Source organism: Nycticebus coucang, chromosome 1, assembly GCF_027406575.1.
Source record: "Nycticebus coucang isolate mNycCou1 chromosome 1, mNycCou1.pri, whole genome shotgun sequence".
NCBI classification, from domain to species: domain Eukaryota; kingdom Metazoa; phylum Chordata; class Mammalia; order Primates; family Lorisidae; genus Nycticebus; species Nycticebus coucang.
Window position 1 is genome coordinate 32,919,922 of NC_069780.1, and position 123,412 is coordinate 33,043,333.

Sequence of the window (123,412 nt, forward strand, 5' to 3'; positions counted from 1 at the left end):
CCACAGTTCAGAAACAAAGAAGGAGGAACATATATGTAAAGAGAGATGAGTTCCAGTTTGGACAACAAGGATCAAAGGCATTTAAAGAGATGTCCCGTAGGCAGAGCTGGAAGAGAGAGACCTGAGCTTCCTGTGCAGATTTAGAGGAGTCATCACCACAAAGATGAGAACTGAAACTAAGGGGACTGGCAAGAGTCAAAACGAGTTAAGGACCTCCAAAATAGTAAATGTTAGGGAAGAGCTTTAATAAAGGCAACAGATTTGCACAGGAACCAATAAGGGGGGAAGAGTTTGGCTAAATAAACTCTATCAGCAATGAACTTGAAAATGGTACCACAGGATTATAATACTGAGAGCAGTCTAAATTTTATTAACTTAATAAATTTACAATTTTTACATTTAAACTATAGAAATAAAAGCTAATAAAATCATTGGGATCCCTCAGGCATAGAAATGAGAACTTATTTAAAACTCAATGCTTCTAAATTTCTGCTACAAAATGAAACCAAATCCTTTCCTTTTATATCAGTAAATATCCAAAGAAGACTAATGCAAAAATTTTAGTATTTATTTATATATTTCATTTCTTAAAAAGTTTGAAAAAAGGAAGTTTTCACAGTAAGTCAGCAAATGCTCATAGACCTGCCTGTCTCTGCACTAGGGGAAAAGGAAGACTTGGAGTCCTTGGAGTTTAGAATCTTGATGGCAGAATTTCAAATGCTCCCATCACTTGCCAAGGAAGTGCCACATTTGATCTGTGTTTAAAATGGGGAAAGAAGGGTGTTGGGGAAGGGGTAAAGAGGAAGAGGGAGGGAGGGATAAGACAAATTTGATTTAGACCTTTAGGAAGTATGCAGACAGATAAAAACAGTCACAAGCTTAGTACATCACATTTCTCTATTTAATGCTACTTTCCTTTAAACTTCTATCTTAAGTTCTCTTATTTGGCTCAAGCTTTATATAAAGCTACATTAAAAATTTTAGAGCCTTCCCACTTTATTTCCTTTATCTTTCTGGGTCATTTTAGCTTCTAAAGAACAATACAGAAGTTAGTATTCCTAGCTACAGCAGGAAGGTTTAGAAAAACCTTGTAGTGTAAAAAAATCTGACTATCAAATACCGAAAATGGGACAGTACTATAAAGAAACAATCTGTTTGCTTACGATATAAGGAATGTAGCTTGCTTTCCCATGAAGTCATGTCTATGGATTTACTCCTTTCTAAAAATCTTATAACTTGACTCATAGTTAATAATGCTTATTTTGAATATTCTTCTATATATTTATGTTTTATATTTTGAAAGGTAACTGATGTATTCACATGCTTATATTTTGAAATTTATGCCATAGAACATTTTTGTTTCTTAAAACAGCTTCAAATAATGGCAATAAAAATATTGAAATTATATTTAATCCTATTATAATATTAATTTTCATTTTAAGATCTTCAGGTGAAATGAGTTAACTCATTAAAATAAGAGATATCTCCCAGATTAAAATATGTTAAGTCTATTTAAATTTATCAGAACTGGCTGGAATCTCTCAGTACTTCACACACACAAGTCACTACATAATCAAGCCATTTTCTAGCCTAAAAGTAATAAATGTTCTTCTCCACAGTTTCTGAAATTAAGAAAACAAGATATTTCATCTGAAAATTTAAATGAGTATTAAAAATATACTTTACTTAGTTTTACTAAGTTTATATAATTAATCTATTTTATTACTTTTGGTGTCTACTACTGCAAACGAATACATGTATTTCTCTCTTTATGAATCAAAATACACTATACCTTCTTTATTACTTTCTTGATTCAGTGAAAATGATACCTGAAAAGAAGAGAGAAAGAATCCCTGTTAAGATAAATATTTATAAGTGGAAACTGCATCCAGAAATTTTTTTTCATGAAATTACAAAACAAAGTTTACACACGATGGTTCTCTAACCTGAAAAGAGTAAATACTCCTCTTTGTGTTCTCTTACCACTGCTCACTCTTTCAGCGAAAACAAACCACACACATAGAGTCAAATAAATAAAGCATGCTTGGAAATACTTTCTATCATTAACTCATGGGAACCACTGAAGGTCTTGTAGTTAAGACTGTGAGGAGAGGTTTTCTTTCAGTTACTTCCAGGGCTTGACATCTTGACAACAAAAATAAAATATACTTAAACACATACACATTATATAATTTAACTGTCTTCTAGAACTTTTAAGTATTTCTATTTATTTTGATGGCTGGGCCAAGATTCTTAGAACATATGTAATATAATTTACAGTAGACAAATTTGAAGAAAATTTTCTGATACATATTTTTCTCTAATTTAGAACAATACTTTAAAAAAAAAAACACCAACATTTTAGTGGGATAGCCATCATCCATACAGAAAAAGGCATAAAGCCTATGTATTTAGTTTTAGGAATCATTAAAATGAAGACATCAACCAAGTCAAGACATGGAACATGCCAGGTCCTTCTCCAAATATAAAATCTTCCTTCCTACAGATAACACCTATCCCCTAACTTTATTACAAACTTTTCAGATTTCAAATTTAATGATCAACTTCCAAATTCTATGAATTTGCTAACTTCAACAGGAAAGACCTGCCTCTAACATTTGGGAGGTCTGAAGTAGAGGAACAATTGGAAGGCCCCTTGCCATACAGCTAAATACTTAAAAGTTACAATAAATCAAGTTAACGAAATGATGAATATCTATTAAAAATGTTCCACCCATCCAGGTAATGACCTGGATGCTCTCATTTAGGTCTCCAGACACCTGGGAGTCATGTGTTGAATGTGGCAGAGAGATAGCAAGAGGCACATGGGCTTCCCTCACGCTGGCCACTTCTCTTTGTAGTAATAACTTAAGGCTCCTGTCTGCACTGCAAAGTCTTCATTTGCACACAGGTAGAAATCCCAGCCTGCACACCTATATACCCTCTACCTTCAGACAGCCATGCACTGGCCCCTGCAGAAGTTAACAGGGAGGACATGGCCACAGAGTCAGGAATGTGGACCTGGGGATGTGTGTGACAAGTTTCCACACAGGCCTAGGGACATACTCAAAGCTGTCTGGGCAAAGAACTCCAGGGGCTTTGGTAAACAGAAAGGGTCTGGAATGGGGGCATGGCTCCTGGGGAGTCTATAACTTCTATCTTCCTACCCTGTGGAGAGGGATGTGACTAGATAAGGGCCAAAGCAGAACCCTCTAAAAGCAGGATCGGAGGAGGGCTCGCCTGGCTTAGATTTAAGGGCAGCATGGAATAGAAATCACCCATCAAGAAGAAAAATCCACATCCTGTAATATTAAACTATTCCCAAAATAGTTAATTCTTGTGTCAACTTGGAGGCTGTTTTCAGAGGCAGTTCATTTAAACTGGTGAGCTGTGTGCAGAGTAGATTACCCTCTATAGAGTTGGTGGGCCTCATTCAATCAGTTGAGTCTTACATAGAACAAAAAGACCTGCCTCTCCCAAGCTAGAGGGAAGTCATGTGCAGACTGCTTGGGGATTTCATCTGCATAACTGGCTCCCCGAGGTCTCCAGGCTGCCGGCCTCCACACTGCATCTGCATCACCTGCTCTCTGAGTCTACAGCCTGCTGGCCCAAAGCCGCCATAATCACACGTGCCTATTTCTTATAATAAATCTCTTTTTATATGTATACATATCTAATAGGTTCTGTTTCTCTGGTGGACCCTGATACATTCTCCCAAATCACAAATAGCTGACAGTCATTTTTCCTTCTACTTTGTTTTAAGAAAAATCTGACCAAAGAAGACTTTATTTACTTTATGTCTAAGAAAAGGATGATGTAATCATGTAAATAAAAAAGACTCCTTTATAATTTTTCTTAAAGACTTCCTTGGGTTTTTCCAAGTACTTCAAAAAAAAAAAAAAACGAAAAATTCTATTCAGCTTCTTCACACGGAAAAAGTGCTTAACCCTGGTTGGCTTTGAGAACACAAGACTTAAATCTGGGTGTGACAGTAACACTACAACACAGAAATTATATATATTGAGATTAGGCATTTGGAGTTTGATAGCTCTATTTTTCTAAATAGACTATAAAACAGACTAACCTCCTTATTCTTTGAAATTGTTACACATGTACAATTGTGCAGGACATTTTTTATACAAAGTTTGTTGGAAAACTAGTTGTTTAGATTTCCTGTTTAAAATCAGCAGCTGCTTTTTGCTGGAGCTGCCAAACATTTCAGAGGAAAACAAATGGATTGTGCCTAAAAAATAAAATAATTGAGCAACTTCTCATTAACCTAAAAAGCACTACAGAAAAGAAATGTGAAAGCTGCTCTATCTAAAACATTTATCACTACAATTTACATAAAAAATAATGCCCAGAATAGTTTTATTTCTTCTTTTTAAAAATATATTTCTTAACTAGTTGGATATATACACACAAAGCCTTTTATAGAAAAAAAAAAGCAAACATCATAAGTCTGACACTCAGAGATAATGACAGTTTGAAGTAATTTTTATTTTTTTATTTTGTTTTTTTTTCTTTTTTTTATTATTAAATCATAGCTGTGTACATTAATGCGATCATGGGGCACCACAGACCGTTTGACACATTTTCATCACACTGGTTAACATGGCCTTTCTGGCATTTTCTTAGTTACTGTGTTAAGACATTTACATTCTACATTTACTAAGTTTCACGTATACCCTTGTAAGATGCACCGCAGGTGTAATCAATTTTTAAAAAAACATTTTTTCCACATTAAACAGGAGATTGTCATTTAAATTTGAAAACAATAATAATAATGGGTTCATGATAAACATCAACTATTTAACCCTTTACCTGCTGTCAATGATTTTTGATTCCTAAACATAACGACAGCTATAACACTTGCTTATAGAAAATGGAAGAACAAAGGAACGCAGGGAGTGGTACCCACGGTGCCTCGACCGCAGCTCTCCAATCTCACTGGTCACTATCATTATATTTTCATTGTAAGAAACTGAGAAAGGGCTTTCAGTTACCTATTTCTTTTAATTTCATAATAGGTAAAGAATATGGGCACCCTTTACTCATCTGAGATAAATTCTCCACACACTGGTGAGTATTTTTATACTCTCTAAATATCTCTCATCCTCTTCCCCATCTCAACAATACTTCCCATGAATCTTTCTAATTTTGTTCAAAAAAATCCAGTGTTCTCATTACCATAGTATTTCTTTTATCAACCAAAGAAATCTTACTCTTGCCTATGTCTCTATTCATATATAATATATATATTCTATTTTTATTTTTTTGAGACAGAGTCTCACTCTGTTGCCCTGGGTAAGGTGCTGTGACATCACAGCTTACAGTGACCTCAAACTCCTAGGCTCAAGTGATCCTCTTGCCTTAGCCTCCCAAGTAGCTGCTGGGGTCTTGCTGTTGCTCAGGCTGGTCTCGAACTCCTGAATTCAAAGATCCACATGCCTTGGCTTCCCAAAGTGCTAGGATTACAGGTGTGAGCCACCATGCCCAGCCTATAAACTGTATTTGAAACTAACATGACCTATTGAAACAACTTCTCTGTGCTTAAGTGTCTCTCCTTCAAATAACTACACAGGTCCCTATGAGTATCTTCACCTATAATTTACATTTGTCAAAGTAACAAACATGACACATTAAAGCAATATAAACCATTCTGCTTTACTAGACAACATGAGGATTAACAGTCTGTGATTTTACTCCAGACGTCTGGAATCCTTTAGCAATGAGTGTGGCTCTCTCCTCAGTCCTACATGGCTGAGTTTGTATGTGGCTAATAAAGTTCAATCATTTATTCAACAAAATGACTATAGTTACCAAAAAGTAGAAAATCTCACAAATGATCTAATTCAAACTTTCCCCAACTTTGCTTAATGTCTAAACTTTTGGAAATCTGACAACTATAAAATTATATTTTGTCTTATTTTTATGTCACTAATTAGGAGTGAGAGAAAGCAAATTTTCTACAAGTGGTTAAGTTTCCTCTTTTGTGAGTTGTCTAGTCACACCATTCGCCTTTTTTCCTGCTGGGTTATCTTTTTCTTATTTATTTGAATAAGTTGTTTACCATTTTAGATGATAGTCCTTTTGTCATTTATGTACAAATCTTCTAATAAATGGCTTATCTTGTAACTTATTTTATGATACCTTTAACCATGTGCAGTTTTTATTTCTTTTACATAAATTTATTAATCCTTTCTAGGTTATTTTTACTTTCATAAACACTTTAGAAATACCCTATCAAGTTCAGTGAAAACTCCCACTCGGATTCTAATGAAAAAATGATTTGACTTTATTAATTAACATGAGAGACATTACTATCTTTATGATTAAATATTCTTTTAAACTGCTATGAGTCTATCTGGGTTTTCAATTTCTTCTTGATTTAATATTTGTAATTTATATTGTAAGCAAAATTGTCAAGCTATCTGTGTTTAGAAAGGTATTGCCAAAAGCACTGCATAGTGTCCTATCTATTTAAATACATCTACAGTTACAGCCTCACTTTAATTCTTGTGATTTTATTTGTGCCTGCTCTATTTATTCCATTATCCTTTTGTTATAGGTCTTATATTATTAGTGTTAAAAAAAGAAAACCCAGATTTTGTTTTACTTGGACTTCTGCCATTATTTCTTTGTTTTCTATTTCATTAAATATTTGCTCTGATTTATAATTTTCTTTCTTCTATCATACAATGACAAAAAGAATCCCTGAATAATTGTTGGGTTGAATGTTTAATTTTCTTTCTACATTTCTAATGTACTGTATGTATTTAATGTCTCTTGAGAACTATTTTTGCTGCACTGCTCAAGTTTTGACTAAATACACTGATTTAGTTATCATTCAATTTAAAATATTTTAGTCTTTTATAATTCACTTGAGGTTCGACTTGCTTATAAGCATTTTAAAATTTCCAAACACGTGAATTTGTGCTTTTACCTTTCAGTATTTTCATAATTGATTATATTACATGCGGACAGATAATGTGATCTGTATAATGACAACGCTTTTGCATTTTTTGCAACTATTTGTAGCTTAATAGCTAAACAATTTTTGAAAACATCCACAAATACTTGAAAAATTATGTATTCTTTTAATTATATAGTGTTGATTATATTACTCTTATAAATTTGATTTCAATCTTCTCAATGTATTTTCAAAATAATTGCTAAGTACAACAAAGGATCCTAAAAGTAGCATCTTAAACCCAAGTACTCAAATCAAGTAGCTTGAGAGAATATCAACTAATATTATCTAATATCTTGAAAGAATATCAACTAATATTATTTTTGCAATGGCAAAATACAGCCTTTCAGATGCACATGTACACACACACACAGACCACAACACACGCACGCTTTGTTTCCTATAAATTGTTCTGAACTGTTCCCTGAAATAAAGCTGTTGGTGATAAAATTCTCAAGTTTTTGGAAAGAACCTCAATTGTTTGGCTTTACAATTAGGCAGAGATTAAAAAACTTCACAGAAACATGCATTGAAGTAGTCTTGTAGTTGGAACGTTACAGAGTATTAGTCCTACTGCAGGGCATGTTTTGGACAGAGACCTTTTCTCCCAGGGATCCCTAGCGTGTTGGGATCACATGAACAAAATTTGTTTTTGACACAATCATACTTTACATTTCATTCATACAATTCAAACATCCATATTCATACCCCAAACTCAACAATCATTCTGATCATTTCAATTTTCCTTTTGAAATCTCCTCTAGATCTAGCCTTCTTAAGATCTCTAATCTAAGTACAATAAATGGTTTCTGCAGGCATCGTTTATTTTTTGTTTCTAAAAGGATTCCTCATAATACTCATTAATCTCTTGGCTTTATTTTGTTTTTCTTGGATATAGTGACAGAATTTTTTCTAATCTGTACGTATTTTTTGATAACTACTTAATAGTATTTTTGGTCTCAATGCTATACTTAATTGGGTTCTGATCTTCAGTATATGCTTCCTAGAGCAGTTCTATTGCCACTCAAAAGTTTAGTCCATTTCTTTTCTTGGTATATTTTAAAAGTAGCCACTTACCAAAAGTTACCATATTCTAAAATCTGAAATTTTGGGTCTTATAATTTGTTTCCACACAAGCCCAGGACTTGATAAGATCAAAATCTGATCAAGTTTGATGGATAAATCAAATGTCTTCAGTTATTCTGAGCAAACAAAGGACAAAAAATGACAGTACTTCGAAGACAGTGTAATACACAGTAGAACACAGAGACCCAAAAATATTCACGTACATGAATAGAATGAGCCAAACATTTCAGTGTGCTTCCAAAGAAAGGAAATACCAAGTCAAAATGTTTTTACTACAAGGAATTTCGTTATTACAAGGTGATAAACTCTTCATGAGAAAGTGTTAACTAATCTGGACTGTGAGAATCTTGAATCACTAATGGAAGAGTTAATAGGGCAATTCTTTGATTGACAAATATTTTATGATGAAACCAGCACATGTTAAGTGCCATTGAACTCATAAAAAGGGCTAGTTTCTCTAAACTGAGAATTTCTGCCGCAATATTCTCAGTGAAAAATCATTCGTTATAGCACCTTCTTTATTTTTTTTATAAAGTGTGACAAAATTAACAAGTCGTGTGATTAAAGTTGTATGTTAATGCTTCTAGCTTCTCATCTTATTTTCCTATTCTAGCTATCTAGATCATAAACATATCTTCTGATCATTTTTTTCCAAGAGGACTGTTTTTCTACTAATACAATGGGAGGCAATTAAAAAACAGGCTGTAATATAGAAACCTTTATCTTGCAGCTAATTTTGACAAGTATTCATTGTATTATTTATACATGCAGAACTGAAGTAAATGCAATAGTCTCAATCTAAGATTACTGGGGCAGATAATCATGGACAAAGATAAAAAAATTTTTATTTTCCCCTATATTTTCCTTACAGAAATAAAAAATATCCATGAAAACCAAGTTCAGAATATGATCTATAGAGATACAAAACTGATACTTTTGAGAAAATTAAACTGGCTTTCCTGCATCTTCCTATAATCCAGGCATCCTCAAAATTTTTAAACAGGGGGCCAATTCACTGTCCCTCAGACTGTTGGAGGGCCGGACTATAGTTTAAAAAAAGAAACTATGAACAAATTCCTATGCACACTGCACATATCTTATTTTGAAGTAAAAAAACAAAACGGGAACAAATACAATCACAACGCCTCATGTGGCCCGCGGGCCACAGGTTTGAGGACCCCTGCATTTTCACCAATACAGCTACACTGATCTAGTTAAAATCTGTCCAGTCATTATCACTCCTTTGCTCAAAACCTTTTAATGATTCTCTACTTCATTCAGAATAACAAACGCAACCCTTAAATTAGTCTTTATAGGGTCTTTCATAATTTGCCTCCATTTCCACCTCCAGCTCCAAAGATTTCCCACCTCATCTTCTCCATCCTTTCTCTAGTCCCCCAGTCACTGCGAGGTTCCTTGGGTGCTTCTAGAATACGTCAAATAACTTTTGGCCCCAGGGCCTTTGTGAGTGCGGCCTGGAATACTCTTTTTCCAGATACTAACTTGACTCCTTCTTTTAACTTCCACAATCTTGATCCATGTCAGCCCTCTTCTCAGCAAGGCTGTCCCTGACCACATTTCTAACAACTACAACTTCCATCCCACTCCTGCTCATTTTTTGGTCATTTTTCAGCATTTCTGCTAGACTTCCTAAGACATTTGTAAGATTAAAGAATATCTTGGACATTTGGCCCTTACCAATTCTACTAATGATCTTGCTTCATCTTGAGTGCAATGGAAAGGACTATCGCATACCTCAACGTTTGTGCTAGAGAAAAAAGGAGAACATTATTATTAAACAGGATAAAAAAAGGACAATTACAAAAAAGAAAAATAAACAACTTCAAATACTCCATATTGGCTATATAATTTCAGCCAATGAAGAAGGAAGTAAGTACAAATTAGGACAACTGAAAATTATTGTACATTCTTTCAGAGAAGGTTACAAATATATAGTACCAGCATTACACTCTCTAGAACTAAAAAAGATTTTTTATATATTATACAAATGCAATAATATCTTGGTATATGTAAAAAGCAATACCCAACTTACTTCACCTTTATTAAAGAAAAGAGGAACCAAACTGGACCCACAGAACGAGACTACAGGAAGATACTTTCTCTAAGTGACGTGACAAACACTGTAACTGGTTACTGAAAGATGTGGAATGTCTTTCTCAGACACTGGAAAGTAAAGATGTGGAAGAGTAAAGAGGAAATTATATAATATGAAAACTTTGTTTTCACATAAGTAGGGAAGTTGAGCAAGGCATAAGGATAGCAGCTCCTTTCCTGACTGGTAAAGGCTCTATAAAGTCAAACACCTTCTCTGTACTTCCACAGCATGCCACCCACCGCACGCTGCCTGCTGCCCAGATGAAAGCAAAGGCATCATTCCTCTCAAACACATTAAGACTGATTTTTAAAATCTCATCAAAGAAACTGGTATAATAAAATGGATACAGAAAGCGGTAGTAAAAAAGGGAGTTAAATCTAAATGAATGTTTTTAGAAGGGTGATTATCAGATCCTTAAAAGGAATAAATAGGTAAAATATACTTATATGACTTTCCTCCTCAAGTAATCTAAGAGATATACATTATCAAATTTATTTTTACAATAGCTTTGTGAAATATGCTGAGACACCTATGATAAAAAGATCTGTCTACCCCCTCTCTATAATTAACAACACTGAGTATACAGTGATTCTAGTAAGTGGCCATTGTGGTCTCATCTAGACTAATAATGTGGAATTTATTGTCATTCTTTGCATGAATAAAATCTTATAAAAGTTAGCATTATCACCTATAAGACTATAACTTTTTTGTATTCTTTCTTCCAGTTTGTACTTCCTGTAAGATAAAAATTGAAAAAGGTAGAGCTTTAGATGTATTTCCCTAATTAATGTCAAAAATAAATTTAAAAGACCTAAGCAAACATTAAATATTACAAGGTCATAACACATTTATTTCTCCAATAATCTCTTATAATAGTATTTTATACTTTTTTTTGAGACAGAGTCTTACTTTGTTGCCCTCAGTAGAGTGCTGTGGTGTTATAGCTCACAGCAATCTCAAACTCTTGGGTTCAAGGATTCTCTCACCTCAGCCTCCCTATTAGCTGGAACTACAGGTACCTGCCACAACACCCGGCTACTTTTTGTTTGTTTTAGCAGGCCCAGGCCAGGTGTATGTATGTGGCTGGCGCCCTACCCACTGAGCTATAGGCACCACCCTATAAAAAGATTTTTAAAAAAAGAACGTAAATCTGTAAAGATTTTTAAGTTATAAAGACTTAAGGATCTTTAAAGAGTTTAAAGACTACAGGAGCTTTTTCTATTCTAAATTAAAATGTACAGACAAAATCTATATGAAATTTATATCTTATATAAAGATAAGTGAATGATAAACATTTAAATGTTTTAATCCAAAATGAAATGTTTGAGTTATGTTACTATTGTTTGATTTCTTTCAAGCAGTAGTGATCTAGATCATGTTGGATATGAAAGCTTTTACTGTTCTTATCATGAAATAAATAACCATATATTTAAAAGTTTAAGTTCCTTTTTTAATCCCATCTTTGCATACATCACACTGTATTACAATTAAATGCCTGTTTTATCTGTTAGTATCCCCACTAAAGCATGAATACCTTGAGAAAAAGGATCACATCAATTCCTAGCTTCACAGTGCCCAATACTCAGTAATGCCAACTGTAAAGGGGTTCCATTGGTAAAAAATGTTAGAAATCCCTTTAAAAAAATCTGTAATCTCAATAGTAGTATATGGCAGCTAGCACCAATTAATAAAAAAAAAACATAACATAGAAATTTATCTTAGAAAGACAAATGCTTACCAATTTATAGAGCCTCCATTACACTTCTTCATAAGCAATGCTTTCCAACATTCATGAGTGGATTTTATAACTTCAAGAGCAAAAGTCTAGTTTCAAACCAAAAAAAGACAGAGCAATCATAGTATTAATATACTACTAGAACTAAACTAAATTAAAACAGTTTAATTGTTAAGACCATCAGTTCTAGAGTCAAGCAAATCTCCATGTAAATTCTGACTTTCTTAGTGGGTGTGTGACACTGGGTAAGTTACTTCACCACACTAAATCTCAATTCCTTCATCTATGAAGGATGATCAGTATCAGGGGTTGGCAAACTAGGACCTGTGGGTAAGACCCAGCCTAGCATCTGTTTTGGTAAATAAAGTTTTATTGAACATAGTCATGTCTGTTTATGTTTGACCTAAGGCTGCTTTCGGGCTACAACAGCAGAGTTGAGTAGTTGTGATAGAAACCCTACAAAGCCTAAAATATATCCAATATGGCCTTTAAAGAAAAAAAAGTCTGGCATCTCCTATTTAAATCACAGTACATGAAAAAAGATGATGCCTAAGATGATGTACGTAAAGTGCTTAAGCCACTATGTGCCTATTATTTTTTTTTATCACCAGCAAAATCACAAGTATTCTAATTACAAAGTAATTTTAGACTGCCCACTGCCCACTGTCTGAAAGTAATAAATTTCCTTTAAAGCTTTTTATTAATACTAATTGATATGGCGAGTAAAAATGTGTAATCAACTATAGATACAAACACCTCTTGCTAGATATATGTACATCTGGTAAGACCATCTAAGAAAAACTTACTTTTTTATTCTGAAGCAGAAAATTCTTAGATTTTCCTTAAGAAAAGGCCCATACTAGTTCTTTTCTCCTTCAAAGACAAGTAAACATACCATGATAGTGAAGAAAATAAAGATTCTTGGGAACTGAGATGTAATAATAATGGTAAATTTAACTTGTGAAAAGTTTTCTCAGGTTGCTTGAGATGAAGAAAGATGGCTTAATTCTCAATGAGATGGTGTTGGCAGTCTCACTTAAGATACAGGACAAGAAATCAAATTTGTTATCTGGATAATACATGGAAAGATTTTTAACCAAATTAGTCAGATAATTATGATTATTTACAAGCAATTCTAGTACTTGCTTAAAGGAGTCAAAGGGAAAACCTAGACTAAAAGATGAGAGCCTTCCTTCTGACCATGGTAAAGAAATGTGATGTGATTCTCTTGGGTTAGGCTCTGTTATAGTTTGGATGTTAGTTCCCTCAAACCTCCTGTTGAAATGTGATCCCCATTGTTGGAGGTGGGGTCCAGTGGGAGGTATCTGGGTCATGAGGGACGATCTCTCATGAACAGATTAATGCCTTCCCTCAAAGGTGAGTGACTTCTTACTCCATTAAGTTTCTGAGAAAGCTAGGTGTTGAAAAAAGCCTGGTACTTGCCCCTCTCCTTTTCTATGGTTTCCTCTCTTGCCATCTGATCTCTGCACACACTAACTTCCCTTCACCTCCTCCAGGAGTAGAGGAGCCTGGGGACTCCACCATAAGCAGATGCCGGTGCCACGCTTCTTGTACAGCCTGCAGAGCCATGAACCAAATACACCTCTCTTTTTTTTTTTTTTTTTTAAATTAGGCTGGTCATGGTGGCTCATATCTGTAATCCCAGCACTTGGAAAGCCAAGGCAGGTAGATTGCCTGAACTCACAGGTTTGAAACCAGCCTGAGCCAGAGCAACACCCCATCTCTAAAAACAGCCTGGTGTTGTGGCGGGCGCCTGTAGTCCCAGTACTTGGGAGGCTGAGGCAAAAGAATCACTTAAGCCTAGGAGTTTGAGGTTCCTGCGAGCTATGATGCCATGGCCCTCTACCGGGGGTGACAAAGTGAGACTCTGTCTCAAAAACAAAATAATAATAATAAAATAAATAAATGACCTAACTTCTGGTATTCCTTTATAGCAACACTAAATAGTATAAGACAGGCTCTATATTTTAAATAGTAGTGGTAAAAAGCAATGCATAAAATGATTATTTTTTATATAGAGTATACATGACCCAGTCTTTGTACAGAAAAAAAATTAATGTTTGTTTAAAACATAAAAAAAAACCAAATTCCCTCACTCTTTATAAATTCATGACTTGGCAGACTTAACCTGAGGCAACAAGGGGCCACGAAGTTACTATGTAGGTTTGAAATTAGTATTATATCAAATAGGAAAAATAACTTATTATGTAAGTTTTCAATATTTTATTTTTAAGGAATAAAATTCACTCTATTCTAATGGTTTTGTATTCAGTAATCCTAGACAAATCCTTCAATATATGAAGAATTCTTTTAATATGCCTTTCAAAAAATACTAGGTCCAACAATCAATTCTTGTACAGCAAAGAACTTATTGTAAATTTTAAGTTTTCATTAACATGCCTTATTTTAATTACAAAACATACTTATTAGTATCCACTTAAAAGCTGGTTTAGAATATGCAATGTGCTTAGTGGTAACGTGTTTTAAAAAATATTCCATATTTTTGACTTTAACTCCTTGGTCTATCCTCTCCATTTGTATCATATGAGAGACACTTTGTGGTATTCTATTTAATAACAGAAAAATCTCATGACTGTAAGACAGTTCAAGTGCCCTCCTAATTGTTAAGCAACTTAATTCAGTCATGACAGAATGAACATGTAGGAGGGAAGCAATATGAATTTCCATCATAAGTAACTTTTTCCTCCCTAAAATAGTAAATGGAGAGTTTTTCTATATACAATTTGTAAAATTAAGACTGACTGTGAAATTTCTTCCTTTTCTGAGACAATGAAGGAGCTATTGATAGGTAAATAGATCGAAATAGAGATTTTCCAGCCTTGTTAATTTACTTAGAGAAATCTCTAAAAAGTTAAAATCTCTAAAATAATAATGTCCTTAAATATATACATCAGTAAAGGCACTTCTGTCATCAAGCTGTATATAAAGACCCACATCAGGAACCCCCAAGTGAAACAAAGGACTGTGCAGGTATCAGGAGGCACATTTTGAAATGAAAATTCTCATTTTCACCTTGTTTTTGAATTCTCCATTAAATGCAAACTGGTTTTCTGGTTTTCCTTCTGGCACCTTATAAAATCTAAGCCAGTTAAGGGTAGCTTCCAGGTAGCCTGGTTTGAACTTCCTAACATCATCAATATCTGTAAGTGAAGAAACAAAAAGATTGTTTGTTAAAAAAACAAACTTTATGCCAAATAAACATCAAGCACTGCACTGACGACCCCAGGGAACACGGGGCCCGGTCCATCAACTGACATGGTGCTGAGCGGCATAACCACTGATGTGTACCACGGCACCTTAGAACTTCCATGTTTTCATATGTAAAATACTATTCCTCCATTCTAGTTACATAACATCTTCAGACAATGTGTTAGGTACAAGGAATAACTGGATGAATACAACAAAGTTCTTCCCATCAAGATGCTCACAGGTCTAACTAAGGAAACCAAATAGGCAATACATTGTAACAAAGTACAATGAGGTTTTAACAGAAACATACACAAAGAATGGGAACATGGTATAAAAGAGAGTGAAAGAAAAGAAGAGCAATCAGGAAAGTGGGAAGTATATCTCCAATCAGCCAAGTGGGGAAAAGGCAGAAGGACCAGCATACATAATAGCAAGCGTGTGTATTTCAGGAAAAACACCCAGAGATGGTTCTGCTCAGTTAGGGCATTCCTGGCAGCAGGGAGTGGAGTGGGAGGAGAAGAGACAGTCACCCGGGATCATGGATACACTATTCCCTGCTTTCAACAGCTTTTCTTTCTGTGGTTTCAGTTACTCCTGGTCAAATGAGGCCCAAAGATATTAAATGGAAAACTTCAGAAATAAACAATTCACAAGAATCCATTCTGAGTAGCATGCTTAATCTTGTGCAGTCTGGCTCAGTACTGCCCAGGACACGGTTCGTCCCTTCGCTACTCACCAGTAGTCCTCAGCAGATCGACTGTCTCAGTATTGTAGAGCTTGTATCTAAGCAACCCTTATTTTACTTAATGCTGGTCACGCAGTGCAAAAGTAGTGATGCCGGTAATTTTATTCTAGCACATTGTTCTAACTATCCTATCTTATTATTAGTTATTTTTGTTAATTTCTCACTCTGCCTAATTTATAGATTAAACTTTATCATAGATATGTATGTATGGGGGAAAAACATGGTATATACAGGGCTTGGTTCTCTCTCAAGTTTCAGGCATCCAATGGGGGTGTTGCAACATAATCCCTTGTAAATAAAGGGGGAACTACTGTATTAAGTGAATATTTATCAACTCTTTGCTTTTAGGCATGGTAAAGAACTTTAAGACCTATAATGTATAGCTCTGAAAAGATGCACTCTTATTTTTAAAATTTACTATTTTAAACATTTCTCATCACTTACTGATTGCTCAGTACTGTGCTGACTCTAATTAATACATCAGACATAGCCTGTGTTTAATTCAAGTTATTTCCTTTCTTGTCCCCCTTAGTTAAGGTAACATTGCTGCTCCATTGTATGAGACAGATGTGTGGTCCACTGACATCACTTTTAAAATTTAAATTTGAATGCCTGCAGGCAGCACACAATCTTCTGTTTGCCATCGCCTCTGCCATACCACACACATTCATTATGTGAAACATCTGGCCTCTGGAGGTACATGTAACTCTCACTAAACCTTTGCCCAGCAGACAAGAGGCAAGCATAAAAAGCGAACCAATGCCTGTTAAATCAATGCCTGCAAAATGCTTATACCTTTTCCTGTCATGCCTATAGAGTGGGATTCGGCTGGGTGCAGTGGCTCACACCTGTAATCTTAGCACTCTGGGAGGTCGAGCTAGGAGGAACCAGGTCAGCCTGAGCAAAAGCAAGACCTTGTCTCTACTAAGAGCAGAAAAAAATAAGCCTGGTGCCTTCATGTAGTTCCAGCTGAGTTTGAACCTAAGAGTTTGAGGCTGTTGTGAGCTATAATGGTGCCACTGCACCCTAGCCTGGGTGACAGAGCAGGCCTCTGTCTGAGGAAAAAAAGAAAAGAAAAAAGAGCAGGGATTCCCACGAGACTTGAATGATCAAGTCTAAAGCCAAGTGATCTTTTATTATCCCTATGTGTAGCATCATCTTCTGTTTTTACTTATAACTTCCTAATTGTTTAAGTCTTACCAAATCTGTTATTTGCTACAATATATTGTGCACAGAGGACTAAACTAAATTTCCCTTAAGCTCCAGTCTGGTGTAAAGACTTCTAGTTTTATCTAGTTATTTGTCAGACTTTTTGAATTGTTATTTATTGGAAAGAATATATTCCCTAGAGACCTCTCTGGAAGAGGGATTTATTAGTTGAATATGGTAATTTTATTTCTAATTATATTCACACGAATGCCATATAAATGCAATACTTAAGCTGTTTATGTGACAATAGAACTTAAAAGCAAACCCTGAAAATCACTATAGAATTTGAAATGAAAAATGCTTTGTATTTTCAGATATCCTCCTGTTTAACATCACCCTGGATGCACCATGTTTTCCTTACTCTACTTTTCTTTATTGGACTTTTTGCCACTTAACATATTGTGTATTTGTGTGGCTCTTCCCACCACATAAGCCATGAAAGCAGGGTCCTGTTTCTGCCAATGCTCTATCTCACTGCTTACAACAGTGTCTGGTGCATAGTGGGAGTTTATATGGTGTGCAAATACAAATATATAAATATCTGGTGCATAAATACATGAGAACCTTCTCACCCAACTTTATTAAATACCTTTCCTGGTCTGCATTCTCCATTCTGTCTTCACCATTCTTTTAAGCTGATATTTCTTTTTTTTGAGACAGAGTCTCACTATGCTGCCCTCAGTAGAGTACTGTGGCATCATAACTCAGAGCAACCTCAAACTATTGGGCTTAAGAGATTCTCTTGCCTCAGCCTCCCAAGTGGCTGGGACTACAGGTGCCTGCCACAATGCCCAGCTGTTTTTTTGGTTATCATTGTCATTGTTGTTTGGCAGGCCTGGGCTGGGCTCGAACCCGCCAGCTCCAGTGTATGTGGCTGGCACCCTAGCCATTTGAGCTACAAGCACTGAGCCTAGGCTGATATTTCTAAAACACAGATCCTGATGTTGTTACTTCCCCATTTTAAACTCTCCCATGCCCACAGAATGATTAATTCCCTAGGATAATACAGTAGCCCCCCTTACTCTTTGGGGATATGTTTCAAGATCCCAAGCAGATGCCTAAAATCTCAGATAGCACTAACTTCTCCATATAATGTCTTTTCCCACACATACATACCTATGATAAAATTTAATATACAAATTAGGCAGAGTAAGACATTAACAATAATAGCTAATAATAAAATGGAATAACTGTAACAATATATTGTAATAAAAGTTATGTGAATGTGGTCTCTCTCTCAAAATATCTTACTGTACTGTACTCACCTATTTTTGAAAAGCAGTTGACCTCAGGTAACTGAAGTCATGGAAAGTGAACTATGGGGGGAATACTGTACATTGTTGTCCCCTTTTCAAATTCTGATTTTTTTTCCTTATCTCATTTAAAAAGATGCTGCTTTTTCTTTCTTTCCTTTTTTTGGGGGGGAGACAAATTCTTAGCAGTTGCCCCAGACAGTGCAGTGGAGTCTTCATAGCTGACAGCAACCTCAAACTTCTGTGCTCAAGCCATCCTCCTGCCTCAGCCTCCCAAGTAGCTGGGACTACAGGCATGTGCCACTACACTAACTAATTTTTCTATTTTTAGTAGAGACGGGGTCTTGCTCTTGCTCAGGCTGGTCTCAAATTCCTGAGCTCCAGTGATCCTCCTGCCTCAGAGTACCAGAGTACTAGGATTACCACACCTAGCCTGAAAGAGCTTCTTTCTGAGGTGAACTTTTTATTGATCATTTTCTTACATCCTATCCTTATTTCTGCAGAACATCCTTGTAAATTATAAATATTGAGTTCTTCTAACTCGTTTTCTTATTCATAGGGAAAAAAATATTTAGTCCACTGATGGTGAGCATTCAAAAATGGAATGTAATCAATATTCAAGATAAATAATTTCTGTTCCTCAAATCTGGTTTGTGACTTCATCATTATATCATACTCAATCTATTATTCTCCATCCCACTGCATAAACTTTTATTTATTTGATTATTATTACTTAACTCACTGACTTTAAGTAGGAAAGGAAATGCCAATTATTCAGTATCTACCGCAGCCTAGGAGGCTTTCTCTTCAGCAGTATGAAGAGAACCTATTAAGCAAAGACACCAATAATATGAAAACTGGGAATTAAATAATGCCAATAAGAAATGTAATTCTCGGGCGGCGCCTGTGGCTCAGTGAGTAGGGCACCGGCCCCATATGCCGAGGGTGGCGGGTTCAAACCCAGCCCCGCCAAACTGCAACAAAAAAATAGCCAAGTGTTGTGGCGGGCGCCTGTAGTCCCAGACGCTCCGGAGGCTGAGGCAAGAGAATCGCGTAAGCCCAAGAGTTAGAGGTTGCTATGAGCCGAGTGACGCCACGGCACTCTACCGAGGGCGGTACAGTGAGACTCTGTCTCTACAAAAAAAAAAAAGAAAAAAAGAAATGTAATTCTCCAAATGAAAGCTGAACACTTCCATTCTCAATTAATTATACTGTAGGAGAAAACAGCTGTAGCTTTTTTTTTTTTTTTTTTGCAGTTTTTGGCCAGGGCTGGGTTTGAACCCACCACCTCCGGCATATGGGGCCAGCGCCCTACTCCTTTGAGCCACAGGTGCCACCCAAAAACAGCTGTAGTTTTACAAATAACAAAACAAAAAGTTAAAAATAAGCAATTTAGAAAACTTTTAAATTTCAATAGGAAATGCCTGAAGCCAAATTTTTACATCCAATACCAAGCCAGTTCAATAAATCAGTCTTTTGAAAGTATAAAAAAATTCTACCTAAATACTACCAATTTATTTACTATTAATAAAGGACATATATAGATATAAACAAAACCTCATTTGTGCCTCATGAAATTCCTGAGAGTTAAGAATAATACAGTCATATTAAACATAAGGAAACCACAGCTAAGATTGTTTATAAAAGATTTATCAAAATCCATACAACTCATTCATGGCAGAACAAATATTAGATAAATTCAAGTCTTCTAATTTCATGACTTTTGCTTTTTCTTGTAGAGTGCATAGTAACACTGTGCAGTCACAGGTTTTTTAAAGAATGTAAGAGAAGATGTATTCTTTTTAGTTTCCTTTTTTTTAAGACTCATATATTCATCCCCTTTATTTTCTTTTATTGTGGTAAATAGTATATGTAACATGAAATTTGCCATTTTAACCATTTTTAAGTGTATAATTAAATGACATTAAGTATATTTACAAATTTTGTGCAACTATCACCACTATCTACTTGTGGAATTTTTCTATTAGATTTGTTTTTATAATATATGGTAAGAAAAGCAGATTCTCTAATAGTCATTTAGTCCCACTTGTAAAGTTAATTTTATATGAAAGTTTCTATTATAGATAATTATGTTATTTATTTTAAAGATGGGCTAATCCAACAATAAAGTTAGAATAATCTGGAGAAGCCATTTTATGTAATAAAAATAAATTTACTTCTGTTTTTTTAGTTTCTGTTTTTTATTCCAAATTCAGTGTTTTACATTGAACTCTACTTGATTAGCTCACTGGTCTGATAGAAGTTCTGACCACACCCACAGTGTCATCTGTGCTGACTCTCACAGAGGTCTCTAGAATCAGTATGCATTCTGCATCCATCGTTAAGTTTCAGCTTTACCAAGCATCGGTGCCTTTATTCTCAAAATGGTGCTGTTTTGGCTATTATGAAATTTAATTGAATATTACATAAACAAGTAAATTCATCAGTACAAAAGAGTTTTTGTTTCTGTGAAATTAATCTGAATGTTTCTATGAAATTAATTTGAATATTTTGAAAGAAAGAACAAACTGTTTGCTAAAAATATCTGCTATTGGGCTTGGGTAAGAAAAAGTCAAAGATTAGGGAAAAAAATAAAAATCTACAACTTTCCGTGCAGATTGCTTTGCAAGTGAGGTGATAAGAGAGAGGACTGTAGATATGAGAAGTCAGGTAGAGCCTCTGAGAAATCATCTTAGTGGAAGCAACTCATTCAGGTTATTTGGGAAAAGTGCAGTCCACGGAGGAAGACAGGAAGTGCAAATATCCTGAGGAAAGAGTGCACTTTTAACATCAGAGGAAGAAAAAAATAGAATAGAATGAAAAACAACAGAATGAAGAAAGAGTGCACTTTTAACATCAGAGGAAGAAAAAAATAGAATAGAATGAAAAACAACAGAATGAAGAAAGAAAAAATATCAGGAAATGAGGTTAGAGAAGCAGTAAGAGGTCAAACAGCACTTAAGGGCCATACTGAGGACTTGGCTTTTACTCTGAGATGGTTGGGGAGAGAGGATGTACCTGTTCTAGGGAAATCTTTCCATCTCTGTTCAGAGAAAAGATCATATAGGGGAAAAGATGGAACCAGGAAGTCTAATAAGAGGGTACTGAGTGCCTCCATAGCTAAACCACGATGAGGGGCTAGACCAATGTAGCCATATGGAGGTGGTGATAAGTGGACAGATTTGGGATGTTTTTAGAATACAGAACCAAGAAGAATAACCAATGGAAGAAAATAATTAACAACAATAAACTGCAAAGATTGGACTTACATAAGATTCAAAGTGTCAAAGAGCAAAACAGGACAAGTCTCTAAGTAACAATTTAAATCACAGTAAAACTAAAAGTAGGTACCAATAACTGTATCACACTAGATTTCCCAGAAAGGCTTCATAAAGAGTGTCTAACTTTGGACAAATAGTGTGCAGCTATGATCTGCTTTAAACAGAGCAGTTCCAAATTTGTAAATTTTCTCCTTAAGAGAATTTTTATATTAAAAGTATAAAAACATAGACATTTTATAATCATAGTTCTGTATAAATTCATAAGATTTCTTTATAAAATGTCAGCTAAAAAGAAAAACAGATAATGATGCCATGTGGTGGCCTACTCCTGTAGCACCAACCACATCAGGAGGCTGAGGCAGGAGGATCACTTGAATCCAGGAGTTTGAGGCTGCAGAGAGCCACAATGATGCCACTAAGTCTACTCAGGCAACAGACTGAAAGCTTATTTCTTTCCCACAAAAAAAGAGAACACACATTCTACAGGTATACCCTCAATACAATTAAAGATCAACAATAAAAGATTTTTAGAGCTCTCTCTTAACTACCAAAAGGAAAGCCCAGATGCTACCCCTTTACATTTTTATATAATTAAACAAACATTAGATATTAAAAACAAAGAAGAAAGAAAAATAGTCTTACTAACTAAAAAACTTTTTGGTCCAAAAGGAAATCAAGACTCTAAAAATATTCAGAAAATAAAGACAATGGAAACACTCAGGAAGTTTCAAGGAAGAACTAACATTAAATGGGAAAAACACACTGCAGTTCAAATTTCTCTTCTGGTACTCATATATTGTATCACCTTGGGAAAATATATTCCTTTGTTTCTTTCAACCCAAAATGGAAAAAAAGAAATTGATGCTGTTATGATTAAATAAGATCATCTAAGAAAAGATTAGGAAATAATTCTTAACAAATATTAACTATCTTCTCTCCAGTTCCCTAAAACCTTGTGCATATATGAAGCTAACGTTCTATTCAAGAGATTAACTGATGGCCTTACATGCTTTTATCTTTTAATAATAAATATAAAAACATAAATTTATGATTTTGAAAAATGCTAAACATATTTTCATTGACAGCTACTTTATTTTTAATCTGTATAATGCTACTAAAAAAATCAATATAGCTAGGTGTAGTCATAAACAAATGTAAATAAACACTAAAAGTAGCACATATAAAAACGTATTATGTGTATTTGTATATACACATAATACCCATGCTTATTCATATCCTTTAATATCAACATACTTTTTTTTTCCTTGTGGTAAAGATCAGACCCCAAATGAATTTGTATTTCTTATTTAGCAATAGACAACTTCACTTTTATCTCTAATATTACAATTTAGTTCTTATAAATTTATTTCTTTCCCAATGTATTTAAGTTAAAATTGACCTTTTTGTAACATTTGGAACAGACAGGTTATATATAAATAAGGTTTACTTAAGAAAAGTAGGTAAAAATATTTAATTCTGAATAGAGACTTTCATTTAGTTCAAGTATGTTAACCAAACTACTAGCAATTAAAAACACTTTTTAAAAGTGTAAAGCATTTTGCTTTGGAGAAAACAGAGACCTCTGATAAAGATGGAACATTCATGTTTAAACATACTTCCTTAGGTTAAACCACCTAGGATAAGTAACCCATAGAAAGAGAAAATCAAAAAGACTGAAAACCAGGTAAGCACCTCAGCGCGTTACAAAAATACCAAACAATGTGCACGTGGACTAATTCCACAGCCATACAGGAAGAGACGCACAAGCAGCTACGGCTGACTGTAAGCTTGGCTCCATCAAGTAAAGGCAGGGTGAGCATATGTTTTATGGTTCATACTAGAATATTTCCAAGCCCCCTATCAAGAGAAAAAGCAGGGCGGCGCCTGTGGCTCAAAGGAGTAGGGCGCTGACCCCATATGCCAGAGGTGGCAGGTTCAAACCCAGCCCCGGCCCAAAACTGCAAAAAAAAAAAAAAACAAAAAAGAGAAAAAGCACTCAACGGCTCAGCACCCATAGCACAGTGGTTATGGCATTAGCCACATACACTGAGGGTGGTGGGTTCGAACCCGGCCCAGGCCAGTTAAACAACTGCAACAAAAAAATAGCCAGGCGTTGTGGAGGGCACCTGTAGTCCCAGCTAGTTGGGAGGCTGAGGCAAGAGAATTGCTTACACCCAAGAGTTTGAGGTTGCTGTGAGCTATGATGCCACAGCACTCTACCAAGGGCAACATAGTGAGACTCTGTCTCAAAAAAAAGAAAAAAAGAAAGAAAGAAAGAAAGAGAAAAAGCACTCAAGAGATATCAATGCTGACAGGACCTATGCAAACAAGGAATTTAAAGTAGTATGAATGTGGTCAGGACTTTCAGAAAATAGTCACAATGTATGAACACACTGTGGAAATTTCAGACAAAAGCACAGAAATTCTAAAACTATCAAGAACCAAATGATGAAGGATCTGAAATGAAAAATAAGACAGGCTTAATGGCAGAACCTGGATATGCCAAGAAAAAAATCAGGCAAGAATAAGACAGAGCAACAGAGATTATCCAGCCTAAAAAACAGTTAAAAGAAAATAAAAAGATTGAAAAGACATGATGTAAGAATTTCAATGATCTATATTGAAATTTAATGTCTGAGACAATAAAATGTAGTCTAAAATATGTGTACTTAGTCTCAGAACGTAGGTGAAAGAGAACAGCCCCTCCATAGTAAAAGAATAATGGCAAATAATCTCGCAAATATGATAAAAAACAAACTTACAAATTCCCAAAGCTCAGTATACCCTATAGAGATGATTATAAAGACAATGACAACTTATTGTTGGTATGGGAGAAAATCTTTGAAACGGTCTGAGAAAAACAATACATTACCCAGTAGTCCCTTAGTATGCACTGAGGATTTGTTCCAGGACACCCTCCCCTCATTCTATATATTCCAAAATCCATGCATACTCACACCCTGCAATCTGCCTTATGGAACCCACATATACAAAAAGTTGGCCCGTCATAGACTAGGCTTCACTTCTGGCAAATACTGTTGTTTCTGATCTACCTTTGGTTGAAAAAAATCCATGTGTAAGTGATGTGTGCTGTTCAAACCTATATTGTTCAAGGGTCAACTGAATATGAGGTAGCAATACAAATGGCTACTGACTTACTAGAAAAAACAGAGAACAAAAGACAATGAATATCATTATAGGGCTTTAAAAACAACCTAAAAAAATTCTATATCCAGTGAAACTATATTTCTAAAACAAAGCCAAGAAAAGATAAATTTTAGATAAATCAAAATGAGGACAATTCATCACTAGCAGAACCAAAATACAAGGAACGCTAAAGTCTTCGAACTGAAAGGAAATGACACCAGATGGACTCAGATCTACAGACCTTCAGGAAGAAATAAAATATGCAAGTGTAGAAATGGCAAATATGTGGATAATAATAAAAGACACAATATCAAGCATACGTGTATATCCCTTTAAAAGACATTTTATTATTTAAGACAATATATAACAAAAGCATAAAGGACATATGGAGGTTCTGGGAACAACTGGATTTCTTACATACTGCTGGTAGAAATGCAAAATGGTATGGCCAAGTTGGTAAACACTTTGACAGTTTCCTACAATGGTAAGCATAGAAATACCATCAGACTTCAAAATCTTATTCCTTGGTATTTCTACAAGTGAAACAAAAACATTTATTCACACAAAGACTTGTACTTTACTGTTCATGGCAATTTTATTTGTATTAGCCCAGAACTGGAAACTTGAAACTCCACCAACCGGTGAACTGGTAAGTCAAACTACTGATCCAAGCAAGAATATGCGTGACTTCCTAAGCATTTGGGAAAGAAGTTAAATACCAAAGACCATCTTTCCCATACCAAAAGCCATCTTTTTGACAAAAAGATCCCACAGACATAGAATTTTAGAAAAGGAAAAATTTAGTGTGACAGAAAGTGGATCAGTATTTGCTAAGGACCTAAGATAGGAAGAAAGGATTGACTACATAGGGGTTATATGGGAACTGTGAGGATGAAGGAATGGTCTGTATTATGACTGTAATGGCTAGATGACTATATGTAGTTATAAAAACTCATTGAATTGTATACTAAAGATGGGATGAATCTGACTGTGAGTAAATTATGTCTCTAGAAAGCTGGTTTAAAAAAGTAAATGAGGCCAGGTACAGTGGCACATTGGAAGGCAGAAGTGGGATGTTCGCTTAAGGCCAGGAGTTCAAGACTGGCCTAGGAAAAATTATAGTGAAACACATCTCTACCAAAAAAAAAAAGTAAGTAAGAGAGAGTCCTAACTTAGAAGAGTTCATAATCTAGATAGGTGGGTAGATACGTAAACAAATAAACTACAAAACTGTGAAATCGAAGACATTTCAAAGAATCAAAATAAAGGGGGAACAAAAAAGGGTGGCCACTAACCAATTATCTCGCTTATAGAGACAAAGGCAATTCACTTAGAGATGACATTAAACTGGTTCTCAAAAGATAAGCAGATGTTTCCAGTTAGACAAAGGGCATTTCAGAGACAGAAAGGCATCTACAAAGCCATGAAGATACAAAGGAGCCCGTATATCTGAGAAAGGTGAAAAGCTCAGTGTGAAGAACTTTGGATAAATAGTGTGAAGGGCTAGAAAAAATAGGAAAAGATTTTTTTCATGTCAGAGAATTAAATTCGGATTTTTCTGTCAACAGTGGGGAGTCAAAAGGTTTTCTACTTTCCTTTAGAGTCAGATAATAAGTTTCCTTTAAAATAAGTATGGTAAACAGGATGGGAGATAGATTTCAGTGGCAGGAGGCTGACAGCAGAGAAATGTTAACACTAATTCCAAGGAACAGATATGATATTTTAAGGCAATGGGAAGGAGGAGAAAAGAGATTTGAAAGTTATTTCTGAAGCCAAATTGAGAGAATTTGGTGACAAACCATGGGACTGAACTAAATAAAATCATGAAAAAAAGAGATGACAGTTTCAAATGTTACAAATGTAAAAATAAAACAATGTGCTTGATTAAACACAACTGCAATTATTAAAAATGCCAAAATTTCAAGTACAAATGAATGTTTTCTCCCTTTAAGTAAAAACGTACCTATTTGATAATATCTTCAGACTGTGCTCAAAATGTTCATTTTTATCAATATATACATGCATTCATTTATTCATCAATTCAAGTACATATACTGAATACCTATAACATGTTAAGCACTATACAACACTTTGGTAATGGGAGGAAATCAATTTTAAAAACGTAAACACAAATTTAACATAAAATGTAAGAAGACTTTCATTGGCATGTATATATATCTACATCTACATCTATAAAATATATATATATGAATTCCTAAATAAATGGAAAAATATATAAACATATATTAATTGAAGCGAAAAATATTTTAAAGACACCAGTAATCTTTGAAAATTATATTCCAAAATTTGTACAGAATAATAAAGGCATAAGAAAAGATGAAACCAAGTTTGAAAAAATAGAACAAAAGGAAGAAGATTGGTCTCATATATGTCTTATTACAAGGCTATGGTAATTAAAATGACATGACACTGGCACAGAAACAGACCCACTGACAGCAAACAGAATCCAGAAACACTCTTTGTATTAAATAAGAACACAATGTATGATGAAAGAGACACTTCAACATAGTGGGAAGAACAGATTTTTCTGTTCCACAGTGTTGCAAAAATCATATACATGGAAAAAATAAGATAAATTCTATGTGAATTAATGACTAATTATAAAAAATATATAAAAGAGTGAAAAGAAAATAAAGAAAAATATCATTCTGGCTATGACGTAAAAAATCCTTAAACAAGAATCAAAACAGATGTATAAAAATAGATTGATAAAGTGGAACACATCACAATTTAAAAACTCTGTAAGCCAAAAGTCAACAGTGTCTGCAGATGGAAAGAAAATATTTGCAACCTAAATATGAAAGATTAATGCCCAAAATATCCAAGCACCTCTAACATACCAAAAGGATATCAACCCAAATAGAAAAAGGCAAACAATATATACAGGCAATTCACAGAAAGGAAGATTCCCAAACAAACAAATTTTGAAAAAGATGCTCCATTCAGTAGCAAGCAAAAAATGAAAAATTAAAACAACATACCATTTTTCATCTATCAGATTTGCAAACAATTTTTAAAAAATCAAGTATTACTAAGAAGCATTTAATTTTATACACTGATGAGTCACTGAAAAAAGCAATTTGGTAATACCTAGTAAATTATCAAAATACATTATACCTATGGCACTAATAGTAATGGCATTGCCTGTAAATTAGCTATTATTTATTTCTTTTATGTAAATTAGGAAACTGGGGATCCATGAGGTAAAGTAATTTGATCAAGATCTCAAAGGGAATAAAGAGTAAACTCAACATAACAGTTTTAAATATGGGTGGCAGGTGTGTGTGGAAGGCAAATATCATCAAATTTGATAGGTAATTACATCTTAAAACCTTCTTCTAACTGAATATATATACCAAAATTGTATTCTACATCCAAGACTAGAATATTCAACCAGCAGGAAAGAACAGATTAATGGAATGGTTTTCAACTTACAGGAACCTGTTAGAATCATCCAGGGAGCTTTATCAAACTACGTTAAGTTCACATCTCTAACTTTGCCATTCACTTCCACAAATGGAGAACCACCTATACTTCCATAAGGATAGGGAGCAAAAAAAAAAATTAAAATCCTGCATTTTTTGGATTATTTCCACCAAACCATAACACAAAGTGAGAAAAGCATATAATCAGCTGATAATTTTTTATTTTTAGATAAAAACCAATAACATAAATGTTAATATCGTATCTTTTTGTTTTTATAATTTAAAAGGAAAAAAAAAGACACCCCAGGAAATAGCCTAATGCTAAAAGGATAAAAAAAAAAAAAAGAAAAATAAGAAAAGGAGTTTCCAATACCATAGAATTTTACCAAAGGAAGTGATTCAAATTCATCTGCATAAAGCCCTCATTCCATTACTATAAATATTGTTCTCACAGAACCAAATGTGCACAACTAGTCCCCTCCAAACAAAATCTGTGGGAAGAAAGAACATGTGGTTTTAATGACTTCTTATAGATACAAACATGAAACAAAAGTTTCATTTCATAGCATTTGCTGTATTTTCTGCATTAGAAATAAAGTTTCCTACTCAGAAAATTTTCATAATGATCTGTGTTTACTGAGGATCTCCATAAGATTTTCATGTTTTCGCAACAAGAAAAATAAACAAATGGGACTTAATTAAACTGAAAAGCTTTTGTACAGCTAAAGAGACAACAACCAAAGCAAAGAGACAACCTACACAAAGGGAAAAGATATTTACATATTATGAATCAGACCAAAGCTTGATAACTAGGATCTATAGAGAACTCAAATTAATCCACATGAAAAAAGCCAACAATCCCATATATCAATGGGCAAGAGACATGAATAGAACCTTCTCTAAACAAGACAGATGAATGGCTAACAGACATGAAAAAATGCTCATCATCCCTAATTATTAGAGAAATGCAAACCAAAACCACCCTGAGATATCATCTAACCCCAGCAAGAGTGGCCCAAATCACAAAATCTCAAAATTGCAGATGCTGGTGTGGACGTGGAGAGAAGGGAACACTTTTAGACTGCTGGTGGGACTGCAAACTAATACACCTTTTTGAAGGAAGTGTGGAGAACCCTCAAAGAACTCAAGCTAGATCTCCCATTTGATCCTGCAATCCCATTACTGGGAAGCTACCTAAAAGAAAAAAAAACTCTTTTACCATAAGCACTAGACTGTTTATTGCAGCTCAATTTAGAATCGCCAAAATATGGAAATAGCCTAAATGCCCACCAACCCAGGCATGGATTAACAAGCTGTGGTATATGTATACCCTGGAATACTATTCAGCCATTAAAAAAGATGGAGACTTTATAGCCTTTGTATTAACCTGGATGAAAGTGGAACACATTATTCTTAGTAAAGCATCACAAGAATGGAGAAGCAAGAATCCTATGTACTCAATTCTCATATGAGGACAGTTGACGATCTGGTACATGGTGTGGGGTGGGGGAAGGGGAGAGCAGAGAGAGGGAAGGCGGGAGGGAGGTGGGGGAAGGGAAGAGAGAAGTAGGAAGGGGGTGGGGGTCACGGTGTATGACACACCTTTTGGGGGCGGGACACAATTATAAGAGAGACTTTAACAATTGCAATCAATGTAACCTGGTTCTTTATACCCTCAATGAATCCCCAACAATTAAAAAAAAAAAAGATTTTCATGTTTTCCATACTGCTCTGCTTACCAATGTCTAATATACATGAAGTAATAAACAGTATCCTTCCTTGTTCTTGCCCTTTTCTCCTCCATTCTCCTTTTCCAAAAATTCTATTCTGAACAAGCCAAAACTTGTACTAAAAGTATATATTAACATCATTAACAATGGAAATTCACACACATCAAAATAAGTATTACCAAACAAGATAATTCTGCACAGAGCCCTTTATGTATTGTATCTAAGCAATCTCCCAGAGAAGACAATATTTTCCCCCCAAATATATAAATATTTAATACCAGTTTGCAAGAAATTTCACATGACCAATAAAATAAAAATCATATGAGTACTTTGTACATTGTAGAGATTCAAATATTTTTCTAATCTAATTTTGATTTTAAGCACTTAACAAACCGGCCAGAGTTAGAGAGACCTCCATTGAAGTTCCAGCTCCATTACTTAATAGCTATTTTAAAGCACTGAAAAAATGTATCTCATGAGTCTTTAATTTAAACCGTGTTTCCTGTAGCAATAAGTTTGAAGATAATTTAGGTCTTTCTACTGACAGAGGAAGAGAGGCTAAAAATAATAGATTAAAAAATATTTCCTAGAACAAGAATTTAGATGACAAAAAACCCTAGGGGCCATTTACTGATTAGAGGATCGACCCCACAATTTTAAAAGATTAAAAAAAAAAAAAAAAAAAGCCTAAGGTTTTAAGAGATGTGTCTTTTTCAAGGTCAAATAACTAACAAATATAAAAAGGTTTTTAGAATTTAAGCCTCCCCCACACTTTACTACATCATAGGAATGTGAACAAAACCTAAAAAAAACTGTAAAAGGTCAAGGTTCAAAAAGAGACTCCCAGTAATTTAATTATAGCATATTTAACTCTTTTTGTCCTGTTTCTCAATTGCCTCCTCACATACCCATACCTACTAAGTTGTACCTGTTAATGAAATAAAAAGAGATAAACATCAAAAGACCTACTTTTTTATGGGGACCTCTAATTATCATTATCCCCTTGTTGCCTAAATTATTGAAGAGCAAATGGTCTGCACTCTCAGAAAGCAACTCTGTTCAGGGCCACAAATACAGCTGACTGCCCCAGTATTTTTCAGAGGTGCAGTGCAATGCAGCAGTGAAGAGCATGGGCTCTGCCATCAGTCTGGACTGGAATGGCTGGCTATATGATTTGGGGCAAGTTACCAACTATGCCTCTCTGTCCCAGTACCTCAATTTCCTTATCTGAGAAAAGAAACAACATCACATCTTGATTGAAGTTGTGGAGATTAAATATGCACTTAGCACAGTTCCTAGGCACACAGCAACTGCTCCACAAATGTTAGAGCTGTTAGGATGACCATGCTGATGTGCTGTCCCTTCCCCAGCCAGAGTACATTCTCCGGTCGTCTTAACACACCAGGAAAGCAAACTGAACGTTTTTCTTGTAACTAAGATTAACATAATATTTTTCCTTAAAATTACTATGGTAGTCCTTCTCCTCCTCCCAAACAATAGTATTAAATTGTATTTTAGGAAGAAAGAAAATTGAACATCATATTTATTTGCTAATTTTAAATAATAATTACGGGGCACTAGAAGTGTTTACTTAGCAAATAAAAAAATTTAAGTCTAATCAATTGGGCTTAACATGTTTATCCCTGTCTTGAAAGACAATAAAAGGAGTACCTACGTAGGTTTCTTTGGCTTTTAAATTTCCATTAATGTAAGTTGAAATTCTACATGTATGAATAACATACTGACTCTAATAATTTTAGGCCAAGCGTAATGCTAACCTTTGAAAAAATCCCAGTAGTCTCATTTTAAATAATTCATTAATGCTCATGTAACTGATTCACCTATGATGTATCTATAGCAATATGCTGTTCTGATTTCAATTTTTAAAAAAATCTTTAATTTTTTAAAACTATAAAATCAGTGCACAGCCAATAGTTATTGCAAGACAACAGACTATAGTTTTCATTCATTTAAAGATCAAACGGAAGAAATGTTCATTGCTCTGCAAACTAAAATAGCAGCTAGGTCTAAATTGTCTCCTCATGACATTCTCTCCCCTGGCCTAAGGTTCTTAGGCATCACTGGCAGTTCTGAAAAGGCTCAAACATCTGTTTGGTGAATATCTGAAGCTCTACAATGCAGATGATGATTAACTTAACCAAGAGAAAGATTATATACACGCCCTGGCATTTCAGTCAGTGGGGTTGGGGGAAGGAGAGAGCAGAGAGAGGGAAGGAGGGGGTGGGGTGGGGCCTTGGTGTATGCCACACCTTTTGGGGGCAAGACAGGATTGTAAGAGGGACTTTACCTAACAAATGCAATCAGCGTAACTTGGCTTATTGTACCCTCAATGAATCCCCAACAATAAATAAATAAATAAAAGTGCACAAGGAAAAAAAAAAAAAGCTCTGAACTTGGTTATTTCTTAACCAGACACTATTATCCCTAATGGCCAAGGCATTCTCTAGTAACAATTTAGGTGCCCTGGAATCTTATTAACTCTTTCAGGCCATTAAGGTACCATTATAGAACATTAGGGCCTGTAACCTAATTGCAGTGCATAAAATGGTCTTAGTACTCTCCAAGTGTTAATGAGTCTGCCAAAGTGACCAATTTTCTATCAGGGAGGAAAAGGAATTTGATTTAAATGTTATTTGGATTTTCTTTTAGATTTTTCACAGTGGCTACTCCAGTTTCAGAAGGCAAAACCTGCGGATTTAAAATAGCAATGTTAAAATTACAGAAATACAGCCAGAAACAACAGATTTTACTAACTGAAACATATTCTCTGATGCAATGGCTAGTTTTAATTCAGTCATGTCAAAGTTAAAAACTACAAGTATTAAAACTGAATACTATAGTCTACCAAAGTCTGCACATATGTTTATTATAAACATAAAATATTATTTCATCACAAATAAAATAACGCCCAAATTTCTTTAAGAATCACAACCTGAACGTCTATATTAACACAATAAAAAGAAAAAATATATAAAAATATATACAGATAATGTCTATAAATTTAACCAGATTTCTGTGTTTTCATAAAAAGAACAAAATGTGACTAACCATGTCCAATAACAGCTTCTTTTTCTTAAGATAGTAAAAATCAATACGATAGATTTCATTTTTAAATATCTAAATAGCAATAAAAAAGTATAGAAAACAAAAAATAATCTCTATAAATTTCTGTATTATACACGTGCTCAGAAAAATACAGAATTAAAATAAAATTATTTTGACACCTGGCCTTCCCTAAATGTTTTTAATCTTTCTCTTATTTACCAAATAAAAATGCCAAGAAGAATAAATGACAAAAGTTTAAATGGTCATAAAATTACTCCTTTGGGACAGAAATTTCAATTTATTCACAGTATTTTATATTTAAAGTTACTGCATTAGATATTTTAAAGCTTTTTAAGTAGAAGGTAACACCCCCCAAAAAATACTTCAGATATGTACAAACACAAAGAAATAATTTTCTGAAAAAAATTTTGGAACACATACACCAGAACAATTAAAAGGGAAAACAAAAAGGAGAGAATGACAGAATTTGTAAAACAGTAGAACCAACCCCGGAAGGCACTAAAAAGAAATACAATGAAAATATCTATGCATGCTTAGAGAACAGTCTGCCTGAATTGGTCATTTAATAAATATATGGTAAACTAGACAAATATTTACATAATAATACCATAAATACTATTTAGTTTATAATTTTCACACTCAACCCAAAGGCAAAATATGAAAAACAATTTTATACTTAAAGAATATAACCTAAACATTATAAATTTTGAAACTGTAGAAATAACACTGTAACTGAGGGAAGCTGGGTTGTAAGGGCAGAGAAAGATAAAAACATGGCTACCTAATGCTCTAAGTTCTATACTGAGCAGGGAAGAATTATTGTTTAAAATTAGTGAAGCAATAAATACAACTGGAAATGTAATACTTAAGAGTTATCAGGACAGCAGAAGAAGAAATATGGTAACACAACTGAGAAACATTTAGGAATTTAAATTCTTTGACTTTCAGGGTAGCAACTTAGGTCAATGTGGAAAAAATCATAATTAAAAAATAGCAGTGTCAGCACATTGCTTACAGAATAGAAGCAGCCACTTACAAGATACTGAAAACATATGAAAAGTAATTTGAGGTGGAAGGTGGGAAAAACTTTACTTTTCATTTTATCTTTCTTTTTTATGCATCTGAGTTTTCATTTTCAAGTATAAAATTAATTTTATAAATCAAAAAAAGATGCCATCTAAAATCCTTTGTGACTTTGGAAAATAAATATGACAGATATATACCAAAATTTCTTAAAGTTTCTTGACTTACAATTATGAAAGGTCATTTTTGAAGAATGTCTAATAAATAAAAATAGAACCAAATTTTTGATATCTATTAGCTAATACTGACTTAATCATATGAATCCAAATATTTATTATCTTATAATAGTCAAATCATAAATTGTTACAAAAGGCATTTCACCTAATCTCAAAATCATGAAGCTAACACTTTTATTTCTGAGGACTGCTCACCCTGGGTAGAGTTCTATTTTTAACCTGTAACATCATATAAAATAAATAAGCCTTATACTTACAGCAGTACTTAAACTCCTCTCAAACTATGTTGGCTTCCTTTACAAGATTGATTATTATGATATAATAGAAAGCCACTAAATATTGTAATCACTTTGTGTAGACTGATCTTTTTAAAAATTCTCGATTAAAAATTTAAAACATTCTGGGCGGCACCTGTGGCTCAGTCGATAGGGCACCGGCCCCATATACTGAGGGTGGCGGGTTCAAACCCGGCCCCGGCCAAACTGCAACAAAAAAAATAGCCGGGCATTGTGGTGGGCGCCTGTAGTCCCAGATGCTTGGGAGGCTGAGGCAAGAGAATTGCTTAAGCCCAGGAGTTGGAGGTTGCTGTGAGCTGTGTGATGCCACGGCACTCTACCCAGGGCCATAAAGTGAAACTCTGTCTCTACAAAAAAAAAAAAAAAAAATTTTAAAACATTCTGTACAAATTTAAGGAACTTCTTCTTTTTTTTTTTTTTTTAATGAAACAGAGTCTTACTTTGTCACCCTCAATAGAGTATTGTAACATCACAGCTCACAGCAACCTCAAATTTTTGGACTCAAGCGATTCTCTTGCCTCAGCCTCCCTAGTAGCTGGGACTACAGCTGCCCCTCACAATGCCTGGCTGTATTTTATTTTTGTTTACTAGGCCTGGGCTGGGTTTGAAACCACCAGTCCTGGTGCATGTGGCCAGCACCCTAACCACCAAACTATGGAGCCCAGCAGCAAATTTAAGAAACTTTTAACACTTGCAATTACTGAGCATCTCCTCAGTCCTACTCAGTAGCTCCTCCTCCCCACTTTATCGCATTCTAATGAAAACATAAGATGGTAAGTACACCACGCTAAGGGGCGAAGAAGAAAAAGCAAGACCAGGCATGATCTCTGTCCATTAACGTTTGATAAACCAGCAGGCCAACAGAAACTGTTTCTTCTTCAAAATAGTTGTGATAGCAGCTGGACAATGTTTAAGAGCTGTAGTAAATATAAGTCAAAACTTGAGTTCAAAGGGGAAAAAAAGCTACTACATAGAGTCACCTATGATTAAATGAATTTAAAAATTCATAATGAAGGCTGGGTGTGGTGGCTCATGTCTATAAATCCTAGCACTTTGGGAGGCTAAGGCAAGAAGATGGCTTGAAGCCAGGAGGTGAAGACCAGCCTGAGCAACATAACCAAGTAAAAAGTAACATAACTTGTTACTAAAAAGAAAAACAAAAACCAAATTAGCTGTGTATTATGGCAGGTGTCTGTAGTTCCAGCTGTTTGGGAGGCTGAAGCAGGAGGATCACTTAAGTCCAGGAGTTTGAGGTTGCACTGAACTATGATGACACTACTATACTTTAGCATTGATAAAGAGTGAGACCCTACATCAAAAAACAAAGAAAACAAAAAACTATACTAGAGAATGATTTATAATGTAAGAAACATGTATACTATAACTTTTCCTTTCAATGTTTCTACATCTATTTTTTTTTCTTGGATCACTGTAAAGTAAGGGAGAAAAAAGAAGAAAATTCAATAAAGATTATGTAATATATTAACAATAATGTAAAAGTAAAAGGAAGGAGAAAAAAGAAAAAATGTGCAACTTTTAACACAACTTATTTTACAAAAGATGAATACTTAAGGTACTAACCAATGTGAGCAATATGCAAATATCCTTAAAATAAACAATTACCATTTTCCCTATATACTTTACTCATTCTAGATATACACACGAAATGCAATGCCAGTGTATTATTTCAGAGCAAAATATGTCAATAGCATCAACTTGGCTTTTAATTTTAAGATTTTAAAAACACATTATGAAGAAGCATTATATTTTTCATGATTAAAGTAAGCTGTTTTCACTTTTAGTGGAATGAAATGTCCTTTTTTGTTCTCTCAAAACAATATTTTCTTATTTTAAGTATTCAAGTCTAATAATTCCTTCTCAACCTACATTTGCATCTAGCTTTATATTTCTGCATGTCTCTTTTTATCAGCAAACACAAAGGGTATTTAGAAAGATGCTCAAAGTACAATGTCCTTTCCATTCTGAATATACAATAGAAATAAAATGAACAGAGTTAACATTTTTCATTCAAATCCTTAGGAGACCCAAGAATGAGCAAGGTACTTAGGCTTAGGTAAAGTGGTTTCAATGCTGGTAGTTACAAATACTATAAATTACTAGAATCAAGTGTGAACTGCTCAGTATAGCACTATGGATGGACTATATATAGCCTTGAAAGTAATTTGGAATCAGACATATAAGGGTTCAAACCATGTACATGGTACTACACTAAGCAATTGACACATTAGAATCGGGCAATTCAAACCATGTACTATTTACTAGATTTGTAAACTTGGGGAAGTTATTTAAATCCCTGAGCGTCTGCTAAAATTAAGAACAATATTATCTACTAGAACAGACACCAACACGTGGTCTATGCTAGATAGTTTAAAATGTTAAATCATATCTCCAATAATGCTGAGCTAATTCCCCCCAAAGATTAGCTTCATTACAGTTCTCAGCTTCTCCAGTTTCATGAGACATCTCAAGTAGAGTTTCATGACTTTAGCACGGCAGATCACAAGTGAATTAGTTGCAGGAATTGTTCTGGCTGGCTGTGGTACTACCACATTATCAATTCTCATTTGAGGAGAAGTGAAGGTACTAAAATTTTTTCAAACTGGTTAAAATTTATTTACTCTTCATATGTATGTATGAGAAATATGAAAATAGACACAACCAAGTAAAATAATAAGATAGATAATATATACAGCTTATGGACCCAAGTCTCATATTTTAATTGTAGTTTTCATATTTTAGTTTTAACTATGAGGTTATATGCCCTTCACCCAATCAGACCTCTCCCTTTCTTAAGCACATGTAAGAGAAGTACATCTCTTGCAGCTTGATGTATAAGAAAAGGTTTCATAAGGCCATAAACAAAGGCTAACACATTAAGTGTTAATGAGGTTCAGTCATCCTAGAAATGGCTTGTTTTTCAATTTATGATTAGGTTAATTAAATGAAGGATAAAATGAAAAGGAAAAATGGGGAGAAATTAAATAATAATACTTACTATATATGCAATATTTGGTATGTGAAAGCCAGTTGCTTTAAGTAGTCCATCTCTTACACTGCCAACGAGCTCATAAGTAGATATAATTATCTCCCTTTATAGATAAACAAACTGAAATTCAGGAATGATTTTCCCAAAATCACTTAATTAGTTAGAAGGACAGCCAGAACTCAAACTCAAATCTCACTTTCAAGAAAATCAACTCTAAATTATTTCAAGCTATTTCCAGAACTTAAATTTCTGTGATATAAAAATTTCATCAGAAAGCAGTTACCTTCCCTTCATCTAGAAGACAAGACAAAAACTCAGTGCAGAAATAGCTCTTGTCATTGATGAATATTCCTTCCTTAGTTTTTTCCTATATGAACAAGCGATTTCAGGACAAAAATGCCAGTATTAGATGCTTTCAAAACTCACAATTCTCAACAGCAGCTCCATCACAATGGAGGAAGGGAGAAAGCACTGAAGATGAGAGGTGATAAGAGAGGGGAGGGGAAGGAAATGGAGGGAAGCCCGTAAAGTGTACTTTTCAGGTTGAGTAACATAGGTACTAATTCCTCTTTAAAGGTTTGGTAGAATTCTGACGTGAAACCATCTGGTCCCGGGCTTTTCTTTTTAGGGAGGTTTTGTATGGTTGATGTTATTTCCGAACTTGATATGGGCCTGTTCAACATTTCCACTTGATTCTGGCTAAGTCTTGGAAGGTGACGTGCAAAAAAAAAATAATAATAAAAAAATAAAGTGTACTTTTCAGTTTAAAATATCATGTATCTGTCTATGTCTTTTCCTTTCTCATCCACCGCCTAGCAATACTACACAACTCAGACAAAATTATATTGGATTGCATCTATATTCCAAAGGGAGAGAATAAAAAACAAAACATAAATTTCACTCTTAAATATATAAATTGTGTTTTATGTGAACTGCTTTTAAGTTCTATGAATTTCAATAACACACTAATTTACTCTGGTTTTTTGGAAAGTAAACCTTACCATTAAATTTTGAAGCTTCAGGATCATTTGCATTGATAGCAATTAATTTCCAATCTGTTTCACCTTCATCAATCAGAGCCAAAATTCCCAGTATCTTCACATGAATAACCTCTCCACGAGAAAGAACCTTTAAAGAGAAAAGAAGTTCACCATTTGCAAAGCTTTGGACAATTTACTCAAATATCATAAAAACCAATCTGAAAGATCCAAAGGGCCATAGATTGAAATTTAATAAAGCTTCAATAATTACAATAATGAAAAAATAGTCATCAAGCCTCCCTTGCGATGTTCCTTTCGGAATTTTTTTTTTTTTTTTTTTTTGTAGAGACAGAGTCTCACTGTACCGCCCTTGGGTAGAGTGCCGTGGCGTCACATGGCTCACAGCAACCTCTAACTCTTGGGCTTACGCGATTCTCTTGCCTCAGCCTCCAGAGCAGCTGGGACTACAGGCGCCCGCCACAACGCCCAGCTATTTTTTTGTTGCAGTTTGGCCAGGGCTGGGTTTGAACCGGCCACCCTTGGCATATGGGGCCAGCGCCCTACTCACTGAGCCACAGGCACTGCCCCCTTTTGGAATTTTCTATAAATTCCTTCTAGCCAGGATGGAATTACTGATTAAAAAAAAAAAAAAAACTCGCCTTCCCATTGTAAATAACTAAAAAACTAGACAAAATAACATGAAATCACTCTTTTCAGACATTAAACAATAGGCAGATTGTGACCCCTAAAGAAGTAAACAAATGAGAAGAGCCCTGTGGTTGCCCTGGCTTTCTGCTCAACACACTCTTTAGACCATGGCACTAGGAAGGTGAGCCCAGTAAGAGTATAGAGATCTCACTGAAGTTAAAGAACACAATTAAAAAACAGAAGGATGAGGCAGCTAGAATGTGTGGGGCCCAATATTGGCAATAAAAATTAACTCCGGAAATACATGTAGGGGTTCCTTTGAGACAATGATTAAATCCTAACCAATGCATACATGTGATGAGACCCCAGGAGTCCAAGCAAAGAATATGTGCCAGAGACCTGTAAGATACGTTCTAGCAACCCAGGGAAACCTCATTCAGCAAGATGGCATTCAACAGTGAGCCTAGAAGAGGTGTGCGTAGGTGGTACAACTAAGTTAGCTCTCAAGTAAAGGTTATCCTAGGCCTATCCTAACAACGTTTTAAATAATGTCCAGAAATGAATAAACTGATCCACAAGTTATTACTTGCCAAAACAAATTATTCTTTAATATGACAAAATCCAAGCATTCAACAACATATAATCACAACATCCAAAATTATCTCAATAAGCAGGAAAATGTAAACCCTAACTGGGGGGCTGGGGGGAAACATTTAACAGAAACTAATCCAGAAATGAAACATGATGGAATCGACAAGAACTTTAAAACAAATATTATAGGTATGCTCAAAGATTTAAAGAAAAACATGAAAATGTGGAAAAGAGAAATGGGGAAAACAAGAACCAAACAGAACTTTTAAAGCTGAAAAAATACACTAAGATGAAAAATTCTCTAGATGAGCTTAACAACACAATATAATAGATATCACCAAAGAGAAAATTAGTGAAACTGAAAGCACATCAATAGAAACACACCAAAGCACAAAAAAGTAAGAAGACACTAATAACCTGAGTGACCTGTGAGATAGCACCTAGCATTCTACCTTACATATAATTTGATTCCTATAATAGGGGAAAGGAGGCAGAAAAAATTTGAAAAATCATCTCCAAAATTTTTCTAAATTTATTGAAAAGTATAAGCCTATAGATTGAGAAAGCACACACACAAAACCCATTAGAATAAACACAAAGTAAACCAAAGTGAGGCACATCATAATCCAATTGCTGAAAGCCAGTGACAGAGACTAGATCTCAAAGGCAAATGGAGGGGGAGATGACATGTGAGGGTACAAAGATGAGAACGACAGCCGATTTCTCTTTAGAGGCAGCGTAAGCCAAACCAAGGAATGAATCCTTAAAACTCTTAAAGACAAAACACTACTTACCCAAAATACCTGGGGCAGACTTTGCCAAGGGGCAAGAGAAAACTTCCTGGGGTGATGGAAATGTTCTATCTCTTGATCAAAGGAGGTGGAGGTTATGTGAATGTATACAATTGTCAAGACTCATTGAACTGAATAATTAAAATGAGTACCTTTTTCTGTCATATATATATGTATATAAATTCACAATCAAGAAGTTTACAGTTTAATCCTATTGCAATTTTATGCTGAAATTGAAGATACTTATATATCTTAACTAAGCCTAGAAACTGACACTAAACACAAAATAAGCCCATATACATCATGAGATAACACAAACCTGGCTTCTGCTACTTAGGGGTAAAAGAGTCCTGAGAATTTTTTCAAATCGCTTCACAGTAACTTTTTTTGCAAACCATACTTATCAGTTACTAGTGAAGAGTAAAACATATTACAACACTGCATATAGGGAGGGAAGGAAGGAAGGAAGGAAGGGAGGGAGGGAGGGAGGGAAGGAAGCTCTCTTCTCAAAGATTTATAATCTTGTTTGGATGACTCACTCAGGAAAGAATATGACAGAATTCAACTGAGTTTAAATCATAATATCAACAATACATATACCATTTCTCCTATCAGTGCCTTCTTCATTCCCAGTGTCACTGCCCTGATGCAGACCACAGACTGTCAGAGTAGTTTCTCAACCAAGGAAGAGTATAATGAAAGAAAAAGATAGAGACTGAGAAATCAGAAGACTACTGCAGTGCTGCAGAGATGAGGTAATTCAGATATAGGATTTGGATCTAAATTAGGGAAGTGGCAATGGATGGTCTAGATAAGGGTAGTTAAATGCTTACGGGATAGTGAGCATTAGCAAATATACACACTGTATGATGGGTACTGTACTATGCCCTACATGTAATATCATCTCATTCAATGCCAAACTAATGAATGGAAGACCTGGGATTCACACTCAAATATGAATCAAACCTACTGCTTTTCCCAATCTGTGGTGAGAGAAAGTAGATTTGTCCTTGCTGAGAACTACTTCATGTTTATTTTGTAAATAAAATAAACAAGTTATTACTTTTTTGTGTATAACTACAAAATTGATCAAACTATTTCTAAAAAATATTAAAGAAAAATATAGACATCTCTTAAATTAAAGGCAAAGAACAAAAACATTTTATAGAAAAAGTTATTGCAATTGGTCTGATTTAAATCAAGGCTTCTGATTTAATCAGGCAAACTTTAATAAAAGACAACCTCAAAAGCTCCTAGAACTCGTCATCTCAAATAATAAAGGTTGAAATAATATGGCTATAACCTGCAAATTGTAAAGAATATGGAATATGGATAGGATAGATATAAATATGTGTACAAATTCTTACAAGTTCTCATACTGAAGGCAGAAAAGTATAGAACAGTGATTTTCAACCAGAGTGCCGAGAGGATCTTAGATGTGCCGTGAAAATATTTAAACATTATTAATTAAATTGTTTTAGAAAGAAGTCCAAAGCACAGTATCTTTTTTTAACTCTTTTTTTGATCAACATAATTTAAGTGTGCCACAAAAGTTTAACTATAGGTTCAGGGTGCCATGAGATTAATAAAGGTTGAAAAACGCTGGTGTAGAAGCTAGAAACACAGGCTCCAGAACCAGACACCTGGGATTCAGTCCTAACTCTGTCAACTGCTAGTGATGTATGAGTTTAGAGAAATTACTTAATTTCCTTGGAACATATTTTTTTTATGTATAACTTGGATAGTAAAAATATTTGATAGAACAAATGAGATAACCCACACAGTATTCCTCACAGAATGTTTATAGATTAGTACTTTTCTGTAAGCACCAATGTTTGTTAAAAAGGGTCTGGGTTAAAAAGGGAAATCATAATTTATTTATTTCCCCTCTTATCATTCTGGGTAAACAAAAATGTCTGGGGAAAATTTAAAAAGAAGCAACTTGTCCCTCATGTATAGTATGCCCCTAAAGGTCAAAGACGAGAAATTAAATTTCACACTGCACGGAACACTGCACACTTTCTGGGTAAGGGGCACAAATGTAACTTTGACTTAAAATATACAAAAGCAAGCTATATAACTAAAATGTGTGTACCCTGTAATATTCTGAAATTTAAAAAAAGAAAACGTAGAAGAAAAAAGAAATTAGATTTCTAAGTGACATTTTACATGTTATTTCCTACAGTGATCTAATTCTACAAAAGGGCATGTAACTATCGACTGTTTCTAGCATCCTTTTAAAAAAAAAAACAAACCCCAGATTTCTTTAACCTGCTTTTCTGTTTCTTTCTTTCTTTTTTCTTTTTTTTTTTTTTGAGAGAGTCTCATTATGTTGCCTTGGTAGAGTGCAGTGGTGGAGTCATAGCTCACAGCAAGCTCAACTCTTGGGCTTAAGGGATTCTCTTGCCTCAGCCTCCAAGTAGCTGGGACTACAGGCGCCTGGCAAAATGCCCGGCTATTTTTTTTGTAATTGTTGTTATTGTTGTTTTAGCTGTCCCTGGCCAGGTTCGAACCCATCAACCAGGGTGCATGTGGCTGGCACCCTAACCACTGAGCTACAGGCACCAAGCCTGCTTTTCTGTTTCTTAATAGGAAAAGAAGTGTTGCCTGCCTTATGTTAGCTATTATAGGAAAATGACCAGTTTCCACTCCAACCTTAGATTCCCATTTGAAACTACAGTGAAATTCCTAGAAGTACAAGATGCTCTTGGTTTTAGAGATGGAAAATGGGAGACACATACATACATACATACATACACACACACACACACACACACACACACTCCTCTGACTTTGGCAAGGCACAAAATCCACTGTTTGATCAGTTCAGCAGCACTTTTTACATCCTGCTAGGGATTAATAGCTAAAGCTACACCTGTGAAAGAAATATAATAACAATGCTCACAGTAAGAGACATTATGAACGACAGAATTTCCCTCTACATTTCCAGTCTCAATTGTCTGAAATACTGCCTCTGCCCCCCTCCCAACATGCTTCTTTCTTACCGGCTGCAATCACAAAGTATTTCTAGTACTTGTCCTTAAGTTTGAACTTTGTTTTCTTAAATTCTAGATTCCCAAGTCCAAAAGGAAGACATGACAAAGAACTGTAAAAGATATGGCTGATATTTGCAGCTCTGAATGTACAATATACCAAAGTACTTCATAGAAAGATGGTACAACTGCTTATGTAAAATGCTAACTCACACGAACCGGGCCATTATTAGAGACGCATGTCTCATAGCCATAGTGCTCCATTCTAAAGAGGGCAATAAACAGAAGATCTGGTGAAAAGGCCACAGTGGAAAATCCAAAAACTGTCAGATGAGGAACAGCTATGGAAACCAGAGGAATTTGGTTCCTCTGAGAACAGGAATTTGAGCCTTTGAGAACAGAAGGCTTTACGAGGGTATAGAGCATTGGACCAAAAGACCTACAAGATCCTTTCTAAAACAAAAATATTCAAAATTGAAATTATTACATAATTAATGGTTGTTTATTTCAACCAATAAAAGGTTGGTTATACTGGTTAAGCAAAAAATACACTAGATAAGTGGCTCTCAGCCAAAGGCAATTCTGCCCTCCAGGAGACATATGGCAACGCAGGAGACATTTTTGGTTATCACAGCTTGGGGAGGGATCATCACCATCCAGTGGGCAGAGGTAAGGGATGCACCACTGGACAGGCCTCTCTGGAAAAGAATTATCCGTCAGCAGTGCTGACGCTGTGAAGCCCTGTAGCAGACTCTGGGGGCAGGGTATCTACCTATCAGAATTCCTGAGAATCACATATGCCTTATTATTATCAATTTCACTCATGAAATTTAATTTAATTTCAAACCACATAAGAACAGATGAGATTTGTATGGGTTATAAGGCAAACAGGAAGCATGTCCAGCAGGTTATCAAGTTTGATCAGAGTACTATTTACCCTTTGATCTACAAGCAAGAGAAAAGCAAAGCTTTATTTCAAACAAACCACTGCTTTGTTATCACATTTTTAAAAAATGGAAAGGAAAACGCAATCAAAAAAATAAACAAACTAAGGATAACATGCTTAGGAACAACTGGTAAAAATTGCTACGAAACCTCCATGCTTCAGTTCAATTTAAATCAATTCTACAAGTTTATACTGGATGTATCTTTAGTCTTCTGTTAGACACCAAATGAATAATACATAATTCCTCAAGGAACTGACATTGTTAGAAATCTCTATATGTGTGGTTCTAAGTCTATTACCATTTCCAGAAAGATGCTTCTTTTGCTTTGTCTATTAATGTGATGTTGAAAGACTCTAGCAAAATGTTTCTTACAACTGATTTAAGTATTCTTCTCATAGCTAGGCACAGAAAAAAAGAGCATACCATTAACAAAGACCTATTCTTCAGATAGTGATTATTTACTGCATAGTTTTAGTAAATATCAGGTCTCGCTAACTAAAAGAATAAATTGTTCTGGCTATAAGACAAATCTATTTTCCCAGTTATTATAAGAATGTCAATCTTCCAACAAAATTAAAGTACATAGCAGATTTGGGTACCAATTCTTTGGGAATCATATAGCTAGCTCACTATGTTTGAAAATGAACTGAGATTCTGAATAAAGAGCATAGATATGCTGCAAAGATCATAGGTGGACTTAGAGTAAGATATTACTCACTTTTCTAGCTGTTGTGGAAATCTGTCAAAAGACAGAATTTTTAAGTCACAAAAAGAAGGATTAGGGTTGAATCCTTCCTCTGTTGTTCCTAAAGGTAACCTAGGCAAAGTATTTTAGGCCACGGGTAGAAAATCCACAGCCTTAAGGCCACACGTGGCCTTCTAGGTCCTCAAGTGTGGCTTATTAACTGAATCAAAATTTTACAGAACAAATCATTTTATACTTATTAATACTTTTGCCTTTTTATTTTATTTTAAAAATGAATGTATTTAAAATACCAAAGAATAAAATACATTTCAACAAAATAGTCCTCCCAGATTGACCAGCACAATTATAACATTAGTAAGCTGTAAGAGCTAAACGGATGGCAGCTCTGATCGTGATTTAGTTCTAAATTCCCCTGCCTGACTGGCACCACTACTGCATGAGGCTGGTTGGCGAGAGTTTGCGGGGTTTAGTACATCAGTCTGTTACCAGATATTGACAGGGGTGCGCTGTTTCTTACTGGTATTTTAGCTGAGCTCTGAAGACGAGTAGTGGGGAAAAGTAAAAAGATGAGGGAAGTAAAGTGAAGAACATTCCATTCTATATAGAAGGAATGGCTTGTATGAAGTCCTGGACATGAGCAGGAGCAGATGCATTGTAGGAAGTGAAAGATCAGTGCAGATGGAGGGCAGTATGCCAACAAGAAGTGGCAAGAAAGGAAACCAGAAAAAGAGATAAGGGCAAGGTGGTAAGAAGAGTAAAACAGGAAGAGAGCTCGGAGTAAGTGATGGTAATGAAAATGAGATGCAGTAAGAACACTGGTTAGTAGCAGGAGTAACTCAAATTAGACGTGAGAATGGATTGGAAAAAGCTAGCACAAATGAGAATGGAAATAAATAGATTTAAAGGCCACATAGAATATAGATTCTGCATTGCATGATTAACTCGATGGGAGGAAGCAATAAATAATCAAGAATGACCATGACCCTAGCTTCTGGCTTAAGAATGTGGAGATGAGAAGGGAAGGAAAAGAGATGTCACTCACTGAGCTGGATGGATAGCACTGAGAGAAATTGGAGAGGAGGAAATAATGAATTCAGTTGTGAACACCTGAGTTTGAAATGCCTAGGAGACATCTCAGTAGAGTTGCAGGCAGTTGAATTTATGGATCTGAACTGAAGCTATCACTTTGAAAGCAAAATAATGGCTGGGTGCTGTGGCTTATGCCTGTAATCCTAGCACTCTGGGAGGCCAGCACGGGTGGATCACCTGAGCTCACAAGTTTGGGACTAGCCAGAGCCAGAGCAAGACCTCATCTCTAAAAAAAAAAAAAAAAAAATAGCCGGGCGTTGTGGGAGCCTGTAGTCCCAGCTATTAAGGAGACTGAGGCAAGAGAATCGCTTGAGCCAAGAGTTAACAAAAAGGGAACAGTTGAATGTTTGCAGAGAACAAGAAATATTAGCAATAAATACAGTTGAAATAGAAGAAAGAACTGACCAAGACAAAGAAAAGTTGAAAGGCAGTATCTACCTACAAGACTGTGGGTTTTGTTTTTTCCCAGTTGGATTTGGCAACCTGGAAACAAGTACAAAAAAAAAAAAAAAGAAAAGAAAAAGCCCTACTTTACTTTCATGAGTATTGAAGTTCTATCTGAATAATGTACAAACATGCTGAAGATAGAATTGGCAAACTTTTTCTATAAAGGGTTGGACAGTAAATATTTTAGGCTTCGCAGATAAGTGATCTCTGCTTTAACTCCTCACCTCTGCCACTGTGGTGCAAAAACAGCCATAGACAATATGTATGTAAATGGGAATAGCTATGTATTTATAAAAACAGGTGCCAGCGGGCGGCGCCTGTGGCTCAGTGAGTAGGGCGCCGGCCTCATATGCCGAGGGTGGCGGGTTCGGACCCAGCCCCGGCCAAACCGCAACAGAAAAATAGCCGGGCGTTGTGGCGGGCCCCTGTAGTCCCAGCTGCTCGGGAGGCTGAGGCAAGAGAATCACGTAAGCCCAAGAGTTAGAGGTTGCTGTGAGCTGTGATGCCACAGCACTCTACCGAGGGCCATAAAGTGAGACTCTGTCTCTACAAAAAAAAAAAAAAAAAACAGGTGGCAGGCTGGATCCAACTTGTGGGGCTGTAATTTACCAACACCTGGCTTAAAAGAAAGTAGTAAAGATAAAAGAATAGACTGATATCAGGCAAATCAATAGGCTTGAACTTTGAAGAGGCCAAAATGAAATTTTATGGCATGAACAAACCAAAACACATGTCAGAATTAATACAGTCTATAAACCAAACCTTTGAGCCTATTTCGCAAACATCAATAGGATCATTATCTCCACAGCAGTTTGTGCTCTTATCTTTTCGATGGGGATCTTCCCAAGTCTAAAAAACAACCAAACAAAAAGAATAAAAAAATAAAAGAGGTAGAAATATAGGTTAATATTGCAATGTATCTTAATCTTTCTACATAATTCAAGTTTCACAGATAGCCATAAGCCAAAGAACAAAGTCTCAGAAATTGCATAGACTCAAGGCCAACATGACAGTGTGCTCCTAAGTATCGTAATAATTAAAAGAATGATTGTATTTCCTCCCTTTGTCTCTCCTGTGTCATATAATCGCATCTGAAGGTGGGTGGTATTTACAGACATGTTCTCCTTCCAAGTTTAGTTAGTGACTAAATCCACACATTCACTTTTATGAGTTCCAGTGAGGACGCTACCATCATCCTTGCCCTTGTGTCCACATTTCCGCTGATGCCTAAGCTGTGGCTTCCATTGTTTACTGCTTTCTTTGACACGGTAACAGTACTGGGGTACATGAATGATTTATAAATTTTTGAAAAGATACCTAACCTGACTGGAGAAATTCTAATTAAAATGGCTGGGTGCTCGTAGCTCAGTGGTTAGGGTGCCGGCCACATGCACTGGGGCTGGTGGGTTGGAACCCAGCCCAGGGCCTGCTAAACCAAAAAATAGCTGAGCATTGTGGTGGGTGCCTATAGTCCCAGCTTTCAGGGAGGCTGAGGCAAGAAAATCTTGCCTTCAAACTCTTGAGTTCAAGAGTTTGAAGTTGTTGTGAGCTATGACACCACAGTATTTTACAGAGGGTGACAAAGTGAGACTCTGTCTCAATAAAAAATAAAATACAAATTAAAATTACAATGAGACACGTGTTTAAAAATCTGATAATCCTCAATACTAGTAAAGATGTGGAACACAGTGTATGTTGTACCAGATAGGTAAGTTTTTAATCTCTCCCCCTTTCTAGGTTTCTAATGCCCTTTACATCTTTTTATGATACATGTACCCATCACTTAGCTTCCACTTATTCGTAAGAACACGTGGTGTTTGTTTCTCCATTGCTGAGATACTTAGGATAATATTCTCCAGTTCCATTCAAGTTGCCATAAATGACATTATTTTAATCTTCTTTTAGGGCTGAGTTGTACTCCATGGTCTATATACACCACATTTTCTTTATGTACTTATCAACTGATGAGCACTTAGGTTGATGCTACATCTTTGCATTTATGAACTGTGCTCATATAAACATTCAGGTAAAGGTATTTTTGATATAATGGCTTCTTTTCCTTTTGGTAGATGCCCAGAAGGAGGACTGTTGCCTTGAATGGCAGGCCTGCTTTTAGTTCCTTAAAAAAATCTCTACAAAGTTTTGGGGGTTTTTTTCCAATAGAGGTTGTACTAATTTCCAGTCTTACCAACAGTGTTATAAACATTTCTTTTTCACCACCATATCATGCCAACAGTGGCCATTTGGACAGGTATAAAGCCGTATCTTATTGTGGCTTTAATTTCCATTTCCCTGATGATTAGTGATGCAGAGCATTTTTTGTGTCTGTTGCCATTTGCTTATCTTCTTTTGAAAAAACTTTTATACATGTCTTTTGCTGACTTTGTAATGGGGTTAGTGTTCTGTTCTTGCTAATTTGAGTCACTTGTAGATTTTGGATAGCCCCCTTTTGCCAGATGTTTCCAATAGCTTGGAAATATTTTCTCCCATTCTGTAGATGTATATTTACTGTTATTTCCTTTGCAGTACTTAAGTTTTAATTTTAATTAAGTTCCATTTACTTTTGTTGTTGCTATATTTGCCTTTGGAGTTTTAGTCGAAAATTCCTTGCCTAAACCAATGTGTAGAAGAGATTTTCTGATCGTTTCTTACAGAACTTTTATGATTTCAGGTCTTACATTTAGGTTTCATCCATCTTGAGTTTTGCATATGGCAAGAGATAGGGGTAGGATTTAATTCTTCTGCATGTAGCTATCTGATTTTTCCAGCACTGTTTATTGAATAAGTCATCCTTTCCCCAGTGTATGTTTTTGTCCACAAGTTCTATATTAAGTTCCATTAGTATACCACTACAACACTGCTTTAGTTACGATAGCCTTGTAGTATATTTGAAGTCAGGTAATGTTATGCTTCCATATTTATTCTTTTTCTTAAGATTGCTTTGGTTATTCATTCTACTGAACAGTTTCAGTAGAATGGATGCCAGTTCTTTGTAGGTCTGGAAGAATTCAGCTGTGAATCTGTCCAGCCTAGGACTTTCTTTGTTGTTGGGAGATTTTTTATTACTGTTTCAATCTTGCTACTCATTATTGGTCTGTTCAGGATTTCTACTTCTTCCTGATTCAGGCTTGAGAGGCTGTGTGTTTCTAAGAATTTATCTACTTCCTCTGGGACTCAGGCACCCTCTAACTTTTTAAACAGGGGGCCAATTCACTGTCCCTCAGACCATTGGAGGGCTGGACTATAGTTAAAAAAACACAAACTATGAACAAATTCCTATGCACACTGCACATATCTTATTTTGAAGTAAAAAAAACAAAACGGGAAGAAATACAATCACACCGCCTCATGTGGCCCACGGGCCGCAGTTTGAGGATCCCTGCCTAGGTTTTTTAGTTTGTGTGTATAGAGGTTTTCACAGTCAGAGATGATACTTTATATTTCTGTAGTGTCAGTTATAATGTCTTCTTTTTCATTTCTGCTGGAGCTTACTGGACTCCATTCTCTTTTATTCTTGATTAACCTAGCTATTGATTTATTGATATTGTTTATATTTTCAAAGAATCAAACTTTTGATTTTTTATTGTTTTCTGTTTTCATTTCTTTTAGTTCTGTTCTAAGCTTTGTTATTTCTTTCTGCTAGCTTTGGGTTTGATTTATTCTTCTTGTTCTAGTTCCATGAAGTATGACATTAGGTTGTTAATTTGTGATCTGTCTTTTTAATTTAAGTATTTAAGGCTATGAGCTTTCCCCTTACCACCGCTTTTCCTGTATCCCATAGATTTTAAAAGCTTGTGTTGCCTTTTTCAAATTGAAAAATTGTTTTGTTTTCATCAATAACTCAAGGATTGTTCAGCAACAGGTTCTTTAATTTCCATGTATTTTTGTAGTTTTGAGAGTTCCTCCTAGAATTGATTTCTAGTTTTATTTCACTTTAGCCTGAGAAGATATATGGTATGATTTCAATTCTTTTAGGGAAGAATTGTTTTGTGGCCTCATACATGATCTATCATGATCTCTTGTGCTGATGAGAAAATTGCATATTCTGCAGTTTATAGAATGTTCTATAAATGTGTGTTAGGTCCTTTTGTTCTAGAGCCCCATTTAAATCTAATGTTTCTTAGTTGATCTTTTGCCTCCATAATCTGTCTAGTTCTGCCACTGGAGTGTGAAGTCCCCACCTAATATGATGTTGCCATTTTTTCTTTACATCTAACTGTTTTATTATTATTATTGATAAAGCCATTATTAATATTGGGAGCTCCTGTGTTAGAGCCATATACATATATATATAAAAATATATATTTATATATACACATTTTTTTTTTTAGAGACAGTCTCAGTTTGTCACCCTTGGTAGAGTGCCGTGGCATCACAGCTCACAACAACCTCCAGGTCTTGTGCTTAGGCAATTCTCTTGCTTCAGTCTCCCTAGTAGTTGGCGCCTGCCACAATGCCCAGCTATTTTTTTTGTTGTTGTTGTTCCAGCTTTGCCCAGGGTCGGGTTTGAATCCAGCACCCTTGGTATATGGGGCTGGCGCCCTACCCACTGAGCCTAAAGGCATATATATTTAGGATTGTTTCTTCTTGCTGAACTGATCTCTTTATCATTAATATCATCTTTGTCTTTTCTTACCATTGTTGATTTAAAGTCTATTTTATCTGATATCAGAATAGTTTAATCCTGCTTGCTTTCTGCAGGGTTCCAAATTCCTTGGAAATTGACTTCTGTCAAAATATTTCTCCTTGATCTGTTCCACATCTTCTTTCCAAGGAATCTCTGGTAGGTTCTGGCACTTAATCCCTCAGAATCACACCAGGGCTATGCTTTTATATGTGTGTGTATTTTAATCAAAACTTTCCTTCTTCCTAAGATGACCCGGCAACTGATATCTCTAGTCAGCCATCTTGCCTGCTTCCTCATAAACTTATTTTTGATCTAGCCTAAAACAAACAGTTTTCATCCTCATGCAGGTTTTTGAGATCATTACCTTACTCTATAAATATTAACTGATCTATCTGTAATCACCATGTTCTAGTCCTTAAGTCTCCTCAAAAGTATTGAATTTTACTAAGTTGTATATACAAGTGGTTCTTGATAATTCCTTCCTGATGAGGCAGGATTCCTATCACCAGCTCAAAGGAAGTAAGATCTACTCAACCACACCTATACTTTCCCAGCTTCAATTTGGAGTAAGAGCCTCTACCAATGTTTTTACCAGTAGCAGCTAACATTAGTAGCAACAGTGTCATCACCACTGAGCTAATATTACTAAGAACTCACTATGAAGCTGAACCCTTTGCTTCGATCAACTCATTCAATACTTACAATACATTTGTGGGGTGGGTAAGTATGATCATACAGGTGAACAAACAGGCCTAGAGAGATTATTATGTATGGCAGGTTACCAAAGCTAGTAAGTAGTGCTATCTGATATTCTGTTGGGGGTCAATAAGCCAAATTTATGATGAAGTTAAAAATAAACACATCGGTTTTACATTAAAACTGAAGAAATCTTGAATTTAAAGTGATTTTAGTCTCTTAATATTTTCCTGACAGGCATTCTAAATATTCACTGAGACATAACACTAGAACAATCTATATATGTGGTAATTTGAATAAATTACGGGAAGACAAAGATGATTTTTGCCCAGCCAACCTCAAACTTTGAGGAAGGCATTATTAGGCACATGGGCAAAGTTATTAAGGTTAACATCTAGGAAGCTGAAGATCTGATAAAGACAGCACCCTGATGAATCACAAGCTAAGTGGAGAGTATTCCACTGCTTAAAAGTTCTTCTAAGCACAGTTTGTTTTGTAGTTCCTCTGAACAAATTTCCTGCTTTTACAAGACAAATTGATGAATTACAGGAGAATAACAAAATACAATGCTCATGTATGCCTAGGAAACAAATGGGATACATATTAACAAAGCATTGATTAATTTATTCAATTCACAAATATTTATTGATCACCAACTCTGTGTTAGGCCCTAAGGCAGGCAAGTGGAATATATCAGTGAGCAAAAGAGACAGAATCCTTGCCCATATAAAGTCTGTGTTCCAGCTGGAGGAAAATAACAATAAAGAAATAAACATAATAAATAACTAAATTATATAGTAAATTACAAATTGGTGGTGGTTATGGAAAAGGAAAATAAATGAAGTATGGGGGGAATGGGAGTACAGGAGGCAGGGTTAAATGTTTTAAAGGGAGTGTGGCAGATATCATGAAATTGATCTATGAACAAACACTTACTGAGATAAGCCATGTGCTCACCTTCCAGGGAGATAAATGGTAAATGTGAAAGCCTGAGGCAAGAGTGTGCTTGGAGTACAAGAGTGCCAGTGTGAGAGGAAAAAGAGGGGAAGAAGGAATGGGAGGGAGAAAAAGGGGAAGAAGAGGGGGAGTGAGAAGGAAGAGCTGGAGACAAGATCAAACAGGTAAATAGAGCCAGAGGCTCTATGAACAGGCTCATTCTCTCTGACAATCAAGCAAAACAGTATTAGGTAGGAATCACCCCCTCCCACAGCAACTGGCATGATTTCAATGTTTTCAAAATATCATTCAATTTAGTTATTTTTGTTTTCTAAATAAGTAACTTAAATGCAATCAATGGTTTCCCCACCCCCCAAAGACTAAACACCACACAAACACACACACCCAAGATTAGTTTGGGTTTAAAAAGATGGTAAAGATCTCTGGTTAAAAATGGCAGAGACAATGCAGGTCAATTTCCTCTCCCTCTCTTCCACCCTAGCCATACTGGCCTCCTTTCTGGGATTCAACCCACCCCACCCCCCTGCCGCCCTCCGACCTTAGCACCTTGACACTTGCTGCTCTTGTTGGACTGTTCTTCCTCTCACAACCATACTCTATGGTCCCTGGCTCCCTGGGGGTCCCTCTCCTCACATACCTCCTTCTCACTGAGGCTACCTCCCTATACAACAAAGTACAACAATCCTAATACACCCCAGCCCCATTCCCTGTTTTATTTTTCTTACTACCACTTCACATTTTACTTGGGATTTATTTTGTTTATTGCTGGTTTACCTGCCTAGAATAAAAGTTCCAGAGGAATATTTACTTTTATCACTGCTTTATCTCTAGTACTAGAGATACAAGAACACCTGGCAAATATCAGGCCGTCAATAAATTGTGCTGAATGAATGAACAGTTCTATGAAGGGCTGGTGTGGACATGATGGAAGTGAGAAACACTGAAGAAATTGTGGCAGAATAGAAGTGAGAAAGGAGGAACATTGCAAAATCAAGAATCAAGCAGAGGATGGATCATGCTAAGCTGAAAAGCAATGTTAAGAAGTTATGTTTCATCCCCCCGGAGACCATTAAATAGGGTTCATCCCTTTAGGAATAAGAAAATTTCTTTAAAGATTCTCTTACAGGAAAAGCATTCACAGATTTATATTTTTAAAATATCACTTTGGATGCTGAATGGAGTATGAAACTTAGGTAGGCAACAGTGAATGCAGGCTGATGGGTGAATTAAGAGACTGCTACAGTCAAATTCCTTTAGAGTAACAGAGGAGCTACTGCACCCAACAGACGCCTGTATTTTACTGTGTATAATACTTAGGTTTTTGCATACTGACATTTTTGGTCCAAACTTTAAGAAAAAAAAAATCTTTCATTGTAATTTTTTAATTCAAATTCTTATCTGTTTATATTTAGGTCCTTTTTGTGTGTATTACAAAGGAATTCTGTAGAAGTATCAGCCAAGTGGAGACACTGCTACTTAAACAGTATTCCCCTGCTAGATTGCCAGTTTCCATCTCAAGCGTATGAAAAGAAGTATGTTGCTCTTTCTTGGCTGAAAATGCTTTTGTTGCAAGTTCATCATAACTTCAATAAAACCAATTACCATATTCCATGGTATTATTTTGTATACAAATATCATTACTGCTTCTACAGTTATACTTTTAATGCATAAGTATAAATAAAAGAATTAAAAATATTTATGTAGATGTGGAATTGGTACTAACCATATATAAGGCACATCCTTGTATTTCTCTCAAAAATTTGGGTGAAAAAGTGTGCATTATACACAGCAAAATACAGTTACTTGTACCCTAATAGAAGAGAATACTGTGTAAAAATTCAAACATATCCAGCAGAACACAAAAAAATTGGCAGGGGTCTAAACAGAAAACTACAGAAGTTTCTTTGTTTTTCCCTCTATTCCTTACCTCTTTTCCTTACTATCAAAAAGTTCGGTTTTTTTATTTCTTCTACAATAAAAGAATTAGTAGATTAGCAGTACCTACTATGCTACATTGTAACTAGTAGCTTAGTTGATCACCCCAGACTATAAAAAATCATAGACAATAAAAGTGATAAGAATTATTACATTTTGCATTATTCTAATGCAAGTAACTCACCCACCTTCAACACCACCATATGCAGTGTATATTTTAGATTCTGCATCTTACAGATGAAGAAAGTGAGGCACAGAAAGACAAAGTATCTTGCCCAGGACATTACTAGAAAGCAGCAACTTGGCTCCTACACCCACTTAGGATGCTGCCTTCCTTGATCTTCTATCTGTATTTCATCTGCCTTTGTACACTCGACACCTAACACACCACCTAGCACAGAAATCCTTAATAAGTGTTTAAAGAAATAAACACACGGACTTTAGTTTGTGCTCTACCTGCTCTACTTTGTCTCTATTTTTGTCTGTCTCTAACTCAATGGCTTCTTTGACCTTCCCCTCATCCACACATCTTCTCCTCACACTGTATTCCCTAAGCTTTACAGAACTTTTTTTTAACCTTTCACTGTTGGGTCAAACAGAATGTCTATTTAGGTACCTGGAGAGTCAGATAGCCTGCTTTCAAGGTTTCAACAGGCATTCTCATTCTTACTCATCATTTTAGAAGGGCCCATTTTAACCAAGAATGTATCCATGTGGGTGGTCTAAATGCAACAAAGACAGCCTTACTCTTTAGAAATCAATCTTTTTTTCTTTTCTTGTGAGTATGGTCAGCTGCTTTTTTATGCTATACAAAGCAAGACTTCCTTTTCAAACATTTCCCCAATTGCATCTTAAAATTTTGTGGAAAATATTAAAATTAATAAATAATTAATTTTCCTGATAGATGGATGACCTAACAGTTTTTATAAACACAAAGGCAGATGGTCCTCTATGTTCCCAAAACTTAGGCTTTTGATTCAGCATTTTTTGAGTTTTACTCACTACAAAATCAAGTTGCTAACTCAGTTCACAATGAATTCTGGAAAAGGCATTTATAATTTAAAAGATTCATCTGTTAAAGTTTAAAAAATAAAATTCATGCTATCATGTTATCAATGTGTATAAAAGAATAACTTGTCATATTTAAAGAAATGACTGCAGATAAAAGCATTGCTTAAAAATTTTTCACTGACACAACAGCAAAGACTAGAAAGAGAATTGCATTCAAAATGTCAAATGTGTATGTTGTACGTGCCTAACTCCAGGAACTTGAGTATAGATATATATATGGTTTAAAATAAAATTTATTGATACAATAAAACTCCACATTAAAAAATTTCAAATTTACAAATCTCTCAAACTGACATGTTCTCAGAACCAATTTAAATTCAAGTAGTTCACAGAATTTATAAGGCAATTTTTTTCAGAAGACAGGAAAGTTTTACCATTGTAACAAAAATGATACCTGAGGGAGGGCACCATAATTCCATATATAACCTTTGTGAGGGAAAATATTCGCCACATAGCGCAGCTTGCCGTTTTTTACATCTTGTTTAATGGGATTCAATGGCTCCTTGGTGGCAATCTAAGCAAATAATAGGGGAAAGAAAGGGAGAGGACGATGAGAAATGAATACTCTTATATCCAATCCTATATCCAATTTTTTAAATCTGCCATTTCTAGACCAAATATTCAATATTCCAAGTTAATTATCAAAAATGTTTTAAAGTAAGCCAGCTCTTATTACTAATTTATAGTACTGTGTAAAACAAAGTGTGTGGAAAGGAAACATTCTACAGTAGAACCTCGGTAAGGTGACCACCGAAGGGACTATAACGAACTCATAAACATACGGAGGTCAACATAAGGAACTCGACCCATTGTACTGATACGTACATGTGGTACATGTCCAGTCAGTGAAAATTAGGTCAACTTATGGAGATGGTCAATGTAGGGAAGTGGTCAACTATGGAGGTTCTATTGCATTTTCAACATTAAGCCCTTATCAGATGTATTGCTTGCAAATACAAATATCAAGCTTTGGAGTTTGATGTAATCCTATTTGTCTATCCTTGCTTTTGTTACTTGCTCTTTTGGGGTCAAATCCAAAAAATTATTGCCCAGAGCAGAGTTGTGTGGTTCTCCCTCAGGTTTCCTTTTAGCAACTTCATAGTTTCTGTTCTTACATTTAAGTCTTTGATTCATTCTGAGTTGATTTTTATATATGAGATAAGGATCCAGTTTCTTCCTTCTGCATGTAACTATCCAGCTTTCCCACACCATTTACTGAAGAAACTATCCTTTTCCCATTGTATACTCTTGGCACTTTGTCAAGAATCCACTGACCCAATGTGCTTACGTTCCTTGGGGGCTTTCTGCTGTTTCACTGGATGATGCATCAATGTATCTGGGTTTTTTGTTTGTTTTTGCCAGTATGGTTGAGAATCTCTTCTCCAAAATGCTTAGGTTCAGAAGTGTTCTGATTTCATACTTTTTTTGGATTTTGAGATATTTGTATTTTATGTTCACCAGTTAAGCATCCCAAATTTGAAAATCCAAAATCTGAACCACTCCAAGGATCATTTCCTTTGAGTATCAGCTCAGCATTCAAAATTTTTCAGATTTTGGAGCATTTCAGGTGGGATGCTGGACTTGTCCATGCTATTTCAGTTGTTGCAGCTTGGCAGAATTGTTTGAAAACCAAGTGGTGTGACGCCTTCACCTTTTGCTCTTTTTGCTCATGACTGCCTTGGCTATTTGAGGTTATTGGTGGTTCCACATAAATTTAGGTTTGCTTTTTCTTGTTTAACTTTTTTTGTTTTGTTTTTCTTTACTGTGTATGTGACTTTTGGGGGGGTGTGCATGGTTTTTTTCTGGATTATTTTTTCTACTTCCATAAAAAATTACATTGGAATTTTGATAGGGATTGCAATGAATTATAGATCACTTTGGGTTGTATGAACAATTTAACAATAGTAATTTTTACAATCTATAAACATCATATGTCTTTCAATTTACTTGTGTCATCTTCAATTTCTTTCATAAACATTTTATAGTTTTTAGTGCATAAGTCTTTTACCTCCTTGGTTAAATATATTCCCAAGTATTTTAATTTTTTTTAGTCATTATTATAAATGAAATTATTCTCTTTGATTTCTTTTCTGATAGTTTGTTCTTAGGGTATAGAATCACTGTTTCTTGAGATTTTGTGTCCTGCAAATTTATCATACTCATTTGTCAGTTCTAATATTTTTTGGTGGAGTTTTTAGGGTTTTCTATGTGCAAGACCATGTCATCAGCAAGCAGTGACAGTTTCCCTTCTTTCTTTTCTATTTGGATACCTTTCCTTTCCTTTCTCTTGCCTAATTGTTCCTTTGTTCTTTTTTTTTTTTTGACAGAGTCTCACTCTGTTGCCCTGGGTAGAGTGCTGGGGAATCATAGCTCACAACAACCTCAAACTCCTGGGCTCAAGCGATCTTCTTGCCTTAGGTTTTCTATTTTTAGTAGAGAAGGAGTTTCCCTTGCTCATCTTGGTCTTGAACTCCTGAGTTCAAGCAATTCACTTGCCTTGGGCCTCCCAGAGTGCTAGGATTACAGATGTGAGCCACCGGACCCCGCCTGCCTAATTGTTATGGCTATGACTTCCAGTACTATGTTGAATAGAAATGACAAGAGTAGAAATCTTTATCTTGTTACGGGTCTCAAAAGAAAGCTTTTTAATTTTTCATTATTGTGTATATGGAAAGAATCTTTACATTAACTTTATTATAAGACTGAGAGTAACAGAAAGCTTGAGATTACTAAGAAAAAGTTGATTGATCTTTATCCATTTTCCATCTTAATAATTTTATTATTTGTGTTAGAAATGGTGTGCATAAAACAATAGAGTACCTAAATAAACAATACAAACTCCTCCCTTCACTGTAGTTGACCACTTCCCTACACTGACCACTTCCTTAAGTTGACCTAATTTTCACAGACTGAACATGCACCTCATGCAGGAATCACTAATGTAAGTCTAATTCCTTACGTTGACCAGCTCTGTATGGTGACCAGTTTGTTACAGTCCCTTGGGTAGTGAACTTACAGAGGTTCTCTAATACACACACACACACACACACATATATAATTCAAACTCTCTCTATATATAAAAACTCAAACAACTCAGCAACAACAAAAAACCTAATTAAAAATGGGGAAAGGACCTGAATAGACACTTGTCAAAGAACACATACAAATGGCAAGATACATGAAGAAATGCTCCAATTCAATAATTTAGGGAAATGCAAATTAAAATCACAATGAGATCGCTCACACCTGTCAGAATGGTTATCACTGAAAAGGCAACAGATAGCTGGTGTTGGCAAGGGATGTGAAGAAAATGGAATCCTGTACGCTGTTGGTGGAATGCAAATTAGCACAGCCATTATGAAAAACTGTACTGAGGTTCCTCCAACTGAAAATAGATTTTTATAATTTTTATAATCACACTTCTGAATATTTATCCCAAAGATTTCAAATCAGTTTATCAAGGAGATGTTGGCATCCCCATGTTCTCTGCAACACTATTCACAATAGCCAACTTATACTACATATAATCAACCTAAGTGCCCATCAATAGAGGACTGGATAAAGAAAATTATGGCCTAGGTACACAATGAAACACTGACCTTCTCTCCCTTTCAACAACATGAACAGAATGGGAACATTCTGCTAAGTGAAATACGTCAGTCACAGAAAGGCAGATACTGCATGTTCTCACTGACATGTGGAATCTAAAAACTCAAACTCACTGAAGCAGAGTAGAATCATGTTAACAGAGGACGGTGGGAGGAATATGGAGATGACGGCCAAAGGACACAAAGTCTCAGATAGGAGGAATAACTTTGTTGACTTAGTGCACAGCTTGATGAATATACCTAATAGTGTCTTGCACATTTCAAAATCGCTGAGAGTAAATTTCCAATGTTCTCACCCCCAAAATAAGTCTTGGAAATAAGAGATATGTTAGTTGCCTTGATTTAATTACTTTACATTGTATTCATAATATCACTTTGTACCTCATAAATATACATAACTATAAATTGTCAATTTATACAATAATCACCAAAAACCATTCTCATATTTCAAAGTTGCTTTTTAAATCAAACATATTCACACTGCTATTCATAAAGAAAAGCTATCTATGCTTAAAGTGAACAAAAAAAAACCTGAAGCAATATTGAATGAAAAAATGCTGCTTAAATTATGTAGAATCTCACAGATTTTTGGACCTTAACCCTGAGTTGGAGACCAGCAAGAGTAAAGAAAGATTGTACCTAACACAAGGCCCAAAGAAGAATCAATTATCTTTACCTTTTCTTACTAACAAGCTAACAAAAAATGCTGCCAGGACCAGATTAAAGTACTTACAATTCTCCAAATATAAATTCTGAGAAACACACACGTGCGTAACAGTTCCTCATTTAAGTACTTGACATAATACTTGCCATCATAACCAAAGTTGTAGGAGGCTTATTAAATAACTAAACAAAGTGACATAAATTAAATTTCATTAGAACTATGTAGAATCTTGCCTAACTGAAGAAAGAACAATAAAATTACAAAAAACAAAAGAGAAGTTCATGATAGGTACATGTTTCCTGGAAAAAAAAAAACTAACCAGAGGAATAGCACATACTCTCAGTGCCTATGAATTCAGTTAACCAAGAAAATGCTGTCATGCCTGGCACAGTAAAATTTAGAAGAGAATTAAGTCTTTAGAAATTAAAATTGCCTTCAGCCCCAAATAAATGTTTCAACTGTATCTATGAACTAAATACATCTTAGAATCTATTTAAGTAAACCTTGAAAATACTTGCCATTTTCAAAGAAAGGAGAGACAGAGAAAATTAAATAAATACGGGTATAACAAACTAGAGAGGCAAAGCTGAAAAACACTCTTTGAAGTGTATACTCACCTTCAAATATTTTTCTCGACTATCCCAAATTCAAAATATTATCCCAAACAACTTGAAACAAAGTTTTTGTGTCATAATTATTAATTCAACTTTGTATTAATAGGATATAGCCATACCTCCATTTTAGCATTTGTCCACCGAGGTACTTCTACAACCATATTAAACAAATTCTGTGGTTTAAAAAAAAAAGAGAGGGAGAACATATACAAAATTTTACCTTTTATTTTTTCATTTATCTGCTTTACAAAAATGTTTTAGGTTTACCTCCCACAAAAAAATGTTTAGAGTCTATATCATACATCGACCTGAGCCTTACGTTTCTTCTAAAAATGAGAATCGTTTAAAACAGAGAATTTAAGCTACCATGTCACTTGAGCATGACTGCACACTGTTAGAGGTTACAACATGTCTGGAAACACCTTTGCAGTCTAGTGACAGATCTAGAACAAAGTCAGGAAATGTGTTTGGATTTTTATTTTCCAACTTCCTCACTTACAAATGAGAGACCAGCTCCCTCATTTTGAGGATTCAGTCTCATATTCCTAATCTGCAAAGTGTGATAATCTCTGCCCCACTCCCCATATAAGGATGTTAGGAAGATCAATTGTATAATTTCAATGAAAATACACCAAAATTATGAAGTAAAATATTTAAAAAATTTAAATCCAAGTTGTGATCACAATGTAAAACTAAGGATGACTTATAAAGAGACTAAACTTTGTAAACTTAGCTTGCACATCTAGTGATTTCAGATTCCTTAAAGAAAAGGAACATTGCTTATTTTTTTAAATTCTGAACTCCTGTAGAATGCTTGAATAAAAGGAGACTCTAGATCAATGGTAAGTAAAAATAATGTCCCACAGTTTGCCTTACAAAGAGAAAGTCTTAAGGTAAAAGCTGATTTGCATGCCATCTGACATCAGTAACTAACAATTTATCATGGATAAGGGATGCTTTAAAACAGTGTACTCCAACTTCAGCCATGGACCGGGGCTAACCTGCAAACTGTTATTTGATCATGGAAAAACATTTATAGCAATGTGAAGGAGTAATTTTTTACAACTGTTGAATCTAATAACCCAACATTGGAACTTGCATTACACTTTTATAATAATTCATTTTGAATGATTTTTTTAAAAAGTTATCAGTTCATGACAGAGTAGGAAAAAACAAACCAAAAAATTCATCCACCATCCCACATATCAAAATCACCTGGCCAGCTTTAACCAATAAAGAAAAAAATAACATAAAAAGATTCACAGAGCCCCACCTCTTACTTATTGAATTCAAATGCTCTGGGTGGAGCCAGGGCATTGCTTATTTTTAAAAATCTCTCTTAAGTAATTTTAACCTGCAGCCAAAGTTGGTTTAAAGCATTGCTAAACAATATCATTGGGCGTTCCATAGTGAAACATGGAATGCTATTAATTCAAATAATACCATTTGCACAGTTAAATGTAAATATATACTGACCCATAAAGTAATCATGTTTTTATTAAGTTTTTCTAGATAATACCAAAAGTTACAAATGGCAAAACCACAAACCCATAATGAGATAAACAAAGCTAAGAATGAATTCTCAAAAATTGCTCCTTAGAAGTATGTCTCAATCCTATCTTAGCAACCTTCTACACAGCTCTGCTGTTATGTTTCATTTTCTATGCTCTTTTATGAGGTACCCCTGCACCTGTTTAAATACGTGTGAAGTAGCTGTTAAAAAGAAAAACCAAAGTAAATGGCAGATGTTCACATCATTTATTCATCCAATGCCTGTGGATGAATGCTCAGAGGTGACAGAGAAGACCAAGCTCATGACAGTCATTTACACAATGACACCTACCAAAACCACTCGCAGAGATTTGAATTAGGCAGAAAGAACAACAGATGAAGTTGAATTGTAAGTCAGCAAATCACACTCTTCCAGACTGCCTTTTTTCTCTCCAGCTAAAATCCATTTGGCCCATAATTTTTTAAAGCTAATATTAGTCTGGCTTTCCTAAGGTTATTGTTAATGATAACCCAACAGTAGTCTGCCAAAAATTTTTAGAAAATTGAAAAGAAAAGGGGGCATAATCAAACCAGAAGGTTGTAAACATGGCAGTCACAGAACTCATCCTTTAGTCCTTTTCTTTCCCTCCATTTTCGCCTTGTACTTTTGTTGCAGAAATCAAACAAATAAATAACATGTATTAAAAATATCTGTGCAGTATGTTTTATTAGTTTATTAAGTAGGAGATGTTCCATCTCCTGAAGTAATAAGTTTGACAGTTGATATCCCTGACATTTCACTTTGACATTTCTTGCTTTTTTGTGTTGTTGTTGGGTTTTTTTTCTTTCTCTCTTTTTTTATTCTGAAGGTACATCTTAATTCTTTCAAATGCACTTTTTGGCTTGTGATTACCTTCCAAATTTTTTTTAGAGCAATTTTTGTGAAACCATGGATAAGTCAAATGCACATGGAACCAGTGCAGCACAGATATCTCAAAATACCAATAAGTTGTTTGGGGAGGATGTGGCTAAAGAATGCACAATATGTGGATGGTTTGAGAAGTTCTCATCTGGTGATTTTAGCCTTGACAATTAACCACGTGGATGGTCTGAGACGTACGTGGATAATGAAGAGCTGAAAGCTGTAGTGGAAGCGAATCACTCTCAACCTACACATGAATCAGCAGCAAGGTTTGACGTTACTGTTTCAACAATATCAGACTCTTTGAAACAAATCACCAAGGTAAAGAAGCTGGATAGGCGGGTTCTGCATGAATTAAGTGTAAGAAAAGAAATCGTCTCAAAGTTTGCCTTTCTTTGCAGTCATGACTTTAAGGCAAACCATCTCTACAGTGTATTGTTATGTGTGATGAGAAATGGATTCTTTTTGAAAATCACAAAAATTTGGCACAATGGTTGGATAAAGAGGAAGTGCTGAAACATAGTCCAAAATCAAATATTTATCAAAAAGAGCTAATGGTGTCTGCCTGGAGGTCACCAGTGCTGATATTATCCACCACAGCTCCAGGAACCTGGTCGCTGGATTACAGCAGATGTCTACTGAAACCAACTGGGTAACATGATGAGGATGCTTATGATTGAGCAGCTGAGGTTAGTAGTCAACAGAGACTCTTGCAAGAAAACGCTGTTGCCCAAACTACAGAAGCTGGACTTAGAAACTCTCTGTCCTCCATTATATTCAGCAGACCTGGCACCAACTGACTACCGCTTCTTCTAGGCTTTGCACCACTTCTTTTTTTTTTTTTTTTTTTTTACTTTTTGGCCAGGGCTGGGTTTGAACCTGCCACCTCCGGCATATGGGACCGGCGCCCTACTCCTTGACCGACAGGCACTGCCCTTTGCACCACTTCTTGCAAGGAAAAATACTCAATCCTCAGCATGCTGTGGAAAAACCTTTTGCAATTTCATCTCCACTTGCTCTCCAGACTTCTTCACAGCTGGCATGCATAAGTTACTGTTAAAATGGCAAAACTGTGTCAACAGCTTAGATGACACTTTGATTCATTGTACTGCCTCTTGTTTGAGATATGAAAACTAAATTTTTAATTTGAAATTGGACATTTCAGATTTAATGACCTAATATATACATGGGTTAAAAACCAGGAAGAAATCCCCCTTTTTTCCTCTCAAACTTTCCAATAAACTCAAATAAGATAGTCTTCAACATATAAACTGTGTTCTAAAAATTACTTGTAATTTGATTGTCTGGACTCAGAAAATGTTTTTCCCATTAAAACAGCTGTTTCAGGTTCACACACAAAATCCCTAAGGACCTATAAAGCCGTGAGTCCCTAAATGTCCACTCAATATCTAGAGCAGCAGTTCTTGAACTTCATGTTCAGGGTACACCTAGGACACTTGGCAAACATGTGGATTTAACCTGCCCTGTAAAGCAGGGGCCAGGGATCTCAATTTTTAACAAGCATTCCAAGTGGTTCCAGTGGAGATGGTTCAGGACCATTTTGACAAACATCAGTTTAGAAAAATAAAAGAGGGAGAATAGGCAAAGACTGTGGAAATTAAAAGTCCCCAATAGCTATGTCTGGAAGTGGATTCAAAGGCTGGGGTTGTGAGTTTCAGCTGAGACAGAGAATAGATGGAAAGAAGGCTAGAAAGCCAAAAGGCGGCAAGAAGGGGGCAGGAAAACTTGCTTGGCATCAGCAAGAGGACATGTGTAGCAACAAATGAAATGACAGACATCAATCAAATGTGCTGGTCTTACGACAAGAACTATTAAAGGTTTGACAGCCACATATTTAAAAGGTATTTTTAGAATATATGTATTTGTCATGATATAACCCTGATAACAATACCCACCAGTTATCTCTTTACATTTCCCTATTGCATTTTTATAGCACTGGATGTTTAGCATATAGTTGTTGTAACTGTTTCTCCTCCTCGATTCTCAAAGACTGCTGCTCCTGGATTATAAAACATCCTCTCAAACCATCTTCTCACACAATAACAACAACAACAACAATAGAAAGATGAACTAATCAATTTTCATGAAGTACTTTTACTTTAGACCATCTATGTAAATAACTATGATAAATAACCTGCTACTAAAATCTAGATTCCTGTCTAGATTCCTACTAAAATCTAGATTCCTGTCCTAATTCTCTCAGGTTTTTCACTTAAAAAGGAAATAGTAATGAAGTACCTAACACAGTCACATTCATGCAGACAGAAAGCAGAATCGTGGTCACCAGGGGACTGGAAGAGGAAGGGAATGGGAAGTTGTTCTTCAAGGTACACAGTTTCGGTTTGGGATTATGAAAAAGTTCTGGAGATGAAGAGTGGTGATCACTGCACAGTGATGTGAAAGTACTTAATGCCCCTAAACTGTACAATTTAAAAAGATTAAAATGGTAAATCTTACGTTATGAATATTTTACCACAATAAAAAAAATTAAAGGGTGATGTCTGCTCTAGCTGCCTTAAAGAAACCTTAGAAGAAGAAAAACATCAGAATGTACATGAAACTCTAGCAGGGGGAAAATTTAAAAGCCTTTTACAAATGCAAACTATCATTAAGGTCTTTAACATACAATATAAAAGTGATTCAAAAATATAAAACTTTTAGATATACCTCATATTCATCATTCCGTGCTTTCTTTGTAGGAATGCCATTTTCCTATAAAAGAAAAGATGGTATTTATAATTGTACTATTTCATGAAAGAATACAGTTTCATTGCATAACAACAAAAAATATGACTAGTATGTTAACTTAACATTCTACTACAGAGGCTGTCCAGAAATCTGATTCAACAGAGAACCTGACAAATGCTCAGTTTTGTCCTCAGGATTTGTACCCCCAGTGAATAGAGTATCAAAGTGTTTCATAAAATAAATTATCAGAAAAGCTAACCCTTTTCAAGGATATTTTCTCAGTTTTCATTGAATAAGGAAAGGCTCTGTTCGGTCTTTAAGGAAAGAATGGCAGTTTCTAGTGATTACACTTAAAGCAGTCATTTCATTATTGAAATGAAGCTCCAGGGAGCATGACTAACAAGCCATGAAAGTGCTCAGCTGCACCTCCTGCCTGTGAATTCCACCAAGGTGTTATTACTATGTCTCCAAGCACTTTTAAGTTAAAACAGATTCGTGGTGGGCTGGGAAAAAAAAGTATGCCATTCACAAATGCTCAATCGTTAAGTGTAACATTTATGCCCAAAATCACTACTAATGAAGGAAATAAATAAAGAGAAAATAAATATCTGCCCTGAAACATCATTTTTGTTCCTAATATACCACATTCCAAACCATAAAGTGCAAGAGTTCTAATCATTACAGGCTGGGAACTAGGGAAAGCTACTTAGAACCACAGGGTGCACTAATCTCCATTCTCTCAGAATTCACTGGCATGTCTTATTATACTTTGCCCTACATTATCCTCAATTTTGCCTAATCCTAAATCTCATATTCCTCAAAACACATCCTTCCTTAGACAATGTTATGCCCACTGATATGTTTCTAGCTCACTTTTTGTTCCACCTCCACCACCCTACTACACAGTTCTCAAATACAGCTTTATTATGATTATTGTTATGATACAGAGATTTGTTATGGTATAATCCTGATAATAATATCCACCAGTTAGCTCTTTACATTTCCCTGTTGTATTTTTATAGCACTTAATGTTATCTTATTAACCTGTTTGATGGTTTCTGTCTCCTCCAACTGAGCGGGAACTACATCTGTCTTATTCACCACTACACCCCCAGTGCCTGTAACAATCAGGTTCATAATAAAAATGCAATGATAGAGGCAATCTACAACAAACCTACAGCCAAATTATACTGAATGGCATAAACCTGAAAGCATTTCCACTCAGATCTGGAACAAGACAAGAACGCCCACTATCATTACTGCTATTCAGCATAGTGCTGGAAGTCCTAGCCAGTGCAATCAGACAAGAGAAGAGATCAAGGCTATTCGAATGGGGACAGAGGAAGTCAAACTCTCACTTTTTGCTGATCACATGATATTATACCTAAAAACTCCACGGACTCAACTACAAAGCTCTTAGAAATGATCAAGGAATATAGAAGCATCTCAGGATACAAAATCAATATCCACAAATCAGTATCCTTCATAGATGCCAATAATAGTCAAGCTGAGAATAAAATCAAAAACACAATTCCTTTTACAGTAACTCCAAAGAAGAAATACCTGAGAATATATCTAACACAGGATATAAAGGATCTCTATAAAGAAAATATGAACTCCTGAGAAAATAAATAGTAGAAGACATTAACAAATGGAAGAGCATACCATGCTTGTGGCTGGGAGAATCAACATCGTTAAAATGTCCATACTACCCAAACTGATATACAGATTTAATGCAAACCCTATCAAAATACTGATGTCATACTTTGAAGAACTTGAAAAAATAGTACTTTGTTTCATATGGAACCAGAAAAACTCCCAAATAGGCAATACAATTTTTAGAAATAAAAACAAATCTGGAGGCATCACATTACCATACTATAAGTCTATAGTGATCGAAACAGCATGGTACTTGCACAAAAACAGAAGATGTAGATATATGGAACAGAACAGAGAACCCAGAGACAAACCCAGCCACCTATTGCCATCTGATCTTTGATAAACCAAATAAAAGCATGCACTGCAGAAAAGAATCCCTATTTAATAAATTGTGCTGGAAAAATGATTCCATGTAGAAGTCTGAAATTGAACTCACACCTCTCACCATTGACAAAAATTGACTCTGGCCAGATAAAAGACTTAAATTTAAGACATGAAACAATAAAAACTCTAGAAAAGAGTGTGGGGAAAACACTTGACAAAATTGGCTTAGGAAAAGATTTTATGAAAAAGCCCCATTGGCACTTACAGCAACATCAAAAACAAATAAATGGGACACGATCAAGCTAAAAAGATTCTGCACAGCTAAGGGTACCACAACTAAAGCAAACAGTCTTTAGAATGGGAGGAAATATTTGCATCTTATGAATCTGACAAAGCCTTGCTAACTAGAATTTACAGAGAACGCAAATTCATCAACAAAAGCAAACAACCCCATTTATAAGTGGGCAAGAGACTTGAACAGAAACTTCTCTAAAGATGACAATGGCAAAAAAACAAATGAAAAAATGCTCATTGTCCCTAATCATCAGAGAAATGCAAATTAAAACGACTCTGAGATATCACCTAACTCCAGTGAGATTTAAGACACATCACAAAGTCCCAAATCTGCAGATGCTGGCATGGATGTGGAGAGACAGGAACACTTCTACACTGCTGGGTGCGATTACAAACTAATATAACCTCTATGGAAAGAAGTATGGAGAATCCTCAAAGAACTAAAGGTCAACCTTCCATTTGACCTCACAATTCCATTACTAGGTATCTACTCAGAAAAACAAAAATCATTTTACCACAAAGACATTTGCACTGGGATGTTTACTGCAACTCAATTCACAATTGCCAATACATGGAAACAAACCAAATGCCCATCAACCAAGGGATGGATAAAGAAACTGTGTATATGTATACCATAAGAGAAGATGGAGACTTTATATCTTTTGTGTTTACTTGGATGAAGTTGAGACATTCTTTTTAGTAAAGTATCTCAAGAATTGAAAAAAAAGTATCCAATGTACTCAATACTAATATGAAACCAATATATAAATAACTACATGCTCACACAAAAGATAAAACACAAATATAGTCTAGCAAGGGGGAGGGGAGAGAAAGAAGAGGGGACAGAGGAAGAGGGAAGGAGACTGACAGGAGGAAGGGGGCCATTTGGCAGGATTTAACCTAAGGTGCACAATGGGAGGGTGTTCACATGGCCTGGGTGAAGGACTCAACTACAACTTGAATTTAACTTAGAAGTGAAAACAATGTAACCTACACATTTGTACCCTCGTATTAATTTGAAATAAAAAATTATTAGCATAAAAATGCAACGATTATTTATTTTTTAAATGAACAAATGAATTAACGTACTTTTGGCTGGAAGCAAGGAGAGGTGTTGGAAGACATCAAATACTTAGGTTTGATAGTCCACTGGCCAAACAAAACATGGACACGTGTACACACACATACACACACACTCCTCTCTCAGAGATACACACAGTAACAAAGTTCTTTCTGCCAGTTTGGTTTCTTTTTCTCTCCAGATTATACGACCTTTGTCCTGTAGCTGAACACTTAAAAGTAATGAGCTGGAGGCTTTACTCAAGAGAAGTAAAGAATACACGCTCTGCCTTTAGAGCACCTGAATTCAATCCCACCTCCACAACAGACTGGATTTGTAACCATGGGCAACACACTTGACCTCATTAACAAAGTGAGGGTAATAACACTAGTTACAGAAGGACTGAGATAATGTGCGTCAAGCCCTGAGCCCGGAGCCTGGCTAAGCCCACAGGCACCTGATACACCCTTGCTGTTATTGTCCCTATTGCCATCACTATGGTCAGTCCCCTACTCTGAAGGGCTGCAAGGCAGCAAAGATCCCACTTCAACTTTCCATAACCTCTGTATGATGTGATTATATTCAGCCTCTGAGGGGAAGTTAACACCAAGGACCTTGGTCCAAGGTCAAACCATCCTCACCTATGAAGCAGCTTTCTCACTTTTCCACTGGCCTCTGCCCTCTGCCCCTACACTGATCGCCCCCCAGTACTAGAAAACGCAGTCCCATCAACCAGCCCCATATGATACCAACCAGGTAGTCCCGCTTATTTACCTAACAATTGTCCACCCTTAACAAATCTTATCATTCAAAAACTTGGATTTTAAGGATGTAACTTCCACTTTGATATGAGCCTGAATAATCTGCTACCAAAAGTGTTCTCTTACAAACTTACCAAGAAAGATCTGAAAATATCCCAATGATTCAGAGGCCCAAATCAATGATTCTGATGCTACAGCAGTTCTACTTAACTGGTATCTTTTACACACTGACAACTATCAAATGATTTTAAGGTCTAAGAGAATAATTATTGAAACACCATCACTCTTTCCCGGATTATTTTTCTAGCACCTGTTTCATAGAGTGAGTGAAGAACATGAGTTTTGTGGCTAGAAATCCTAGTTTCTGGCTCTGGCACTTAACAGATGTGTGATCTTAGACAAGTCAATAAAACGCCTTCAGACTCAGTATCATTAGAGATAACCGAAACTCATAAAGATTAAAGTAACACTTATTCACACAGTGGCTAGCAAATAGAAAATAATCCACAAATGCATTATTATTAAAAGGACACCTCTTGCTAACATCCTAAATTATTACCTTTAAGTCCTTCTAAATACTAAACCATATGGACTACAAACACTCTTTTCTCCCAAGTCCTCCTGGAAGAAACCTATTCACATACAAATTTTAATTCATAAAGGAGGCTTATGATGCTGTTTAATAATTCTTGTTTCTCCCCCTGACTTTCCACCACATTCTTTCCTTTCAAGGTACTTTCAAAAAGCATTTTATGGTGATATTAGAAATTCATATTTTCTTGCCCAAAACAAGCCAAAACAATACCTCTTTAGAGTCCACCTTCAGAGGAATATCATGAAAGGGGGAAATGTAGTGACCAGCTACATTCTCTGCAAAGAAAAAACAAACACAAAACAAAAGCCAATTAAAGCAACAGATATACTGTTCATCATAGCAATAATGTCCTCATCCACTTTTAAATTTATCCATTTTCTCAAAGCTAACAAAACTCCCAATTTAAAGTTTTAGGCAACTTTCAAAACTTGACCTCATCTAAGGGCGAAAGAGAAACATATACCAACTAAATCAAATTGGGATGCTGAAATTATTTACATATTCCTGTAAAACATCCAATGCAGAAAATGTCTAAAATAAGACTAAAACTCAAAAGATGAAAATTCCCACTTTTGATAAAACAACTAGTCATTTCCCGAATGTACAAGGGAAGGATAAGAGCTCATTAAAAGTTTTCCAGGGTCAATGCTGTTACTATGCTATTATGTTCCATTTAAAGTGTATTAAGGTTCTCTGAAGGTGGGTCTAAAGATAGGTACTATCTACGCTGACCCTCCGTAAAATGAAAGGGATAATCTGCATAACATACATGCACCCCAGACAGAGAGACAGAGCAGACTCTGTGGCAATGGAGGCAGTTCATAAAGACGGTAGAACCAAAGCTCACGTCCTTCAGAGCCACACAGTATATCGGTGATACATCTTAGCTTACAAGTATATTAGCAGAAGCTTAGACTAGTTGTTTCTCTACAGTCAAAAGCAAGTTGTTATTGCTAATTTGCTTTTTAAAACATCAATCTTATTGTTACTATTGTTAAACCAAAGTCCCTACCTCTCTCCAATCCAGTTCCATTGAGAGAAACTCATATTATCTCTTTAATCTTAATTTTAGGTCTAGTTGTTACCTTCATCTCTTTAAATCATATATTTATTAGTTTTTATTTATTGATTTTAGAAATTATCTGATTCCAGTTCTAAGATAAGAATTTAGTTCATGTGACCCCAACTGATTCCCCTTGAATTCTCAATTGGCCAATTTTAACCCTTTACCCCTTACTTCCCTATTCCACCAAACATATAGTATTTCTTAACTCCAATAATCTGCCTTTCATCTCCCCTTCTCATTCTCCTAATTTTTGCCTTCTGCACTTTTATTTTTAATTTCATGGCTGGCAAAATGTTCTGTAATGATATTGTATTTTCTATCCCTTCCTATTAGTATATACATATTTTCCAAGATAAGAACCTTGAGTGATCGTTAATATGTATATCCCTGAACCTCCATCCTGTATCTAGTGGATTAAAATCTCAAGGAAAGGGACCTGGCAAGCCCCCAAGTAATTCTTACACTCAGGCAAGTTTGAGAAGCATTGTCTGTGTGTTTATATTTGGCAAGTATAAATAAATATTCTTTCTTGTTCAGCTTCTATTTTTCCTTGTGCTTCTAATTATTTTTCTTGCACTGTCTGTCATAATCATACCCATGTACCATTCCAATGCCTCAGAGATACCATCAAAACTATGGACTCCTCCCTTTACTGCAAGAGCTCCCTGCGAACCCTCTAACCCCTGCTGCAATGTGGATGGATGCTTTCTGGGCTTCCTGCAAATGCTCCCTTGCTCTGCAGCTTAGCTCTGTTTCCTGGACCCCTTGCATTCATCTTTGTTGGTTTACTTACTTCTTGCACAAGAGTATATCCCTAACATGTGTTCTGTAAGAAAGGTAACATGTAATGTAAATTTGTCAAGTCATTCAATGTCTAAAATGTCTTATTTCAGTCCTCACCCCAGACTGATGACTAGGTGGGTAGAAAATTCTAGGAAGAAAACTATTTTCTGTCAGAATTTTGAAAGCATTTCTCCAGTCTTTGAGCATTCAGAGTTGCTGCCATAGTCAGACACCAGTCTGATAGTCACCACTTTGCAGGTGGCCTATTATCCTCGCCCACCTCCCAGATGTCTAGGATCCTCTTTACAGCTCCAGTTTTCTGAGACTGCACAATTATGTGACTGGGGTCAGCACACTTGGGTCCATCAATTCTTAGATCTCTACATTTATTAATAATTTCTTCATTTTGTCTGCTCTTTCCTTCTGGAACTCATATTAGACAAATGCTGAATTTCCTAGACTGAATCTTCATGTCTCATCTTCTCACCTCCTCCTCTTTTTTTATCTCTGACATTTTGTTCTGTTTTCCGGTAGATTTCCTTACCTTATCTTCTAATTCTTTCTTTCTTTTTTTTTTTTGTAGAGACAGAGTCTCACTTTACCACCCTCAGTTGAGTGCCATGTCACAGGACTCACAGCAACCTCCAGCTCTTGGGCTTTCGCGATTCTCCTGCCTCAGCCTCCCGAGCAGCTGGGACTACAGGCACCCGCCACAACGCCTGGCTATTTTTTTTTTTTTTTTTTTGGTTGCAGTTCAGCTGGGGCTGGGTTTGAACCCGCCACCCTCGGTATATGGAGCCAGCGCCCTACTCACTGAGCCACAGGCACCATCTTATCTTCTAATTCATTGTATTAACTTTGTAGGGCTGCTGTCCCAAATTACCACAGACTTTGTGGCTTAAAACAACAGAACACCATTCACTCCACCACACCTTTTATTGAGTTCTTTATCTTAATGATTGCATTTTAATTTCCAAGAGCTCTTGTTCTTTGACTGCCATTTCTTCATAGCTTCCTCTTCCTTTCTAATGGATGAGTTTTCAGGATCTCAGAACCAAGTTCTCGTTCTGCTTTGTTCTTTCCTATCTCATTTATAGATGTTCTTTAAATCCATTTATTTAGTAAATATTTACTGAACACATCCACTATACCAAGCAATGTTCTAGATGCTAGAAATACAAATTCCAATTGCTTGGTCTTATAGGAACTATATTCTAGTGAGAGGACAGATGTAATGTTACCATGTGTGATAAACACTATAAAGGAAAATAAGTCAGGGAAAATAAAGAGTGAATAGGGAAGAAGTGATATTTTATACGGACTGGTCAGGGAAGATCTGATGGGTCACAATTCAGCACAGACCTGAATAAAGTGAGATCACGGATCAAGCAGACATCTAGGAAGAAGCATCACAAGCCCATAATAGATGCTGAGGAAATAACACACACAAGATGTAAGATACAGCCCAGAGGCCCGGATGGCAGGAGCATGGTGATCAGAAAGAAGAGCAGCAGGCAATGAATTCAGAGACGAAGCTCAGAATCCAGAGAGGTAGGACTCAGTACTGAATGTAACAAAAGGAATTTTCATCTGTTGTCTTCTTTTTTTAAAGACAGTTTCATTCTGTTGCCCAGGCTACAGTGCTGTGGTGTCAGCCTAGCTCACAGCAACGTCAAACTCCTAGGTTTAAGCCAATCACCCTCCCTTAGCCTCCCAAGTAGCTGAGACTACAGGTGCCCACCACTATGCCAGGCTAATTTTTCCATCTTCAGTAAAGATGGGGTCTCATTCTTGCTCAGGTTGGTCTCGAACTCCTGAGTTCTAGCGATCCTTCTGTCTTGGCCTCACCGAGAGCCAGGATTATAGGTGTGAGCCACCACACCTGGCCAATTTTAGTCTAATGTATTAAAGACATAAGGGAAAAGGAAATAATATACAACAAATACCTACCATGTGTGAGACACTGATAATTTTTACACACATAGTGTCATTTAACTGCCACAGCAATTCTTTAAAATTATTAGTGCTTTGGTCATTTTCTAATTAGAGAAACTGAGCTAAGGGATCTCACCTGACCTAAGAAATGTCATCTAATAGTTCAGTCAAGTGACTAGCTCAATCTATAAACTGTTACCATAATACAGTTGTTTCTGGAAGTTTCAGAAATTGTTCCAGCACTTTCCAAACTGAGTTCCATCAAACTCTAGTGTCACTAGGTTACTAACAAATGTTCTGAGAAATAAGTCCTCTGTGGTTCAAGTTTTGGACAAGTTATTATACATTGGAATTTTTCAGACTTTAATATGCACATTATTACCTTCTAAGAAGGTGATACAATGGGAAGTGTTACACTATTAAACCATAAAACATCTTGTTTAAGAAAACCGAATAATATCCCATGCTTTTATTCAACTAAGCACATTTTGGAAAATGATCATCTACTTGAATCCCCTCATTCCATGGGTTAATGGAGTGAGGTACAGACAGGTGAATTGACACAAGCCCACACAGCAAGTTACAAACAGGGCTAGGGGTGGCACCAAGGAGGCCTGATAATCACCACCAGGATGCTCTTTTCCCTAATCATCCCGTACACAGTTGACCCCATTAATCATTTATTTTGATTCTTCTGAATAGCATTAAAGAGAAACCATTTATAGAGATGAAGTTCAAAACTATTCTACCTCCCAACATGCTACTATTTCAGACTTGGGATACACTTGGAAATGTGGAAAATGATTTTACTTTAATAATGCTAAAAAAAAACATTTTCATCCAAGTCGTGCTATATTCTTGTTTTTCTTTGAAGTGAGACAAAATTACACTCTAGTACTGCCTATATACACTGAGTTAAAAACATTCAATTTGTGACCATCTTTATAAAAGCAATTCATTGTTTTTCCCTTACCCCACTCACCTTAGAGTAGCTTCCTTTCACTGTCCCACCCCTTCCAGCAACAGTCCTGGGCCAACACAGCCATCTGGTGGCTAGTTTGGGAATTGTTTAAGCCAATATACCTCACCATATGGAACCTCCTGGTAACCACATACCCCTTTCTTCTAATTCTTGTCCATTTACCTCTGTTAAATCCTTTTCTGCCGTTACCCAACAGTGTAAAAAATACTTATGTCACTGTAGTTACAGAAAAATCATTAGTCTGAAGCATATTTGCAACTAAAAAAACAAATCAATAATGAAAGGCCAATATAAGCTCAGAAATGCACCCCAATGGAGGCCCTCTCCCAACAGAGACTGCTAGAACCTCAATTATTCATCCAATGCCTTCAAGGAATACCAATACAGAGAAGAACCTTGAGAATTACCAAAAGGTTAACTGATTCATTTTATAGCTGAAGAAAGTGGCCCAGAGAATGAAGTAATCACCTGCTCAATCATCTCTCACACAGAGTTAATGGCAAAGCAAAGATTAAGGCCTAAAACTTCCCAGTCCGAATCCAGGGCTTGGTCATCTACACTAAGTGTGCTCCTGGCCCCTCATTTTTGTTTTTGTCTGTTTGTTTTGTTTTGTTTTGCTTTTCTTCGCCCCTGGCCCCTCAAAACTATTTTTTTTTTCTCAACTAACACTCAAAAGAATTTTTTCAGTGTTTTTACATTTTCCTTAATTAATTGTATCAACAGTATGACTCTCTTGAAGGCAGAGCCCATAACTAAATCTCCTATGTACCGTCCCTAACAGTGTCTACCACGCTTAATAAACGTTTACTGATTGATCTGGTTATTATTACTATACTTTTACCAATCTGAAATACTTTTACCACACTATACAATGGACACACTTCTTTATCTAAAGCTTAAAAAAACTACCTACCATTTTATAAAATTATTTCTAGGTAAAACTATTCCCTATAATCATTACATAGTGACCTCTGGAACACAATCTATTCAGAAATTTGAGACTTCCTGTTAAGGGTGCCTGTTCACCAGATCAGGTGAACAGGCACCCTAACAGGAAGAAAGTATGTAGCATAGAGAAAATTTAACAAAATAAATTTCCCTTAACAAACAAACAAACAAGGAAGAAAGTATGCATAGAGAAAAAAAGCATAGAGAAAAAAGGTTTTGAAGACACCAGGTATTTTAGTAGTAAGTACATTGTAATCACAAGACTTTCCCCACAAGCTTTGTTTTCTCCCCCGTAAAATAAAACTCGACCCTAAACTCAGGTAGGATAACTTCAAACGTTTTATGAATTACAGGTAACAATAATGATTACAGGTATTGTTAATAATAGCAATTTTATATTGTAATCACTTCACATACACAATGTCATGTAATTCCTGCAGCCCTATTTTACAGATGAGAAAAATCGAGGCTCAGTAAGTTAAGAAACTCTCCCGAGGCCACAGAGCTAAAAGATGAAGAATCCAGGATTTAAGCTTAGATCTGAAAACCTCCAGAGTCAGGGCTCCTAACAGACGTGTCAGAATGCAAGGCGCACTTTACAGTTGCTACTACTACCACTCTCTCATTCAAGGCTCTGGAACAGAGTATGAAGCAATTTCATGTGAACAGCTAATCCACACAGGGAAGCTTCCGGATGCAAAGAAAGATGAAAGTCACAGAGATTGTCTTAGTTGGGCAGCCCAGCCTCCAAGCAGGTCGCTTTGCTCCGTGGGCTTGTTCAATTTGGGGAAGCCTAAGAGACTCTTGATCGTGGACCGCACTCAGGGGGCAAACTTCAGCATAAATTCATGTTTGGGGAGAAGATTCCTCATCACTGTCCCTCCAGAAAGGAAGACCCACAGAACTAGGCAGCCCCAGAGTTCTGACTGCCTCTCCAGCTGGTAAGTAGCGGTTACAAGGAGGAGCTTTCTGACGCCATCAGGAAGACAGGCCGGCTCCGGGCCTTCTTTCCATAACTAAGCTCTGAGAACCAGAGCGGCGGCCAGGAATCCGTCAGGGCAGCAGGCCGCGGCGGGGTCAGAGAGGGTTGTTGGTCCCGCAGAGGGTGACCCGGCGCCGACGCCACCCGCCGCCCTGCGCCTCTGTGCTCCGCGTTCGGGGTCTCGGACTGCCGCCCCCCTGCTGGCAGCTCCCGTGGCTTGGCGCGAACCCCCGCGTGCGGGAAGGTGACCTCAAGGCGACCGCAGGGCGACCGTCGAGGGCTGGAATTGGGTAGGGGAGGACAGAGGGAATGAAGCAGACCGCGCAGGGCGGCGGAGACGCTCCCCACCCCCTCCCCCATCCGGTGTCCCCTGTGCGCTGCGCGGCGCACCTCCGCGAGCTACTTACTGAAGAAGAGGCGGTAATCCGGCGAGTAGGGCTGGCCGCGTTCCTCCGTGCGGTACAGGGTCATGGCGCGGCGCGGCTGGGTCACCGCATTCGCTCCCCCCCACAGGCAGGCCGCAGAGGGGGCGTCCGCGCGCCACCCCCGGCCGGTGCGCAGCAGCCGCAGCAGCGCGCGCATGGCGTCCAGGACGGTCGGCTGCGCGCGGGGCGGCGCCGGGGGACCTAGCCCTGCCGCGCGCCAGCGCCCCCTACCGCCCGGAGCCGCCACTCCCGGAGAGAGGCTTAAGTAGCGCTCTGCATCCCTCCTGCCGGGGCAATCCAGGCGGCCCGCCAGTCGCGCGCCCTGAAGGTACCTCGACCGCGCGGAAGGGCTCCACGGCCAGGCCGAGGTTCCGACATGAGCAAGACAAGGCCTACCACCCCTGAGGAGCTCACTGCTACCTATTGATTCAGACATTCATTCCTTCATTTATCCTGGACTTGCTACTGTACCTGTATTTTGTAAACCTACTGTGTTCCCTATTTCACCACGACCTGCCCACTAGATTGTAACTGCCAAGCGCTGAACACTTGAGACTGAGTAGTATCCCTGCAGGATATAGCACCATGCATGGCATGTAATAATGTCGCTCTTGTTAAGTTGCTCCTGAAATTCCCTCTCTAGTAAATCTTTCTCATCAGCACAGGAAATTCTGGTTATAGAGCTTTCCGGAAAATCTTGTTGTGACAGTGGTCCACAGTCCCTCTTTGAACTCCTCTTATCTTGATCCAAAAGGCTTCTTCCAGCTTTCCAGGGGCATCAATGACCTGCTTTATATCAAATATGAAGGTTAGTTCTTGCAATAAATAGGAGAGAATCCAGAAGAGAGCAATAAAGGAGATTTTTTTAAACTGGAAACTAAAACTTTTAAAGAATATTAAATACTTTAGTTACTGAATACATAAAAGTGAAAGCAAGAAGAATAGGAATTTTACGGAAAGAGGCAAAGAAATAAGGACTTATGGTTTTTGCAAAAACAAAGCCAAATGATTTTTTTTTAACTTGGTGATTCATTTTTATGCAAGGCCTTTATTAGGACGTCACCTAAAGCCAAATGATTTTAATTAAAAGAGAAGACATTTTAAAAATAATTTTCTGATTTAAAATGCTGTAATAAAATTTGATTATAAATGAGATATTAATAAACAATACATAAATTCATTAAAATACAATTCTAACTTAAAATTCTGCGTTTCTTACAAGACTTAACTTCTTTATGTAAATTTTGTTAAGTAATTTATAGTAATGAAGTCACAATTAAAGATCTGATCCTAGTCTGATCCTAGTCTTTCTGTTCCATAGCTACAAACTATACCCTTTGGTTAATAATAACAATAAGACAGACACAATTTTTGAAACTAATCTTTACTAATAAAAATCTGAAAGCAAGCATATTACCAAAATAGCTCTATAGCTATTCTGTAACTATAAAGAGAGAATAGTACATCTAAGCAGTAGTGAGAATTTTGATCAATGTAAATTTCTGGGGGTAGGTGGTACAAGTGAATTCTATCTTATTGCTTTAATGTGTTTGACTTCCATTGTCAAGGTCACCCTCATAGTTAAAGATGACTATTACAGCACCAACATCACATCCTGGCTGGAAAGAAAAAAGAGAAGAAGGTTGTATTACATCCCTTCCCTTAAGAACACTTCCCTTGCTTAAGCAGGGATTGGGCTGAAAAACAACTTAAAAAAACAACTTAAAAAAAAAAGAACACTTTCCCAAAATTGCATACTCCACTTCTACTTACATACCATTGGACAGCTCCTGTTTTAATGGCTACAACTTATTGCAGTATAAACTAGCAGACTTTATTCTGGATGGTTATAGCCCCAGATAACAGATGGGAGCCATACTATTGCAGAAGAAGGGGAAAATGGATATTGGAAAACAACTGGCAGGCTGCCACAAATGTCTTTTGTTTGTTTTTATATTTTGAGACAGGGTCTTCCTTTGTCACTTGGGCTAAAATGGTGTCATCATAGTTCATTGCAACCTCAAACTCCTAGGCTCAAGGGATTCTTTTGCTTCAGCCTCCGAAATAGCTGGGACTATAGGCATGCACAACCATGCCTGGCTAGCTTTTCTATTTTTTGTAGAGATGTCTTGCTCTTGCTCAGGCTGGTCTCAAACTCCTGGCCTCAAGCAGTCCTCTCACTAGTCCTCCCAAAGTGCCAGGATTACAGGCATGAGCCACTGAACTGGCCCACAAATGTCATTTTCCTATAGGAAAGCTTCCCTGGGGCTCTTAGTCTAGGCCATTGGAAAGGTCTGTGAGAACTCTAGCAGTTTCTACCTAATTGTGAAGGGAGTGCATATCCTTTCCTATTGGAAACTTGGGTTCTTTCAGCATCTCCAATTATTCTGTGATAAATTAAATTTAGAAGACTGTTCTACCCAGGATCCAGAAAGAATCTCTAGGAAGTATGGATACTAATCACTTATACTCTCTAGATCGTAGATCCTAAAATGATTTTTTCAACAGTGGTGGGTTTCTAATGTGTCAGTTTGACTGGGATGAGCTATCAGGCAGACCCTCCTACAAAATGAAGAGGTAATTTCATTTCTTTTGTGCCTTTATCACAGAGGTTGTTTGGTTTTATTGTTTCTTTATGCAGGAAAAAAAAGCTTAATTGTTCTATTAACTTTTGAAGATTTGATATTTAAATAAGACTACTCATACTAAGACAATGTTGTGGGCTCATTTCAAATGATCTATGGATTCTTCAAATAAGATAAACTTTCCAGATGTCTGATTTTTAGGCATATTCTTGCTTTATGCCATTAAAAGCAAAGGCTTTCTTTAGGAAAGGATAAAGAAAATTATTTTCTTAAAGAATTATTCCTGAAATTAACACCTTTCTATATTTCCTAACACTTGTGGTTATCCATTGGGAGAATTAATTCTGAGGACTCTCTTATTAACAACTTTCCTTAACTCTGGCAACATGTTATTGGTAACTGATAAAATTTTTGTGCATCCTGATTTAAAGAAATCAACAAAAAATACTAAGCATTTCAGAATACAAATATTTACTTAACATGAAATCTTGATGCTAACTTGTTATTTTATAAATTACACTCTAAAATGTTACCAATTTACCATGAGAAAAGGAAACAATGAATTTCATTAAATATGTTTATATTTATTGAATAATCACTTAAATTTCCATCTTTCATTCTCTACAATTTACTGAAATATTTGAGAATCAAAATTAAAAGAGTAGGCTCGGCACCTGTAGTTCAGTGAGTAGGGCACCAGCCACATACACTGAGGCTGGCGGATTCAAGCCCAGCCTGGGCCTGCTAAACAACAATGACAACTGCAAACAAAAAACAGCCAGGTGTTGTGGTGGATGCCAGTAGTCCCAGCTACTCGGATAGCTGAGGCAAGAGAATCACTTAAGCCCAAAAGTTGGAGGTTGCTGTGAGCTGTGATGCCACCGCACTCTACTGAGGGTGACATAATGAGATTCTGTCTTAAAAAGAAAAATTAAAAGAGTATAATGTCAATATGAAATAGAGGTTAACCAATTTGGTGTCTTTAAGCATTTTTAAATACACATTTCTGAAGTTAACATTTACATAATCACTTCCAATTTACACATTTGGAGTCTCAACACATTGGGCTTCTAAAATTGACATCTCCTATGATTGTGTAGAAAGTATAAGTCTCAATCCCAGGAGTTTACAAGTTGGAAAAATACTTATAAAACTGTGAAAAAACATTTCCAGATTTTACAAAATACAAAACCACCAGGGATTCTCAAATAGAGAGTATTGATTTTATATAACTGATGATTTAGGAAAACTGATTTATAACTAATACCTAGAAAGGAACAGAATAGTAAATAATAAGCCATCCATGAAGAAGCTGACAGGTAAAGGCTATCTAGTGCCTGTACTCTCAACAGTTAAGCCTTCTCTAGAAGGGTGGGTCCAAACAAGCCCAGACTACAAAGATTAAAATTAATACCCAGCTCTTTAATGTTCAAACATCAAAGAATATCCACAAACATCAATAACATCCAGAAAAACAGGACCTCATCAAACAAACTAAATAAGGTATCAATGGCCAATCCTAGAGTGGTGATGAAGCTAGGTGAACTTTCAGACAAAAAATTCAAAATAGCTGTCCTGAAGAAGCTTAGTGAACTTCAAGACAACACAGAGAAGGAATTCAGAAGCTTATTAGAGAAATTTAACAAAGAGATTGAAAGAATAAAAAAAGTCAGGTGGAAACTCTAGAACTAAAGCATTCAACTGACATACAGAAATGCATCAGGGTCTCTCAACAGTAGAATTGACCAACCAGAAAGATAGAATTAATAAGCTTGAAGACAGGCTATTTAAAAAGAAACAGTCAGAAGAGAAAAAGAGAATAAGAAAGAATGAAGCACCCTTCTAGCAAGAGATTGGGGTAGAAAGTTTATTCAAAGAAATAACAGCAGAGATGTTTCCAAACCTAGAGAAAGTTATAAATATTCAGGAACAGGAAAATCAGAAGACTGCTCTAAGGTACTTAATAATCAAGCTCCCAAAGGTCATGGATAAAGGAAAGATTTTAAGGAAGCAAGAAAAAAGAAGGAAACATGTAAAGTAGTTTCAATACATCTGGCAGTAGATTTCTCAGTGGAAATCTTATAGGCCAGGAAAGAATGACATGACCTATTCAGGTTGCTGAAGGAAAAATACTTCAATGTTAAAATATTATATCCTACAAAGATATCCTGCAAACATGAAGGAGAAATAAAGATTTTTCCAGACAAACAAAAGCTGAGGGATTTTATCAACATCAAAGAAATACTACAAGAAATACTAAAAGGGGGTTTTCAATCTAAAAGAAAAGGATATTAAGAAACAATAAAAAATATTTGAAGTTATATAACTCACTGGAAACAATAAATACACTAAAAAAGAATACTCTGTTGCTATAATTGCCATTTATAAAATACTCATATCTTAAGTAGGAAGACTAAAAGGGAAACCTATGAAAAATAACTATAATTTTTTGATAGATAGTATAAAAAGATATAGATGGAAACAACAAATAATTAAAATTTGGTGTGGGGGGAGATGTAGTTAAAGGGTAGAATTTCTGTTATATTTCTCTTGGCTTGTTTGTTTCTTTATAAACTGAGTTGTTATATGTTTAAACTAATTGTTATAAAATGCTTTTGCAAGCCTTGTGATCAAAAAGTCTATAAAAGATACACAGAAAAGGAACAACAAGAAATTAAAGAATACTACAAGAGAAAATCACTTTAAAAAAGAAGACAGAGAGGAAGTAAGAAAGAAAAAGAGGAACACAAAACAACAGAAATCAAATAACAACATGGCAGGAGTAAGCTCTTACCTACCAGTAACTATACTGACTGTGAATAGACTAAATTCTCCAAAGATGCAAAGTAGCTGAATGGATTAAAAAATAAGAGCCAAATATATGTTGTGTGCAAGAAACCCATTTCACCTATAAAGACTCACATAGACTGAAAATAAAGGAATTAAAAATGATATTTTGTGCAAACGGAAGCAATAAAAGAACAGGCTTGCTAAGCCTCTATCAGATAAAAGAGATTTCAAGAGAAGGACAGTCATTGAATAAAGATAAAGGGAGGAATCAATTCATAAGAAGGTATAACAATTGTAAATATATATGCAGCAAACACTGTAGTACCCAAATATCTGATCTGGAAAATATGATCAGAGCCAAAGAGAGAGCTAGACCCCAATACAATCATGATTGGAGTTCCACTTTCAGCATTAGACAGATTATCCAGACAGAAATTCAACAAAGAAAACATTCAACATAATCTGCACTATAGACCAAATGGACCTAATAGATGTTGACAGAAAGTTTCATATGAGACCTCTAGAATACACATCTTTCTCCTCAGCTTATGGATCGTTATTAATGATAGACCATGTTAGGCAAAAACAAAAAACAAAAAGAACAAGTCTTTAGAAATTTCAAAAAATTGTAACCATATCAATTATTTATCTGACCACAATGAAACAAAACTAGAAATCAATAACAAGAAGAACATTGGAAACTATTGACTAGTGTCAGGCATCTAGTTGACCCCACCCTGCGACAGTGCCAGCAAGGAAGATGGTGCTGAGGAAAGAACAAAACTTATACCAAACTTAGTGCATAAAACCAGAAGCCTGTAAGGGCATACTCTGTTCCAGGTGCCTAGCGGGGCAGCATGAGAACAATGCAGCCCCTATCCTGTTTCTGGAGTCTTTTTGTTGGGTACATAACAGAGTATATGTGCAAAGATGCTCAGAAGTCAGCAGTCCAGGTTAAGAATGAGAGAGGGGAGATGACAGCCCCCAAGAAGGTTGTGTAGAGGGTAAACAGAGACATAGGGTAATCGAACATCTAAAGAGGCCAGATAACAGCACAAGTAGGAGAGAGAAGGGGAGAGCAAGTCTCATCTCCTCAGGCAGACATCTCAGCTTCTCTAGCCTTCTCTACCTACTAGTTGATGGTATCAGCTGCCTGCACTGCTGATTTTCCCATGCAGGCATAATCATGTAGACATTCCCCTGACTGGGCAACTTCAGACTCCTTTCTTCTCAATTAGGAGTACAGGAGTGGCCTGCCTGCAGGCTTTACCCTGGCTTTTGAGGGAGCCATGGGGTTCAGCCTACCTATTCCCACTAGTGGGTCAATAATGAGATTAAAAAGGAAATTTTAAAATTTCTCAAAACAAATGAAAATGAAAATGCTACTTATTGAAACCTACGGAACACAGAAAGGCAAAAATAAGAGGGAAGCTTATAGAAATAGCTACAATAGCTACATCAAAAGAGTAGAAAAGCTCCAAATAAACAACCTAACAATGCATCTCAAAGAACAAGAAAACCAAGAGCAAACTAAACCAAAAATTAGTAGAAGAAAATAAATAATAAAGATCAGAAGTGAAATTAATGAAATGGGAACAAACAAAAAACAATACAAAGAACAATGAAATGAAAAATTGGTTTTTGAAAAAGGTATGTGAAATTGACAAAGTTAGCCACTCTAACAAAGAAAAAAGAAAGGACACTCAAATAAATAACATCAGAGATGAAAAATGAGACATTTCAACTGATACTGCAAAAAAAAAAAAAAAAAAGAAAGAAACAAACAAACTACTAGGAGCACCTATAAACTGGAAAACCTACAAGAAATGGATAAATACCTAGACACATACAACCCACCAAGATGGAGAATTCCAAAACCTGAATAAACTAATAAAAAATAATGAGATAGAAACTGTATTAAAAAGTTTCCCATGAAAGAAAAGCCTAGGACCCAAGGGCTTCACTGCTGACTTCTACTAAGCATTCAAAGAAATATAATACCAACCCTATTTAAACTATTCCCAAAACCTAGGAAACCCATTCTACAAGGCCTGTATCACCCTGATGTCGAAATGAGACAAAGACAACAGAAAAAGAAAATTATAAGCCAATAACTCTGATGCAAAACTCCTCAACAACACATTAAAAGGTTATTCTTCATGATCAAGAGGGATTCATACCACAGACGCAAAGCTGGTTCCACGTATGCAAATCAATCAATGTGCTACATCATGCCAACAGAATGAAAGACAAAAACCACATGATCATTTCAATTGATACTGAAAAAGCATTTGATAAAATTCAATTTCCCTTTATAATAAAACTGAAAATATGAGTATAAAAGGAACTCACTCCATCATAAGAAAAACCACATATGACATTAGGTAGGTATGGTAGCACATGCCTCTAGTTCCAGCTCCTTAGGAGTCTGAAGCAGAGACTTGCTTGAACCCAGGAGTCTGGGGTTGCAGTGATGATGCCACTGCTCTCTAGCATGGATGATAGAATGAGACTCAGTCTTAAAACATATATACATATATGAGACAGACTCATAGATAGTTTTTCCCCATTCAATGGGGAAAAACTGAACGCCTTCCCTTAAGATCTAGAACAAGGCAAGGATGCCCCCTTTCACCATTGCTATTCAGCATAGAACCTGAAGTTTTAGCTAGAGCAATCAGGCAAGAGAAAGAAAGGCATCAAATTGGGAAGGAAGAAGTTATATTATCCTGTGTGTAATTAATCTTCTATCTAGAGAAACTTGAAGAGTCCACAAAAAATTTTTTAGAACTGATAAATTCAGTCAAGTTGGGGTGACACAAAATCAACATACAAAAATATATATGCCAATGGTAAGCAATTTGAAAAAAAACATGAAAGTAACCCCTTTACAATAGTTACAAATAAAATAAAATAGCTAGGAATAAACTTAACAAAAGGAGTGAAAGATCCCTATAATGAAAATTATAATAAAACACTAATAAAAGAAATTGAAGAGGACACAAAAAAGGGGAAAGATATTCCATGCTTATGAATGAGAAGAATCAGTATTATTAAAATACCCATACTACCCAAAGCAATCTATAGATTCAAGGTAATCTCCATGAAAATATCAATGACATTCTTCACAGAAATAGTCAAAATGATCCTAAAATTTGTATGGAACTACAAAAGACCCAGAATAGCCAAAGGCATCCTGAGCAAAAAGAACAAAACTAGAGGAATCACATTACCTGACTTCAAATTACACTACAGAGCTGTAGTGACCAAAATAGCATAGTACTAACTTAAAAACAGACACATAGACCAATAGACCTGACCAGAGAACCCAGAAACACATCCACACATTTATAGTGAACTTATCTTTGACAAAGATGCAAAGAACATAGAGTGGGTAAAGGGCAGTCTCTTCAATGAATGGTGCTTGGAAAACTAGATATCCACACGCAGAAGAATGAAACTAGATCCTTATTTCTCACGAAGTACAAAAATCAAAGCAAAAGGAATTAAAGAGTTAAATTGAAGATCTGAAACTATGAAACTGCTAAAAGAAAAACACTGGGAAAACCCTTAAGGACTTTGATCTGGGCAAGGACTTCTTGAGTAACACCTCCACAGACAACCAAAAGCAAAATTAGACGAATGGGATCACATCAAGCTAAAAAGCTTCAGTGTAGCAAAGGAAACAATCAACGAAGTGAAGAGACAAATCACAGAATGGGAGAAAGTATATGCAAACTACCCATCCTAAAAGGGATTAATAACTATTAATACCATAGAATATATAAAGAGTTCCAGCAGTAGGCAAAAATAAAATAATCCAATTAAAAATGGGCAAAGGATCTGAATAGACATTTCTCAAAAGAATATATACGAATAGCCAATAGGTATACGCAAAAAATGCTCAACATCATTAGTCATCAGAAAAATGTTAAAACTACAAGGAAGTATCATCTCACCCCAATTAAAGTGCCTTTTATCAAAAAGACAGGCAATAACAAATGATGGTTTGGACAGATATATAATGACTGTGACACTGTTGGTCACACGTAAATTAGTGCAACTACTGTGGAAAGGTTCCCCCCCAAATTAAAAATATATCTGCCGTATGACCCAGCAATCCTGTATCCAAAGGATTTCAATATATTGAAAAGATATCTGCACTCCTGTGTTTATTGAAGCACTATTCACAATAGCCAAGATTTGGAATCAACCTAATTGTCCATCAGTGGATTAATAGATAAAGAAATTGCAGTACAGATACACAATAAAACATTATATAGCCACAAAAAGAATGAAATCTTGCCATTTGCAACAGCATAGACGGAACTGGAGGACATTGTGTTAAATGAAATAAGCCAAGTGCAGAAAGACAAATCTCATATGATCTCACTCACATGTGGGAAGTAAATATTAAAAACTATAGATCTCATAGAGACAGAGAGTAGAATGATAGTTATCAGAAACTGAGAAGTGTAGGGGAGGGAGGCTAAAGTGGGAATGAATAATGAATGCAAAAATATAGTTAAGTAGTTGGATAGAATGAACAATGTTTGAAAGTACAACAAAGTGACTATAATCAACAATAAGTTAGGGCACACTTTGAAATAACTAAGAGTGAAATTGGAATGTTCCTAACACAAACAAATGATAAATGGCTGAGGTGATGGATGCCCCAATTACCCTGATTTGATTAATTCATATCATAGGTCTGTGTTAGAACATCACATGTACCTATAAACTTATACAACTATTATGTGCCAATTTTAATTAAACATTTTTTTAAAAGAAAATAAGCTCAATATCCTTAGGGAATTTTTAATGAAAACAAGATACCAGAATATACCTATTAGGATCGTGAAAATCCAGAAACAGACAATACCACATGATGAAGATTGCACTGACGGTGGGAATGCAAAATGATACAGCCGCTTTAGAAGGCAGCTGGGTGGCTTCTTACAAAACTAATCAAGGTCTTAACATTCAATCCAGCAATCCTGCTTATTGGTATTTATCCAAATGAATTGAAAATTTACGTTCCCTCAAAAACTGGCACACAGATGTTTGTAGATGTTTTATTACCAAAATGTGGTGCAACCAAGGTGTCCCTCAGAAGGTGGAGGGATAGACTGTGGTATATCCAGACAACGGAATACTTTTCTACATTAAAAAGAAGTGAGCTATTAAGCTATGAAAAAACATGAACACATCTTAAATGCAATCTACTAGGTGAAAGAAGCCAATCTAAAAGGCTACATGCTCTATGATTCCCACTATCTGAGATTCTGGGAAAGGCACAAGATGGAGACAAGGATCGGGATCAGCAGTTTCCAGGGGTTAGGGAAGAGAGAGGGATGAATTGGTAGATACAGAGGATATTTAGGGCAGTGAAACTGTCCTGTATGGTACCATAATGGGGAATACACGACATGATATATTTGTCCAAACCCATAAAATGCAGAACACCAAGAGTGAACCCTAATTATAAACTACGGAATCCGGGTGAGAATGATGTGTTAATGTAGGTTTGACCACAAATGCTGTTTTGGTGTGGGGTGTTGATTAGTGAGGAGACAGGGTGAGTGGAGGTGTGTAGCATGGGAGTCATAAAGAAAATCTCAGCACCTGGGCGGTGCCTGTGGCTCAAAGGAGTAAGTCGCTGGCCCCATATGCCAGAGGTGGCGGGTTCAAACCCAGTCCCAGCCAAAAACTGCAAAAAAAAAAAAGAAAAAAATCTCAGCACCTTCTGCTCAATTTCACTGGGTACCTAAACGTGATCTAAATAACAATCTATTAAAAAAAAACAATAACAGAAACAAGTGACTTACATCTTAAAAGCTATCTAGCCAATATCTAGGGTTGGTAATTTGAACTTAGAAAATGTTTCATTTCTTTTCTCTTGTTATTAAATGTGTTTTCCTTTATCATCTAGTGAAAATCATTGTATTCACTGCCTAACAAATAGTACCTGTACTTTTAATTCTTTATTGTAACAGCATTCATTTAACCTGAATTGCTATTGCTTGAGCATCAACATACCCTGATACTTCTGCAGTGTAGTCTCCAATATCAGTAATCATTTTACGATGATTTATGGTTAGTTTTACACTTGCAGAGATTCTATAATATTACTCTTCAATATTACTGAGAAAATTTTGTACAGTTTTATTCTTAAGCAAATGTCCTTTCTAATTTTCCTTTTATAGACTTTTACCCACCTCCTTCACCACTCCACCCCTGCTAACTTAATGAACAAAGGTTAAATTCTCAGAGGACTCCCTTTTTTTGAGACATTCTGAACACCTAATTTAAAATATAAAAATTCTGGCAGAATTTCCTGGGCAGCCGAGTAACAGCTTCCTTGCATCTGGGCACCGTGAGTCTGGGGAGATAGGACTCCAGGTATCTCTGGCTGGTGGGATCTGCCTATCATCACCCCTGAGAGGATACAGGGAGTCAGTGAGAGACTTCTGGACCCCAAGAGGAGGACTAAAACAGTGGAAAACCGGCAAGTGGTCGCATGTGTTCAATCCGTCTAAACCCGCCCGCAACTGTAAGTTCAGTAGCAGCGAAACTGCAAACCAGAAAGGCCTTACCTGTGAACTGTTTTGGTGTCTTTGGACTTGGCACTCAGCTGAACTGCCTTGGGGAGAGCCTGAGCGGGAGTGCGGAGAACTTTGGCCTTTGTCTAGGGCTCCAGTCTGAGCCACTGAGCCAGACGGAGCTAATAGTGTTTGGCTCTGGGTCACAGGCAGACATTGTGAGCTATCTGCCCCGGCAAGCTCCGCCTTCAGGGTCGCAGAGCTAGAACTGGGTGGGAGCTGGTAACCCAGCGACCAAGTAGCCTAAGGGCGGGGTCTGAGCCGCCTTGCAGCCCTAACCCTCGGGGGCAGAGGGAGACCAGTTTTGGCACACAGGGTAAGTGGCTAGCCACTTCAGCAGTGATTCCAGCGACAAGCACTTCCCTGGGAAAGCTTCTGCTCAGCAAGTGAACAAGTTCAAAATGCCTTTTAAGTGGGCTGAAGAGAGATTTAGGGTGTCTACCTGCTGGGGTTTGAGAAACTAGCAGCCTCCAGTAGTATCAGAACTGTGATTAACATCTCATACCCCAGAAGACCACGTGTTGCCCAGACAATATTCAATAACATATACATACTGCTTTGTTTTTGGTTGTGGTTTTTTGTTTTTTTTTTTTTGGTTTGGTTGGTTTTTTTGTTTATTTTGATGTTCTTGATGTTGTTCTGTTTTTTAAGTTCAACCTTTTCCATACAGATCCTTTTTCTTTATCAATTTTTCTAGTTTAATTATAATTTCCCATTGCTGCCTATTTCAATAATTAGAACTTCATTTTTGTTAGTGTTTCTACCGCTATTATTTGGTTTTCCACCCAATTTTATCCTGTAAAGTTTTCTGTTTGCGTGTTTTGGTTTGATTTATAGCATTTTTGTCTTTCCTCTCTACTTGGTGGAGGTGGGGTACTGTGTCTGATCAGGTTAGCAAAGAGCTGCTGACCTCAAGGGAACCACCCAACTGGGCACCCCCAGAAGGTGGTTTTTTTTTTAAGGTTGTATCAAAGTACCCTACTGTACACCGATATTGCTCTGTCTCCCTCTTTCTGTGCCTCTCTTCTTTTTGTCAATATTCCCTTTACCCACCCCCTCTCCTTTCTCTATTTTTCATTTTTTTTTCTTATCACTCGGTCCTCCTTTCTTTCGTCCCTTTTTTGCTCTTCAACCTTCTCACCCTTCTGGTCCTGTAACCTTAGTCCACAGGCACAAGAACTTAAAGAGCAAGAGGAAGTGAAAGGAAAATTAGGGCAAGGAAACAGATAAAAGAAATCACTCGTGAGGAAGAATCAGCAGAAAACTCCAGGCAACATGAAGAACCAGTCCACAACAATCCCGCCAAGGGACCATGAGGTAGCTACTGCAGAGGATTCCACCTATAAAGAAATGTTAGGAATGACAGAAAGGGAATTTAGAATACACATGTTGAAAACAATGAAAGAAATGATGGAAACAATGAAGGAAACTGCTAATACAGTGGAAAATAACCAAAAGGAAATTCAAAAACAGAATCAAATAAGAGCTGAACGATATGAAGAATATAAAAAGGATATAGCAGAGCTGAAGGAACTGAAACAGTCAATTAGGGAACTTAAAGATGCAATGGAAAGTATCAGCAACACGTTAGACCATGCAGAAGAAAGAATTTCAGAGGTAGAAGACAAAGTTTTTGAGATAACTCAGATAGTAAAAGAGGCAGAAAAGAAGAGAGAGAAAGCAGAACGTTCACTGTCAGAATTATGGGACTTTATGAAGCGTTCCAACTTACGAGTTATAGGAATTCCAGAAGGGGAAGAAGAATGCCCCAGAGGAATGGAAGCCATACTAGAGAATATTATAAAAGAAAATTTCCCAAATATCACCAAAGATTCTGACACACTGCTTTCAGAGGGCTATCGGACCCCAGGTTGCCTCAACTCTAACCGAGCTTCTCCAAGACACATTGTGATGAACCTGTCCAAAGTCAAGACAAAAGAAAAGATTCTGCAAGCTGCCAGGAGTAAGCGCCAGTTGACCTACAGGGGCAAATCCATCAGAGTGACCACAGACTTCACTAATGAAACTTTCCAAGCAAGAAGACAATGGTCATCTACCTTTAATCTACTTAAACAGAACAATTTCCAGCCCAGAATTCTGTACCCTGCTAAGCTAAGCTTCAAAATTGACGGAGAAATCAAATCATTTACGGATATACAAACATTGAGGAAATTCGCCACAACAAGACCAGCTCTACAGGAAATACTTCAACCTGTTCTGCACACTGACCACCACAATGGATCAGCAGCAAAGTTAGAACTCAGAAATTAAAGGACAGAATCTAACCTCCACACTGATGCAAAAGATAAAACTAAGCAATGGACTCTCACCAAATAAGATGAATAGAATACTACCACACTTATCAATTATCTCAATAAATATTAATGGCTTGAATTCGCCACTGAAGAGTCATAGATTGGTTGACTGGATTAAAAAACACAAGCCATCCATTTGCTGTCTGCAAGAAACACACCTGGCTTCAAAAGACAAATTAAAGCTCCGAGTCAAGGGTTGGAAGACAATTTTTCAGGCAAATGGAATTCAGAAGAAAAGAGGAGTTGCAATCTTATTTTCAGATACACGTGGATTTCAAGCAACTAAAGTCAAAAAAGACAAAGATGGTCACTTTATATTGGTCAAGGGAAAAATACAACAAGAAGACATTTCAATTCTAAATATTTATGCACCCAATTTAAATGCTCCCAGTTTCTTGAAACAGACCTTACTCAGTCTGAGCAATATGATATCTGATAATACCATAATAACAGGGGACCTTAACACTCCTCTTACAGAGCTGGACAGATCCTCTAAACAGAAATTAAACAAGGATATAAGAGATTTAAATGAGACCCTAGAACAGCTGTGCTTGATAGACGCATATAGAACACTCCATACCAAAGATAGAGAATATACATTCTTCTCATCACCCCATGGAACATTCTCCAAAATTGATCATACCCTGGGACACAAAACAAATATCAACAGAATCAAAAGAATTGAAATTTTACCTTGTATCTTCTCAGACCATAAGGCACTGAAGGTGGAACTCAACTCTAACAAAAATGCTCTACTCCACCCAAAAGCATGGAAATTAAACAATCTTCTGTTGAATAACAGATGGGTGCAGGAAGAAATAAAACAGGAAATCATTAACTTCCTTGAGCATAACAACAATGAAGACACAAGCTACCAAAACCTGTGGGATACTGCAAAAGCAGTTTTGAGAGGAAAATTCATCGCTTTAGATGCCTACATTCGAAAAACAGAAAGAGAGCGCATCAACAATCTCACAAGTGATCTTATGGAATTGGAAAAAGAAAAACAATCTAAGCCTAAACTCAGTAGAAGAAAAGAAATATCCAAAATCAAATCAGAGATCAATGAAATTGAAAACAAAAGAATCATTCAGAAAATTCAAGGAGTTGGTTTTTTGAAAAAATAAATAAAATAGATAAACCATTGGCCAGACTAACGAAGAATAGAAAAGTAAAATCTCTAGTAACCTCAATCAGAAATGATAAAGGGGAAATAACAACTGATCCCACAGAGATACAAGAGATCATCTCTGAATACTACCACAAACTCTATGCCCAGAAATTTGACAATGTGAAAGAAATGGATCAATATTTGGAATCACACCCTCTCCCTAGACTCAGCCAGGAAGAAATAGAGCTCCTGAACAGACCAATTTCAAGCACTGAGATCAAAGAAACAATAAAAAATCTTCCAAACAAAAAATGCCCTGGTCCAGATGGCTTCACTCCAGAATTCTATCAAACCTTCAAGGAAGAGCTTATTCCTGTACTGCAGAAATTATTCCAAAAAATTGAGGAAGGAGGAATCTTCCCCAACACATTCTATGAAGCAAACATCACCCTGATACCAAAACCAGGAAAAGACCCAAACAAAAAGGAGAATTTCAGACCAATCTCACTCATTAATATAGATGCAAAAATTCTCAACAAAATCCTAGCCAATAGATTACAGCTTATCATCAAAAAAGTCATTCATCATGATCAAGTAGGCTTCATCCCAGGGATGCAAGGCTGGTTTAACACACGCAAGTCTATAAACGTTATCCACCATATTAACAGAGGCAAAAATAAAGATCACATGATCCTCTCAATAGATGCAGAAAAAGCATTTGATAAAATCCAGCATCCTTTTCTAATTAGAACACTGAAGAGTATAGGCATAGGTGGCACATTTCTAAAACTGATTGAAGCTATCTATGACAAACCCACAGCCAATATTTTACTGAATGGAGTAAAACGGAAAGCTTTTCCTCTTAGAACTGGAACCAGACAAGGTTGTCCTCTGTCACCTTTACTATTCAACGTAGTGCTGGAAGTTCTAGCCAATACAATTAGGCAAGACAAGGAAATAAAAGGGAATCCAAATGGAAGCAGAGGAGGTCAAACTCTCCCTCTTTGCTGACGACATGATCTTATACTTAGAGAACCCCAAAGACTCAACCACAAGACTCCTAGAAGTCATCAAAAAATACAGTAATGTTTCAGGATATAAAATCAATGTCCACAAGTCAGTAGCCTTTGTGTACACCAATAACAGTCAAGATGAGAAGCTAATTAAGGACACAACTCCCTTCACCATAGTTTCAAAGAAAATGAAATATCTAGGAATATACCTAACGAAGGAGGTGAAGGATCTCTATAAAGAAAACTATGAAATCCTCAGAAAGGAAATAGCAGAGGATATTAACAAATGGAAGAACATACCATGCTCATGGATGGGAAGAATCAACATTGTTAAAATGTCTATACTTCCCAAAGCAATCTACCTATTCAATGCCATTCCTATCAAAATACCAACATCGTACTTTCAAGATTTGGAAAAAATGATTCTGCGTTTTGTATGGAACTGGAAAAAAACCCGTATAGCTAAGGCAGTTCTCTGTAACAAAAATGAAACTGGGGGCATCAGCATACCAGATTTTAGTCTGTACTACAAAGCCATAGTGCTCAAGACAGCATGGTACTGGCACAAAAACAGAGACATAGACACTTGGAATCGAATTGAACACCAAGAAATGAAACTAACATCTTACAACCACCTAATCTTTGATAAACCAAACAAGAACATACGTTGGGGGAAAGACTCCCTATTCAATAAATGGTGTTGGGAGAACTGGATGTCTACATGTAAAAGACTGAAACTGGACCCACACCTTTCCCCACTCACAAAAATTGATTCAAGATGGATAAAGGACTTAAACTTAAGGCATGAAACAATAAAAATCCTCCAAGAAAGCATAGGAAAAACACTGGAAGATATTGGCCTGGGGAAAGACTTCATGAAGAAGACTGCCATGGCAATTGCAACAACAACAAAAATAAACAAATGGGACTTCATTAAACTGAAAAGCTTCTGTACAGCTAAGGAGACAATAACCAAAGCAAAGAGACAACCTACACAATGGGAAAGGATATTTGCATATTTTCAATCAGACAAAAGCTTGATAACTAGGATCTCTAGAGAACTCAAATTAATCCACATGAAAAAAGCCAACAATCCCATATATAAATGGGCAAGAGACATGAATAGAACTTTCTCTAAAGACAACAGACTAATGGCTAACAAACACATGAAAAAATGTTCATCATCTCTATATATTAGAGAAATACAAATCAAAACAACCCTGAGATATCATCTAACCCCAGTGAGAATGGCCCACATCTCAAAATCTCAAAACTGCAGATGCTGGCGTGGATGTGGAGAGAAGGGAACACTTTTACACTGCTGGTGGGACTGCAAACTAGTACAACCTTTCTGGAAGGAAGTATGGAGAAACCTCAAAGCACTCAAGCTTGACCTCCCATTTGATCCTGCAATCCCATTACTGGGCATCTACCCAGAAGGAAAAAAATCCTTTCATCATAAGGACACTTGTACTAGACTGTTTACTGCAGCTCAATTTACAATCGCCAAAATGTGGAAACAGCCTAAATGCCCACCAACCCAGGAATGGATTAACAAGCTGTGGTATATGTATACCATGGAATACTATTCACCCATTAAAAAAAATGGAGACTTTACATCCTTTGTATTAACCTGGATGGAAGTGGAAGACATTATTCTTAGTAAAGCATCACAAGAATGGAGAAGCATGAATCCTATGTACTCAATTTTGATATGAGGACAATTAATGACAATTATGGTTATGGGGGGGGAAACAGAAAGAGGGAAGGAGAGAGGGGGGTGGGGCCTTGGTGTGTGTCACACTTTATGGGGGCAAGACATGATTGCAAGAGGAACTTTACCTAACAATTGCAATCAGTGTAACCTGGCTTATTGTACCCTCAATGAATCCCCAACAATAAAAAAATACATAAATAAAATAAAATAAAATATAAAAATTCTTTTCAGCATATGCAACTAGTTTTAGCTTCAGATTTCAAGGATTCTTAATGTAAATAGGATGAGTTTCTAAATGAGACAATAGTTCTAGTAATCGTTTTCTCTTTGTATTTCTTAGATTTCATATATATGCCAGATCCAAACCTGCATAATAACTCAGCAGGATGTCTTTTGTGAAAATTCTTGAAAAGATTATTCAACTCAAACATTAGGATATAGCTCTAGGTACCTTGAATGAAGAAAATTTATATATATGGGGTCCAAGCAAAAAAGAGATTTCCATGGAGCCTGATCCCTCAGCCACCTAACGGGCAGAGAGCAAATGGTGGGTCTCTAAAACCTGAACTTTGGTGGCTCAGCCTTAAAAACACTTAACAGTGAACTGTGAATTTTTATTTATTTTCTGAAGTGGCATTGTTTCAAGTTCTTTTTCTTGCTTTCTGCTATTAGAAGAGTTCCCGACAACAGTGTTGTTTTAAAGTAATTCTTAGTTACTTAGATGAAAGTACTGTGGGCTGTCACCACCACAACCCTTTGAACAATCAGAAGAAGCCAGGACTTTGAATGAGACCAAGAGGCAGGACTGGAAAGAGCAGATTTAAGGGCCAGAGTATTCCTCTATGTCTGTCCCTAAAGACAAGAGCCTTAAAAACTAAGTCTCAGGTGCTTAAATGCCTTATTCTACCATTTTCTTCACCATCAAGTGACAGATATGAAGATAATTCTTTGAAGAGTCTGTGGCCATCTGGAGGAAGGGAACAGGAAACCCTGTGACAGGATTTTATTTTGATCTGAAGGCAGCTTGTCTGGGGAAACTGAATGAAAGACATTCATGGGGAAAGAGGGACTTTGAGAAAAGAGCAGGTTTAAAATGGATTTGAGAGAAGTCTTATTGATATGATGAAATGTAACTCTTTCCTAACCTTCCCTTTGTCACCTACCGAGTCGTCTATATTACTCACTAATGTTTTTGGAGTTAAACTTGTGTTTTCAGGAAGATGTAATATATGTACTAAGGCTGACCTCCATGCAGCTCAGAAACATGAGTTACATATGTATTTAAATAAACACCCTTATACTGTATGATGGAATACAGAACTTACATTTAATTTTAAGAAATAAGTATGAATCGTCAGAGAATTTTAAGGATTCGAGGAGTAGTCTTTGGGTCATAGGTTCTCAAGGGGGCAGTACTGCCCTCAGAGAGGCATTTTTTTTTTTGAAACTGACAGGGTTTCTGGACATCACATGGTTGAGGAACGTTACTGCTGTTTAGTGTGTAGGGATCAGGAAAGCCGCACATCCCTGATCACTGGCGTCGTGTGTGTTGTTGCTCTCAAATGTCTCACCAGACATTCACAAAGGCAAAAGACCTGTTTTTAAAAATATACCTCTCAACCTAAAAATTAATGCTACTTTGCATATAAATACACAGTTATTTTCTGCACTGTTTAATACGCTAGTGGTATTTGAGTCACTAAGACCACACAACTCTCCCCATCTGCATTCATTGCTGGCAGTTCATAGTGGTTCTCCATTCAGATGCAAACATATGACTGCCTCATGTGTCCTGAGTACTGGTGTCTGAGTATTTGCATATTGAACTACACATAGTTTTATTGTAAATTACTTTTCTTTTATATCCTCTATATAATAGTTAGGCATTGTGTTGATTTTTTGGGAAATGTTGAGTATAGTAAGTTTTTTTTTTTTTTTTTTGAGTATAGTAAGTTTTATTATCCATCAATTTCATTTTGGAAGAGTAAAGAAGCTGTTACGAAAGATTTTTCCATCAAAATGGAAGTTTTATTTATATGTTCATCCACTGATAGATATTTGGGGTGTTTCTATCATTGGGCTATTATGAATAATGCTGTTGTAAACATTCATATGAAAGTTTCTGTGTGAATGTGTGTTCTCCTTTCTCTGGGGTGTATACTTAGAAAAAGAATTTCTGGGTCATATGACAATTCTATTTGGCTTTTCAGGTAATCACCAAACTATTTTCCACAGGAGCTGTATCATTTTACATTCCCAACAGCAACATACAAGAGTTCCTATTTTTCCATATCCTTTTCACCACGTCTTTTTTTCTACATTTAAAAAAAAAATTATTGTAACCATCCTCCTGAGTATGTAGTGTATCTCATTATGCCTTTGATTTGCATTTTCTTAGTGGCCAATAAAATCGAACATCTGTTCATTTGTTTTTTGGCCATTTGTACATTCTCTATGGAGCATATTAAATTCTATTTATGTCCATTGCCCATTATTCATTTATTTATTTTTGTTTTTTAATTGGATAAACAAATTGTGATAGATACATAGGATGAAATATTACTCAGCCACGAAGGAAAGTTTGATACTTGAATGAACACCAAAACCTTTACACTAAGTACAAGAAGCCTTTTGTTAGCCCAAAAGGTAACATATTGCATGATTCCTTTTAAATATTAAATATCTAAACTAGGCAAATCCATGGAGATAGAAAGCAGATTTGTGTTGTCAGGGGATGGGGTCAGGAATAGGGAATGATGAAATTGTTCTGAAACTAGAGGGAAGTGTGGTTGTACAATATTGTGACTCCACTAAATGCCACTAAATTGTACACTCTAAAATAGACAAGTTTATATTACACGAATTTCATCTCAATTTTTTAAAGGGGTGGGGATTTAGATCTAGAAAGGTCAAAAATAACCACTGTAAGTGTTCTTGACCGTTTTGGTTCCATGCATCCCACTGGCAGCCTTCTCAGGCTTAGGAAACTCTTCTCAAAAATAATGTTTGTAAATGCATAAAATAAATACACAGTTAAGGAGGAAACCAATTATACTGAAATATATTTACAAAAAAATTTTTTATTTTATTTTTATATTTATTTATTTATTTATTTATTTTGAGACAGACTCTCAAGCTGTTGCCCTGGGTAGAGTGCCGTGTCATCATAGTTCACAGCAACCTTCAACTCGGGTTCAAGCAATCCTGTCGCCTCAGTTTTTCTATTTTTAGTAGAGATGGAGTCTCAGTTTTGCTCAGGCTGGTCTCAAACTCGTGAGCTCAAACAATCCACCTGCCTCGGTCTCGCAGAGTGCTAGGATTACAGGCAGGAGCCACCACACCTGGCCACAAAAATATTTTAAAGAAAATTGTTGTGATCTAATAACACACTTGTTTCTTTTCTGAGGCATTAAAAGACAGTATCTGGCCCCAGATCTAATGCCTTCCATAATTTTGAAGTAGTGATGGGTATAAATGATAATTTAAAAATCTGCAACATCTGGAAAGTGATATAATAATTATTATATATGCTGTTTCTGTTGGAGACATAAATCATAGGCATTACTAACACTGCTACAGGGCTTGTTGCCTACATTTATAAATACTAAATTTTAGTTAGAAGTTAATGAAAATCTAAGTTCAATGACTCCCTAAATTTGGCCTCAGAATTGCAAACCCCTAGCAAATGGAAGGGGCATATATTCTTCTCCTTTGCCCTTAGAGTGCCTTGGCAGAAATGGTCAAGAAGAGCTGGAGGAGAAGTCAAACAAAACAAAAAACAACTGTGTTGGACTATGTTGATGCATTGGGTTTTGCTGTAAGATTGTCCTTATTAAAGAGCAGGTAAGAGATCTACCTTTGACTTTTTTTTTTTAAAGGATGTTTTTCTTCCATACTTTAAAAAGAAATTTTGATCCAAGTGTCAAGGAAACAAATTGTCCAAGAAACAGACTCAGCAAATAGAGACTTAATTGGTCAAGAAATGAGAAATTAGTTTTATTCCCTTGTCTGGAAACAAATATTTTTAGCATGGAGAAATTCTTTTCTGATTTTTATCTATATGAAAATAAACCTATATCCTGAAGCCCATATACGTCCTAAAAACAGAAAAGAAGATAAGTTGATTTTTAGCAACTCCCAATGATGCGCATAATAAAATTTGGCATTAAGCTTTTAGTCTTTCTGGATACTTACTAAATTGGACATAATAAAATATATCCATCATATAAGTAGCACATGTGATTTAAAGGAACAGTGTTAAATGGCATAAAAAAGGCAGAAAGTTTTGCTTGATTAAGTAGTATTACTGCTTCTAGGCTAAAATAATTGTGAGAAATTTCAACTCCAAATGACACGCTGTAAATCTCTTGTAATTTTATAAATATAGTAATCATGGTAATACTCTAATCCAATTCAAGCGCAGAGCTACTAAATTGGTAATAATAGGTCTTGTACAAAATTTAATGAGACAACCCATTTTTGCTGCTCACATTCTAGATTTCCCCTTTAGGCCCTGAGCAGTGGGAATTAATTTTGTTTTTAAATGGTTTAACTATAGAACTTCTATTTTTTTCCCTTTTATGCATATTCTAATTACATAGAATAATAGGTTTCAATTTGGATTTAAAAGAACCCTGGGTTCCAAAGGCTGTTCCTTGAAATAAATTTTATATAATCCATTACAAGAAAATGTGAACATGATTAATTTATATTGGATCTCATGCCCACCAAAAAAAAAAGAATCTTAAGTTTCAAGAACATAATGTAAAACGGCTTTGTAATTTCAGTTGAGTGATGCTTGTGATAAGAAGAGTTAGAAATTCAGCAGCTGAGTTTTTCTTGTTAGAAAGTTATGTTTTTAGAAAAAGGATTCTTCCTTTTCTTCCCTCTTTTATTCAACCCTTCATTCATTTGCCTGATATTTACTATGTACTATGTGTAAGAAAGTATGATAGTAACTAAACATGGAATGATGAAAAATAGGAGACTTATCTATCCTCTGGTACTTGGAATCTGGTGAAGGATTCAGGCATTAAACAATCACATAAATCTATTGATATGATTAAAAGCTGGAATAACGCTATGAAGAAAAATGTAGGAAGCCATGGCAGAGAATAGTATGGAATCTGATTTAGACTGAGGATCAGGGAAGACCTAAGGACATAGCATTTCAGCTAACAACTAAAGGAAAAGTAGGGATAGCCAAGGGAAAAAGTGGTATAGGGAAGAGAATCTGCAAAGGTTCTGAGGCAAAATTGTCTTGGGAAATATTTTGTCTTGAGAAATAATTTCTGACAAAATATTTCCCAAAATACAGTATATGAAATATATATTTGTCAGCTGAGTGTGGTGGCTTATACTTGTAATCCTAATACTCTGGGAGGCCGAGGCAGGAGGATCCCTTGAACTCTAGTGGGTATAGTCTACTATACACCTGGGCTACATTCACTTATTATCACTTATTATAGTATGCATGTTTCTCCAAGGTTACAAACCTAAACAGAATGTTCTTGTACTGAATACCATAGGGAACTATAACACAATGGTAAGTATTTGTGTATCTAAACGTATTTTTATATAGAAAAGGTACAGTGAAAATAAAGTATTATAACCTTATGAGACCATCTCATGCATGAGATCATTCAGTCATTGACTAAAGGGTCCTTATATGGCACATGAATGTACTAGTACGTGCCTTTAATAAAGAACATTCTGGTAACTGATTACCTGCATTCGATGAAATCACTTTGCTTATTGTTATTTTTTTGCTTTTGTGACTAATAAATAATTTATTTTTTGTAAATAAAAGGAACTTCAGAAGTAATACTTAACATAACTTCCCATTCACTGTCTCTAAAATTACAGTGAGAAAAAAATACACGAGTAAAAGGATGATATCGGCATAACATAACCTAAAAGATAAATGCAAAGGTAACTGAACTAAGATGCGTTTCTTATAACTTTTGGAAATCTATAGTTAGCTCTTAGCTGCAATTATAATTATTTCATCTAATTTCTATTGGTTTTCCTAATCACCACTATTAACTTATCACTAGTAAAATTCAAATTTCCCCATACTAGAAATAAAGCTTGATTCTTTCCTCAGACACTGGACCAGAGAGGTAATGATAAAGCATTCAATCCTATTTTTAACAGATATTCAAATATATATTTAGATTTGCATTTATAGCAGTCATATAGTTATTTCGATTATCTCAACTTTATGTAATCTTTTCTTGGAAATGTCTTCCACACTAGAGTATCAGCTCGTTTAAAAATATCATTCTAATCACATTATAATGATAATCTCATTTTAGACCCCCAAATGTTATTACCCAGTGTAATCATATGTCTTTTCCATGTTCAGACCTCTAAATGACCTTCAGCTTTTCCCCAAAACCAAACTGTTCAGAAGACAAAGATTTGTCATCATTGAAAATATTCCAAAAGGAATACCTTAGGCTGTGATAAAAAATAAAAAATTAAAAAAAAAATAGAATACCCATAGATGGTTACCCTTTCAAATTTTCAATATATCTTTCCATCTTGTGTATTCTTCATGACCTTCCTTAGGTATTATTAGTTCCCTTCAAGGGAAGACACTGAAGCCTGAAGTCATTTATTCATTTGATAAATATTTATGTGATGCTTACTGGCAGATCAGATAATGTGACCAAAGTCACACAGCTAGGAACTAGCAAACCAGGACCAGAACACAGACCTAGTTTCTTGTTCTATCACATTACCACCAATATCTCTCACTGAACACCCTCTAGAAAGTTGCCACTCTCCTATCAAGAGGTGAAGCTTAATTCTTCTCCCTTTAAACCTGGAAAGGCTGTGATTTGCTTGTAACTAACAGAATGCAGTGACGGAAGTGAATTTATATAACTATCTTTTGCCTTGTGAACATGCATACTTGCTCTTAAAACCTTATTGCCTCACTTTTAGGCCCCAAGGCCACCATACTGTGAAAAAGCTCAAACTAATCCATGTGGAACCGTTACTTGGTAAGGTGAGAGCAAGCCACCCAGCCAGTCCCTGTCTGCTTCAGCATCCCCTCTTTTCCAACCCCAGTCAGTATCCGACTGCAACTTCATGAGAAACCTTGAGCCTGAACCATCCAGATAAGCCTATTCTGAGTTCCTAATCTATAGCAGCAGTTAACCAAGAAAATTCCAAAAATTTGTGATAACTATCTATGGGGTGGATTGCATTAATCGTCCCAATTCTTCATTCCTTCCTGATCTCTGCCCTTTCCAATGTGTCTTTGCAGCTTCCTGAGCTTGGGCGTCTGAGCTTGATCTCTGTGTCTCTGCTATCTTCATGAACTAGGCATTGGCCATGAACAGTCCACTGGCACAAGGAGGGAGGTGACATGTGGACTAGAGCTACCCACAAGTGATCCTAGATAAGCTGACCCTCAACCCGCAGATGTATAGACAATAACCATTGTCATTTTAAGCCATTGAATTTGGGGGTGATTAGTTTTTCAGCAATAGTTAACTGATATATTAAGCTTCTTTGAAAAATACATATCCTCTCAAGATAGGAAAAATAAAAAGACTTATTAATATGTACAAGTTATAATGTCTTCTTTGTAAAAATCAGTCTTCACATCTTACAGTCACAATTCACTATAATTTACACTTTACAAACACAATTTGTGTTTAGGAAGTGTGGCTGGATTTAGCTGAGGTCTAACTCCTGCCTTTGCTATTTATAAACTGCTTTACCTGGCAAGATTTAAACCTCTCTAATTTCCTCATCTGTGAAAAGGAAATGGTTGTACTTAACACAAAGGATTGTTGAGAGAATTAAATAAGATAATCCATGTTGTTAACAAGGATGCTTTTGTTACAAATATATTAACCGGAATATGAATCAAACCAATCTAAGCTAAAAGGGAAATTAATTGAAAAGACAATCTCATATAAATGAAGGAAATACTGAACCGAGCCATGAGGATATAGCTGATTTTTAAAAACAATTGAAACCTAGGTATTTAGTCAGTAAAGCAGAATCCTGGCTGCTAACCAAACTGGAGTTTGACATTTTGTGCTTCCAACAACTATATTCTCTTTGGTCCTAAATTCAAAATTCTCAATGATGGGATTTAGTTGACTGTTTTTTAGTCAGGCAACTACCTTGAACCAACTATGTCTAATGGGCTTGGTATATAAGATGACAGCCCCTGTACAAACCATGTGGTGGAGACAGAACAACAGTTGATTCTACTAGAAAGGGCCACAGTACAGAAAAAGTAAGGGTAAGGATGCGCTGTATATGCAACTCATTTAGCACAGAGGTAGTTAATGGTAAAAGTGTAACATACAACATATATTAGCACCTATTGACTGATCAAACTTTTCAGTAATCACCACTGAGTACATTATCTCATATCCACATGACTAATTCATAAGCCATTATTGCAGATTCCAACAAGCAGTTTGAGTATTGAAAGTGGTCAGAGATCTAGCCTTTGTCCCTGCCTCATGAAGTTCCAGAAATTACTACCCATATCTCACCACCCTGTATAGTAGACACTGTCATGAATCCTAAGGCCTCTATCTATAATCAGCCCCTTATTTCAGAAGAGGAGAATGATTTGTATACTGAGGGATTTTTTTCCCACAGTGGTGCCAAAATCATTCCTAATTTCAGCTTTTTCATTATTTTCTCTTCTGGTAACTTTAGCTTTTTGGAAGAATTCTCAGTATAGCATTTATTCTTCTGCAAGTTAACCATCATTACCAAATAATAGGGAATTATAGACACACAATTTTACAACTAAAGTACTTAGGTTATCTACCCTGATACTTTGGTTTCACAAATTTAAAAGACAGGGACACAGAGGTTGACATAGCCTTTCCAAGTTCTCTATAAATTATCTAAGATCTCCATAATAGATTACTCACTGTTCCCCCACCAGAAGATTATTCATTCTCACACTTCACCATGTGTCACTGCAATTTCTGTCAACAGAGTAGGTAGATGTATACTTTGTTAGTGGGCATGGCCATGTGTCTTGGTCTGGCCAATTAAATATTAGCAGAGACTTTAAATGTGATTGCATGATTTGGTCTAGCCTCTTGCACTTTTGCTATTCCATCGTGATAAAAAAGTAGTCTAGGTGGCTGCTAGACCTAAAAGTTAATGATGATAACTCATTTACTCAAAAGCTAATGAGGAGAACATGCAGAGCAGACCTCATCCCAACCTGGAATCTGGACTCCAACTCATCCCAGCCAAACATTCAGCATTTCATACCCAAATTGGATGAAAAGCATGCAACATGCAGACCCACAAGCAAGAGAAGAACTTGCTGTCGTAAGCCTCTGAGATACTGGGGTCTAGTGTTATGCAGTAGGATCACAATGAAAAAGCTGAGTAATCAATGTCAAAAAATCAGCAATAGAAAAAAAAATCAGCAATGGTAGAATATTCTAACGCCTTGCTCAAATGGCTGTGTTGATTGAAAGTTGGTTCACTTGCATATAAAAGAAAAACTTAAATAGCAGTGGCTTAATTAAAATTGAATTTTACTTCTCTCTTAGAAAAAAAGTCCAGAGTTAAGCAATTCACATCAGTTTAGGATTCTATGAGGTGAACACAGATCTACCATCCCCAGTGGGTGACTTTACCTTAATGGTTCAAGATTGCTAGTAGTGTCTTTGCCATCATGTGCAAGACCCAGGAATAATAAATGATGAAGAAAGACAGCAATGACGAGTGCTCTTTCTCTTGAGGAAACTTTCCAAAAGTTACACAGAATCTCCAGTGAGTTTTATTGGGCAGAACTTAGTCTAAATACTATACCAAGATGCAATGAGGCTGTGAAATATGGTCTTTCGCTGGGTAGCAATGCACTAAGCAAAAGTTACAGGGTTATATTACCAAACAGCAGGCTTATATTGCCTCTTTGAGGCAGCTAGTAGTTGTTAATGTAAGAAACAGTTGCTTTCCTGTAGGAAGTGCCCAATAAATGTTACAAGGTGACTAAATAAAAATATTAGTAAATTTTCATAATATAAATCATCAAAAGAGAAGAATGATAATCTTTGTTTTGATTATGCCATTTATTTAAAATTTGTTTTCTTATGAATATGATTTTTTTATACCATATACATTTTTCCAATTCCATTTAAAGAACAACTACTGAACACTACAATGTGAAAAACATTGTACTTGGAACCGTTAGAGTCCAGACATGAATAAGACACAGTTCCAAACTTAATAGAATTTAGACTCTAGAGGAACATACTATAGCAGCTCTGCTGAGTACAAGATGTGCTGGGCATTTTTCTTACAAGTTGATAGCTTTCAACCTCAAGCATCTGGTCTCATGGACTTTATCTGAGGGCTTTCCTGGTGCCACCAAAGCTAACTCAGCCCACTGGTAGAATAGCTCCAGACTGCCTGGGCTTTAGTTCTTTTGGGGGTGGGGGGAGCATCCTATGTATTGTGGTATGTTCATCAGCAACCTTGTCCTCTACCCCTAGAAGCCAGTAGCTCCCCAGCTGTGACAAATGAAAATGTCTCCATACCTCTAAATTTCACCAGGGCAAAAATTGCTTCCCATTGAGAATTTTTTTTTTTTTTTGAGCCAGAGTCTCAAGCTGTTGCCTCAGTAGAGTGCCATGGCATCACAGCTCACAGCAACCTCAAATTCTTGGGCTTAAGTGATTCTCTTGCCTCAGCCTCCCAAGTAGCTGGGACTACAGGTGCCTGCCACAATGCCTGGCTATTTTTGGTTGCAGTTGTCATTGTTGTTTAGCTGGCCCGGGCTGGGCTCAAACCTGCCAACTTCAGTGTATGTGGCCAGCACCCTACTAACTGAGCTATGGGCCCCAAGCCCCCATTGAGAATTTTAAGAGGCTTCTACTGGTCAAATTTTTATAATTTGAGAATCAAAATATAATAAATAGCATTAGTGTAGTTACTATTATTAGTATGTTTTAATGAAGAGATTGAGTTTCTGAAAAGCCTTGACTTTATAATAGATAATCAAAAATTAAAAATTAATTGAATCATGTGAAAGGAAGTTATAATACAAAAAGTTGACTATAATGAGCTAAGTTTAATTTGATAAATACATAGGGAATATTAATGTATAGATATTTATCATCTACTCTGAATGTGAGTACTCCATAATGGAGTAACTGAGGTCAGGTTTACCAGCTCATAATAACAGATGAAAAACCTGAAAAAAAATAAGAAAAAAGTATGTTCTGGACATGGGATAATAGGGAGAGCAAAGCTATTATCCCTGAGAGAAAGTAAACAAATGAGATGAGCCCTCCATTTACCCTGGCTTTATCTCTGAAGATACATTCTGCATGGTGGTACTGGTAGGGGTATCCCAAGCAAAGCACAAGGGTCTCAGGGAGCTGAGGAAACTTCCTTACCACCTATGAAGATTGAACATTTCCTCATGTTCCTAAGATCAGGAATATGGCAAGAATGTCTGCTCTTTCCATTTCTATTCAACATTTACTAGAGGTAGCAAGAAAAAAATAAAAACCATAGTGACCGCAAAGGAAGAAATTTAAAAAATGCTATTGTAGACAAAATGATCATGTACGTAGAAAATCCTCAAGAATATGCAAAAAATTGCTGACTTTAGCAAGGTTCCCAAAGGAAAGCTAACATACAAGAATCATGTGCATTTCTATATAATGGCAATAATTTGAAATAGGAATTGTAAAATATTTCTATTATAATTTTATCAAAACCATGGCATTTTAAGAGATAAATATGACAAAATATGTGCAAAATATGTTGACCAAAAACCACAGAATATCACAGACACATTTTAAAAGACCCAAATAAAGGGAGAAATACAGCAAGTTCATCGGTTGGAGGATTCAATATCGTTAAGATGGCAATTCTCCAAAATTAATCTATAGATTGAAGCTAATCCAAATCAAATCCCCTAATGTTTTTTTGGTAGCAATTGACAATATGATTACAAAATTTATATAGTAATGCAAAGGACCGAGCAATTCTGGAAAAAAAGGGCAAGGTTAAAGGACATATACCACTTGGGCAGTGCATATGGCTCAGTGAGTAGGGTGCCGGCCCCATGTACCCAAGGTGGCAGGTTTGAACCTGGCCCCAGCCAAACTGCAACAAAAAAATACCCTGTTTCCCCGAAAATAAGGTGTCATAATAATGTACAGAACTGATCTGTTAGCATTATTACAACTTTTCAATATTCTTCATTAGTATTGCCCTACATGGATTATTACTACTAAAATAAGACAGTGTCTTATTTTAAGGTGTGCTCCCAAAGATGCGCTAGGTCTTATTTATTATTACTAACAAGGAAGACTTAAAAAATACACCATTTTGAAGAGAGACAACTGGTTGTAAAATTTAACCACAAAAGAAATAGCCATTGTTTTGATTTTTAATCTACTTGAGAGAAACAACCAAGTTCTAATCTCTGTCTCATAAGGGATTGGTTGATAATCTGATCCTTTGATCTTAGTTTGAAAAAGCAATTTTTGTCCTTTTTTATCAGGAAAGATTAGCCTCTTGAGAAGGTAGGACAACAGGTGCACACTACCACACCCAGCTAATTTTTAAATGTTTTTTAGCAATGATGTCTCACTATGTTACCCAGATTTATCTTGAACTCTTGGTCTTAAGCACTCCTCTTAACTCAACCTTCCCAAGCATTGGTGTAAGTGGTGTGAACACTGGGTCCTGCCCCTGGAGATATTATTTAAACATAGTATTAATAAAACCCTGGGAAGATATAAAATTTAGCATAGTAAAAACACTGTACAACAACAAAAGAAATATTGAGGATATTCTTATATTCCATAATGTTATTATTTTAGAATAAATTAAAGGTATATGTAATGATAACTTTTATAGTCCTTATATTTTATTTGTTAAGGTGTTCATAAATTTGGTTAAACAAGTTTACCATCAATGTAAATATGTGAGTTTATAGCCAGGCATTGTGGCAGGTGCTTGTAGTCCCAGCTACTCGGGTGGCTGAGGCAAGAGAATCGCCTAAGCCCAAGAGCTAGAGGTTGCTGTTAGCTGTGGAAGCCATGGCACTCTACCAAGGGTGATGGAGTGAGACTCTGTCTCTAAAAAAAAAAAAAATGTGAATTTAGTACGTTAAATATATGAATTTAATAGGCTAAAAATTAAACAAATTACAAATAATTTTGGTTGTTCTTCTCCATACACAAAAAAATCCTTATGCATCAAGACATATGTGTATTGGTTAGCTACATGTTTGTGGTAGCTAACCAATACACATAGCTCCAGGTTAAACATCTAGAACCTAGCACAGAGCTTGACATGTAGTAGGAATTTGATAAATACTTGTTAAAAGACTATTACCAGGTAAACTGTGGCAAAGGAAATGAATCAGAATTCTGGGTGTACAAGTCATGACATGATTTATAAATGTGTGTTTTCCAATGGGAACACAGAAGCAAGATGGATAGCAAAGAGAAGTCAAGCTAGAATGTTCTTTTCAAAAAGAATAAAACACAATTTGACTAGCTTATATTCAATAAATTACAAGCCAATCGTAATAAAAATTCAGGGACAGTAGTTTTCCTTGGGAAGAATAGATGTCAGATCCCTAATACCACATCTGGCATTTGATAGACAAATTAGAATATTCATTTACCACTTTATTCTAAAAGCCAGTCACCATGACTGTGTTAAAATATATATTTCAAGGAAAAAATAAACTGGCCACATTTTTTTCACATACTTCTTAATTTCTTTCTTATTTTAGAAATCAGGGGCAATAGATTATAATGTATTTCAAGATAGAGATTTTTCCCTTATAAAATGGCATCCAGAGCAATGTTCTGTTAGTGACTAACTCAACCAGGAGGGGGACTTTGAAAAGAAAATACGCTGCAAGTATGTACAAGCTGCGCATGTGCTGTCACAGATACAAGTTTGAAATAGGAGAAGAAATACAGTATTCCTGCACTTTGTACAATTAAACGTAAGAACTTTCAAAAATGCTATGAACTGATGAACATTTAAGAGACTAAATTTTTATTTTTCCTCAGATCCAGCTCATCACAGAAGCCTGTTTCCCACAAGTTTAATTAATTCATCAGGGGTTGCCTCCTTTAGAAGAGGTGATTTTGCTGAAAGGGATGTGCATGACAATTATAATTCATCAGCCATAAGTACGGTGACCATTCCATTTTATTCAGGACCATTCCATTGACTTATTCAGGTCAATGGAAAACTTGCAATTGTGTGTTTTGATATGGTTCCAGAATTATTCAATATTATCAAGCTTGTTGGAATTAAAATTTCCAGTATTCTTGTGTTTTCTGGTCACTTTTCTTTAGACGTGCTTAAATGCATTTATTTTGCCCTGGTTATTTCCTATAGTAAGTCCTCAACAAGTAGCTTTTAGGAAGTTGTATATTCAGATAAGTATTTATAGATCAGAAGAGCCTTAAGTGAAATTGCCCATCTTTCATAATATCTATCTTCCACTTTCCCTCCTCCTCCATTCTTAGGCCCTTGTTACCTATTCTATTTTTGTTTCCCCCAGGATCATTTACTCATAGTCCTGTGGAGAGGCTTATAATTAACTACACAATAACCATTGTCCAGCTCTTGCTTAATAATACAGCACCAATTTATTCTGAGTTGCAATGTACCTAGCTAGAAAAACCATTTCCTAGACTCTCTTGTGCTGGGCATATCTATGTGATGAAGTTTTCACCAATGAATTGAACTCCCTGAACTCCAGTGAACTCCAATGAAGATGGAAGCAAAGGCATTAGAGAAGACTTCCTGGAAGCCTTCTTGAAATTTACTGGGAATTGAGCCCATTTTGCCTTCCTCCAGCCTCCTTCCTGCTGCCTACAAAGTGAAAGTAATGTTCGGTGTGCTGACAGCTATCTTGAAAGCAAGCCCTAGTGTGGTGAAAAAAGATACTAGATGACCTGAATCCATCATACTAGCCCTGAGCTGACTTCCTTGGCTTCTTTTACTTGGACGAAAATTAACTACAGAGTTTTCAATACTATGATTGTATTTTTTTTTCCTTTGGCACACAATTATGGTTTTAGTGGCAAATGGATGGCAGGCTCAGAGTCACCGAAGACAGTTTAATGAAGTGACTCTTTGCAAGGATGTGAGCAGGGTTAGGGCAAATTAACAAGACACTGCAAAGCATCCCACATTAGCTACAGCAAAGAAGCCTGCTGGCCCCTCAGCCTAAAGAAATGAGTAGAAAGCAGTTATTGGATATATGTTGCTGACAGGAGCTCCTGTTATGAGCTATGGCCATCAAGCAGACACTTCCTGCAGGGAGGGACTCAGGATCACAATGACTCTGACCTCATTCTTTACCTGCTATCATTTCTCTGGCTGTGTACCTAATGGCCAAATGCAGCCATACATTAGAAGGTAAAAATGGCCTGTTTAATCCATAAAAGTCAGCCATTAGGGGCTCAAGTAGGGTCGAGAGGGATAGAGAGAGAATCTGGAGGGACAAATGGAAAATTGCCTAATTGCCTTCCTGCTTTCAAACCCCAGCCCCCAAATCTATCCCACATTCCACCATTATCTTCTGAAAGTAGAAACCAATATCATCATTTTCTTCCTTTACTAAAACTCTTGGGTGTTTTAATTGGCTAACAAATCAAGTCTAAACTCCTTAACTGAGCAGATAAGGCCATCACCATCTTGCTGCAGCCTGTTTTCCCAAATTTATTTCTGTGTAATTTCTCTGTGCGTCATAGATTGCAACCATCTAAACTGCAAGATCACCATTCCAAACACGCCTGGTATTTCCACTTCCTCTGCCTCTGCTCTTCCTCACTTGAAGGGCTGGATATTCCTTCCTTTCTCTCTCGCAGTGAAAGCCTCGCAGTGAAAGCCTCAATAGCCTCATACTCTCTGGAACATTTCCTGACACCCTGAGGCCAATGGGTCTTTCCCTCCTTTTGTTTCTATCTCTCTATTGGACGGCCAGTGACCACAGGAACAGACAAAGAAAATGGGAACACGCAGGCATTTTGTCCCAGAATAAAAATCTACCTAAAAGCAGCATGCAATCTCCACCACTAAATATAGGGGAGAACAATTTTATTTTTAAACACTCTCAACACAAAAAATCTTATTTAAACTCTGACTTACCTGTTACCTCGTTTCAATGTAGTAATACCCATTTTCTGTTTCTTTTCTTTTCCTTTTTTTTTTTTTTTTTTTGAGACAGTGTCTCACTGTCGTCCTGGGTAGAGTGCTCTGGCATCATAGCTCACAGGAATCTCAAACTCTTGGGCTCAAGCAATTCTCTGTCTCAGCCTCCCAAGTAGCTGGGACTACAGGCACTTGCCATAACACCCAGCTATTTTTTACAGAGTCTTGCTCTTGCTCAGGTTGGTCTCAAAACTCTGAGCTCAGGCATTCCACTGGCCTCTGCCTCGGCCTCTCAGAGTGCTAGGATTACAGGCATGAGCCATCACGAATTTATTTGGTTTCTTTCTTTTTTCTTATTGTTGGGGATTCATTGAGGGTACAATAAGCCAGGTTACACTGATTGCATTTGTTAGGTAAAGTCCCTCTTGCAATTATGTCTTGCCCCCAGAAGGTGTGGCACACACCAAGGCCCCACCAAGTTCCTTAAAGGCATGTCTACATGGTATTTATCTAGAGAAATACTACCCCACCTCTGAATACTAAATAACAAATTGGTAAAAGAGGAAAAAGAGAAGGAAGGTGAGTTTTTTCTACCCAGATATGTTTGGTTTTCTGCCATATTTATCATTATATAGAATATTTCTTCTTATTTTGTACAAGAAATATGGATCACTGTTAATGATGAGAGAGAGCTACAGAATCTGATTGGTGTTGATCTTTTGTGATTTTGAGACTCATCAGTAAGCATTATTGTACAGTACTGAGTGTTGATGTTACATACAAGCTCCCCGGAATGTCACATTCTTCTGCCATTCAGTGTCCCAAAATAATAACCATACTTTTAATATTCTATTTTTATTGATTTTATCCTTTCATTTATAAGTGTTGAAAAGTATACATTTATAAGGTAATATAAAACATTATAGTATGTAAATAATTATGTACTTAAAATATGTAAAAATCATATATTTTTCTGGTAATAAAAGTATAATGTGCTCACTGCAAAATATCTAAAGAACAGAATGTATAAAGCAGAAACTGTTACTTTTCCATAATACTGCTCCCCAGAGATAATTACAGATTTTGCTATGATGTACACTTTTCTCAATTTTTAAGTAAACACCTATATCATGTATTTTACAAAAATGTGATCAGATTGTATATATTTGGCAATTTTGAAAATCGTTTAGTTATCTTTCCTTGTTAGCATTTATAGATATGACTTATTGTTTTAACAAGTATATAATATTGCATAGATGGCCATGTATGCTTTTAAATTAGTTCTCAATTGATGAACTAATTAGATGGTTTCTAATTTTTTACTATAAAAACAAATTGAAATAAAGGCCTGTGTACATAAATCTTTCTACAAGTATTTGTAGAAAGTACAAGTATTTCTTCATGGAAATTCTTAGAATTTCTGGATCTAAAATTATCAACATTTGAATTTGAAATGTAGTTTTTTTTCAAATATTTCCAAACATTTGAATTTGAATTAGATATTTCCAAACTGCTTTCAATAAAGTTGCACTAATTTACATTCCTATAACTAGATCATTACTCATTTTAATCTTTTCCAACAAAAATATTTCATTGCTTGAATTTACACTTCTTATTAGCATTCAGATGTAGCATCTTTTCCTATATTTATTAGTTACTTGCACCTTTTCTGTTGTTTTATGATTCTTGTCTTTTTTAAATTGCATGTAACTATTTTATATTGAGGTATAGTTTTTCTTTCAATTTATGGCAATTATGGTAAATATTCATTCTCCATTTTCATTGTTTTTATATTCATCCTTTTTTAAATGTTGAGACAGAATCTCACTCTGTTGCCTGGGCTAGAGTGCAGTGGAATCACCATAGCTCACTGCAACCTCAAACTCTTGGGTGCAAGTGATTTTTTCCTGCCTTGGCCTCCTAAATAGTGACTACAGACGCATGTCACCATGCCTAATTCTCCTCCTCCTCCTTCTTTTTTTTTTTTTTTTTTTGGTTGAGACAAAGTCTCACCACGTTGCTCAAGCTGGTCTCAAATACCTGGCCTCAAGCTATCAACCTGCCTAGAACTCCCAAAGTGCTAGTATTAGAGGCATGAGCCACCAGGCGTGGCCTAACTTATGAATTATTTATTCATATTTCCCTCTAGTGTTTTATTATTTCATTTTTCATTTAGATATAACTTCCTATTTAAGATAAAAATAATCCTTTTCACTTACATTTTATTAAATCATTAATTTCTAAGTAACATAATAATGGAATATATAATTTGTGATTATGTCTATAACTTTTACAGTACAAAAATACAGTTGTCCCTTGATATGTCCAGTTGGTTCTGGAACTCTGAAGAGTTCATGTCATTCATGTCAAAATCTATGAATGCTAAAGTCCCTGATGTCAGATGCTAAAGTCCCTGATGTCAGATGCACACTATTTGCATGTTACATATTCCCATATACTTGACATCACCCTTAGATTGTTTGCAATACCTAATATAATGTAAATGTTACATAAATAGTTGTTATACTGTATTGTTTTGATTAAAATTTTTTTGCTGCTGTATTTATCATTTTTTCCCAAATATTTTGGACCCATACTTAGTTGAATCCCAGATGCAGAACACAGGGTACTAAGGGACAACTGTATTTAAAAGCTACATCAAAGAACCTAAGATAATACTTCCAGAAAAATAAAAATGGTGAGAAATTAAAAAACAAGTGATTTAAATATTGATAAATATTTGTCAATTAATATTTATGAAGATAAAAGCATGTTGTTTCTTATAAACATTGTTTTTTTGATATCCTGCTGGGTGTTTTGTGAGTTATTAGTGGAGATGCAAGTTAGTTGAATGGATCTTAAATAAGAGTCTTTATTTTGCCTAGTTCTGGGAATATCTAAGTACAAAGGCCCTAAGAAAAAGAGATTTGCTAGATTTCCAAAGAATGAAGTTTCTTTATTTCTTTCAGAAAGCTTCTCTTGTCTCTCCCTGGTCAAGAACAGGGAAGTAATTTTGAGAATTTGGTAACCACCCCAATACCACAAGGGGGAGCCAAAAGTAGATGAAAACCAAGCGGCCCCCCCATGGATTGCAGAATTTGGAACGTGAAAGAAATTTGCTTATTGGATGATGTATTTTAGCTGCTGAAGCAAATCTATCCTCATCTACCTTTAAACATGACAGTTATTTTAACCAATAAATCCCGATAATTGTTTAAGCTAATTTCTGTTACTTACACCCAAAGGCATCCTAACCTATCTTAGGCACTTGTATAAATTCTGTGTATTTCTGTATAATCGTGCTTTTATCATGGTGCTGTGATTATCATTTATATACTCTTTAAATTTTAAGAAGAAATTACATCTATCTTGGCTACAAATCTATACACTTAATATAATGCCCAGTGGAATCTAGGTATCTTAGCCGTTTGTGCAACATATGAAAAAAACTATGCTATCAAGAAGCCTTAGGTTAATTATTTCTTAACTTCCATTTATTATGCACTATTTTCCTTAATTCATTTATTCTCTTTTTATAATAAATATATAGAAAATCACATAAAACACCAACAATAAATAAATGTTTACCTTACATATCAAGGTGAAAACCCCAATTCCAAGCCCCTCCCTTTTTATCCAAAACAAATAGTATTATCATTAGTAGGCAGGCCAAAATTTTAAAATAGTATTGTTTTGTGCAGTTTTTAAACTATAAGCAAAGGGAATTATACTGTAGTTATTACTGGGAAAACTGTTATAACACTCAACATAAGTCTTCCTAGTATTTATCAACGTTTATTCATAGGGATCTAGCTCATTCATTTTAAGTACTATGTAGGAAGATACCACATCTTGTTTGTCCAGTCATCTATTAGTGGAGATTTGTGTTGGGTCTAGTTTTCACTATCATAATGATTCAATGAAGATGTTTGCTTAAGTTTCTGATGAGAGCTCTTCTCTGATGACAGGACTGAACAAGGAATTGATGGTTATAGGGTATGTGCACTTTCAAAGTACAGGATATTGCCTAACTCCCTTCTTTCAAAAATGGCTTCAAATTGTTCAAATTCTTATGTGTTATAAAATTGCTTTCCAAGTGGTTATACCAATGTATACTTCCACCAACAATCCAAAAGAGTAATCATTAGTTCACATCACTGCTTATTAAAGTTTTTACATTTTGATGATGTCATGAATGTGAAATGATTCATTGTTTCAATTTTTTTTCCCAGATTGCTAGTGTACTATCTTTTTATACATTTAATCATCATTATATTTTATACTTCTGTGATTTGACTCTTCAGATCTATTGCCTATTGCTGACTCTGGGGTGAGCATAAATTTTTGTATATAATATTATCTACTTTGTATATAATAATTCATTACGTATGTTTGATGTTAATCCTTTGTTTTTTATTTTGTGAATTGCTTTTCTCTGACCACTATCTTTCAGTTGGGTTTATGATGACCTAAACTTTTACTGTTTAGAAGTCCTTCATTAGAGAGCAATCTGTTTTTTGTTCTTTCATTTTCATATTGATAAACCTATGTCATTCTTCTTATTCTTTACATTAGTTTTTTCCTCATTTTGTTTTTTAATCAGCTTAAACATGCATATTTTGAAGTCTTTATCCAAGTATTCTATAACATAAAATCTTCAAATGTTTTGTAATTTTAGAATTATTCTATTAGCAAACATTAATAGAGTTCTTATAAGTGCCAGTTTCTTGGTTCTAAGAACAGGTAAATATGGAAAACAAATTAAATTTTCTTTTTTCAATGTAGTCTACATTGGATTGGTAGGAGACATACAATTAGCATAATAAATAGGTAGATTTTACTATATATTATAAGGGGGCAGGTCATCTGGGAAAAATACAGAGCAGGCTAAGTGGACTTGATAGGTCCACAGTGACAGTGAAAGTGGTTGCAAAGTAAATGGATTCATTGAAAAGATACTATCTGAGCAGAGACTTGAAAAAAGTGAGAATGCGTGGCACAGTTCTTTAGGAGAAGAGTTTTCCAATCCCTAACAAAGAAGTATGACTGGCATCTTCAAGAAATAGCAAAGAGGTCAGTGTGGCTGTAATAAACAGAGTTTGGGGAAAATAATATGAAAGGCCAGACAGTGTAGTGTATATATTGGGTAGGATCATGCAAATCGTAGTAAGTAGTAACTTAATTTTAATATTATTTGAAAACAGATTAAAAGGCCAAAGGTAGAACCATGGAGAACATTTAGGACACTACTGCAGTTTGTCTGAATGAGGGATGATGGTGGCCTGAAGCAAAGTGGAAGCAATGGAGATAATAAGAATTTGCCAAATAAAGATGCCATGCAAGGTAGAGCCAGTAAGTTTCCCTGACATACTGGATATGGGATGTGAGGGAAAACAATGAGTCAACAATGCTTTCAAAGTCTGGAGCCTACCAATTAAAAAAATGCAGTTTCCATCAGTTAACAGTATAGAGTATGATTTGAGAGTGGGAGAATAGGGCTATTTTAGGACTTTTTTTTTTTTTTTTTTTTTAGCACAGTCACAATACTATCACAGCAAAACAAAAACCAAACCAAACTAACATCAATGTCTTAAGATTACCAAGTATCAGATTGGTTTTAAAGTTTTCAGTTATCTCAAGTATCATAATTTTGAATTCTTCCGAATCAGGCTCTAAATAAGGTTAAAAATGGTATTAGTTAAATCCTTAGGTTTTCCCTCCAACTTGTGTTTTCTTGTAATTCTTATAAATCAGATCTTATTTTTATGATTGCTGGTATAATTTGACATGTTTCTTTGTTATTTGTATTTTCTATAAATTGAACTGGATCTAAGTTAAAATTTTTTCATGTGTGGCAAACTGTGTTTCTCCATTAAGAAGATGTAATTCCTATTTATTCTCTTTTTGTAAGGTTAGCAGTCATTGATACTAGTACAATGCCGACACCCATTATGTTTTCTATCAGGAAATTTTCACATACTAAGGACATAAATACAGGGTAGTCATTCCATCATATTTCACTGAAGCATTTATAATTTGCCATTCTATTAACTTCAACAAAATAAGACTTGCTGTCATTGCTATTTGTTCCAGTGCCTGGCCTTACAACAGGTTGGCCACCTAGATGCCTGAAGCACCATTTATTTGTCTTTGAGATTTGAACCAATACACTCCTGCTGTCAAAACATGGTGGATGTACTGGTAACGGGCTGGCACAGCTACTGCTAACTCCAAGAGCCATGCGAAAGCAGTAAGGAATTCACCGACAACTGACATCAAAGCAAATTCTGAGAAAGCTTCTGGCAGCAGGGTAAAACGGTGAATGTAAAAAGGAATAATGTATCTGACTAATGCTTGAAATGTTGTATTTTCAAAGTGGAGACATGTGAACACATATTATGGCAGATTGAAATGATCTCTCATGGAACAAAACATCTAAATTGAAGTGAGACTTTTTAAAAACGTACGTAATGTATTTCCTACATTGGAAGAAATGAAAGAGACCAAGGCATAATACCAGCTCCCTTATGATATATATTGTCTGGGACAAAGAAACTAATGGCTGATTTTTTTATTTGGAAAAAAGGACACAGAGAACATGGAACCAGAGAAAGTTCAAAAGTAGGAATATTTTGAGGAGAAAACAAGAGATAAGTTATAAGCTTAAAGTAAGAAGGAAAGCAAAGGTAAAAAACAATTTAATCTCAATGGAAAGTAGTTTTTCTATGCTCAATAAGCAATTAAAATATTAATACTCTTTGATCCAGTTATTCTACTTCTAAGAAACTTAGAAGAAAGTCTGTCATGTACATGTTTGAGTTGTTCAACATGTGGTTTATAAGGACCAAAATTTAAAATGGCTACCCCAGCATATACATCTGGGAAATAATTAGATTAATAACAGCATAGAGTATGTCATTCAAAATGATTTTTGTAAAATAATTGATGACATGGGAGACTGGCTATACTACAGTGTTAATTAATTTATATATTTGCATATAGGAAATATGTATATGATATAGTATCAACAAGTATATATAACAATAGTGGATATATAATGATATATCAGGATGGAAAAAAACAAAGCCACTATTAATAGCTTCTGGGCAACAACATCAAATGGGGTCACTTTTAGTAAAACATATTCTAAAGATGAAGCTGAGAGTGTGAGTGGAAACTGCTCAGAAAACTTGCAGGGGATATAGGCTTCTAAGAAGCACAGAGTGTTTTCCTAGGCAGTCTCCACAGAAGCCTAGGGTAGGGAAGGGTTTATCTCAAAAAGATTTGTGTGTGTGGCTTTTGTCTAATGAGGTCAATAAGATTCACAGAAGACAAAAATTTAAGAGAATTGTGTTGTAGAAATACTTTCAACTTAGACTGAAAGGGATAGAGATAACAAAAAAATAAAATTTTGGAAACATTTGGGAAAAGGGAAAATTCGCTTTCTGTTAATTGGCAAATGTTCCGGTGTTATTTTGTTTTTGTTGGAATGTGTAATGTTATACGTACACACATATGGACTAGCATCTCCGCTGAGTATATAAGGTTTAGAAAAGATGGTAAAATATTGATTCTTGCTTTATGTATCTCAATAAAACCCACTGGAACTCAAAAGGAACAGAAATAGCAGAAAATGAGAAGAGGCTTTACACTATCTCAGTATAGAGAGAAATATGATATTTCATCATATTAAAAAATGTGTCACATAAGAGATGCTGGAAAAGAATTCCCTAAAATACCAGTTCTGTTTCTGGGTAGTAAGGTCTTGGGGTGATGTCTTTTTTTTTCCTATTTCCTTGTCTGTACTTTTGAAATTTTCTGTGTGATTTACATTGATTATTTCTCCCCAAAAGTATAAAAACAAACTAACAGAAAGATAAGAAATCAAAAGAAGACCAATTGTCAGTGCCTGTTACACAGATGGACAGGGCTGTTATCACTTCTCCAGCCAGCGAAGTTTCACTCCCTTTCATTGACAACTTCTTGAATGTGCGGCCTATGTTTCTTACTTCACTTGTTTCCCACAATTGTTTCTTCAAGTTCCTGAAATCTGGATTATGTAAATCGACTCTTCTAAAATGACATTCAGTTGTCACCAATTGTGTCCTATCCAGTGCTGTTACCCAGACTGCTTTCTAATTAAATTTCTCTCAACATGAGATACCAACTTCTTTCTTTCTAACCTCACAGAAAATGGAAGAAAACAAAATGTATTTAACAGGGGAGTAAATATGATTATGTTTTAGAAAAGGTAGAGTATTAGTACCAGAATGACCACATACATCCTGTTTCTTTGTGACCTTTGGTCACATATTATTATCGCGGGCTGGTAACTTTCTTATCAGTTTCTGTGAACTTTCCATCTAGCTATTGTTAAAGAAAGGGCACACTTATGTGTATAACTTTGATTCAACCTGTACAAAAACAAAATCTTAAACAAAAGATGTATACTCCCAATATTCTGAAATTAAAAATAAATATTGTTAAAGATATTATTTCAAATCTGTGATGAATTTTTCTTCCAGTTTATTTTTTGTCTTTATGTTTCATTATGAATGTAATGCATGTTGTTTGTAACAAACGCGAACAATATAGACATTCATATAATACCAAGCAAGGTATACAAAATAATTTTGTGTTTAAGCTACCCTCTTTTTACGCCTCCTGTTTCTTCATAGCATTGTTTAAGATCATGCATGTGTCTGTGTATTTTCCATAGAGATTTTCATCTCTCTAGTATGGTGTGGAGTTTGGGAGTTTGTTGCCTTGGTTGAATCCCCAGTGTCCCTCTTGCTCAACCTCTGAGAAGAAATCTTACTGATCATAAGTCACATGTTTCTAGAACTTCCATGGCAGATATGGTAAAACATTTTGCTAACCAAAGCAGCAATATGAACTAATGTTTTGTTTAAGAAGTTATCCTTTAAGTCACCTATAAAAACAAACAGAAAAACAATAAGAAAGCATTAGGGAAAGCTATAATAACATAGCTTTATTTAACATATCTCCTCTACAAACGCAAGCCCACCAAGCATCTGTTCCCATAAGAAAGCATTAATGGGCCTTTACACTGGTGTCTGTACCAGAGGTATCTATAATACCACACAATACATTGTTTTCTGCAATAAACTGAACGGTCTAAAGCTTGGCAGGCACATAAAGCCACATACATTAATAGACAGGGTAGTAGCTTTAAGCAGCTAATATTTACTAGTCTTTATTCTTTCTGCAAAAGGATAAAAGAAAAGCACAAATTTGTTCAAAAGACCCAGATGAATAACTTTTTACTTATGTTTAAAACCTCCATTAATTTGCCAGGATGATGAATTTTGTTTGTATTGTAGCTGATTAACTGACTATATATCAGTTCTCTGGACACAGACAGTGAGACCAGTTGCATTTTGATTGCTGGTTAAAAAAAAAACCCCTTTCCTCTTCCATGTCTGTTTCTTAAGTCAAAAAAGCCCCTAAGTCCAGGTAATAACTTCTCCTTGGCCCCATCAAAATAGTAAATAACTTATTTTTGGAAATGGTGGACTTTGCCATTCACTTATTCATTCATTCATTCTATAAGCTTTTATAGAATAATCTTTATGTACTATCTTCCTTTTCATCACCAGGGATACAAGGATGAATAAAAAAATACAGCCATTTCTTTTGAGTCTCTTCCAGAAGACAAGTCAGAGCTACAAAGTATTATTCCAGGGATATCCTATATATTATAAGTCACAGGAAAGAAAGAACTATGATTTATAGAAAAGAACTAAGAGAGCACATACATGGAACTACTGCATACACATGGAGAAATAATGGAAAGCTTTCTGAGCGGGGCTGCTACAGCTGGAACTTAATTTAGAAGGCTGGCTAACGGTTATTCAGGTAGACAAAGCAGGAACAAGCATTCTAGAGAAAGGCAATACCAAGAGTAAAAGGAAAGAGGCACAAAAAGGTTTTTCCCTTGTTTGATTTCTCTCTCCACCAGCGCTGGGGAACCTATGCCCTTCTGATATCAAGATTATTCTTTTTTAAGCACCAAAGGAGATAAGAAAAGCTTCATCTTTCTGTACTGCAGTGGTTCTCAACTTTCCTAATACCGCAACCCTTTAATATAGTTCCTGTGAGTCGTGACCCACAGGTTGAGAACCACTGCTCTACTGCACCCCTTTTGGTAAAGGGGTTTTATCTGTAAAATTTGAATTTAGTCAAAAAGCTGCACTCAGGATCCAGAAGGCCAAATGTAGCTTTTTTTTTTTTCAGACAGAGCCTCAAGCTGTCGCCCTGGGTAGAGGGATATGGCGTCACAGCTCACAGCAACCTCCAATTCCTGGGCTTAAGCGATTCTCTTGCCTCAGCCTCCCATGTAGCTGGGATTACAGGTACCCACCACAATGCCTGACTATTTTTTGGTTGTAGTTGTCATTGTTGTTTGGCAGGCCTGGGCTGGATTCGAACCCACTGGCTCTGGTGTATGCGGTTGGTGCCCTAGCCGCTTGAGCTGCAGGCACTGAGCCCAAATGTAGTTTTAAGGCCACAGGTTCCCCACACCTGTACAACCATTTCTTTCTATTTATTCCTGTCATTTCCTATGTTTATTCTTGTCATTTAAAAAAATTCTTCCAGTTTGGAGCCTGTAGCTCAAAAACACAGTTGCTGGTTTCAAAAGACGTATAGATATAGGGATATGAACATTACATATTCTTTCTTGAAAATAGTTACAAAAGACACAAAGCATGATCTTATGTTTGTATAAAAATGCACATAGAGAGACATATAGAGAAAACACCAGGAAGATGTCCTATCTAAGAAAGTACAGTATTCTTCCTAGGTTTTGGAATTACCAATAATTTTAATTTTAACTATTTACATATTTGCCATACTGTCTATAATGAACACATCTCATTTTATAATCACAAGAAAAATCGCAATAGATTCCAGCAAGACTCCTCAAAAAATAATAAATAATAAATAAATTTCAGTGGCAGAGGTTGTGGAATAAACATATTCATGATAGTTTAATGGACTTATGGTATTCCACCTCTTGTCTCTGTTTTGTAAATTATAGGTCAAAGCTAAGTATAAGAAATGTGGCCTGCTTGTCTCTTAAGCGGAGAATCTTGCCTTTGTATTTTAATCAAATGGATAACTAGTTGGAAAAAAATAACTGATACTGTAATACAGATTTGAGTACATGTGCTTATATTAAAATTAAAATGAAAATTTCAA

General features: G+C 35.9%; 1 protein-coding gene across 2 annotated transcripts; it reads right to left on the minus strand.

The window, feature by feature from the left end:
• Positions 1 to 547: 547 nt before the first annotated feature.
• Positions 548 to 78,097, minus strand: PPA2 (inorganic pyrophosphatase 2). Of its 2 annotated transcripts, XM_053560360.1 has the most exons (12): positions 77,884 to 78,094; positions 70,991 to 71,055; positions 66,067 to 66,111; positions 61,085 to 61,138; positions 56,474 to 56,593; positions 47,556 to 47,642; positions 38,603 to 38,729; positions 14,965 to 15,092; positions 11,914 to 11,999; positions 9,758 to 9,827; positions 1,793 to 1,829; positions 548 to 755 (listed from the first exon to the last, which is right to left on the minus strand). In XM_053560360.1, the coding sequence occupies exons 1-12, from the start codon at positions 78,056 to 78,058 to the stop codon at positions 727 to 729; spliced, it is 1,023 nt and encodes a 340-aa protein (XP_053416335.1). In that variant the 5' UTR covers positions 78,059 to 78,094; the 3' UTR covers positions 548 to 726. The 2 variants fall into 2 exon arrangements, with proteins under 2 accessions (XP_053416335.1, XP_053416427.1); XM_053560452.1 differs by lacking the exon at positions 61,085 to 61,138 and having other exon boundaries at positions 77,884 to 78,097.
• Between the last annotated feature and the right edge of the window lie 45,315 nt (positions 78,098 to 123,412).

Bases quoted from the DNA above. Each gene is read 5' to 3' on its own strand.
- PPA2 (XM_053560360.1), bottom strand. From the start codon at position 78,058: ATGCGCGCGCTGCTGCGGCTGCTGCGCACCGGCCGGGGGTGGCGCGCG. The intron at 47,643-56,473 runs GTATCATTTTTG...GTTGTTTTTTAG, and splicing joins ATTATGGTGCCCTCCCTCAG to ACTTGGGAAGATCCCCATCG. The intron at 1,830-9,757 runs GTAAGGGCCAAA...TCTTCTTTTCAG, and splicing joins CAAGATCATTAGTAGAATTG to GTATCATTTTCACTGAATCA.